The sequence below is a fragment of the Zalophus californianus genome, chromosome 4 (genome assembly GCF_009762305.2).
Source record: "Zalophus californianus isolate mZalCal1 chromosome 4, mZalCal1.pri.v2, whole genome shotgun sequence".
NCBI lineage: Eukaryota > Metazoa > Chordata > Mammalia > Carnivora > Otariidae > Zalophus > Zalophus californianus.
The window spans coordinates 30,821,159-30,962,997 of record NC_045598.1 but is presented as its reverse complement, the minus strand read 5'-3'; the positions used below and the strand labels follow the sequence as shown (position 1 = coordinate 30,962,997).

Genomic DNA, 141,839 nt, shown 5'->3' with positions numbered 1-141,839 from the left:
TTGTCTGCAACACAAACACAGTATACATTGGTGTTATGGGGTTAGGATAATGCAAAAAACATTTAAAGAGGTGGGGAGGAATAGGAAAAAGTGTTTCTTAGCAATCTGAAACCCATGCAATTCTGAAATCCCCAAACCCCATGAATATGTTTCTATTTACTTGATTGTGATGCAGTCCTGCTTCCTGGGAATGATTCTTTGTGGCTCTGAGCTGCTTTGTGGATTCGTGATTCTTCACTTTGAGTCATCCTTCCTTTCTTTTTTTTTTTTTAAAGACTTTATTCATTTGAGAGAGAGAGGGAGAGAGCATAAGCAGGGGGGAGGGGCAGAGGGAGAGGGAGAAAGAGACTCCCTGCTGAGCAGGGAGCCTGATGCAGGCTCATCCCAGGATCCTGGGATCATGACCTGAGCCAAAGGCAGTTGCTTCACCCACTGAGTCATCCAGGCGCCCCTCATTGTTCCTTTCTCATAAGAAGTGACTCATATTACACTGGGTGATGTATGGAATTGTTGAGTCACTATATTGCACACCTGAAATTAATATAACACTGTAGGCTAACTATACTGGAATTAAATTTTTAAAAAGGAAATGGCTCATATTTGCTGCTGGGTAGACTTCACAGACTGCTTATTACCTATAGAAAGTTGGGGGTTTCCAGGGCTCTTTTCATTTTGAACTGTCCTTTTCACTTGAAGCTGGTGGTGTTTCCACAATGTAGTTCTTTTACATTTTATGTTTTTGTGAAACCCCTTCCTGCCTTGGTCTGAGATTCAGTATACTAAAGGAAAAACACCCTTAAGATTCTTTTTGTTAAAGGTTTATTTTATTTATTTTAGAGAGAGAGCTCACATGCACTCTGGGGGAGGGGCAGAGGGAGAGAATCTCAAGCAGACTCCTTGCTGAGCCCAGACCTGTCATGGAGCTCAGTCCCACAGCTTGGAGATCATGACCTGGGCCAAAATCAAGAGTCGGACTCTCACCAACTGAACCACCCAGGTGCCCCAACACCCTTAAGATTCTTTTTATTTATTTATTTATTTATTTGAGAGAGAGAGAATGAGAGATAGAGAGCACGAGAGGGAAGAGGGTCAGAGGGAGAGGCAGACTCCCTGCCTAGCAGGGAGCCCGATGTGGGACTCGATCCTGGGACTCCAGGATCATGACCTGAGCCGAAGGCAGTCGCTTAACCAACTGAGCCACCCAGGCGCCCCACCCTTAAGATTCTTAAAAATTCTCTTGTCTAGTAAGAAAAAGAGTAAGAGGGATTTTATTTATTTTTTAAAAAAATATTTATTTAAGTAATTTCTACACCTAATGGACTCAAACTCACAACTTTAAGACCAAGAATTGTGCACTCCTCCGACTGAGCCAGCCAGGCGCCCTAGTAAGAGGTATTTTAACATTCTTAGAGGCCACTTCATTTACTTGAGAGGATCTATGAAACGTGCACTTAAAACTTCCTAAAATCTTAACAAAAATTCTTAAAACTGCACTCTCGACTCTATCTTTATCTTAAGAGTATTCTTCCTTTGAGAAACTTTTGATGGCTAGAAAGGCTGTCCTGAGCCCCTCGCATACCCTCTAAATTCTTTGAAGCTAAACAGTTCCCTTTTTAGCTTATCTCTCTCTTCCTGTATCTTATCATAGACAGCTAAAAGAAACCAGTTGGCACTTAGAACATTCTGCCTAGAGATCTCCTTAGCCAAATTCACCCATACATTAACTGTACTTTTTATTTTGTGTTTTATAACAGATGACATTCTTATTTATTTATTTATTTATTCTGGGAGCGAGTGAGTGAGCACATGGGGGGTGGGGGGATGGAGGGGAAGAGGGAGAGGGAGAGAGAGATTCTCAGATCCCAGGCAGGCTCCATGCTCAGCAGTGGAACCTGATGCGGGGCTCAATCTCATGACCCTGAGATCATGACCTGAGCTGAAACTGAGTCAGACACTCCACCCAGGAACCCCCAAGTGACATTTTTCTGAATGTTTTACTACTGCATTACAGGAGTTGCCTTTCTCCCGCCTCCAATGACAATTTCCTTTCTTGCCTTCAAATCATCACTAATAGTCTCCTTGAGGCCCTGCCAGCTTCCAACCACTACTGGTCCCTAGCCATTGCCACATGGTTTAGGTTTTTGTCACAGCAGCATAATACTTCTAGTATCAATTTCTGTTCTAGTTATCTATTAGTTCATAAGAAACCACACCAAAACTTATTAATTAAAACAATAACTTATTATCCCTTATGCTTTGGTGGGTTGATTGAGCTCAGTTGGGCAGTCCTCATTTGGGGTGTCTCATATGATTACCCTCAGATGGTAGGTGGGACTGGAGCCATCTGAAGCCTTGACTGGGCTAGATATCCAAGCTGACTCATTCGCATAACTGGAAGCGGATGTTGGCTTTCTGCTGGGAGCTTAGTTGGGTCTGTCAATCAAAGTGCCTACAGGTAGCCCATACACAGGGTTTGGGATTCTCACACTATGATGTCTGGGTTCTGAGAGGGACTATCTTAAGAAAAAACATTCTAAGATTCCAGATGAAAGCTACAGTGTTTCTTATGATCGGAGGAAGTCCCAGAACAGTACTTCCTCTGCATTCTACTGATTAAGCAAGTCAGCATTCTGTTGATTAAGGGAGTCATTAAGTCCATTCCAGGTTCAAGGGGAGGGATAATGCCAGAGAGGCAATGGATCATGTTCATCCCTGGAGACTATCTACAAAATCAACTTTTGTAACCTAAGGGCAGGGAGAAAAATCTTTTAACTCTGAAAAGTGTAACTTGAATGGATTAGATTATATTAAAATAAAAACCTTTGGTTTAGTGAAGGACTGTGTGGGCAAAGTGAAAAGACAGATGACAAAATGAGAAAAGATACTTTCGATGTCTAATGCCAGTAAGAGATTTTTATCCAGAGCAGAGTTCAGCAAACTCTTTCCATAAACAATCAAGCAGTGAATATTTTAGGCTGGTTTTGTGATCCATTTGTTTTCTGACACAACTTTTCAACTCTACTGTTGTAGCTGGAAAGTGGCCACAGGCAGAAAGTGAATGGGTGTGACTCTGTTCTAATAAAATTTTATTTACCAAAACTGGAAGTGGGCCACATTGGGTCTATGAGCCGTAGTTTGCTGATCCCTGATCTAGAAAAGACAACGAACTCCTGTATATCAACAAGAAAAATACAGCAACTCCAATTTTAAAAATAGAAAGGGATATAAGTAGGCAATACACAGCAGAGGAAAATCAGAAGGGTAATAAGCATGTGAAGAGATATTTAAACTAAATTATAATCAGAGAAGTATAAATTAACAATGAGATATTGCTTTACATCTAATCAGACAGCAAAAATTAGGGAGATAATGGTGAGCTTTGTTGAGGAAATAGGGACTCTTCATGATGGGAATAAAGACAGGTGCAGGGGCGCCTGGGTGGCTCAGTCTGTCAAATAAATAAATAAAATCTTAAAAAGAATAAAAGACAGGTGGGGCGCCTGGGTGGCTCAGTCGTTAAGCATCTGCCTTCGGCTCAGGTCATGATCCCAGGGTCCTGGGATCGAGCCCAGCATCGGGCTCCCTGCTCCGCGGGAAGTCTGCTTCTCCCTCTCCCACTCCCCCTGCTGTGTTCCTGCTCTCACTATCTCTCTCTGTCAAATAAATTTAAAAAAAAATCTTAAAAAAAAAAAGACAGGTGCAACTATTCTAGAGTACAATATGGTGGCACATAGTTTAATATAGTGTATACCTAATGACCCAGCAAATCTGCTCCCAAGTCTGTATCTCAAATGAAATTCCCACACAAGTCCTTAAGGGGTCATGAACTAGAATGTTCATTGCAGCATTATTTGTGGTGCAGAGGAGTGGAAACCATCTGAATTTCTGTCATCTGAAGAGTAAATACATAAAATGTAGTGAATGTACACCAAAGAGTACTATATAGCAGTTGGGAGCAATGGATTGGATATACAGTGCTGGTTTTAACAAGTCAGAATAAGTTATAAACACAAACCACTTATGCAAATGTAAAATATATGGGCACAAAACAATATCTGTTTTGCAAGAACACAAACACGAAGCTATATATCAAACACAAACAAAAATTACCGTGGTTGTCTATGGAGTAGGAAAGGAAGTGATTATGGAATGAAAGGGAATATATAGAGAGAGAACACTGCATGCACCAATGATAATAATGTGCCATGAAATGAGGGAAATGATTAACTGCATCTGAGGTTAAAATAAAAATAACAGATAATATAAAATGCCAGAGTGTCAGTTTTTCTTTTGAAGGAGTAAAGAAGGCAACTCCATAGGAAGATGAACCTCAATAAGAACTGTGAACGTCCCCATTCAGTTCTTTTTACTTGGGATTAGCCACACACAGGCTAGCATGTGAAAGAGTATGCTGGGTAGCCAGCATGAAAAACATCTGACCAATAGTGTGCAATGTCTGTTTGAGGTTACCAAGGTTTGAATTTGTGTATTCCAAATTCTGAATGTGTATTGATGATAGTGAAAGAAGTGTAGGTTATATCTGAATCCGCCTACCCACGCATAGTATCCAATATGCATAGTATGATTCCATTTTCATTTAAAAATACCATTATAGGGATGCCTGGTTGGCTCAGTCAGTAGAGCACGCACTCTTGATCTTGGGGTTGTAAGTTGAGCCCCACATTGGATGCAGAGATTATTTTAAAAAATAAAATCATAAAAAAATGTACTATTATATATTAATACATATATACATACAAAAGAAGTTGGAGGACTTTGCTCTAAACTGTTGACAGAGGTACCCATGGGGTGGGTGTGTCAGAGATTGGTCAATAATTCATCAAATCTCTTTCCTCTTCCTTGTAGACACCCATTAGCTTATATCTCTCAGCCACCCTTGCAGATAGGAATGGCCATGTGCCTGAGATCTGGCCAATAGAATTGACAATTCTCCATGCTCTTTCTCCTTCTATGGCTACTTTGGAAGGTCTGTGTTCAATATGAAGACACAAGATGAAAGGAGCCTGGGCCCCTGAATCATTGTTTAGAAGAGAGCAGTTTAATGATCAGAAGGAAAAAATATTTTTTATTTTATGAGGCATCTGAGATCTCAGGGTTTGTTAAACTGCTAGTATACATTAACTCATACAGCAGTATTTAGAAATCTTTAACTCTCTATATTATACATTGAGGTATTGTTTGCATTTTGTAGAACATTCTTTTTTATTTTTTTCTTTTCTTTCTTTTTTTTAACCAGTAAAAATGGATTTATTTGGGAATAGCAGAGAATTAGAATCCAGGACAAGCAAGCTACAGCAAAAATCATAGGCAACTTCTTATATTGCATTCATAATTAGCCTTCTAGCCAATATGTATTTTTTAAATTAATGTTTCATAATTTATAATCAACTCCTTTTCCTTGTTCTCTAATTCCTTCTCTCTCTCTTTTTTAAAAGATTTTATTTATTGGGGGTGCCTGGGTGGCTCAGTCGGTTAAGCGACTGCCTTCGGCTCAGGTCATGATCCTGGAGTCCCGGGATCGAGTCCCACATCGGGCTCCCTGCTCAGCAGGGAGTCTGCCTCTCCCTCTGACCCTCCTCCCTCTCGTGCTCTCTATCTCTCATTCTCTCTCTTTCAAATAAATAAATAAAAGCTTTAAAAAAAAAGTTGAAAAAAAAATAAAAGATTTTATTTATTTATTTGGCAGAGAGAGACACAGTGAGAGAGGGAACACAAGCAGGGGGAGTGGGAGAGGGAGAGGCAGGCTTCCCGCCGAGCGATGCGGGGCTCGATGCGGGGCTCGATGCGGGGCTCGATGCGGGGCTCGATGCGGGGCTCGATCCCAGGACCCTGGGATCACGACCTGAGGCAAAGGCAGACGCCTAACAACTGAGCCACCCAGGCGCGCCTCTGAGTAGTTCCTTCTATAACATTTTTGTAGTAAATGCAAAGTTGAATGGTGTTACCAGATGGCTGATTGTCCAAGGTGTGGAAGTATAGAAGTCAGCTTGCTATCCTTTCTGGTTTTCTTTCTTTTTTTAAAAAAAAGATTTATTTATTTATATGAGAGAGAGCGAGAGAGAGCGCACGTGCATGGGGGGAGGGGCAGAACGAGAAGGTGAGAGAATCCCAAGCCCACTCCTTACTGAGCACAGAGCCTGATGCAGGGCTAGATCCCACGACCCTGAGATCACAACCAGAACCGAAACCAGTAGTCAGATGCCACCCAGGTGCCCCTCTTTTTTGTTTTCTTAACTAAGATATAATTCACACACTATAAAATTCACCCTTCTAAGTATACAAAATTCACTAGTTTTTAATGTATTTATCAGGCCTTGCAACCATCACCACATATCCAGAACATTTCCATCACCTCAAAAAGAAGCCCCATGCCCTTTAGCAGTCATCATTCCCCATGGCCCCCACCCAGCCATCTGACAACCACTGATCTACTTTCTGTCTCTATGGATTTTCCCATTCTGTACGTTTCATATAAATGGAATCTATAATATGTGGCCTTTTGTATCTGGCTTCTTTCACTAAGCACAATATTTTCAAGGTCTATCTATGTTGCATCATATATCACTACTTTACTCATTTTATGTGTGAATACTATTTCATTTATGGATATACCATACTTTGTTTACTTATTCATCAGTTGATGGACATCTGAGTTGTTTCCACTTTCTGACTTTTATGAATAGTGATGCTATGTACAAGTTTTTATATGAACATATGTTTTTTCAATTTCCTGGGGTATATACCTGGGAGTAAAATTTCTGGGTCATATGGCAACTCTATGTGTAACTTTTTGAGCAACTGCTAAACTGCTTTCAGCAGTAGCTGTATCATTTTGTATTCCCACCAACAATGTATCAGGGTTCCAATTTCTCAACATTCTCTCTAACGCTTGTTATTGTCTGTCTTTGGTTATGGCAATCCTAGTGGGTATGAAGTGGTATTTCATTGTGGCTTCAATTTTCATTTCCCTAATGATTAGTTTCTTTCTATTTTAATGTGTGTGTGTGTGTGTGGTGGTGATATGAAATTACTTTGCTATAGTGATAAGGTATTTGTGGATTATATGTTAAAGAAAACATAAAACATAGAGAGTTGGTTCTATTCTCTCCCATGTTTTTCATTCATCTCTTCTCCCCCACAACAAACAAAAAGACAATCAATTCAGTTTAACTTCTTTATGTAGCAAGGTGGCTAGGTGGGATACAATTTGGGAGTCAGTGCTTCTCATGAGTGAAATTCATTAATACCCTTCTCTCCACCTCCACATATCTATTTAAAGCTTAGTCAGCTCAGGCTGCCTTGACAAAATACCATAGACGGGTGGCTTGAAAAACAGAAATTAATTTTCTCACAGTTCTGGAGGCTGAAACGTCTTAAGTTGAAGGTGCCAACTGATTCGGTTTCCGTTGAGACTCTCTTCTTGGCTTGCAGACAGCCACTTTCTTGCTATGTCCTCACATGGCCTTTCCTCAGTGCATGCTCTTCGGGAGGGAGAGGGGGAGAAAGAGAGAGAGAGAGATGATGCGAGTACTCTGGTGTCTCTTCTTATAAGGACCCTAATCCTAACAGGTCAGGAAAGCCATCCCCCTGAACTCATTTAACCTTAATTACTTCCTTAAATGCTCTTTCTCCCAAATACAGCCACACTGGGGGTTTAGGGCTTCAACATATGAATGGGGAGCAGGGAACACAAATATTCAGTATATCCATTGATTTCTTAAAACCTCCTGAGAAACAGTGTTGATTTCTGTCCACTATTTGATTCAGACACATCTGAATGCCATCTGATGGATTGGTATGGCCCTGACTGACTGCAGGGAAGCTCAACTGTGCAGTTGAGGAAAAATTCGAGAAGGGGGCTGCATGAGGCTGGCACAAAAAGCCAAATCCAGCAACAGAGACCACAAGAGGGGAGTACCAGGTCACTGCACTATGCTACACCAAGGGCGCCATTCATTTCATAATCTATGTGAGTGGCACTCCCTGGAGTTTCTTGGTAGTGCAAAACCTATAAGGCCATACCCTAGGTAGTGGTTCTGAATACGATGTATCTGTAACTACTGGTACCCTTCCAGGAACCATTCCCCTCCAGATATTATGGAGGTAGTCTGGGGAGAAAATTGCTTTCTGCATGTGTTGAAAAAGCTAGATCACTAAATATCATCTCAGGTGGGGGTTCTTTTTGCTATCTGTGGTACTCTTTCTGAGTTTAGAGTCCTTTTGCCATGGGTCCCTCCCAATTGAGCTTAATGCTAAGGGATTAACTACTAACTAAAGTCCTTTGTCTATAAGCAATGGAGACTAACTCTGGTTAACTTAAGGGGGAACGTATAGGAACTTATTGAAAGAAAATGTGAAAATTCACAAAATCAAAAGACTGTCTGGGGAACCAGGTATCAAGATATTCAGAAATCAGGGCAGTTCTGGATAGTTAGTTAATAGAAAGCCTATTGAGGATGCCGCCCCAGAATGAATCAGCTCTAAGAGTTTTCTGTTCTTCCTGTCTCCCAGTAAAATATTCTTCCAGAGAAAGCACTTCCCAGTGGCCTAGTTGGGATTTGATGCCATCCTCTGACTAGGGAAGGAAAGAGAACCATGACTGACAGCCCACCAAGCCAGCAAGCAGTGGGGGAGGAGACACTCTCCAAAAGAAGGAGCTAGAATGCTGATAGAGAAAAACAACAGATGTCCTTGCATTCCAACCACGGGTTGCCAAGCAACGTCCTCCCACTTTTTTTCATACCATACACAACTTTTTAAATGCCTCTGCCTGACATAATATAATTATCTCACATGCAAGCAAAAAAACCCCACTCAACTCCTTCCAAAAGGATACAACCCATGTCCAGTTATGGCATCCATTCCTTCCCTGCTTCTATCAAGATCCCCTTCCATGCTTTGAAACTTGTGGACAAAATGACATATTTAAACATTGCCAACGAACACCGTACACAAGTCCAGGGGAAGGGAATAGGGAAGAGAAGGAGAAGAGAAGGAGAAGAGAAGGAGAAGGATAACTACTTTTAAATATATCTGACTTTCTGTATATTATTGGATGTAAATTAAAGAAGGAAAAACCCCATCTTCCTCCTGTGTTTCCCCTTTACTCTCATATGACTACCACACTCATAGCACTTCTGCCACCAGATGGTGTTTTTTCTGCAACACTAGCTGAGCATCCTCCAATTTAACTCCATTCTGATGCTCTCTACCTGAAAACAGTGTCAGATCCCACAGGTTACGGGCTCAGTCCTATAAGACTGCCTCCCACCCTTACTTCAGATGCCAGTTGCAAACCCAGGTTGTCACCTGTGCTTCTGACCAACTGGCTATAAATCCAAAGTTCCCATGATCCCCTCCTCAGGTTCAATTAATTTGCTAGAGAGGCTCATAGGACTCAGGAAAACCATCTACTTGCTGTGTAATAGTTTATTATAAAAGGTGTGGTAAAGGACACAGATGAACATCCAGATGGAAGTGATATGTGGGGTAAGGTATATGGGAAGGAGCACAGAGCTTCCATGCCCCTCTGGGCATGCCTCCACATGTTCACCAACCTGGATGCTCTCTGAACCCTACGCTATTGGGATTTTTAAAAAAGATTTTATTTATTTATTTGACAGAGAGAGACACAGCGAGAGAGGGAACACAAGCAGGGGGAGTGGGAGAGGGAGAAGCAGGCTTCCCACCAAGCAGGGAGCCCGATGCGGGGCTCGATTCCAGGACCCTGGGATCATGACCTGAGCCGAAGGCAGATGCCCAACCGACTGAGCCACCCAGGGCACCCCAAATTCTAAGCTTCTAATTATGACTTGGTTTATCTGATGATCAGCTGCCAACCAGGAGCCCACCAGAGTTACCTCATTAGAACAAAAGATGCTGCTACCACCCAGGAAATTCCAAGGGATTTAGGGACTTTGCATCAGGACTTGAGTTAAAAGACAAAATGCTAGAACAAAAGATGTTCCTAGTGCTCTTATCACTGAGGAAATTAGGAGGGTTTTAGGAGCTCTGTGCCAGGAACCAGGGGCAGAGACAGATATACATATAATATTATCTCACAAAGTTATACCTCAATACAAGAGAAAAAATATACATGACACAGCAAGGAAGGAAATACAAGTACAGGCAACAGTCCTCACTTATGGAGCTGATTATGGTTTTTATGACTTCTCTCCTCCCCTACCCATTCACATTCTCTTTCACTGGCCAGCACGCCATTGGTCTAGTGCTTTGCCAGGTGGGTTGTGGTAGACAGCCTTCAAGGTAGCACCCAGTTGTTCTCAACTCCAGGTGTTCATGCCCTTGTATAGTCCCCTGCCACACTGAATAGATCCTAGAATATTTTTGATTACTGGAATTAAGTCCTCCCCCAGGGTAGCTACATCATCTGCTCTTATGCTTACTACTCTGGTTTTCAGCTCTCTTTCCACTTTGGACCCTGAAGATTTCTCTTTCATCTTACCAATTCAGTTACGAGTTTCCTTAAATTTTAGTCAGGATTTCTAAGTGTTTATTATACGAATGTTTTTAGTTTTTCTTGTGTTTCAGATTGCTGAAGTTGGAAGTCCCTGTGTATTTACTTTTCCGTCTCCTCCACTAGACTGCAAGCTCCATAGGGACAGGGAGGATGTTTGGTTCATAATTATGTTCCCACAATCTAGCACTGTGCCTGGTCTATAATGGACATTTATTACATGTTTGTTAAAGGCATGGATGCAAGCAGGGAAGGAATGAATGCCATTACTGGACATGGGTTTCTCCTTTTGGAAGGCATTGAGTGCATTTTTTGTTTGCATGTGAGATTATTACATTCATTAATTAATCAATTGATTAATGAGAAGGCACATAGAAGACTTTCCTCCTTTAACAGGATTCTCTTCCAGAATTGTTTGTTGCTGATAATTAGACCTTGATATTTGCCTTTTAGATTACCAGTATTTGGCCTGCAAACATGGTTGTCATTTGAGTTTTACTTCTTCTTATATTTATTTTTTTTTAGACCTTGAAAGTCTCTAGAGGAAGTGGAATTTGATTATGCTGACCTAGAATACTGACAGACATAGACTTCTCCATGTCAGGCTAAAAGAAACAACATTTATTTATATAAACAAATTTTGCATTGTTATTTGTAGAATTGTTCTTTAATGGATGGATATTTGAGTGATTGAAAATTTGTATTGTTTAGAATAGTTGTCCCCTAGTCTGTAGAGTTTGACTTGTCAATTACATGATCAAAAGAGAATTCTTGATTCTTTTTTTCCAAACCTGCACTTGCTTCCATCTTTCCCTTTTCTGAAATTTTATCTAGTATTCAGGTCAAACCCTTAAGAAACAACTGTGAATCCTTGTCTTCGTCCCAACCCCCAGCTCTCACACTCCAGTTCATTAGCAGTCTTGTTAACTCTCTTCAAAAGATTTCGAGGGGGCCCTGTGTGGCTCAGTCGGTTAAATCCAACTTTTGATCTCAGCTCAGGTCTTGATCTCGGGGTCATGAGTTCAAGCCCCGCATTGGGCTACGTGCCTGTGGAGCCTACTTAAAAAAAAAATTCAAGAATCCAATCTCTTCTCTGAAGCCCTATCTACCAAGTCTAAAGTCCCATCATCTGTTACCTAGCCTATTGTGATGGAGCCCTAACTCATCTGCCTGTTTTCACTCTTGTCCCCACTATCAGTTCGCCACTCAACAGCCAGATGGAACTTTTCCCAAATATAAATCAGATCCCATTATATGTGTGTGTGTGTGTGTGTGTGTATATATATATATATATATATATATATATATATATATATAATGGACTAATGTAAAAGGTATCTGGAAAACTTAGCCTCTTGTGTCATCCCTGGCCACACTGTAGATAGCTAGGGACCATTTCATAAAAATGATGTGATGTTCCATTCCTAGGAAATTAAAAAAAAAAAAAAGGAGGGAGGTGTTGCTGCTATAGGAAGTTATAAATAGCAAATCTTGACCTAATCATTTTGGCTCTTGTCCACACTTCATTGAACAGCCAGTGCAAACAACCTCTGAGCAATCAGCGTGAGAATGTTGGAAAAATTGTCATAATAACCTGATGTTTTCCAGATAGATTCCTGATGTTCTACTTGCTTCTCTCATTACAAAGTTGACCTTCGATGAGCTAGTGAAAGGCTGGTTCCTATGATGACCCAGGATTGCTGTGCTGATGTTATGCCATCACTCAGCAGGAATGAATATGGTGGATTTTGATCCTTTTCCGTGATACCTTCCAGAAGGACCAATGGCCAGAAATACAGTGGGCAAAAAAAGGTTTTCTAAATCTCGGGTAGAGAGGCATACTTACCATGAGGCTGATAAAGCTTAAGATTTAGGACCCCTTCCTTGCATGAGACTCTTCCAAGGGTCTAATTTTGTATTCATACTTACATATTATTTTTCTTAAAAAGAACCCCACCATTTGCAATCAAGTTTACAAGCCCTCTCCCCAGGTTTTGTGACAGCTACCAGAAAAAGGAGATTCAGGATGTTGATAACGAGGAACTGGGAGAAAAGAGCAGCAAATGCCATGTCCCTGGGACCTTCTATTTTGCTGACCCCCTGAGAAACCTTCTGAAACCTACTCATTCCAAGTCACTCAACATCTACACCCTTAACTCAACTTTAACTGCTTTTTGCCCTTCCGAAGAATCCTGGCAAATTGCCAACTGCATGGACCTCTGTGAGATCTTACTGAAAGAGATAATCCTAAATATCTTAACTATGAAACTGTATGTCAGCTGAATCATCTCTTCTCCACAGACCAGCAAGAGACCAGTTTGTAGTAGGTGGTTCCGCTTGGCCCGCCTCTGTGCCATCCAACGTAAGAGCTGAGCTTCACTGAAGTTCTGGCAGGATGTATGTGAACTTCTTGGAACACAGTAGACTCTCTGACTTATTAAATAAACAGAACTAAGAGTGAGACCCTTTGCTTTGATCTCTGCCCCCAAGTCATGGATCATCAAAACACTCCGGATTTGCAGATTTGCATTAACTTGGGTAGCTACATCTTGAGGCAAAATTGTACAAAGTAACTGAATGAGTGGTAGTTGCACTATCCAGGTGTTGCACCCTTCAGCTTCATCATCTCCAAAGTAGGACATTGAAGTCTTGCTGAGTTACATCTTTAATAATACTTTTTCAGTGTTTAAGAACCACCATTTTGAAAGCACCCCATAAAAACTATATGATCCTCAGACCCCACAGAACCTAACTGTACGTCTTCCATACTTCAGGGAGCGGCAAATCAAAAATTTCATTACTTTCTATTTATTTATTTATTTATTTATTTATTTATTTATTTATTTATTTATAAAGATTTTATTTATTTGAGGGAGTGCGTGAGAGAGAAAGAGAGCATGAGTGGGGAGGGAGGGGCAGACTCCCGCTGAAAAGGGAACCTGACTCAGGGCTTGATCCCAGAGCCCTGGGATCATGACCTGAGCTGAAGGCAAACACTTAACTGACTCAGCCATTCAGGCGCCCCTTATTACTTTCTATTTAAAGATCAAGTTAATTTAAGATCAATATATTCCTGACTATACTAGGTATGAGAATGTTCCACACTTCCCAGCAATGTGGAGGTCAAGGTAACAACTCAAGTTTTCAATCTGGCTAAAAAAATCACTTTGCTTCTAACTTTACTTAATATTCTATGCCTCCTATTTATTAAGTATCACATTGTCCAGGAGGTTCACCAGGAAACTGCATGGTCAGATAAAGCTAACATTTTTCCCCCTTAGGTTCTTATAATTGTATCATGTGAAATGGTATTAAAAGAAAGATGGATTCCCCCCCCAAAAAAGAAAGATGGATTCCAGGGTAGGTGGCTGGCTCAATCAGTGGAGCGTGTGACTCTTGATCTTGGGATCATGAGTTTGAGCCCCATGTCGGGTGGAGAGATTACCTTAAAATAAAATCTTAAAAAAAAAAAAGAAAGATGGATTCCATTAACTATAAGACCCCCACTGGATGGGTTTAGATATCCATGTTGCATATTCAAAATTGAGGAGAACTAAATTGCTCTGTGTAATAGAGGAAGACAAATTTGGAGTACAGAAGGCAATTCTAAAGGAAAGAGGAGATAGGAAAGGGAGAGAGATAGGAGCCAGCAAAATTCTGGAAGATTGGGCATACAGGGGGTTCGGTGTCACTGAGAATGGCAGGATAACTGAAAAGAATTTTCTTAATGAGTTGATTATTTTTTTCATTTTGCAATCTTATTTCTATATTTATCCAGTAGCATAATTAATTGATCAACCAATTAATTTTTTAACTTCTCAATGTAGTTGCAAGCATATAAATTTGGCCAAAGGTTAAAAGCAAGAAAAACCAAACAAACAAAACTCCCTAGTCATGGGGCACCTGGGTGGCTCAGTCACCTCTCCCTTGTCTGGGAACTGTCCCCTTCCCAGGCCCACCTTCTGGTTACAGGGGTGGGTACGGTTGGGACTGCATGGTCTCACTTTTCCGGCTGCAGCCAATGATGGAGATCTGATCTAAGCTGGGACATGGTCCCTTCCCCAAGAATCTGGATTGGGACCTAGAGACTCCAGCCCTGCCTGAGATAATATCCTAAGCAGGAACAATTAAAAACGTGGAAGCTGGGGTGCCTGGGTGGCTCTGTCAGTTGAGCATCAGTCTCTTGGTTTTGGCTCAGCTCATGATCTCAGGGTCCTGAGATCAAGCCTTGCGTCTGTCTCTGCACTCAGGGAGGAGTCTGCTTGCGATTCTCTCTCTCCTTCTTCCTCTGCCCCTCCCCTGGTCTCTTTCTCTCTCTCTCTCAAATAAATAAATAAATCTTGGGGCGCCTGGGTGGCTCAGTTGTTAAGCGTCTGCCTTCAGCTCAGGTCATGATCCCAGGGTCCTGGGATCGAGCCCTGCGTTGGGCTCCCTGCTCTCCGGGAAGCCTGCTTCTCCCTCTCCCACTCCTCCTGCTTGTGTTCCCTCTCTCGCTGTGTCTCTCTCTGTCAAATAAATAAATAAAATCTTTAAAACAAATAGATCTTTAAAATAAATAAATAAATAATAAATAAGTAAATCTCTCTAGTCATTAAATTGACTTAAGCACTATGTAAATAAATAACTGAAAAGAATTTCAACATTGGAATTTTCCCTTATGCAAAGTTTAAGTGTACATCACTTCAATGTAAACACTTCCTTCATCTTCTCCCTGCTCCCCAGCATCCCTAATCTTCTGTAGCACCTACCACTCAAACAAATGCTTGACATGAGTAGTTTTTGTGACGCTTGGAACCCAGAGAGATAACATGAGGACGTAATTCCTGGGAATTCACAGGATTTTTAAGGAGTCGGTGGATTTCCTCCAGAGGGTTTGGGATTGGAGGTTAGAAGCAATTCTAAGTAATTTCAGAAGGCAGGGATCCGGGCTACATATAAAACCTGTGTGCTTGGCCTTTCCTTTTCTCATCCCACCAGGTGTGTCTTAACACAGGGACCGTCCTAGGCAGTCCAAGGGATCACAAGGGTGATCCCTTGTTTGGTCTCCATTTGGGTCCACTCCTCTCAGTAGATGTTCCACTCCTCTCAGTAGATGTTCCTCTCAGCCTGCTAGTCTAAAGGGAGGGCTGGGGGCGCCTGGGTGGCTCAGTTGGTTAAGCGACTGCCTTCGGCTCAGGTCATGATCCTGGAGTCCCAGGATCGAGTCCCGCATCGGGCTTCCTGCTCAGCGGGGAGTCTGCTTCTCCCTCTGACCCTCTTCCCTCTCGTGCTTTCTATCTCTCATTCTCTCTCTCTCTCAAATAAATAAAATCTTTAAAAAAAAAAAATAAAAAATAAAGGGAGGGCTGGCACTTAAGGCCACTGAGTATAGCCTTAGAGATCATTCAGGGCGTAAGGGACCCAGCCCACGCTCCACTCAGCAAACTCTGAACACTGGCACAGAGCTGCATCCATTTGGAGAGGGGGCTCCATTTGCTAACTTCCTCTAAGAGGCCCTGTGGGATCGAGGTCGCCCTGCAGCCGCCACTGGAAGGAGAAACCGACCTCTCCCATAGCTGTCCTGTATAACATTTCCTCACCTACCTCCCCCTGGAGGTTTATACAGTTCTCCACTCGGGTTTCACTAATTGTTCCTGCCTTGGCTACCTCACTCCCTCTACCCCCATAATTTATTTGCAAAGCTGCCTCTCTCACAATGGAGTGAGGACTTCTATTTGCAATGCAGAAGAGTTTTGTTTCTTTCTTTGATCCTTGGCCTTCCAAAGTATGTTCTTTTAGGCCTGCTGGGAATAATGAGCAGGCCCATTGAAGAGTCAGGTACCTCTTCATAGCTTCTCCCTTTTCTACACAAAAACACAAAGGCCCTGCCAAAGCTTTGAAACTAAACCCTTAGACTCCTCCAGTCTGTGCGTGTTACATAAAAAGGAGCCTGGTGAAAGAAAGAAGGGACAAAGAGTGTGGTTTTCTTTTTCTAGTCACAACTGTTTGTATTTTCTGATTTTTCTGCAATGAATACACAGAGGCTCAGGGAGGTTATATAACTTGCCTGAAGTCACGCAGCTAGTAAAGGGGGGCCTGGAAGTCCATCCTGTCTCAGGACCTCAGATTGCACAGAGGGCTCTTTCCACCACAGCCAAGCTGTCCCTGGAAGGTTGAGACTGGCTGCCAAGCCTGGAGAAGGAAGAGGTTTTCTCATAAGGAGAAAGACAAATTACTGTCCCCCTGCCGGTGAAAAATATGATAGAGGATGTAGATATGTCTATGGCCAAGAGAGCTGAAGTACCACCCCCTGAGGGGCTGCCACCTTACCCCTAAGTGGGCAGCCCTATGTACTAAGTTGGTGCTACAATCACGTCCAGATTCTAGCTGGGCTAATGGGTCTCTCTCACTCTTGCTCTCGCTCTCGGAAGTCTGTAATTAGAATTGGGAGGTGTCTTGTTCAGTCTGGGAAGGTCTCTTGAACAGAAAAGTATGCTTGAGTTGTGTGTTGGCCATCTTCTACTGGCTACGTGGAACAAAAAGCTGAACAATGATGTTCAGAGAGAGGAAGAAGGACATACGTGAGGAAGAAATAGAAAGATTCCTAATGTCTTTAGTTCCTGGATCCAGTAAATTCCTACTTTGTTTAAGGAGTCCAAAGAACTTGAGACAGAGGGCACCACAGCCCAAACCAGTCATTTCCAAACTATAAAAACTATAAATCAATTGTCATTTATCACATATTTCCATGTAACAAGAGGCCAATAGTTTAATGGCCAAAACCCCAACAAGGACACAGACTTCCTGTGTGGCTGGGGCAAGTTTCTCAATATCCGTTTTCCCAATTGTAAGATAAAAATAGTACCTTTCTTGGGCACGTGGGTGGCTCAGTTGGTTAGGCGACAGCCTTCGGCTCAGGTCATGATCCTGGAGCCCCGGGATCGAGTCCGGCATCAGGCTCCCTGCTCGGCGGGGAGTCTGCTTCTCCTTCTGACCCTCTTCCCTCTTGTGCTCTCTATCTCTCATTCTCTCTCTCTCAAATAAATAAATAAAATCTTTAAAAAAAAAAGAAATAGTACCTTTCTTGTATGATTTTTGTGATGATTAAATGAGTGGTTATATGGAAAGTCCTCAGAAATAATGACTAGGACATAGAAAACAGTATGTAAATGTTAGCTATTATTCATCTTTGTTTTCTACTTCTCCTTTCTCCTATTTTATACATGGGGAAACTAAGACCTGGGAAGTCAAGGGTATTGCCCAAGGCTATGTTGCAATTAGACAGAAAGCCTGGGCCCAGAACTGAAGTTTTCTGATCCTAACTTCAATGTTTGGTCCATCACCCTAAATGTCCTGCAAGCAACCACCTGTTGCAGAGTTTCCTTGGAGGAAATGTTAGAACCCAAGCCCTGAGGGTATTATGAGATCTGATTAGGAAGCAGCTCCCTGCCTCTGCTCCTGGTTGGAGAGCAAGGCTACTCCAACTTGGCTTGCCCAGATGGGCCTCCATGCCTGTACAATTGAGGAAGAGGAGGAGGGTTTAGTAATGATAATGTAAGACCTTGAGAAGTATTTTGCAAAGAATCCTGCAGCCAAAAATATCTGCTAATATTTAGGAAATGAGGAAGTGTAGAATCACAAGGAACCAACAACAATGATCTCAGCTACCAGAGACACCAAAGTGGGTGATTCACAGGAGGATGCCTAAAGCTGTACCCCAAACCTCTGCTGTCTGCCACAGCACTAGGCCTGTTCACCACTGATAGAATAATAATGACCTTTCCTTTCCTTCTGTCTTCCAAACTCACATGAGCACCTCTTATTTTCAGGATACAACCTAGAACCCTGTTGTCAAGGGTATCTGGGAAATGTAGTTTTGAGGCTTCCAGCCCCCAAAATGTAGGGGAAATCATAGAAGGTAGTGAGAATGGTGCTGAGCTGACAATATGGTAGGATCCACCTTTTTGCAATTCAGATACATTCTTCTACCCACATTTAACTTTCAAACAACATTACTGTTCCCCTTAACATGATGCAACTATCCCTCATATAAATAAAGATATTTTTACGGCCTAAATTGTGTTCCCCCCAAATTCATATGTTGAAGCCCAACTCCCAATACCTCAGAATGTGACTGTATTTGGAGATAAAGCCTTAAGAGAGACAATTAAGTGAAAATGAGGCATAAGTGTGGGCCTTCATCCAATCTGACTGGTGTCTTATAAGAAGAGGAAATTTGGACACACGGAGACATTAGATGTCTCCAATTTCCCTAACAACCTTGCAGGGTTTTGAGTAGAGGCTTGAGACAATCTAACTCACATTTTTAAAATGATCACACCAGCTGCCATGTTGCAGATAGAAAATAGGAAATGGGGTGGAAGCAGGGAGACCATTTTGGAGGCTGTTCTAACAGTTCAGAGAGGTGATGATGGCTTGGACCAAGGTGGTGTTGATGGTGCTGGTAGTGGTAGTTAAAAGTGATCAGACTGGAATATATTTTGAAGGCAGAGCCAACTGAATTGAACATGAAAAAAAACATGAGAATATGAGAAAAACATGGTGTCAGGGACGATTCGAATATTTTGGGCCTGAACAAATAGGAGAATTAAATGGCCACTTACTAAACTAAAATAAATCTGGGAGAGGGAAAGGGTGGGGGTACCTGTGTTGGGGAGTAGATTCAAGGTTTTGGTTTTGACATGTAAATTTTGAGATATCAGTTACTGATGTAAATAGAGACATCAAGTAGAAATTGAATTTACAAGTGTGTATTCAGGAGCGAGGATAAGGCTGAATGAATAGTTTGGAAGGTATCAGTATATTTAAATCCGAGGGACCAGAGGAGAGATCACCTAAGCCAATGATTTTCCACTGGGATGATCCACCCAGTGGAGAAAAATTTGAAAACTTGCCAGATCTTTTTAGGGGGAGGGCGGGTGGCATGATAATTAAGGTGGGGACCACTACTTTTGTGTGTGGGACCAGGGCTCCTAGGCATCCTGCAATGCACAGGACAATCCTGCACAACAGAAATTGTCCCACATTCCACATAATTTTCAAATGTCCTATCAGACATTCATTTGATGGAAATTTTATTTATTATTTATCTCAGCCCAGGGGCTAAATCTATTTTCTACATGTATGGTTTTAATATACACTGAGTTTCCCAGGAACACCACTTCCATTTAATTAATTGATGGAAGAGGGGGCTTTGTCTTGTTCAGAAAATCAACCACAAAGCTGCTCTCTGTATTCGAGATGCCAGTCCAGGTCTCCTGGATCGGCCTGCGTGTGCAGCTTTGGCAGGCACAGTGATTCTAGGAATGGCTGCAAGCATCTGATGATTACATGAGGGCTTCTGGTGAAGTTGTTCATAATTTGCACATGTTCAAATATATAACACTTTTATGCATTAGTTTCCTCATTTCTTCCTATAATACAGGGAGTTAAGTTCATTATTTTGAAACTATGTGTGTAGGGTGCCTGGGGGCTCAGTCGTTAAGCGTCTGCCTTCGGCTCAGGTCAAGATCCCACGGTCCCGGGATCGAGCCCTGCATCGGGCTTCCTGCTCAGCAGGAAGCCTGCTTCTCCCTCTCCCACTCGCCCTGCTTGTGTTCCCTCTCTCGCTGTCTCTCTCTCTGTCAAATAAATAAATAAAATCTTGAAAGAAAGAAAGAAAGAAAGAAACAAACAAACAAACGTGTGTTAGTTTGGTGTGAAGGGTATTCTCCATTTGCCACTCCAGACCTGATCCACTTTCTGCTCTTCTGTTGCTTGCTTCCTGCCCGAGGAGGTAGACTTTAATGAATGGTATCAATCAGCTCCATTGCCCAGTGGCTTCCCGTTGAGTTCAGCCAAAGGGAAATACTACTCCCTCATCTTGGCCCTTCAGACCTAGGGATGGCAGACAAATCCCTCCAGTGCTTCCTCATTCCTTGTTGGTTCCCTTAACTCTGTCCACATCTTTTTCAATAATCCCTTCATTAAGCTGGCTTCAGTTGGACTCAGCTTGAGTGTGCCATCTGTTTCCCACCAGCCCCTAACTAAGACACTAGTTACATTATTTCTGAATTTCATTTTAGGACAGTAAAGGGCAAATTACAAAAGATTTGTTATAAAAGGGAGAAATCCAGAATGTGGAACATTCTTGAGGACAATTGAGCTGGCTTCTGCAATAAGTCAGCAGAATGAAAAATAAAGGGAGGGGGAGGATTGCTAGAGATTAAAAGGATTGAATGGGCACAGCAACAAAATGTAATGTGTAGACCTTGTTTGGATCCAAATTTGGACAAACCGGTATAATAAGGCATATCTGAAACATGAGGGAAAGTGTAATTGTGTGCTGGATTTTAAATGATACCAAAGAATGATTTTAAATTTTTTTAAGTATGGTCATGGCATCATGGTTAAGTGAGAAAATAGCCCATGTCTTTAAGAAATGCACTGAAGTATGTAGGAGTGAAATGGCATGGTGTGTGGGACTCACTTTAAAATACTTCGGCAAGGGCGCCTGAGTGGCTCAGATGGTTAAGCGTCTGCCTTCGGCTCAGGTCATGATCCCAGGGTCCTGGGATCGAGTCCCACATCGGGCTCCCTGCTCCTTGGGAGCCTGCTTCTCCCTCTGCTTCTCTCTCTCTCTCTCTCTCTGTCTCTCATGAATAAATAAATAAAATCTTTAAAAAAAAAAAAATTAAAAAAAATAAAATAAAATACTTCGGCAAGGGGGCACCTGGGTGGCTCAGTGGTTAGGCGTCTGCCTTCGGCTCAGGTCATGATCCCAGGGTCCTGGGATGGAGCCCCGCATGGAGCCCCGCATGGAGCCCTGCATGGAGCCCTTCATCGGGCTCCCTGCTCAGCGGGAAGCCTGCCTCTCTCTCTCCCACTCCCCCTGCTTGTGTTCCCTCTCAGGCTGTGTCTCTCTGTCAAATAAATAAATAAAATCTTTAAATAAATAAATAAATAAATAAATAAATAAATAAATAAATAAAATACTTCTGCAAGCAAAAAGGAAAAAGAGAAAGGGATAGATAAAGCATCTGGGGGAAAGGGGGATAGATAAAGCAGATTTAATATTATTAAATGCTGAATCCAGGTAATAGATATATGGGGATGCCTTGTACTGTCCTCTCTACATTTGTTTGTATGTTTGACATTCTTTATGGTAAACCATTTTGAAACTAAATTGATTAAAATAAAAAGGGACATTTTATCTAATATAGGGCATCAACCAAGGCAGGAAGTGAAGACAAGGGAAGAGATTTGGATTGAAACAGGTGTATATCCAGGCAAGATCTATAAAGGAGGAAGAGGGAAAGAAAGTAACGATAATGATGAGACCATGACCCTAAGGTAAATAGACAAGGTGAAGGGTAACAAAAACGTAGTAAGGTCAATGGGCTGGATGTACTGAAGAAGTTGAAAAGTTACTGGATTCAGGATACCAAAGAGAGTGAGGCACAAAGATAAGTGGTGATGGTCAAAGAATGAAGTGCTTAAAAATAATCAAAGTATTGGGGCTCCTGGGTGGCTCAATCGGTTGTGTCCGACTCTTGATTTTGGCTCGGGTCATGATCTCAGGGTTCTGGGATCGAGCCCCACGTCAGGCTCCCTGCTCAGTGGGGAGCCTGCTTCTCCCTCTCCCTCTGCTTGCTGCTCCCCGCCTGCTTGTGCTCTCTCTCTCAAACAAATAAAATCTTAAAAAAAAAAAAAGAATGCAATTAGGAAAGGTATAGACTGACAAATCATATCCAGAACATACAAAGAACTCCTACAAATCAATACCAAAAAACCCCATTCAATTAAAAAATGAACAAAAGAGGGATGCCTGGGTGGCTCAGTTGGTTGAGCTTCTGCCTTTGGCTCAGGTCATGATCCCGGGGTCCTGGGATTGAGCCCTGCATTGAGCTCCCTGCTTAGCGGGGAGCCTGCTTCTCCCTCTGCTTGCTGCTGCTCATGCTGTCTCTCAAATAAATAAATAAAATCTTTTAAAAAAATAATAAAAAATGAACAAAAGATATAAACAAGCATTTCACAAAAGAACACATTCAAATGGCCAATAAACATATGAAAGAATGCTTAAAATAATATTAAAAAAATAAAATAATAGGGGCGCCTGGGTGGCACAGTCATTAAGTGTCTGCCTTCCACTTGGGTCATGATCCCAGGGTCCTGGGATCGAGCCCCGCATCAGGCTTCCTGCTCTGCGGGAAGCCTGCTTCTCCCTCTCCCACTCCCCCTGCTTGTGTTCCCCCTCTCACTGTCTCTGTCTCTGTCAAATAAACAACTAAAATCTTAAAAAAATAAAATAAAATAATATCCAAAATATGCAAACTAAAACCAGGAGATACTTAATACATTAAGCAGAACGACTTTTAAAAAAACTGTCATTATCAAGGATTGCTGAAGCTGTGGTGTAATTGGAACTCTCACATCTTGCGATTTGGCAATTTCTTATGGGCCAAACATAAACCTATACCATGATCCACTGATTCCACATCTAGACATGTACCCAAGAAAGATTAGTTCAAATGGCTATCCGAAGACTTGTACAAGAATGTTCGTAGCAACTTTATTCATTAACAGCCAAAAATCGGACAAAATCCAAATATACAAAAGGAGAATGCAACAATTTATGATATATTTGTAAAATGGAATTTTACCAGCAAAAATCAAAATGAAAAAAAAATGCTAATCTACAGAACAACCTAGATGAATCTCAAAAACATTGTGCTAAGACAAAGAAGCCAGACACAAAAGAATACATATTATATGATTCCCTTCATAAGATGTTCAAGAATAAGCAAAACTAATCTATGGTAATAGAAATCAGAATGGTGGTTACCTCTGGTAAATTAGGTATCGATTAAATAGGACACAGGAAACCTTCCAAGGAGATAGAAATGTTCTGTATCTTCAGCTGGGTGGAGGTTATATGGGTGTATACATATGGGAAAATTGAGCAATACAATTAGGATTTGTAAATTTTTCTATATGAAATTATACCTTAATACAAAGTTTTAGTATAAGGAGTTTCTTTTTTTAATTATAAAAGAAAATAAATGCCTACTTTTTACAGGAAATTAAAACAAATATAACTGGGCGCCTGGGTGGCTCAGTTGGTTAAGCGATTGCCTTCTGCTCAGGTCATGATCCCGGAGTCCTGGAATCAAGTCCCACATCGGGCTCCCAGCTCAGTGGGGAGCCTGCTTCTCCCTCTGACTCTCTCCCCTCTCATGCTGTTTCTCCCTCGCTCGATCTCTAATAAATAAATAAAATCTTAAAAAAGTAAAAAAATATAACTAAGGGCGCTTGGGTGGCTCAGTCGATTGGGTGTCTGCCTTCAGCTCAGGTCATGATCCCAGGATCCTGGGATTGAGTCCCACGTCGGGCTCCCTGCTTGGCCCGGAGCCTGCTTCTCCCTCTCCCTCTGCCCCTCCCCCTGTTTGTGCGGGCGCTCGTGCTCTCCCTCGCTCAAATAGATAAAATCTTTTTAAAATAAATAAAACAAATATAACTAGAAGAATGAAACCAAGACTTGAATCCATTTCTGGGGAAATGGGTCTATCTTCAACTCCCTGCAGGTCTGAGTTAGAACAGAGGTAGGGCATGTTTTGCGTAGATGACAAAGGGCAGATCCAGGATCTGTGGGGGCAAGCCAAAAGGACATAGTTTCCATTCGAGATGAAGAAAATCTTTTTTGCACCTTACTCCATAAATGAAACAGGTGGACTTGAAATAGTCGGCCAATGGTAGTGTGTGGGAACAGAAGGCTGCCAGCCAGCCATAAGGCAGGGATAATTTAGAGGGCATCCAATACCGGGTGGGGGTTGGATTAGACAACCTAGGTCTCTTTCCTTGTGGCCTCTGTTGCTGGGTCCCTTTAAGAAATAGCAGTGAGTGGAACAGTTCCTCCCACACACGGCATTGCCCTTACTGTTAATAGAGATGACCAAACCCATCTGCTGGCAGTCATAGACTGCTGGGGAACTAGCTTTGGGGTTTGGGCCTTGGGGGAAGTGAAAGGGCAGGCAAGGACGCTGGACAAGAGTGTTGGTCCTTGGGGTGCCTGGGTGGCACAGTCAGTTAAGCGCCGGACTCTTGATTTCAGCTGAGGTCATGGTCTCAGGCTTGTGAGGCCGAACACCACCCCACTACCCCCCAACAGGGCTACTGGCTCAGCGGGGTCTGCTTGAGATCCTTTCCCTTTCCCTCTCCCTTTGCCCCTCGCCCCACTGGTGGTGCACTTTTTCTCTCTCTCAAATAAATAAATCTTAAAAAAAAGAGAGGAGGGGGGAGTGCCTGGGTGGCTCAGTCATTAAGCGTCTGCCTTAGGCTCAGGTCATGATCCCAGGGTCCTGGGATCAAGCCCCACATTGGGCTCCCTGCTCAGCGGGAAGCCTGCTTCTCCCTCTCCCACTCCCACTGCCCCTACTTGTGTTCCTGCTCTCGCTCTCTCTCTCTCTCTGTCAAATAAATAAATAAAATCTTTAAAAAAAAGAGGGTTGGTTCTTAAGAAACTGACAATTTGGTGCAAAAACAAAAAATAACTCTGAGCCGGGAATGAAACCTGGATTCTGATGGAGTCCGGGGCAGGCTGGCCCCAAAATATGCTACTTTGGCATACTGATTATTTTGAATTAAAGTTATTTAAGAAACAGCCAGTGCAAAAAGGACACTCTGACCCTCCTTTGTACCAGTGAAAGCAGGAAATAAATCTCTTCTGTGAAAGATTACCAGGAGGTGAAAAGACATCCTTATCACCAGAGATGGGAATTCAGGGCCAAAGCCTATATAAACATACCTTGTTACTTTTACTAATTTACTACCGAGCCCAAATTCTGTTTAAAATTCCTTACTAACTGAAGCTCCCAAACATAAGTTTTCTTTGAGGACAAAGTTCTTCACAGATTTATGTTTCTTTGTCTAAAAGTTATAAAAGCTGCCTGCTTTGGTCACTTCTCTGAGATTCATATTTCTATGAGCTCCCATAAGTATGAATTAAATTTGTTTTTCTCTTGTTAATCTCGCTCATGTCAATTTAATTATTAGACCAGCCAAAAGAACCTTTAAGGATAGAGTAAAATTCCTGCCCCCTCCAATAATTCCATCTTGCTTCTGCTTCTCGCTGGCTGTGTGACCTTGTGCAACTCCTTTGCCATCTCTGAGCCTGGGGGCCAGGCTAGGTGGTTCCCCTGCCTTCCTCTGTACAGATTTCGTTTGAGGTTGCATGGGAGTCCTAAAGTGGAAGGTACTGGGATGAGTGACTGCTGTGACTGCATTGGGAGTCTGAGAGATTCCAGGCCACATTCCCCATCTCTTAAATACTGTTAAAGCAGACAGTCCTGCCCCCTCCCTGCTTCTCTGGCCCTAGGTCACCTGCAGGACATCCCAGACTCTCCCACAAGCTATCCAGCCTATGTTAGATCACCTAGGGGTGGGGACCCAGTCCACCCACCCTAGGCCAGTTTCAGCAGGATTTCTGCCAGACAGAAGGCAATTTCCTGGATGACGAGCAGTCAGAGCTCACTCTGGGCTTGGTCTCTTTAGGGCTTGGGCCTCACCCCGGAAAGGGCCTTAGGCCACAGCAATCAGGGACTTCCTTGATTGCTCTGGAGATGTGAGGCCCACCCAGCTCTGCCCAGCTACCCTGGAGGAAAAGGGGAAAGTCTGGATCTCATACCCAGGCCTAAACCTTCCCTCACTCTCTATATCCTCTCGCTTTGCTGCTGCTTTCTTCTCCCCTCCCTGTCCTGCCTCCCTCCCTGGGGTTACAAATAAATTTTAACAAGTAGGCAAATTTGCAAATACAGAATCTTTGAATAATAAGGATCAACTATATGTTGTCCTGGGGGAGCCTGGAGGAACCTCTGACTCAGCTCGAAGAGTCAGGGAAGACTTGCAAAGAGATGCTACTTTGGCTATTCCTGTAATACAGAGAGGTCCAGACAGGGGGATTGTGACCACATACTAAGTCATGTGATTTGACAAAGGACTATTTCTTTCCTATTTATTCATAGGTATTTTGTTGCTCTCATAAATGTGGTCTTCTCTTTCACCATATCTTCTAACTCAGCACTGAACAATAGAACTTTCTGTAACGATGGACTTGGTTTATAACTACACTAATACAGTAGCCACTAACCACATGTGGCTATTGAGAACGTGAAGTGTGACTAGGATGATTGAGAAACTGAATTTTAAATTTTACTTAATTTTAGCTATTTTAAATTTAAATTCAAATAGCCACATGGTTATCATGTTGAAAAATGCAGTTTTAACTGATTGCAATTTGTATATATAAAGGATATTATTTTTATATATTAATTTCATACCCGTTTTCTTACTGAATGTTGTTTATGGCAGTTTTTCAGTTAATTCTAGTGGGTTCTCTTGGAATACAAACATGTTATTAACAAGTAAAGATAATTTTATCTACTCTTTTCCAATTTTTATTTCTTTTTCTTATCTAATTGCATCAGCTAGTACCTCTAATTAAAGGTTATATAGTAATATTGATGAAAGTGTGTATTCTTGTTCCTGACCTAATGGGATTTCTAAGTGTGTTTTTTTCCTTTTTATATATATAAAATGATACCAACAGGTGACAAATGACTTGTTCTGTCCCCCTAGCTTTCTCCTCCTCCTGTGCTCCCTGTGCTATTGGGTTGAGGTGCTGCTGTTTTCCAAGTTAGGAATCTAGCTCTCACCTTCATTTTCCTCTCCCTTACCTTTCTCCCCCCTTATCCCTCGTTCCCTCTCTCCGTTATCCAGGCCAACCAGCTGCCAAATCTATCTTCTTTCCATTTCCACTGCCACCACCCATCTGGTACTTTTCATTGCCTAGAAACATTAGAAGAGGGGCGCCTGGGTGGCTCAGCTGGTTGAGCATCCAACTCTTGATTTCAGCTCAGGTCATGATCTCAGGGTCACTGGATCAGGCTCTGTGCTCAGTGGGGAGTCTGCTTCTCTCCTTCTTCCTCTCCCTCTGTCCCTCCCCTGCATGTGCACATGCACACACACTCTCTCTCACTCAAGAGGAAGGAAGGAAGGAAGGAAGGGAGAGACGGAGGGTGGGAGGGAGGGAGGGAAGATAGATTAGAAGAGCATCCACTACGTTAGTCAACTTGTTTCCACTTTCACTTCCTTCAATCCTTTCTCCACAAAGCAGATGATATGATCTTTCTAAACCCTTGACCTATCAGATGGCTTCCCTACTTAAAACTTGTCAATTGGCTTTTTGGCTCTTCTCAAAATAAAATGCAGACTTTTACTGTGGGCTACAAGGCCTGGATGGTTTAGTTCCTATAGACCTCTCCAAATTCACCTCATACCACCTGCCCTCTCATTCGCTACACTTGGGCTGCAGTTTCCTTTCAGTACTTCAAATATACCATGCTCTTTTCTACCTTGGAGTCTTTGCATTAGCTGATTCCTCTATGTACAGTGCTTTCCCCCAAACCCTTTGAATGTCTGCTAATTCTCCTTCTTCGTGATTCAAGTCAAAAGGCATTTTCTCAGAACATTCTTTCCTGAGCACTCAATTTAAAATAGTCTCCACAGGGGCGCCTGGCTGGCTTAGTTAGTAGAGCATGTGACTCTGGACCTTGGGGTTGTGAGTTTGAGCACCATATTGGGTGTAGAGATTATTTAAAAATAAAATCTTTAAAAGAAATAAAGTCTCCTCACCAATTCCCTCTATAACATCACCCTGCTTCTTTCATTGTGCTTATTACAATCCAAAATTACTTATATGCCCATTTATTTGTCATTGGTCCTCATTGAGCATGTAAGCTCTATTTTATTCACCACTCTATCCTCAAGAGGCTAGCCAGTGCATGACACATAGTAGGCCCAGTACAAATATTTGTTCCATAAATGGATAGCCAACCTCATAGGCTCAAGGAAAAATCTGGAATTCCTTCTTTGTAATGTTGAAAGGTATTGCTCCTTTCCTCCAGCAGGTGGAGCCAAAGCCACACCTGTTCCGTAGCAGGAGTTGGGGTGGAGTGTGTGACTGGCGTGGCTGAGGACTGCAGGACAGAGTCAAGAGCGAGGCAGGGTTTTTTGTAGTAATGTTGGATCCAAGCATAGAGGAAGTCAAGATGGCACTTCTCCCAAAGGATGGGTAGGTATGAGCTGTCCAGAAGGCACACGGAGTCACCAGTGACCAAAGGAGTTTCTGGGATCCCAGGTTGTTTTTCTACCCACCCCCACCCCCCACCATATCATCCCCCAAGAAATCAGCAGGGGATCTTCGAGGAGAACAATTTTCTGTGAGCATGAAACCGAAGAGAAGGTTTTCCATTTCAAATCCCCATTGTACAGTTGGGGGAAACTAAGGACAAGAGAGAAGCATCATGTTGGGTCAGTGCCTGTTGGGTGTAGCTCACAAAACTGCCTTGTTATATAGCTCATGTTTAAAAACTCAGCCCCAACCCACCCCACCATGCCTGGCCCTGGGCTCAATATGGGAAGCTACAGTGGAGGGGGCATGGAGTCTCGAGGGCTGCCCCAAAGAACAGGGGGGCAAGAATGGCTTTAGAGAGGCATTCTGGAACGAAGGCACATTGGACCAGTGTCTGCCAGATGGACCAGGGGCCAGAGGTATATTCCAGGGCTGGGCAGGTGGACTGTGGGGCTGGGGAGATCAGCAGGGGTCTCAGACTTCCTCCTGAAGACAATGGGGACTCATAGAAGGGTTTCTAAATACTTTGGTTATCTTGGAGAGTTTGCAGAAGGAATGTGAGGAGATCAAATCAAAGACAGAGACCAGGGCACCTGGGTGGCTCAGTTGGTTAAGTGACTGCCTTTGGCTCAGGTCATGATGCTGGAGTCCCGGGATCAAGTCCTGCATCGGGGCTCCCTCTGACCCTCTTCCTCTCATGCTCTCTCTCTCATTCTCTCTCAAATAAATAAAATCTTTAAAAAAGAGAGAGAGAGAGAGACCAGTGAGGATGCTGGTATAATCATCTAGGTGGGAGACCTGGTAATTGCAGGGATGGGCAAGAAGCAAGCTTGAGTGGTTTAGGAAATTTAAAATAACGTTTATTTTTTAAAGACAGGATTTGGTGTTTATTGGAGTAGAGGGAGGGGGAGGTAGGAGTGGGCCTCTGCAAACATTATCTGAGTTCTTGAGCATTCCAGCTACGAAAGCCAGCCCAGAGCCCAGGGCTCCTGCCTTGCCCAGGCAGCCTGACCCTGAGGTGGCAGCTCTAAAGGGAGCGGGAATTGGCTTGGTGGTGACAAGACTATCGGTTCACATATTAGCCTAAAGTAGTGGGTAAGAGCACTGGTCCTGTAGCCAGACAGCCTGAGTTCAAACATCAGCTCCTCCACTTACTGTCTGATGACCTTGGACAAGTTACTTTTCTGTGCTTCAGTTTCCTTATCTGTAAAATGGGGGTAATGTACTTACCTCATAGGGGAATTATGCATATAAACATGCCGGTTAGTGACACTTGATCAATTTATGAAAGTGGCTTGGCAGAACTTCAGGGCAAAAATGGAGCCTTCTTCCCCAGCCGCCCTGAAAATGGAGCCCTAGACCCAAAGTAACAACCAAGCCTGAAGGGTCTATGCACTTCTCTTCTCTGGGCTTCGTTTATCAATGCATAGAATAGAGAAGTTGGACCCATAGCCCCTGATCCTACCAGCTTTGCTTTCGCAATATTTGGAGCTTGGCCTAAGGGTGTGAGACCCAGTGATGCGCTGGGGCAAGCTCCTACCAGCTTGTGAGAGCCAACTGTTCAATTTTCAGGAATTTGGCCTTAGAACAACCATTGGTAACTTGAAATTGGCTATAGTAGAAGCAATTACGCCATGTAAATGGACAAGTGCTATAAACTAGGGCTTCCCGCAGCAACCTCCTCCCCGTCAACAGTGGTTTTTCACCAGCACATCAGGGCTGAGACCCCTCCTCAACCCACACACAAAGCCACCCAGCCAGGTACCTTCTCACCTTCCAACACCATCATTAACAGCTATGGGGAAAGAATCGCAGGTCTCTAGGACCTCAGACAGCCCCAATCACATAGCGTGTGTGCCAGTGGCACATGCTCAAGTATGCGTGGGGCAGGAAGCACAGCGTGCAGGCCTGGGCAGAGCAGCTGGCTGTCTGACAGGCAGTGGGGTCACTCAGATACAGGGGAGCGAAGGATGGAGGCTCACGGACCTGGGAAGGGATTCCAGTTAGGCAACTCTTGGCCATGTGACCTGAGCCAGGTCCCTCTCTATACTGGAGCTCAGTTTACTCATCTTTAAAGTGGAATAGTCCCGGGGCGCCCGGGTGACTCAGTCGGTTAAGCGCCCAGCTCTTGATCTCAGCTCAGGTCTTGATCTCAGGGTCGTGAGTTCAAGCCCCACGCTGGGCATGGAGCCTACTTTAAAAAAATAATAAAGAAAAAAAAAGAAAGTGGAATAGTCCTGATATAGCAAGACGGGTTCAAGGATTAAATTCGAGAACCAGCAAAGTGAAGGTAAAGCCTCTACACCATGCCTGGTACAGATAGGTGTTTAGTAAATGTTAGCCGATGCTGTTATCACACCTCCAGACACCCCCTTGCTCCCCAGGGCCCCTGCAGCTTCATGTCCCTGTCTTGGCACCGAAGGGCTCAGTGAGTGGCTGAGGGCAAAGACAGAAACAAGCACCTCTGGTTTCCAGCTTTTATGAAAATTAATAACATTAATAGCTCACAGACACATACATACACACACATTGCTATATACATGGTCATTAAGTTATTAATTAGTCTCTGTATAAAACGTTTCTACATTAGTGTTCCAGGCTAGGCCCCATCAGTCCACGGCATATTCACCGGGGCTTGGCCCCATGGGCAGACAGACGTGAGGCAGGCAGCTGCATGACCAGCCCTCCCCACGGTAGGCACAGGAAGTATCCTGGGCCACTTACTCTCAAGTCTTTGGCTCCCTTCAGGACACCTGGAGACCAGCTACTCAGCGAACAGGCAAGCAGGCCCTGATCTCTCCTGTGGTCTGGGACCCAGGCCCTGTGGATGGTGGCTTCGGGCAACATGGAAGGCCCTAGAGGATGCTGGCCAGCTCCGTAGAGTCTGTGTCAGAATAGCCAGAGCTGCTGGCCTCCTCCCTGCAAGAGCCAGAGGAGATGGGCTGGAGGAGGCGTCCTCACCCCTCCCCTTCCCCAGCTGCCTTGGTCCTCAGAGGACCTTGGCCCTACAGTCGTAGCCAGCCAGCTGTCAAGTGAGTCTAAATGACAGGAAGTAGACAGTTTGCTCACTCCTTCTCTCAACCCAGAAACTGCCAGTCAGTCCATTTGCAGTTCTTGCTGCCCACAGGGCACCAGAAGCCCTGGGACTACGCTTTGACCTGGGTTGGCTGATGAACTGGCATGATTCACTTCACCGTGCCCTCTGGTCTCCAGAAAGGCAGCCTCAGGCCACATCTGAGGTCCTGCATGCCAAGAGAGCTGTGAAGAATGCAGGCTCTGGCGTGAAAACGCCAGGGCTCAAACCCCAGTTCTACTCCTTCTCGGAGGGGCCGGTTACTCTTCCTGGTTAAGGCTCAGAGTGGGGATCAGGATCTCCCGACACCTAGGGTTGTTGAAGGACTGCAGGAGATCATGAATGCGCAGTCCCTAAAGTGTATAAACTCCGTGAGGGCAGGGATTCTGTCTGTTTCATTCACTAGAGCAATGCCTGGCACCTAGTGGGTTTCCAATAAGTATCTGCTGAATGAATAAATGCAAAACCACCCAGCACACTGCCTGACGTGCAGCTAAGTATCGGAGAGATGTCAGCTGCCATTAGGGAGGAGGCTTCAAGGGAAGATGTGCAGGAGGTAAGTCAGGTCTTGGCCACAAGAGGCAGGGGCTGAGGGCTTAGATTGGATGATGCCCCCCTCCTCTGCCTCCCCGCTCTCACCTCAGAGCCTGCAGGGCCTTCTTGTTCTGCCGCCGCTTCTCCTCATCGATTGGGTACAGCTTGAAGAGCAGCAGGCCTAGCAGGATGAGGGCTATGGGAGCTATGGTCACCAGCATCTTCAGGGTGAACTTGACACGTGTCGGCTGTGAGCAGCCACGGGTCTCGTACCCGGCAAAGCTGTAGGACCCAGGGGGCAGGAGGGTGGTGAGGGTGGGGCACCTGGGGCTTGGCCCTGCCCAGCGCTGCTCCAGGACCCCACCGCACTCACTCAAGACTGAGGGTGGAGATGCCCAGGGAGACTCCAGAGGCGAACTTGGTGAAGAAGACATAGAAGGAGAAGAAGATGGGCTCAGTTCCATGAGACTGGGGCTGCTTCAGGTGGAAGTCGTCGATGACATCAGGCAGCATGGACCTGCAGCGTGGTGGCGACCATGAGGACTCACCCGCCCAGCACTCCAGGGTCCCCACTAGCCCATATGGCACCTCTGTGGTGTCAGTAAGAAGAGGTGGCCCTCTGGGACTTTTGTAGCCCCAGGGCACACAGCTCTGTGAAGACGCGGCAACTTCATGGTGATAAGAAGGCCGGCCCCCTCCTCTGAGATGGAGCTCCACTCTAGGTATGCAGCTTGGCGAATAGAATGCAGACCAGATTTAAGCGCCCCATCTCGCACCTTGGTTAGGTCTTCTCGCACAGTTCACAACCTGTACAACTGTACAGGAGAGACCTGTCCCACCCCCAACCTGGACCCAGAGAATGGTCTGCAGGAGAAGCCCCTGCAGAGTTCCCCACAAGGAGCTTCAGAGGTAGGGGGTAGGGGGCTGGGGGACATAGCCAGGTGGGCCGGTGCGCCCTTACCAGGGTAGTAAGAAGGCCGCTGCCACACTGATGCCGGCTGCCACAGCTACCACGTAGGTGACAATCAGGTTACTCTCCGTGAAGGCCACCAAGATGAGAAATGGCACTGCTGACTAGTGGAAGGGGTTGGCACAGGAAGATGAGTCAGCCTGGGGACTTTGACCAGCAAACCCCAACTAAGCCCAGGCCCCACCCCTTCAGCCCCACTCACTGAGATCCCAACGTATACCGCCGTCTTCTTGCCAAATCGGGTTAGGAACCACTGCCAGACGGGAATGGTGAACGTGGCCGAGAGCTGGGGATGCACAGTCGGGAGTGAGGGAAGTGGGTTAGTCATGCACCCCTGCTGCCCTTCCCAGGACCTCAAAGATATTCCTAGCCTTGCCTGCGGGCAGCCAGATGATACCCTCTGGGCACTGAGGAAGCTGACAGGCCCCGCTGATGGCTCTCCAGGGGGGCTGAGGGCTACTCCCAGTGTTATCTCCTACCTTCTCTGAGCCACAGTGGAGCACAAAGTCTCCAAGTTCCTGGCCTCCACGTGGGCCTTGGCTTTTGCTATGTTCTTTACTGGAATATCTTGCCCCAAATCTTTCACAGTCTTGCCTAAGCAATTGTACGTCAGATCCAACCAGTGATTCTGAGACTCCTCCCACATCCCTTCTAACCTTAGCCAGTCTGGGAAACATCCTCTGACTATCTAAAGAACCATCTCAAAGCCCGGGCTGCCTACCCACCCTCGGGGCCCCACACATACCATGATGGCCAGGAGCAGATTCTGGAATTCATTTCGGAAGCCCAAGGTGTAGGTGCAAAACAAGGCGAAGTTCCCCTCCACCAGCTGGGGGATGGGCAGGGTAGGGGGAAGGAAATGCAAGGAAAGAAGTGATGTCAGAGCCCAGGCTTCCCCATGCTCCCAGGACCTCTGCTCCCCCTGCCCCCATTCCACCTGTCCCTCAGGCTTCGTTACATCCCCGTCCGTGTTTTACCCCACCCCACTTGCACCCGCCCTACTCTCAAGGCTGAGCAGGTCAGGCTGCCCCACTCACCATGAAAGCCAGGGAGGTGAAGAGGAAGCCAGCAATAAGTTTGACATATGGGCCATGGCTCATGACCAGCCGGAGGCCCCGGAAAAAGGACATCGGCTCAGCCTGCTGAGTCTCATAGGGTTCTGGGGGCCAGAGAAAACAGTGAGGAAGGAGCACAGGCTGCTCCCAAAGCCTGAGTGAGGCCCAGGCAGAGGGACAAAGCCATGCGGTGCTGGGGCCTACACCGCTCCCCGGGGACCCCTCACCTCTCTGCTCCCGCACGCCCAGGGTCAGGATGACAGCACAGACAACATAGATGGAGGCAATGACCCCTGCTGCCAGCAGGTATGCATTTTGCTACAAAGGAGATAAAAGTGACAGTCAGTCTGATCTCATCCCAACCCTCAGCAGCTCCACTCCATGGACCAGTCCCTTCTCTGGAGCCTCACTGTCTCCACCTGTGAAGTGGGAGAATCATCCTGGGCTGGCTGCCACTTCCCACGGCTAGGCAAAGTCCAGAGGAACGGAATGTTAAGAAGTCAGGCTTTGGAGGGTGAAAGCCCATAGTTCAAATCTCCCCAAATCTAGTTAAGTCACTAGTTCTGTGACCCTGGCCAAATTATTTAGCCTCTCTATGAGTCAGTTTCCTTATCTGAAAAGTGGGCATATTAACAGTTTGTAGATCAAATGCCCAACACTTAATAAACATGGACAATGCTGAGGATGACTGCAAACCACCCCATTGTGCCTCATCTCCCTAAATCTCTGCATAGCCAAGGGCCTCACCGTTTCTTTGAGTGACGTGGTGCTCTGTGTCCGATTGGCACCCTCCGTAGCCAGTGCAGAGTCGTTGGGGTCCTGGAGGCAAGGCATATCCACTTGGCCCACGATTTGCCCCTGGATCGCTGTGCCCAGCACTGTGCCAAGTACCTCCACAGTCATCCCTGAACAGTAAAAAGGTCCTTTGGAGGGGCCTCGTGGCTTGTCGGCCTCCAGGGAGGAAGGCCAGGTGGGTAGAGGCCCCAGGTGATGGCAGTTGTTCCAGGAGGGTAGCTACCCAGCGGTGGGGCAGATGCACCTTGGTCTGCACTTATGGCCTTGCTCGGTGTGACCTCTGGCTAGCCCCTGCACCTCTCTGTTCTCACCAGAACAATAAAGGGATCAAGTTATTTTTGAGATGGTTTTACATCCATTCTCCGCAGGGGAAGAAATGTGGCAGGAGGGTCAGGGAACAATCCCCATGGTCCCTGGGGGATGGATCAGTGGGCTGGAGAGAGACTTACGATATGCAGTGGCAGAATCCCGCTCACTCTGCTCTGTGCTGATGAACATCGTGAGAGCTGAGTAGGGAACGTGGAAACACTGGCATGGAAGAGAGGCCCTCGGCCAGTCAGACGATGGACAAGCAGATGTGGCTTCTGGTACCAACCCTACAGGCCCCGGGGACTGCCTTCATTCCTCCCCCCAGACACCAAGGGGAGGCACCCACACTCACCGTGACCAGTGTTTCAAACAGGCAATAGAAAAGCAGGTACCACAGGGCCTGGCCCTGTGGGAAGTCAGGCACGAACCAGATGAGGAAGTAAGCAATGATGGCCAGGGGTGTGGAGAAGATGATCCTGGGGAAGGGGGTAGGGTCTGAGTAGGGGCTGGATGCCAAAACCCCAAGTTCTGGGGTCAGCCTGGACTGCTCTGTAGTCCCACAGGGTGCCTGCCAGGAAGGAAATTCTTCTCCCCGAATCCACCCACCCCAGGGTCTCTGGGAAGAGGCTGATGGCCAAGCCGGAAGCGCAGACTGCAACAGGCCCCCTGCACTGAAATCCTGAGCATGGAGCATGAGGTCAGACAAGGAGGCTTGCCTAGTCTCCCCAGTGGAGAGGGCTCCAGAGGCAGGGGCTTCCTATGGGCTAGGGGAACCGCAAATGGCAGTGAAGCCTCGGGTGGTAGGGCAGGGAGGCGGGAAGAAGGAGCATCCCTAACGTAGGTGTTCTTATAGGCGCACACACATCCCTCGTGAGCACACATATACACATACTATGGGCACACACACACGGGCTGGGAAGGCCAATTCCAGGTGAAGGACCAGGCCTAGTGAAATCACTCTAAGGGAGGGTAAATGTCTGCCTTCCCACTGGTGCATCCCACACCACTGCAAAAGTGGTTAGACCTCAGGATGGACTGACTTCGTGTCATCGGTATAAAAAGGCAGCCGAGAGCACAGGCTAAGAGAAAGGCCTTTGGAACCATTCTTCAGGAATCCAATTCTGGCTCTGCCAATAACTATAAATAACTTGGACTTGAGCAAGTTATTTAACTTCTCGGAGGCTCATTTTCTCATCCATAAAAAGAGAATAGTAATAGCACCTAATTACATTCAACCTTCACTCAAGAAATATTCAAGTGCTGATTATGGGCTAAGCAAAGCACTATGTTTATGACTTAGGATGGATCAGTGAATGAAACAGACAAAAGTATTGCCCGGTGGAACTTCTATTCTAGTTGGCAAATGAAAAATAAACATAATGTAAAAGTTACATATGTGTTATTCAGGCTTAAAAGGGAATGAAAGTCTGACACATGCTACAACACAAATGAACCTTGAAGACATTATGCTAAGTGAAATAAGTCCATCACAAAAGGACAAGTATTGCATGATCCTGCCTACAAGAGACCTACAATAGTCAAATTCAGAGACAGAAAGTAGAATGGTGGTTACCAGGCACCGTGGGGAGGGAAGTACGGGGAGTTATTTTTTCTGGGTACAGAGTTTCAGTTTGGGAAGATGAAAAAGTTCTGGAGATGGATGGTAGTGGTGGTTGTACAACGAAAATATGCTGAATGACACTAAAATGTACAGTTAAAAATGGCTCAAATGGCGGGGTTGCCTGGGTGACTCAAGTCAATTAGCAGCTGACTCTTGATTTCGGCTCAGGTCATGATCTCAGGGTCCTGGGATCGAGCCCCTTGGCAGGCTCCGTGCTCAGCGGGGAGTCTGCTTCAGGATTCTCCCTCTCCTTCTGCCCCTCTCCCTGCTCGCTCTCTCTCGCTCTCTCTCTCAAATAAATAAATACATCTTTCAAAACAAATGGTTAAAATGGCAAAATTTATGTTATGTATATTTTACCACAATTTTAAAAAAATTCTATACTGTTAGAAAGGTGATTAAGTGCTACAGAGAAAAGAAAGCAGGCTAAAGGGGATTAAAGAGTATGGGGCTACAACTGACAACAGAGTAGACAGGGGAGCCCTCGTTGAGAAGCTGACATCTGTGCCAAGACTTGACCGAGAGGAGGCAGTTGGCCTTGCAGTTGTCTGAGGCAAAAGTGTACTGGGCAAGAATAGTCAGCACAGAGGTGCTCAGGCAGGTCTGAGGAGTAGCAAGGAGGCCACTGGGGATGGAGTGGAGTGAGCAGAGGGGATGGGATTAGGAGACAGGGTTGGAGGACACGGAGTACCAGGTCATGTAAGGCCTTGCAGGCCACGGGAAGGACTTTGGTTCCACTTCATAGAGTGGAAGTAGTTTTGAGACTTTAATAAGTTGATATTAAAATGTAGAACAGTGCTTGGGACACAGTAAGTGCTTGCTGTGACTACCACACCAGGAAAGCTCGGCAGGAGAGTACAGGTCCTCAGCCCGGGAATCATACCCTAGGCCCAGCCCTGCTGCATCCCCGCCCACCCACGTGACCCTGTGGATACCCTGCCTCTCACCAGGTGGCCTCGGGAACTCCAGGGAAAAGTGTCTTGTCAAAGTCTTCCTGGTCTGAAGGGTGGATTTAAGCGCTGGCTGAGGGCAAGGGCTGCTTGAGGCCTGGAAGGATAGTGGGCCACGGGGCTGATAAACCTGAAAGGCCCAGCCTCTTCCCACACTAAAAGAAGGTGCCGGGTCCCAGGCCTGAGGGACCTAGGTCTTTACTGTGGTAGGGACAGGAAGGAGGTCCCATACCCTGCACGGCAGCCCCTCAGTCCACTGAGTGATCCAGTGTGCACTCAGACACAGGGGTGGAGGTTACCATTCAAGAGGTATCACCAGGAATTACCACCCAGACAGGTGAGGACATGTACACAGACACCGTGTTAAGTGAAAAAGCAGCCTGAAGGGCCCTCAGCAACTTCACTGAGCTGGCTGCCACACCTGCCCAGCGTGAGGCCCTCAGATCCTACTTCCCACAGGGAGGGCCTCCTCTGCTCTCCCTCTCTGCCCTCCTCCCTCTTGCCCGAATCCACGTGTCTCCTCAGAGAACAAGGGCTCCTTCCGTCAGCCTTCGTCAAACACTCCTCTCCGCTGAGAAACCGAATGTGACTGGAAGTAACCCAGCTGCTGCGCCACCGCAAAGTCCTGTCCAGAGTAGCTGCCTCCCATTGGCTGTGCCTCATGAGGAGATGTGGCAGCAAAGCCCCACCTCCTACCGGCTGCCAGGGACTCAGGTGGGGGTCGGGGGGGGGGGGGCAGCCCGCCTCCTACCTGGGCAGCCTGTCCAGGTAAGGCAGGCTCTTCTGCCTTACTGCCACCGCCCCCCTCTCCTCCTCTGCCCCCCCACCCCCGCCCCCTGCCATGAAGCCTGGATCAAAGGCCCCAATTTGGGCCTTAGCCAGAGGCCGGCGGGATTGTGGTGGGAGGGGGGCCTCGTGGGAAAGGAAGTTGTGGGGGTGGGGTGGGGGCTGTGGGAAGAGCTTTGAAGGCCGGAGACCAGGTATGGGCACCCCTGGGGCAGGAAGGCGCCCACTTGAGCCTGGATGGGCTGGAGATGAAAGGGGTATGTCCACCCCCCTCCCCCCACCAAGCAGGATGTCCTGGAGGGAACCAGAGCTCCAGCCTGTCAGCCTGTCCCGTGTGTCTCCCTTTGCTGTCTGATCTATGGTACTACCTCCCCCAACCTTGCCCTGTAGCCTGAGGCTGAGTAGTGCAGGCTCTGTATCACGGGAAAAAGTAGTTTATATTATCTAAGGGGCCAGAGGTTATGGGTCTGCTATCCCATTCTGGGCATTACCCTCCACCCTTGCCCCACCAGGAGCTACTCTGAAGGGGTGCCAAATTATATATTACTTAATATGTGCCTAGCACTGTTCTAAGTACTTCACATATAAAAAATATGTGATCTTCACAATAAACCAAAGTGATAGGCATAATTATTATCTCCACTTTGCAGATGAAGAAACTTGAGGCTCAGAGATGTTAAGTGACTTGCCCAGGGCTGCACAGCTGGGGGTGGTGAAACTGAGGCAGGCTGGTTTCAGAGTTTAACCTCTCAACCACTATACAGTGCTATCTCTGCCACTATGGGAAATGACTGTGTGGGAAAAGTTAGAATTCCAGCTTCACTGAAGGGAATGGGCCTTGGGGAGGAATGGGGCCCGGCGTAGGGGAAGCTGCTCGGTCTAGCAGTTTGGCCAGCCTGGGAATGAATTGGCAGGGCATCCCAGTGCCCATGCCTGGGGCAGCTGAGGCCTCAGCCAGGGTTTCGACACTTGGGTTTTTTTGTCATTTCTTCTCTTCACCCCACAGTCTGTGACAAGCCAGATGGAAGGATCAAGAGTTAGTAGACATGCCAAATGCCCTGCCTTCTGCCACCTCAAAGGAGTCTCTTCTACTCACCAGGGCATGAGGCGGCCCAGGCGGGTCCAGGAAGATTTGCTAATGCAGAAGCCCACCAGGGGGTCTGTGAAGGCATCCCAAGCTCGGCCCACAAATAGGATGATGGAGGCAGAGAAAGGGTCCACCTGGAATGGGGAACAGGTAGAAGATGACCCCTTTATCCTACTCACCTCAACCCTCAATGGTAGGCAAAAGCAGGGGCCCCCTCCCCATCTCAGCCAGGCCCCTGGGACTGTGCGCTGCTCTCACCCAGGCCTTAAGCATCTTCACTTGCCTGTTAATGGTGATAGTAACAGTTCTCTGATAGCAGTCAGTAGCAGCGTGTGCCTTAGACATTTTCCCAGATCTGTTCCCTTATGTCCTCCTTCCACTGCCCTTGAAAACACTCCCACCCATTAGAATGAATCCAGAATCCTTTCCTTGCTTTGTTCTCATAGCCCTGAGCTCCAACCACCTGCTATCAGAATGAGCATCTGCTGGGTGACCACAGTGGGCTTCAATTTCCCCATCTGTATGATGGGAGTTAGGATCCCCCTCTTATAGAACGGGAGTTAAAATCCCTGTCTTGCAGGTCAAGCTGTATCTTGGATGTGGAAAAAGGAATCTTTAGATGCTTTTAGAAAGTGGCCTGTCACTATCCAGTCAAGCTATTCCCCTCTCCACAAACCTTCTAGGCCCAAAGAGACGGCTTTTCTGGAACAGAAGACTCCATATACCTGTCAAGGCTCTCCTATTGCTTTTGCTCCAGGGAGCAGGGAAACTAGTGGCCTCTCCCACACCGTAGCTTCCCCAATCTGACCTGCCCTACCCTCCCGCTCCCGACAACAGTTCTACACTTGGATTGCAGGTTCCTCATATTTGCATCTCCCTTAGGACCCAGCCCATGGGATTTGTTCCAAAACTAGCAGCTTGAATGAAGTTATTTGTCCTTTCTGGGGCTCAGTGTTCCCCACCTAGAAATGGATACCATTAAGATGGTTTGCTTGCGGAGTCAGATGCTACATAGAAAAGACAGCCAGTGCAGTGTGTGAGCCCCAAAAGCCATGGCTGTTGAGCTTCCCATTCTCCCATCCAGGCAAGGTGAATTCTCAGGATGCCAGGCTCCTGGCCAAAGCTTCTCAAAACAGAGCAGAGCCCTGGTTCACCCTAAGGACCTCTCCTAGTCAAAGACCCCGTACACTGGGCACCTTACCTGAGCCCGGCACTTGGGGGCCCCTCTGCCCACTGACATGCCTCTGCTTCTTAGGTGAAGGTGAGCTATGCCTTCTCTATAAGCCTGGCAATATCTAACCACCCCTGAGCGGGGTCAGCTGACTGTTGCCCAAATGGGGACATGGTGTGCCAGTCTCTTCTTAGAACAAGTGTCACTAGCAGGCTCCATTCTCCCTCATGCCATCACCTACCCCTCCAGGCTCTGTTGCTCTTGCCAGGCAAGGAGAAGTTGCCTGACCTTGCCAGCTGAGACTCCTGGAGCAGATAGATTCCCCTGCTGGATACTTCCCAAAGCCTTCTTATTTCTCCATCCACTGCCAACTCTGAGAGTCAGCAAAGTAAGGATTCCAGTCCCATTTCACAGATGGAACAGTCCCTAGTCCACCCCACCTCAGGATACTGGAGGAGCCCGGCAGGCTCATCCCACTTACCTGAGCCACATCCAACAGGTAGATCTGCAGGAAGAACCCCAGGGCACAGCCTGTCACCTGGTAGGGGGCCCCCCCAACTGCATAGCAAAGCTTGTTGCAAATGGACAACTGTTGTTTCTTCTTGGGTTCCTTCTGAGAAAAAGAGGAAAGGATGAAAAAAGACCCAAGATCCTGGCCTCCATCCTAGAAGGTTCCAGAGGCAGGACCATCCCTCCAGCCAACTTTGCCAGGAGGAACAAGTCTGCCTTGCCCTGTTCCCACCCAGGGAGAGCTCACTTCCCACAAGAAAAGAAAGGTAAAGGTATTCTCTAGCTTAGGATCCTGGAGAGGGGGAATCCATATGGAGGACGTTGCTCCTAAGACACCCCATCTCCAGATTCTGAGTTAATTTGGCAGGCCACCATCCCTAAAAGACTCCCCCAGGGTCTCAGCCATGCTCTTTTCAAGTTGGAGTGGGAGCATGCTCCAGCAGTGGACCTGTCCCCACCCAGCCCCACCCGCCACAACCTGAAAATCCTCTTGCTGCCAAGAGCCGCCTAAGCCCAGCCCCTACCCCCGCCCTAGTTCAGAGGCCAGGACCGACCTGCCTACTGGGTGAGGACTCTAGAGAGCTGTAGGGGCCCAGCCCAGCTGGCTGCGGGCACAGCTGTTCCTTCATCTGTCCCTGAGCCACTCTGGCCCCTGTAGGCAGCCAGAGCTTCAGGCCAGCCCAGGAGCTGTCCTACCCTCCCTCTTGCTATCCCCCATCTCCAGCTCCTAGGGAACCTTGGAGAGGGGAGGAAAGGCCTCTGGGTGCCGGGGCCCTATCTAGGTGGAGCACTAGGAAGATTGAGGTTGCCGGCGGAGGGGGAGGGGAAGTGGAGATTACTCAGATGTAATCCAGAACTGCTCATCCTGGCTCCTTGCAGGGACCGGTTAATAAAACTAAAAGGAAAAGGCAGATATCTGTTGCCTGGGATCCACTCCCCGTGGAGCCTCCCGATTTCATTCGGTTCTTCTTTAGATCCAAGAGAACTGGGGATGGGGTTGAAGGTCAAGACGCGCAAAGCACCGTGGGCGCCAACACCCACACTCACACAAACGCTTCAGAAGTAGCTCTTGTTCTTATGAATGAACCTGAGGGGCGCTCACCGCAGAGCTGAGGCGCAAGCGTGAGCCTGAGGGGTGGGGGGTAGGGGGCTGAGAGATGGGGAACTAACAGAGTTTTCCCAGGTCTCTGGGGTCTGCCTCGCCTCCAGGGCGTCAAAACTAAACCACTCGTCACAGCAGAACAGAAACCAGCTCAGCAGAGCCGGGGCACCACGTGAAGCTTCTGGCCCGGCCGCTCCGTAGAGATGCGGGGTTGGGGTGAGCAAAAGGGAGCGCCGGTGCCTACGAACGTTCTCCATCAGCCCCCGTCCCCAGGGCACCCCCGGGCCTCCCCTGCAGCGGGGCCCCCCTGTCCCGGGCTAGCCCAAGGCGTCCCGGAACCGAGCCTCTCCTCGACGTCCCCATCTCAGCTCGCCCTCACTTCCCCCCACCCCAGCCCTCCGCCCGGGGGTGGGGTGGGGTGGGGTAGGGGGACCGGGCCCTCACCTTCACCTGGGCCGGCCGTTCAGCGACTGGGAGGATGCCGGTGGGCAGCAGCCCCGCCGCGGAGCCGCTCTCCGCGCCCTCTCCTTTGGCCATAACCCGCGAGCCACGCCGCCTGGGACCGAGGCGCCGGGATGCTCCTCTGCTTCGCGGGCCTCCGCTCCGGCCCGGGCTCCCGTCGTGACCTCCGCCGCCACGGCCGCGGCGCTTGCTTCTAAACCCAGCCGGCGGGCGAAGATCACACTCCCCTGCACGCCCCCTCGCGCCTCTTAAAGGCTCGGCCCTGCTCTCTCCGATCCAATCCCGGGGCAGCCTGGCCCGCCGCAGCCAATCTCCGCGGCCGCGCGCCCGCCCTCCCGCCTGGCTAAGCCACCCAGCAGCTCTGCCACAGAGCCACGTTCTCAAAAGCCGGCATCCGGCTGTGCGGGGCTCTTCCCAACCGGGGAGAAGACCGGGACACCCACCTGATACGCACGAGGAAACCGAGGCCTAAGGCTGGAAGGGAGCTGCCCGAGGTCCCCCAGAGTGAGTTCTCCCTGAGTCTTGCCTACAGCCCCCGACTTCTGACCCAGAACGCCTAGGAACAGCTAGGGGCTGGGAAGCCCACCGCCCCCTTTAAAATCAGGAGTCAGGTCGAGTCTCCCACTCCTCCAAACCTGGGTGGAGGATGGAGCGCTGACACTTTCAGTATTGATGTCCCTCTTTCATCCCCCAAGACTGACCATTCCCTCTTTCCAACACTGGCTTCTCTGGGGCTCTGGGCGAAGGGGAGGGGGGAGGGAGATGAGGCCACGCAGCCGCTGCCCCTGCTGGCAGGGGGCTCCCGAGTCAGGGGGAGGAGACAGGACCACGGCGACTAGTACACGATGATAATAACAGTGGCCTTTTACGGAGAGTTTCCTCCATGCTTGACATGCTCTCATTCAGTCCTCTCGGCAACGACGTGAGCGTGGGACTATCCCCATTTTATAGCTGAGGAAATGCACAGAGAAGTGAACCAGCTGTTATGTAGCAGAGTCAGACCTGGCAGGTTATGCCCCTTTCCAGAGCCTTCTCTCTTAACAGCCCTGCTCTGTCCCTCTCAACAAAAATTACCAGAAGGCTAACTGGGGTATATATGTCTCCCCAACAAAAAAGCCCTGGGAGATACAGGGCTGACGTGGCACTCTGGGTTGAAATAATCAAGGAAAGGTTTGAGAAAGAGAGGACTGAGTAATCTGGTCCTTGAAAGAAGATGGACATGAGTCTGGAACAGACGCCAGACACAGATCCAGAAAACATGCTTTTCTACCACCTCGGGGTCCCTTATGCCCACATCACCCCAGGCTTCCCAGACACTCAAGAGGTCAGGTGGGGGCCCATTTGCTCTACTTAGTGAAGGGGCTGCTGGAATTCTCAAAGGCCACTCACCGCTGTTCCTGTGATTCCTCAGCTCCCAGCTCCTTTTTTTCTTTCTTGAGATCTCTGATGGCAGGGAGGAGAGATGAGGTCTGGCTACCCCAGGATGGCCACAGCAAGCTTCCTCATATGCCCTAGCAGCTCCCATCTTGGCACACAGCTCTTGGTCACTGCTGAGCAGAGAGAGCCAAAGCGAAGCAGTGGAATACCATGAAGAGGGCACAGACTGGCCCCCGTGGCTCCACCACAAGCTGTGTAACACTCTTCTGTCTCTTCCCTTCTCTGGGTTTGAGTCAGCTGTGGTGGACTCCGTGATACCACCAGCCCTAAAATCTTCACTCCTGTAGCGTCACGCCGTATCACAAGTGACTTCGATCCCCCCATCCCCGACCGTGAACTCCAGGAAGACAGAAAACACATCTCTTTCACTGCTGTCCCCATGAACTAGCTGGGACCTGACTCAGTAGGAATCTAATAAATATGTGTTCAGTGATGCATGCTCTTTCTTCCTCTGGTACAAGCACAAGAGGACCCCATTTGGAAAAGCCCCAGGCTCCTCCATTTACTAGCTGTGTGGCTGGTCCCGAGCAACTCAGTTACCCTCCCCGTATGTAAAGTGGAGATATTAATGGTGACTACCTGGTAGGGTTGTTTTGGGTATGAAACAAGAAAATGCACAGGAAGTGCTTAGCACAAGTACCTGGAGCTGAAACTGTGCTGGTCCCCCTCCTGGCCCGATTCCAGCCTGTCAGTGTAGCAATGCAAGATTCCAGATATGGCCTGACCACGCCAGCACAATAGGCCTATTATTTCCCCCAGTCTGGACGCAACACACTGTTAATGCAGCCTAAGACTGCTGGGCTCCAGAGCCTTTCTCTCCCATGATTAGTTCCCATCAGGTTGTGATCAACTAAATCATTCAGATCCCTTTCACCAGAGCTGGGGTCAAGTCAGGTCTCTCCCCATCCTCTGCTTTGTGTGAATGTCTTTAAGCTCACAGGACAATGTCATTTTGCTTTATTCCAGCCTGGAGAAATTGTTCTGAATGCTGGTTCTGTTGCTCACTGTTCTCTTTCCCTATCTAAGTTTAGATCCAGGCTGCTCCTTGCAACTTCGACTCTACCATCCATACTGTTCGTGGGAACAGAGCCCCATAATATACCTCCAGAGACACTCATTCACCAGCCATAGAAGCAGAGCACTGCTAATACAAAAGCTCCCAATTATTGAGCACCCACTGTATGCCAGGCAAGCATGATGCTAAGTGCTTTGTATATGCCATCTCATTTACTCCTCACAACACCACCGGGGAGGGTAGTTTTTATCCCCCCCCCCCCTCGTTTTATAAATGATGAAGCTGAGACTTAAGAGAGGGGAAGCAGGGACTAGTTTTATAAACCCAGAGTGAGGCCCCCTTTTCTGATGATGAGTGTGGTTATAAACTCAGCACTGAGAGATGTCCTTGATTCCTGACCACATGTCTCCATTGGCCCTCTTGGCCACTCTCCTTCCTTCCCCTTTACCCCCACACCACCAGGCCTGGAGTCCAAGGGCCTGTGCTGAGGCTCTAGTCCAGGACGGCAGAGGGTTCTATTAGCCTCAGGAGCCTGGAGCAGAGACCTGGGCCCATTCTTCCTAGCAACATTCTTTAGTGAGGACAAGGGCTTCTTCCTGAAGGGCAGAGAGACACCCGCCCCCCGTAGGACTACCCTTCCCAGCCATCCTTGACCCCTTCTGAGTCTAGCCCGACCTCACAGCCTTGGGCAAATGAACTTCAGAGCCACACCCCCACCTCGCCTAGTCGCTCTCTACCTGCCTATGTCCTCAGGACACCATACCCAGCCTGGTAGGCTTCTTTGTATGTCTTTGCATAGTCCCCTGAGGACCTGTGGGGGAGGCAAGCAGGTTCCCAGAGCTTCTTGGGAGGCAGAGCAGCAGAGTTAAGTGCAAAGATCCCAGAGACAGGTTACCTGGCTTTATATCTCTACCATTACAGTTTACTCTTGGGCAAATTACCAAATCTCTGAGCCTCACTTTCCCCAACTGTCAAATGGGGATAATAATTGTACCTATCTAATAGGGTTGGCATGAAGATTAAGTGGGGTGCTTAAAACAGAGCTTGGCATGGAGTAAGCACTTGAAAAGGTTGATGGTGATGATGATGATGATTACCCTTATTAGTACCCTTGGCAAAACCTCACCAAGTAAGGCCACCTAAGTCAGAGGGGAGAAATTTTGATGTTAATAGCTAGGGGCTAGATTTATGTCTGGTTACACAAGGTGGTATGTCTGGCACAGCTGGATGCTGTCAGGACACGATTACCAGGCAGAGCTGTTGAGGTTTGGGTGCTAAGTGAAGGAGTTGTCAAGTGTGATAGCTTGTGGTTTGTTATCCCATGGAAGATCTCTGCCATGCCTAACTGGCAGACTCACCACCCTGACTTCTGGAAAAAAGAAATCAGCCCATACTTTAAAATATACTTAGTTTGAGAGCCACTAGGAAGTTTACATTCTGAGTGGTGGTCCTCTGAGGCCAGGGAATGGTTAGTAGTAAGGACTGGGCAGGCTCTGGAGCAGGCATTTCCTGGAACAGCTGCTGTGATGGGGATGCCCCAGCCTGCTCTCCATGTAACCCCTATTGTTTGTCCTATGGGGAGGAGGCAGGGCAGAAAGTAGGAAGGAGGGACTCTTGATGGTCCCAAGGCAGGCTCTTCGGGGAGGAAGTATCTAAGGGCACTTGAAATCACCAGCGAGGCTGCTAGTTCCTGCCTGGAGGTTGGTTGGGCAATTATAGGACAGGAGAGGCCCCAAGACTGATTCATCTGACCACAAGAGGCTACAGACCACTCCCCAGGGAGGTCCCCTGTCCTGGGCTTCGGGACTAGGTTAGGTGGACTAGGTCTGACTTCTGAGCCTCAGTTATCAGGGGGTGAGGGGCACGGAGAGTGCCCAGAGATTCCCTGGGACACCTGCTGCCTCCCCAAACCAACCAGCCAGTATCCCTATATCTTCTCATCCTAAACTCCCCCGAGTTGTAGATTCTTCCCGGAAGAGAGAGACCTCCCTACTCTCCAGGAAGACTCTGCTGAGGAGAGATAAGAATGATGGAGTGGAAGAAGCTGAGTAGGCCAGAGAGCCTCTCTGAGCTAGGTGTCTCAGAAAGCTACACCATCGGAGGCCATGGTATAGTTCAGAGTCAGCCCCAGTGGTTGGACCAACCTCCCAGGTAGCCTCAGGATCCACAAGGTCAGGCAAAGTGCTCTCTGAGCAGGAGCTTAGGGTGTGGTCACAGAAGAAGGGGTCAGGGCTGAAGCCTGAGCAATACCTCTCCCTTCCCTGCTGGCCAGGACTCTGCCCTGGCTCTCCATGTGCTCACACCATGTTTCTGCATGGAGGCCCTGCCTTGGTTTGCTGGCCTTGACCCTCCCAGAGTAAGATTTTCAGAGTAAGAGACTTGCTGGACTAAGGCCAGCATGGCAGAAGCAGAGCCTGCCTTGGGAAGCTCTAAGTCCCTGCCCTCTAGGCCTTCCTTTACCCATCTGCACAAAAAAGCAGGTTAAGACAACCTAGCACCAAGTAATGGCTGCTTCTGCATCCACTATGGCATTTGGAGAACTGGCTTTTGGTGGCTACCTTCAGCCTCCTGGTAACCCATGATCTCATGCTGATAAGGAGCAAGAGAACAACATAGTTGGGGCCCTTAAAGAGTGTGGCCTGGAGTCAGTCTTGTCAGGGTTTGAATATAGTTCTGTCTCTAGCTAGTTCTGTGACTTTAGGCAGGTCACTTCTCTGAACTTCATGTATTTGATCGGTAATAATAGCTCACAGTGTTATCCTGAGGATCAGGTGAGACAAGAAGTGTTGTATGCAAAACTAACCTTACAGTTGGCTCTTAGCATATGTTAATTTCTTTCCTTGGTCCATTCCCTTTGATTGGCAAGATGTCTTTGCTTAAGAGGCAGTGGGAAAGCATTTCTGTTCTGGGTTTAAAAACTTAAAATATGAGGTTAAAAAAATTTTTAATGTTAATTATACTGGAATTAAAAATATAAATAAATAAAAAATTTTTAAAAACTCCAAGGAACACCTGGTTGGCTCAGTCATGGGTGCGTATAACTCTTGATCTCAGGGTTGTGAGTTCCAGGCCCACGTCGGGTGCAGAGATTGCTTTAAAATAAAAACTTCTAAAAAATAATAAATAGGGGCACCTGGTGGCTCAGTAGGTTAAGCGTCTGACTTGGGTAGTGATCTTGGGGTCCTGGGATTGAGCCCTAGGTCAGATCGGGCTCCCCGCTCAGCAGCAGGGGGGCAGGAGGGTAGTCTGCTTATACCTCTCCCTCTGCTCCTCCTCCCGATCATGCACGCTCTCTCTCTCTAATAAATAAATAAAATCTTCAAAAATAAATAAAATTAAAAATAAATAAAAACGTAAAACATGGGGGCCTTAAAATTTTTTAAAGATTTTATTTATTTATTTGAGAGAGAGTGAGCAGGAGGAGGAGCAGAGGGAGAGGGAGAAAGAGAGAATCTCCAGCAGACTCCTCGTTGAGTGCAGAGCCAGTCTCGGGACTCAATCCCAGGGCCCTGAGATCATGACCTGAGCAGAAACCATGAGTCAGATGCTTAACCAGCTGAGCCACCCAGGTGCCCCCATTTTTTTTTTTAAGATTTTATTTATTTATTTGAGAGAGAGAGAGCATGCGCACACTCTGTCAAGGGGAAGAGCAGAGGGAGAGGGACAAGCAGACTCTGCGCTGAGCATGGAGCCCAACACGGAGATTGATCTCATGATTCTGAGGTCATAACCCAAGCCAAAATCAAGAGTCGGTCGCTCAACAGACTGAGACACCCAGGTGCCCCAGGGCCTTAAATTTTCTTTTAAGTTTAGGGGCACCTGGCTGGGTCAGTTGGTAGAGCAAGCAACTCTTGGTCTTAAGGTCGTGAGTTTGAGCCCCACATGTGGTATAGAATTTACTTAAAATTAAAAAAAACACACACACAATTTTTTAAAAATAAAAGCTACTTGGAGGAGGTATAAAGGTGGCCTTGTCAGTGGTTCGCTTGCCTACTCTGGGCCCACCCAGCAACACAGAGGTGAATAAGGCATGGATGATCTTGTCCTTTGAGGAAGTCACAGCTAATCAGGGAAACAAACATATGTAGACTAAGTTACACAGTGTGGCAAAGGCCTAATAGACATCTGTCAGAGTGCACAGACGTGAGAATACCAGATTCTGTTTGAGGGATGGAAGTCTGGGAAGGCTTCACAGAGGAGGTGATGATGGAGTCAAACCCTGAAGGATGAGTAAGAGTTCCTGAGATAGGAAACGGCATGCCAGGCGAAGGGAACAGCACAGTTGGAAGAGTGATGGAGGATGGTGGGTGTAGTAACAACGAGCCGGGGCTGGGCATTTGCTGGATGGGAAATTGATAAGCCTTCAAGCTGAGAACATGGAAAGAGGCCTTGCGTCCTCATCCTGAAGGCAGTGGGGAGCCATTACGAGGATTCTGAGCAGAGGAATAAAATGACCATATCTGTACTTTATAAAGGTGGCACTACCACTTGCCATCTCCTGGACTGTTGCAACAGTGCCCTAACCGGCCCCCTCTAATCCAATCTTCAATGACAGACAAAAACAAATCCGACCATTTCGTCCCCCTGTTTAAAGTCTGTTTATTATATGTGTACAATAAATATTTGATGAATGAAAAGATTGAATGAATGAAGGGGCTATCTGTAATAGGCCCTTCTTCTATGTTTCTGGGTCTGTGGGTCTAAACAAAGCACTTTCTGATTTCCTTTCTGGGAGACTAAGACCAGAGAAGGGAAGGGACTTGCTCAAAGTCACAGCAAGTCAACAGCAGTGAGACTGCTTCCCATCCCATTGGGATTCCGAGGGGTAGTCCTTGCAAAGAAAGCCCCAGGCTATGTTTTGCCTGGTATCTGAGTCCCCAGGATGGACCTTCTAGACCAGGGCCTCCTAGCCCACTGAACACTCCCCCATCACCACACAAACACCAGCTCCTTGGCCCCTCCTGCCAGGACTAGGGTTGAAATCTGGAATTCCTCCTCCTCACCTTGCAGCCTTGATCTCTCCCTTTAGGGCTGCCGCCAGGAGGAACATCAATGGTCTGCTAGGCTGGGTGTGGGTTTCTAGGCCCCCTGTAAATATTAGGCTGGGCTTTGCCTCCCGGAGCTAAGATGGGTCTGTGTTGGGTTCTAGGCTTTTGGGTAGCTTCTGAGCTGGACTCTGGGCTGCTCTGTGCTCTAGACTTTGGACTTAACTTTAGTCTGAATTCTGAGTTCTGAGCTTCAGGCCCCCTGGCCCTGGGTTCTAGGCTGTGAACTGGGTTAAAGGCTCAGGACTTGGTTCTCAGTTCGGAGATCTGTTCTCTGGCTCTGGCTGGACTTTGGGTCTGAACTGAGGAACTGAATTGTGTTCTAGGCTTGGTGGTCTGAGTTCTGGGTTCTGGGCTTTAGTGCTGCATTCCAAGCTGAACTTCGGACCTGGGCTGGGCTTGTTTGGGCTCTGGGTTCCAAGCTTGGAACCGGACTTTGGGGCTGCGCTGAGCTGTATTCTAAATCCTAGGCAGTAAACTATGATCTCTACTCTCAACTCCAGGCTCTGGGCTTATGTTGGGTGGGAGCAAGAGGCCACCAAAGGGAAAGTAGCAAATTCTTAAGCCTCTTTGCTCACCCCACTCCTTTCTGGGCACTTTCAGCTTTGCTCCCTTCTCCTAACAAACAGGGCCAAAGTGAGGGTGGTAGTAGCCTTCCATGAGCTTTCCAAGGACTTCCCTGGCCATCAGTAAGAAATGAGAGGTGAAGGGTACGGTCAGTGGCAAGTGGAAGTGTCCTCACTTGGCCATGAGCCATCCTGCTTGCTATCAAGGACCTTCCCACAGAGCAGAGAGCGGTGAGGATGCACAGGCACAGCTCACAGCCTGGCTCCCCGTGCGAAAGCAAGCCACCACAGGGGCTGGCACTGACGGAGGGGCTCCCACCCCCCACCTTTCCTACCCCATTCCCGAGATTTCGCCCCACCCTCTGCTCCAGCCAGGAGATGGGCTTGAAGCTCTCAGTCCCCAGAAGAGGTCATTCCCATCCCCTAAACCATTACTCAAAGCCCTGACCCTCACCCTGACTGCCTTGTCCCTCACAGTGGACTGCTCTACATTTTATTCCCCTTCAGGGAAGGTCCTCTTCCTCCCGTGTCTGCTCTGGAGCCTTCCACCCTGCAGGACTCCTCCCTAGCCCCACTGCTGAATATGCTCACTCCACGAGGCTGCCATGAAGGCAAAGCCCACATCCATGTGACAGACTTTACTGAAGGGGCAGGAATTCCTGTGGGTAGAAGAAATCATTTTAAATTATGCATGTTGCATGACTGCCCAAGGGAAAAACAACCAAAACCTGTTAACAGGATGTCCCTTTGTGAGTACACTCAGTTCCTAACTTTATTCTCTTGTCTCAGATCTTCCTTCCCTTACACCCACTGAAAGAGACCACATTTTCAGTTCTCCCCTGGGCAAAATCTCCATCAGTCTCTGTTCAGGAAACCTCACCCCCTAAGCCACATGGAATAGGATCAACAGGATAAGAGACACTTAACAGTACACTTCCCAGAGTCTGAGTTGTTCGGTCTAAAAGAATATTACAGCAGGAACATGCAGGGGCACATGCAAATAGCCTTCACCAAAACAGCCCAGGATGGGCTTGGAAATTTTGACTCTTGGTGTCCTGTCTCTTTAAGATCTTTCCACTTGGTGAGAAGTGATGAGCTATGCCTCCTCCTCATTGTTCAGATTTGGCCTTTTGGGGTGAGTGGTAATGGCAGGAGAGTGGTTAAATGCAGATCAAAGACATACACACGCCTACAAAACACAAGTGTTTATTTTCAACAACGACATAGTCTAAATCAATGTTGAGGAGGAGAAACACTTTCTTAAGGGCCCCATAATCTGGTCCCTGCCCATGGTAGAGTTAACTCAAATTAAGCTTTAGAGCAACGTCACACCCTCTGGGTACCTTATCTTGCTTCAGGCCGTGACCCAGCATAACAAGGGGCCTGGCAAAGAGCATCAACGTATACTAGACCCTTTTGGACGTATAATGCCCTTGTAAGAGCTTTGAAAAGATAACTTTCTTCAGTTTGGGCCGGATAAAAATCACGGGAGGTAGAGGGCTAGAATTCTTCCCACACTGAGAAAAGCAATCCAGAAGTGTGGGGCATTGGGTCTCCCCATATATGCTCATTCTTTTTTTTTTTTTTTTAAGATTTTATTTATTTATTTGACAGAGAGAGACACAGTGAGAACAAGAACACAAGCAGCGGGAGTGGGAGAGGGAGAAGCCGGCTTCCCGCCGAGCAGGGAGCCCGATGCGGGGCTCGATCCCAGGACCCTGGGGTCATGACCTGAGCCGAAGGCAGACGCTTAAGGACTGAGCCACCCAGGGACCCTATACTCATTCTTCACATCAGCCCCTGTCCCCCACTCTGACCACTGCATCCTCCCTTAGAGCTCTGTCCATCCTGGGAAAGCCTCTATCTGAAACGCAGAGGGCATGCTCTGTTCTTGACGTGTTTCGTGCCGTTTCTTTCTGTCTCCCCAGCCAGATTGGGAACCCCAGGACACAGGGATGAGGCCAGGATACCTTTGTGCAGATGACCATTCTCTGCACTCTGACTCGGTGTCAGGCAGAGTCCTTGAGGAGTTTAGAGTCTAGAGAGAGATCAACAGGTAAATACAGAATTACAGTAAAAGTCTGATAAAAAAAAAAATTGTGCTAGAGGTAAGCAGGGAGTGATATGGGTGCGGCTGCCACGTCACGCAACACCGGGGGTCTGTATGACAGGTTCCCCGCTGGAGTTACGCAACGAGACGGCTCTGGTCATATGCAAGCCCCGAGGCGGCATCTAACCCAGCGCTGGAAGTCTCGGCAAGTCCCGTAAGGATATGAGCTACTAGCTGAGGCTCGAAGGGCAAGCTTGCCAGGCAGATGGGGAGTAAAGAGCACTTCAGGCAGAGCAAACAGCATGCGTGAGGCCAAAGAGGGTAAGGGAACATGGTAAGTGTTAGGAAATATCAGGAAATACATTTTGGCTGAAGCCCTGGGCACATGTGGAGGAATGCCTAGAGCTTGCTGGTTAAGTAAGTTAATGAATGCAAGAAAGACTATAATAGCAAAAATCATAATCACCTGCATTTGTTAACCACTCGCTCTATGCCAAGCACTGTGCTAGGTGGTTTACGTGAATTCTCTAATTTTAACTTCACAACAACCCCATGAGGTAAGTTCCTTATTAACCTGCCGTCGGCAGATAAGGAAACCGAGCCCCAGAGAAGTTAGTTAACTTGCTTAAGGTCAGAGAGCTAGTGAATGGCAGAGCCAGGATGGAATCCTGGATGTCCTGGACTCGAAAACCCTGAGCCCTTGACCACTGCTTCCCACAACGCTAGTGCCCTTAACTTTGGGCAGAGCTGGCCTTGGCACAGACCCAGGTGGGCTTTTCTCAGCCTCATTCTAGGGCTTCTCCTCCTCAACGTGACCTTAGATGTTAGAGCTCTTCCTTTAACCCTCTCTTCTCTTTAACTCCTCCTCTCCCACCCCGTCAGTGACCACATTTATACTCATAACTCCCCGATCTACAGCTTCACCCAGTCTGGATGCCTGAATGTGTATTTCACACAGTTGTTAATACAACTGACATTTTTTTGGTTTATTAGGCACCATGCTTGATAGATGACATGGACCCTACCCTCATGAGCTGACAGTCAGGTAAGCAGACCGAACCAGGCAACTGGAATGGAGTGTGTTGGCAGAGAGAGCTGATACCAGGAAAGTGTATCAGCTAGGCCTGGGTTTGGCTATTGGTGATGAAAAGTACAAATCACAGCCACATCACCTGGAAATAACCAGTCCAGAGCTGATATGGTGGCTCCATCATCATTAGAGCCCGGTGCTTTCCGTTTTATTGCTCAGTCATCCTCTGCCATCCTTAACATGATGCTTCTTTCTCATTGGCCAGCATGGCTGCTCAAGCTCTAGTCCTCACGTTTGCATTCCAGTCAGTTGGAAGGAGGAAGGTGTGAAAAACAGCACACTATTTAAAACAGTTCCCGTAAGTTGCACAAAATACTTCTGCCCATAAACAGTTGACCAGCACTTAGTCACAGAGTCACACCTCGCTGTAAGGAATTCAGGGAAATATCGTTTTTATTCCAGGTCAGCTATGTGCCCAGCTGAAAATCAGGGTTTTATGACTAAGGGCAAGCAGAATAATAGATAGTAGTTTCAGCCTCAGAAAGTACCCCAAAGAGCGGACACTTGAATTTTGAGGGATGAATCAGAGTTAGCCCAGTGGAGTAGCACGTTTTAGGCTGTGGGCTACAAAGTGCATTCTTGGAAATGCAAATGGTTCAAGGTGTCTCCAGCATGGCGTGCATCTTGGGGAGTTATGGAAGATACAGACAAGATCACATTATCTAAAGAGTCATTTTGAGGGGGTGCAGAGTCATGGCCCATTCTGAGGAAAGAGACACACCTGGAGGTGGGCCAGGAAGGAGCCAACCTGTGTTAAATTTAGGTTTCTCCAGAGATTCATAGCCTAGGTGTGACTTGGCTTTAGAAGTCCCTTAACTTTCTTTCTCCAGCCCAGAGTTCCAAGAGGTGCCAATTTACAATTGCGACACGACACACCATGCCACAAATTCATCCATACCTACACATTCACTCACCTACACGTCACACCCAGACCTCCCATTGATGTCGGTTACTATGTTTGGGGCGAGGGGGTGGGCAGGGCTCTCTTATCTTTAGGAACCTGTGCCTTGTGAACTCTGAAGGACAGAGATTCGGCAGGAAGGCTCTGGAAGTTCTGGAGTGAGGCTACAGTACCGAGGTAATCATTTAGGAGCAGTCAGTGGCCGCGAGGCCATTGGCCTCACGAGCCTCCACTGCTGGTCAAAGGCAGGACATTGTCCACATGAACTACCAGCTGTAGCATCCTCCCCAGACACATCACCAGGGCTTCCAAAGGTTGTGTTTATTTCCCTGGGTTTTTTTAATTTTTTTTTTCAGACGTCAGGGCAAGATAGTCAGCGGGGTGTGGAGTGTCTGGCTCTCTGGAGAATAGACCCAACCCCCTTTGCCTCTGCCCCTACTGCCCTTCTCTGCTCTTGCAGCAGGTAGACAATGACCTTGGCCGGGCCACCTCAGAGAGTTCAGCAGGGAATCCTAAGGACACCAACATCTCCCCACTGCCTAACCGATCTCTCCAGTTCACACTCTCCCCCTGTTCCCATTCACACAAGACACACACATCAAATACAGACACACCAACACACATTGCTCAGACCATGGACCCAGATCTACATCTACCGCCCCACGTACAGTTATTCACACGCAAAAGTCACATACATACACTAAGTACGTGGTACGTGTAGACACAGCCCTCCAGCTGCCCACATCACTTATAGCCCCGCACCCACTGCATACAGACCTATACTGGTGACACGTGGTATTCTAACATGTCTACACATACCATACATCCATCCCTACACATTCACTTACCTATTTACACATCACACCCAGACCCCCAGTGATGTCGGTTCCTATGTTTGAGGTACAGGGCCCCCCAGGTTCCCTTATCCATAGGAACCCTGGCCTTCTGAGATTTGATGGAAGAGAGAAGGAAGGGAGGGGAAGGGAGAAGGGGAGAAGGAAGCACCCCTACCTCCCCAATCCAAATACATATACTCAGTCCACAGTGAAGAAGGAAGACCAGCCTTTCCCCCAGTACCCTATGGACCCATGTTTGCCCCTGACGTCAGGGACACGGAGTTCTGGGCAGGGTATCCAGTATGGTGCACTCGCTCTGCCCCCACTGCCCAAGATGCCCTGGGGACAACAGTCCCAGCCAGAAGCCTGGAAGCAAGACTGGGCCAGGCCCACCAATGTCACAGTGGCAGGACAGCCCTTGTGCAATGGGCACCGTGGAATGTGCAGGGTGCCTACAGGAGCTGACCCAGTGGACCTGGGAAAACAGCAGAGAGGAAAGGCCCTGGCAGTTACTGACATCCATTCGGTGCCAGGCACCCTGTCCAGCCCTCCACAGCACTGTGTCCTATCATTTGCACATCATCTGTTGTCCCACTTTATAGACAAGAGAATCGGGGCCCAAGTTGGTGCTTGAAGGCTCCCAGCCAGTAAGTGGTAGGGTCTTGCCTGGAACCGGGGACTATATGTCCCTACAGCACCAGGGCCCTGAGGTGGGGCCGGGATGCCACAGCAAGGCAGCTGTAGGGCAGGGGTAATCCCAGAAGCAGATGGGCCACATGGGGCTCTGTTCTGGTCTTTTCCCCGTCGCTCTCCCTCCTTCTCACTGGAGCTACAGATACCCCCTGCTTTTCCAAAGTTTGCATTAAGTAAACACTTTTGTTTTTACAAAAGACCTACATTAGTACCTGTTTTTGCTAACCGAAGAAATCCGAGGAGGATTTTCACTTTTCTAAAAGATGGCATATGGTGAAAAGAGCGCTCAGTGCTTGTTTCGCATCAAGCTGACAGCCAGAGTGGCCCCGCCAAGCTCCTTCCCTGGGAAGGACGCTCAGCAGCTGAGCATCATGCCACCAGAGATTTGAACTGTGGCGGTAAGCATCTGTGCTTTCTCGTGATTTATTTTGCACATACATTAGCAAGATGTGCCCTAAAGTAAGCATATCAGAAAAGCCTAACAGAGGCTTTTTTGGGGGTCTGGGAATGCTGAAGAATTTTTCCATATCAATTAACGGCAATTGCTTCTTTATGGCATCTCAGCTTACGAAAATTTTGTAGGAATGCAAGAGAAACCTGTAACCAAGGTGGGAGACTTCAGCCCAGGAAAGTGGAGCTGGGGATTGGGAAGGTAGGAAACATGGCTGGCTCGGTTGGTAGAGCATGCAACTCTTGATCTCGGGGTCGTGAGTTTGAGCCCCACATTGGGAGCAGAGTTTACTTAAAAAAAAATTTTTTTTTTTTTTTAAAAAGGGCAGGTAGGAAACAGAGGAGGTCAGACTTGTGTTTGAGAAGAGCCCTTTGGCTGCTGGTGTGGGCAAGGGCCTCGAGGTGGGAATGGGAGAACTGGAAGGCAGGGAGACCAAGGAGGAAGCTGATGTCATAGCCAGGGCAGGAGACTGTGAGGTCCAAGCTGGGCAGTCACTTCAGGACTGGAGAGAAGGGGATAGATGCTAGATCCGTGGAGAGAGTATGATTGACAGGATTTGGTGATCACTTTTTTTTTTAAAGATTTTTATTTATTTATTGAGAGAGAGAGAGAGAATGGTAGAGAGAGAGCATGAGAGGGAAGAAGGTCAGAGGGAGAGGCAGACTCCCTGCTGAGCAGGGAGCTGGTGATCACTTTTTGATTGAGTGTGAGAGACAGGGTGAAGCCTAGGAGGACACCCAGGGCAGAGCTCATGTGTCGGGGAGGTTGAGAGACCATTGCAGCAGTGGGGTCCCCCCAGGAGAAACAAAAGGGACAGAGCCTGTGTTCTAGCCTGTCCTCCCGACTTGGCTTCTCACCAACTGCATGTCCCTGGCCTGTTACATATGCCTTCTGAGCCTCAGTTTTTTTCTTCTGTAGAATGAGGAAATTTTTATTTCCTTCATAGAGTTTTTATGAAGATTAGGCAAAACATGTATGATGGTATCTGGCACAATTCATTTTTCAAAGTTCAGCCCTGCCCCAGCTCAGATCTCTGGCTCCCAAGAAAGATCGCTGGCCTCTATCAGTGACAATCACGATACTTTGTGGTCACAAGGGGTGACTTAGCCTGACCTACAAGTATCCCACCATGTGGCAGGCAGCTCCGGGTACCTCCAGTTTCTCAATTGCCGTGCAGCTGAAAAGAATGTCCTGGGTGCCCTGTTTGCTTATTCTTCAGCCAGTGGCACCTAGCTGCGCTCCTCCTCTGAACTCTTCTTCCCAATAGTGTCCCAGAGGCCCACCAAGTGAGCCTGGGGGAAGAAAGGAACTTCTGGAGGACCTTAGATGTCCTGAACCAGACTGGGGTCTTGCCCCACCTCGCCCTCTATTGGGCTAGAGCAGGCTGCGGTCAGACTCCCTCCTCCCAACCTATTCCTCAGTCCACCTGTGCAGGGAGGTCTTGAGGAGGGGTCCGGTCCCTCAGGACAGAGGTGAAGGCCACCCAGGGAGGCACCTGGACCCTGCACAGTCTCCCAGGCTCCTCTTCTTTTCCTTTAACACCCTTCCAGTCAGGATGCCTGGGGGGCTCAGTCGATTAACCATCTGCCTTCCACTCAGGTCATGATCCCAGGGTCCTGCGATCAAGCCCTGGGATCCCTGCTCAGCAGAAAGCCTGCTTCTCTCTCTCTCTCTGCTGCTCCCTGCACCCTCCCCCTTGTGCTCACACACTCTCTCTCTCTCTTTATCTCAATTAAATAAAATCTTAAACAAAATTTAACGTCCTTCTAATCCCTTAAATGTCCTTAATCCCTTAATGTTAACAGGTCCTCAGGGGCCATCCTGGGCCTCCTGCTCTCCCCACATACCCACAGGCCCCCTGTGTCACCCTCTTTCTGCTGAGCACCAGACCCCCTATATCCCACTGATCTGATGACAGACTCAGACTCTCAGACCCCACGTGGCTAAAATGGAGTCCTCTGGACCCTCAAGTCAGTGAATGGGTCTTCCTTGTACCTATTCTCCCAGGCCTTGTCTCCTCTTTGGCCTCTGCATCGCACATCCAGCAGTTCTATTCTCTAAATCCCTTCCACCTATCTGCTCCTCCATCTCTGCCCTACTTCCAGCTAAGGTGTCTACATCTTGCACACCATCACTTCTGGCCTCTAGCCTAGCTGGGAAAACTCAAAGACCCACAGATCTTTTCCTTGGTTCAGGGCACTCGAATGGCATAAACTGCCTCATTCTGACATGTTTGAGAAATCTTTTAGAAGAAGAACATGTTCCAGAAGGCAACATTTTAAAATCAGACAATCAATGATCACAGCTTAAGTACAATAATCTGCCTTTCAAAATAAACTTGTCTTGCAGACCTTTGCCACAGGGGGATTGCCTAAGAGATTTTTTTTTTTTCTGGTACAATAATTAACACCACTTTGCAAAAGGCATACAAAAATACTGTATAAAGAAATGAGACTGCCTCTAGCATAATACAATACCGGCTTATGAAACACAAGCTTCCAAAGGGAAAAAAGAAAAAGAAACACAAGCTTCCCAGACCTTCAGTCTTTTTAAAAGAAGCCAAAATCTGAGTTTTAGATAAAATCTCACAATTTTAAATGTTAGCAATCAGTTTTTAAAAAATTTTAAAACCAGTGTTCAGCCTCCAGTATGCAGCTTCGGGCCCCTCTAAGTGTGTCCTCCACACGGCTCTTGAAATGATCTTTTGCAATAATAAAAACTATAAAAAAAAAACTACACTTGGGCGCCTGGCTAGCTCAGTCGGAAGATTACATGACTCTTGATCCCCGGGTCGTGAGTTCTAGTCCCACGTTGGGTGTGCAGATTACTTAAAAATAAAATCTTAAAAAAAAAAAATCCTACACTTAACGAATGCTTACCAGTCCCAGACTGGTTCCAAATGCTGCACATGCAACTCATTTAATCCAACACTCCACACGCTGAGGCCCAGAGGGGTCAAGTAATTTGCTCAAGTAACACAGCTAGTGAGTGAAGGAGCCAGGATTCCAGTCCAGCCATCTGACCGCAGAGCGGTCTGGGAGGGTCACGAACTGGGAGAGTCCTTGGGATCACGGACTGTTTTTGCATTCCAGCTCCTGCCTCGGCTTAATAATTGATGGATGCATATATAAATGAATGAACGTGCAGCTCTAGTTCCCTCTGCCCAGTTACTACCTGCCTGACAGCCGGCGGGCCTGCCCCAGCAGCCGACGCCCGGAACGCGCGCCGGGGGGTCCCAGGAGGGCCAGCGGGGAGCGGGGCTCGCACAATGCAGGTGCTGGCCGCTCCCTCCCTTCCGCCGCTTTGAGGCTCCAGGACAGCCCCGGCCGCCGCTTCCTGCACACAGCCCCGGACCTTGGACGTCCGGCTGCGGGCCCTCCCACCCCCGACGCCCCAGCCCTGGAGTCGGGGTGGGCGGGGCGGAGCGGGGTACGGAGGAGGGGCCGTTGCCTGGCACCCGGTGTTTGGCGTCCAGGCCCGAGGGCTGGTTTCCAGTCTCTCAGTGCACTTCCCGGCTGTACGCTTGGGGCAAGTCAGTCCGCGGTACCACCACGGATGTGTTGCCTCCTGGCCCTGCCCTGCCCGCAATCCCTCCTTGACACACAGAGCATCAAGGTGGTCAGGCACTGAGAGCCAATTTAAATTCAGCCCCCACCCCAATCCGTCTGCAAGTCTGAAACAGTAGCTAGAAACAATAGCTTCTACATCATGGAACACCTTCGAGGTGACTGAATCACCGGCTGAGAGCTTTGCATGGGTAGTCTCATGTAATCTTAACGGCCAAGCATGATGATTATTCTTAGCCCTATTTCACAAGTTAGGAGACTGAAGACCAGATGGGTTAAGTGCCGTTCTCAGGTCAGGTGGCTGGGGGGTGGCAGACCCCAGATCTGCCTGACTCTAGTATCCCTAGATTTGGTGCTGCACTGTTCTGCCTAGCCGTTGCAACATTTCCGCCCAGGGACTTACACGAGTCCTGGGGATAGGGACCCGGGTGGGTGTTTCCCTGGCCCTCATGCTTTCCAGTGCTGAATGGTCTAGAACCTCACTTCATTTCTATGCAGACAGAAAGACATGCCTGAGCACATAAGCACAAACAGGTTTTCGGTGGCAAAAACCTGGGCTGAGACTGGGTGAGGACCTCTGGGCCAAGCTACCGCAACAACACAACAGTGCTTTCTGCTGGCATACTCCTCAACAACCTCTGCCTGCTGAAATTGGGTGCTTCATCCGTGGGGACATCTCTGAGCGTGTCTGTGTTGGCAAGACCGCGCGAAAAGCTCATCTCCTCCCCCACAAGACCTGATGTGGGAGAGGCTGAGGCAGTGATTTCCTGGTAAATGTTTAGCAACTAGTTGGCATGGGATGGGGGGAAGCCCCGATTTGTAGCATTTGCAGGTTTCCGTGGAGCAAATATCCCACCGTGGCCAATTTCAAGCTACCACAGTTGAAAATGGACAGCAGCACACAATAGCAGATCTAACAGAGGTGATAGTAAAATAAGTAGGGAAAGATGAGTTTGTAGTCTTTACTACCTTTGTTTTTAATGTAATTTAAGTGTCAATTTATAGAGTTTAATTTTTAATGACCTTGTTTCACAACCAGCTCGCCGATTCTTGAAAATGCAACAGTTGGATCTCAGGGAGCTGATACATCAACACTGTGCCAGGGTCACCCAGGTCCCCAGGCTAGCAGCTCCATCTCTAGCCTGGGTTTCCCTCTAGTGGACAGAAGAGTCATTCCAGGTGATTCTCTCGCTCCACCTGTGTGTCCAGAGCTCAGAACCCAGAGGGAGGGGATGAGGCTGGTCATCCCTCATGGGAAAAGTTTCTTAATGAGGGTCCGTATGGTTTCAAAATTGTCCTCAGGCACGAGACACTTGTCATTCCTCCTCTCTGAGGGGCAGTGCCGGGGGTGGGGGTGGGGGTTGGCGGGGTGGGGGGGCGGGCAGCTCTGGGTTTCAGCCATTATCTAATCTCTAAGAGCTTCTCAAAAGTTCCATCTCAACCCCCAGGTGGCAGCTCAGGCTGGCTACACTAGCCATTCAAGTTTGGGGCACACCTTCCATCAGGTCGATATCTAAGGAGACAAACTGCTTTACCTCTTTGCATTAGGGATTAAGTTTTCACACAACTCATAGCCCACTGGGGAAACACTGATGGGGACCTTTCATATGTGTTGGGCACATGAGAAAGTGGAGTCACTTAGATGTAGAGCTGGGGCTCGGGACTCCCTCTCTTGTATTATGCTTGGACTCTCTTCTTCCAGAAATGATCTTTCCAAAGCATAGATATATCTGTCACTCTTGCACTCACAAATCTCCTATCATTCTTCATTGCTCATTATCTTCAGCCCACACTCCTCAGACAGGCACGCAAGGCCTTGGTTGAGACCCCATCCATATTGTTTACCTTAAATTGCCAAAGAAGGAAACAGAAGAAAACTGACATTTTAAAAATTCTCCTCTGGGCCATGCACTTCGCTAAACACTGCAAATACAGGTTTCTCCTGCTATCTGAAAGTAGAGTCCCTGTGAAATCTTTCGTGAGCCCAACCAGCATAAAGTGAAAGTAATCCCCACGTTCTGAAAGTTCACATTATGCTCTTTGCTTTTTTTTTTTTATTTTTTATTTTTTTATTTTTTTAAAGATTTTGTTTATTTATTTAATTGACACAGAGAGAGAGACAGCGAGAGAGGGAACACAAGCAGGGGGAGGGTCAGAGGGAGAAGCAGGCTTCCTGCGGAGCAGGGAGCCCGATGCGGGGCTCGATCCCAGGACCCTGAGATCATGACCTGAGCTGAAGGCAGTCGCTTAACCAACTGAGCCACCCAAGCGCCCCTGCTTTTTTTTTTTTTAAGATTTTATTTATTTATTTGACAGAGAGAGACACAGCGAGAGAGGGAACACAAGCAGGGGGAGTGGGAGAGGGAGAAGCAGGCTCCTAGCCGAGCAGGGAGCCTGATGCGGGGCTCGATCCCAGGACTCTGGGATCATGACCCGAGCTGAAGGCAGACACTTAATGACTGAGCCACCCAGGCACCCCTTATGCTCTTTGCTTTTATGAAAGACTTATATTAGTACAGTAGAGGCTTGTTATTTGAAAACAAAATCCTTGGGGCGCCTGGGTGGCTCAGTGGGTTAAGTGTCTGCCTTCGGCTCAGGTCATGATCTCAGGGTCTTGGGATTGAGGCCCTCATCAGGCTCCCTTCTCAGTGGGGAGCCTGCTTCTCCCTCTCCCTCTGGCCCTCCCTGCTGCTTGCATTCTCTCTCTCTCTCAAATAAATAAATAGAATCTTTAAAAAAACAACAACAATGGGGTGCCTGGGTGGTTCAGTTGGTTAAGCGACTGCCTTCGGCTCAGGTCATGATCCTGGAGTCCCAGGATCGAGCCCTGCGTTGGGCTTCCTGCTCAGTGGGGAGTCTGCTTCTCCCTCTGACCCTACCCCCTCTCATGCTCTCTCTCTCTCTCTCATTCTCTCAAACAAGTAAATAAAATCTTTAAAAACAATAACAATAACAACAACAACAACAACAACAAGAAGGGGCGCCTGGGTGTCTCAGTAGGTTGGGCATCTGTCTGCCTTTGGCTCAGGTCTTGATCCCAGAGTCCTGTGATTGAGCCCCGCATCAGACTCCCTGCTCAAAAGGGAGCCTGTTTCGCCCTCTCCTTCCTGCTCCTGCTCTATTTTACTATCTCTGTCTTTCTCTCTCCAATAAACAAATAAAATCTCGTAACAAAAAAACAACAAAACAGAATCTCCAGAACGTTTTTCTCACCACACTCAAAACAAGGCCACATTCCTTAGGGTTCTAAGAAAAGGACTGCTTTTCGGTGAAACTCAAGCAGAAGTAATAGAGCCACAGACAAGGGATAAGAAACCAGATTTTTATCTGATTAAATTCTTCTGGTGTTGGCGCCAGAGTCCTTCCTCTCCCTTCCTTCCCCCTTCCTTCTCCCCAACTCTCCCTTCTCATCCTCTCTCACCTTTATCTCCTTAACTTCCACTGGAATTCTAGACATCTTTAAGGCTCAGATCAAATTTCCTTTCTCCAGAAAACCCTCTCAGAGCATCGGGCTCAGGAATCTGCCTAATGAAAGTGAGAGTTGTTGCAGTTTGAAAGGAAGAGGAGATTTCTGGCTGAAACTTCACTCAACTCAGTCCCGAAAATCCACAAATGGCAGTGAGTTGGGGAAAAAAACTATAAACTCACAAGGGAAGGGAATTAATGACTGTTTAATGGTCACAGGGTTTCCTTTGGGGGTGATGAAAATGTTCTAGAATTAGTGGTGATGGTTGCACATACAAAAAAAGAAAGAAACAAATGGGAGAACCTGGACCCCTGCCTCACACCATATACAAAAATTAACTCAAATGGATCAAAGACCTAAATGTAAGAGCTAAAACTGTAAAACTCTTGGAAGAAAACAGGAATAAATCCACATGACCTTGGATTTAGCAATGGATTCTTACATATGATGCCAAAAAAGCACAGCAACAAAAGAGAAAATAGATTAATTTCATCAAATTAAAAACTTTTGTGCTTTAGAAGACACTGTGAAGAAAATGAAAAGACAATTGCAGAATGGGAGAAAATATTTGCAAATCATGTATCTGATAAGGGTCTGGAATCCAAGACTATATAAAGACCTCTTACAACTCAATGACAAAAAAGACCAGCAACCTGATTTTAAAATGTGCAAAGCGGGGAGCCTGGGTGGCTCAATCAGTTGTTAAGCATCTGACTCTTGATTTCAGCTCGGGTCATGATCTCAGGGTCATGAGATCAAGCCCCGCATTGGGCTCTGCGCTGGGCATGGAGCCTGCTTGAAATTATCTTTTCTTCTGCCCCTGCATCCCCTGCTTCCTCTCTCTCTTAAAAAAAAGAAATGGGCAAAGGATTTGAATAGACATTTTGGAAAGAAGATATGCTAATGGCCAATAAACACATGCAAAGATGCTCAATATTATTAGTTGTTAGAGGAATGCAAATCAAAACCACAATGAATACCACTTCCCATCCACAAGATGGTTATAATAATAATAACTGAAAATAACAAGTGTTGGCAAGGATGTGGAAAAATTGTCATCCTTATACATTACCAGTGGGAATGTAAAATGTTGCAGCCACTGTGGAAAACAGTTTGGCAGTTCCTCAAAAAGTTAAACATAAAGTTGCTTTATGACCCAGCAGTTCCACTACTGGAATATACCCAAGAGGGACGCCTGGGTGGCTCAGTCAGTTAAGCTTTCAACTCTTGATTTTGGCTCAGGTCATGATCTCAGGGTCATGGGATCAAGCCCCACATTGGGCTCGGTGCTCAGTAGGAAGTCTGCTTGGGGTTCTCTCCCTCTCCCTCTGCCCCTCTCCCCCGCTCACATGCGCACTCTGTCTCTCAAAATAAATAAACAAATACAATCTTTTAAGAAACGGAAATTAAAAATATGTAATAGTCAAAAAAATGTTTAAATCAATAGAAGGATTGGAAGTTGAGGAAACCTCCCAAAAAGTCAAAGGAAACACACAGAGGTAGAAATGAGAGAGAAGATAAGAAAAGGCTAGCAGGAGTTTCAGAAAGAGAGAAGAAAATAGTGGAGGGGGAGATTTTTCAAAAATATAATTACAGAAAAAAATATATGTAAAATTACAGAGTGAATGGGTTTCCAGATTAAAAAGCTTAGGGCATGGGGCGCCTGGGCGGCTCAGTCGTTAAGCGTCTGCCTTCGGCTCAGGTCATGATCCCGGGGTTCTGGGATGGAGCCCGGCATCGGGCTCCCTGCTCCGCGGGAAGCCTGCTTCTCCCTCTCCCACTCCCCCTGTTTGTGTTCCCCCTCTCGCTGTGTCTGTGTCTGTCAAATAAATAAATAAAATCTTTAAAAAAAAAAGCTTAGGGCAAGGAATGCAAAAAGATCCTGCAACGCAATTCTGACACTAACTGTTCAAAGTTAGGCCAAACTTCACAGGTTAAAGGCACAGTCCTCCATAAGACTGACCTCACTTCTGGGGTGCCTGGGTGGCTCAGTCGTTAAGCGTCTGCCTTCAGCTCAGGTCATAGTCCCAGGGTCCTGGGATCAAGCCCCACACTGGGCTCCCTGCTCGGTGGGAAGTCGGCTTCTCTCCTTCTCCCCCATGCTTGTGTTCCCTCTCTTGCTATGTCTCTGTCAAATAAATAAATAAATTAAATAAATAAATAAATAAATAAATAAATAAATAAAGACTGCCCTCACTTCAGACACCAGCGCAAGCTCAGGGTTTCTCAGGCCACCAACACTTATAACCAACTGGCTACAAATTCATGGGTTCCCACTACCCCTTCAGGTTTTTTTTTTTTTTAAAGATTTTATTTATTTATTTGACAGAGAGAGACACAGCGAGAGGGGGAACACAAACAGGGGGAGTGGGAGAGGGAGAAGCAGGCCTCCCACGGAGAAGGGAGCCCGATGCGGGGCTCGATCCCAGGACCCTGAGATCATGACCTGAGCTGAAGGCAGATGCTTAACGACTGAGCCACCCAGGCACCCCTACCCCTTCAGGTTTGATAATTCACTAGAACAACTCACAGATCTCAGGAAAATGCTATACTAATCGTTACAGATTTATGGCAAAAAGGATACAAATGAAGACCAGCAAAAAGAAGAGGCACATAGGGCATGGTCTTGGAGGGTCCCAAACATGAAACTGCCAGTGTCTTCTTCCTGTGGAGTCAGAATGCATCACCCTCCCAACATATCTATGTGTAATAACATATACAGAGCATTGTTAACCAGGAAAGTTCACCTGAACTTCAGTGTCTAGTTTTTATTGGGCTTTCATTAGGTAAACAGGACTGACTGAATCATTGTTCATGTCAATCTCCAGCCCTCTTTCCCCTTCCCAGAGGTCAGACTGATATCACATGACCCAAAGCCCCTACCTTCTAATTACATGGTTGGCATTTCTTGCTTGGTCAATCCCTATCTTGGGTCTCTTAACTATCTGGCTATCCAGCTTATCTAACATATCTTAAATTATCTAGAGGCCCACCATGAGTAAGCCATTAGCATAAACTATCAGGGCCCATTATGAATAATAAACAAAGTCCTATTGCTTGGCAAATTCCAAGGATATAGAGGCTACCTCCCAGGGACTGGAGACAAGGGTCAATCAAATTCTTTATTATACAACAGTCCCACACCAAGGCATATCAATGAATTCAGAATGTCAGAGACAAAGAATGCACCCTAAAAGCTTCCAGAGAGAGAAACAGGTCACCTAAATGATATCAACCTTGGGTGACTGGCTGGCTCAGCCAGAAGAGCATGTGACTCTTGATCTTGGGTTTGTGAGTTCAAGCCCCATACTAGGTGTAGACATTACTTAAAAATAAATAAACTTCAAATGATATCAACCTCAATAGCAACACTGGTTGCCAAGAAACAGGAAAGCAATACCTTCAAATTTTTGAGGGAAAATTATTTCTAATCTGGTATTCTATACCCAACCATACTATCAACCAAAGATGAAGGTATAATAAAGACAATTTCAGAAAGGCAAAGTCTCAAAAATTTTACTTCCCAAGGACCTTTTCTCAGGCAGCTGCAGAAGGGTGTGCTCCAACAGTGTGAGGAAGTAAATCAAGAAAGAAAAAGCAATGAGTTCCAGAAAACAGGGGAGCCGCCATAGGAGAGAAGCAAGAGGAATTTTCAGGATGATGGTGAAGGGAAGTTGCTGAATAACAATTGTGAAGTAGGCCTAGACTCAATCAAGAAATTCAGATTAGAACAGGAAGATAAAGGGTTCCAAAGAGTATGTTTCCAAGAAAAAAATGGAACTGTTAGACTGATTACTTGCTTGATGGGTTTGACCACATGAAGTGATCTTTGTAGCTCAGGTGGGAACGTGTAGGGTTAAATTCATCATATATAAATAGAAATCTACACAAAAGAAAAAAATGAAACTCTAACTCTGAAAAAAATTGTGCAAGAAGGGAAATGTAGTCAGAGTGCTCCATAGTCATATAGTCAAAATACTGTAAATATTTAATATTTAAAAATCTAACTGGGAGAATAAGGGAAGGCCAAGTATGTGGGGGTGAGAAGGGAAATATAAGAGCTACATCTCCTATTGTAGAATGTCAATAGGAATTTATAAATCAGGAGAAATAGATTATATTGGTCAAAATATGGAAGTAAATATTAGGGACAAAAAACAGCTAAAAGAGTAGTTGCCTTTGGGGACTGAGAATCAGGGGTGGTGAGGGCAGGGCAGAAGACAACCTTTTTTTTTTTTTGTAACCTTGTCATACACTTAGTTGATTTTTTAAAACCATGTACATGTATTATTTTGATTTAAAATGTTTTAAGAAAAATAAAGAAAGTGAAAAAATTGAATGTTCCTAAGGTAGCATTTGTTATCTTGGGGAATTCATATCACCATCCTGGGTCCAGCTATCACCTCAGAGAACAAAGCTGTTAGCCCTAAAATCAGCAGCATCTCTATGGAACAGACACACATTAACCAGGCTCATGAGACTGATATTTCAAATCAGATGCCAATTCATTAATTTATAAGGGGAAACAAGGCTTTGAAGCAGACTAGATCTTCTCGTTCACTGATGAGTGCATTCTCTCCCAATGGGTGGATCTGCCTAGGGAACAGAGTGATTTTCAGCAGGTTGCTTGGTGATCCAAAGCACAAGTGAAGTGGGGGGGTGAGTTGAGTGGTTTCAAAGAATGAGGCCTCCATCTCCCTTGTTCCTGGACAAGTATCTTTGTCCCACTAGGATAGACACTCTAGTAATTGCCTTGAAAACTCTTACTGCTCTCTGCTTCATTGGCTATCTAGATTTCTCCGAACTGGCACCTAGTTTAAGCTGCTTTAATGCCTTTATTCAGGAGGCACCTGGGTGGCTCAGTCGGTTAAGCACCTGCAGCTAGGTCACGATCTTGGGGTCCTGGGATCAAGCCCCTATCAGCCCCTTATCAGGCTCCCTGCTCAGCAGGGAGTCGGCTTCTCCCTCTCCCTCTGCCCCTCCCCCATCCCTGCTTGCTCTCTCTCTCTCGCCAATAAATAAATAAAATCTTAAAAAAAAATACCTTTATTATCAGGTTACAGTCTAGACTGGGCCTGACAGATACTCTGTCTCCATCAGGTAGGTTGGCACATCTCTGCTTTACAACAGTAGAAGCTTATGTCCAGTCAAACAGGCAACACATTTACAAAGCACCCATGATGTGCTAGGCTCTCTGCTCTAAGTTCTGGAGTTACGAGTGGCCAACAAGACTGACATTTGTCTCTGCCCTCATTAAGCTTACAGTCTGGTAAGGAAGACAGACATTAAACAAAACATATAGCTTTCGGCCACTGTGAAGCTGGAAAGGCAAGATTCTAGCCCGGCCAGGGATGGCGGATCTCATTGTCCTACCCCTCTTCGACTTTTCCCCGAAGACTCTCAATAAAATGGTTTGATTCCTGCCCCCTAAAAAAGTGTGCAAAGTGAAGGAGCAGCCCTTGTCTCAGAGACAACTTCCTTTATCCTAGTTTTTGAGGTGGGGTCACCTCGTGGGTGCTCCCAGATACCACCTGTTACAATGAATCATAGGGAAGGGCTGTTGAGTAAGGACTTGCATCTAGATAGAGAAAGAACACCCATTTTCCAAGCATAGAATCCCAACCTCCTGTGGACTCTATATCCCAAATCCTTCCAATAAAGTTATTTTATTCTTAAATTTATCTAGGGGTGGTTTCTGTCATGTAGAACCAAGAATCCTGACTGGTACAGCAACCATCTCAGACATCTGTGGACCAGAGAGCAAGTTGACAAAAGGCAGTTCCAAACCCTCTGCCTTAGGACTGCAACCAAACCTGGAACCTTTCTTATCTGCACCTTCATTCAGAACAAAGCAGGGAACACAGGCTGTCTCAATAAAATCTGGTTGGCTAAGTCACTAAGTCCACAAATATCTGCCAGAAGCTCTTCTAGGTACTGAGGCTACAAAGTTAGTAAGAACTAGTTGCTGCCTTCAGAGGTGTCCCACGTGCATTTTAGACCCAATATATTCAAAACTGAGGGTGTCATCTTCCCTGCCTTTTCTCCCAACCCATACATCAACTCACACTTTGTGTATGCTCCAACCACAGTGAATTGCTTGCACTTCTCACTTCCCTCTGCTGGGATGTCAACAGTGAGTACTTTGGTGTTCTTAGACCACAGGGGTGGGAGGAAAAGAGACAGCAGGCAATCTGGCTGCTGATTGTAGACAGCGACCAGACCTTAAATGCCACATAGAACATTCTAGATGTATGTATGTATGTATGTGTTCTAGATGTATGTATTGGTTGCTAACCCAAATTACTTGGCCTAAATAGAATGACCATATAGTTTAGCTTTTCTTTTCCCACGAAAGGCATAGAAGATGGATGACACTTCAGAGGGCTTATATGTCCATCATTTTGGCCATAGATGCAACTGCAAGCAATGGTCCCATTTTACAGATGAGCAAACAGAGGCTTCAAGTGACTTGGCCCCACAGCTAGCAAATAGCAAAGCAAAGGCTTTAATGAAGCTTCTTGACTCCAAATCCCCATTTTCTTTCCTCTAGTACTATAGCTCCTACAGAGCTGTTTTGTGTGTGGTGCGAGGGAAGGGAGATTCAGCCCAGACCCAGACCCTGGGAAAAAGTTCTCCTTACCACCAGTGCACCAGGGGCTGAGTCTGTTTTACTTGCCTCTCTTGGCCTAGTACCTTCCCTACTCTATCGTCTTAAAGAAAGCCTCACAATACCCCTGTAAGGTAAGTATTACCATCCCTTTATTTTATAGGTGAAACTGAAGCTCAGAAAGGTTAAGTTTCACGCTCCAAAGTCCGGAATCTTCCTACCTCGCCCCTCTGAGGTCCAGATTTGGACCACCGCGGTAAAGAAACTGGCCAACAGGTGATAAAGAGGATACCCGGGACCAGCCCCACTTCCGGGCTGAGGGCCGCCAGGTGGCGCGGTGGAGGTGCGCCAGTCCCCCCATCTACACCCGGGCCGCGGGGCAGAAGCACCTGAAATAAGCCCGCCAAGCGGGCTCGAGGGGCGGGGCAGGGAGTAGCCCTATTCCCTAGTCCGGAGTGCGCAAGGAGTGCGGCCTTAGTTTGCGTGCTGGGGACGGCCCAAGCCTAGCTGAAGAGTCACGCCTCCACTAGACGACCCTCAAACTGTGTCAGCTCGCTGCCTGCCCTGCACGACCCAGCGTGCAATTCATTTTGGGGGGGGTCCAGGGAATAGAGTAGAGCCGCAGAGAGCAGCCAGGAGGGGTGGGGCGGAGACTCCACCGCCCCCACCTGTCGGCGGAGGGGCGGGGGCGGGGCGGGGGGGCGGGGTCTGTCCCGTAGGGTCCGCCCCCGGCCCCAGAGCCCCGGGCGCGCGACGAGATATAAGGCAGCCGGAAACAATGCGCCTGCATCTCGCGCTCCCGCGCCGATCCCGGGAGCGTCCGGGCTGTCGTGCGCGAGCGAGGGCGGGGACGCGCGCGAGGGGGGGCGTGCTCTTGATGCGGGACGCGCGCTCGGTGGCGCGCATATGCCTGTGTGCGGGCTGCCGGGCTGCCCCGAGCCGGCGGGGAGCCGGTCCGCTCCAGGTGGTGGGCTGCCTGAGCGAGGTGAGGCCACGGGCAGCCGGGGGGCGGGCTGCAGGCTGCCTCTTGGGCACCAACGCGCCCCCGCCCGGCCCGGCCGGGCCCTGGGAGCTGCGCTCCGGGCGGCGCTGGCAAAGTTTGCTTTGAACTCGCTCCCCGCAGCGGAGTCCGCGCGCTGTGAGCCGCTTCCCTGGGCGCGCAGACCCAGGGCTGGGCTTCCCGGGACGCGAGGGAAGGGCGCGGGCTGCCAGCCGGGAGGTTGGGGAGGGACGAGAGCTTGGCAGCTGTGCTGTGCTGGGGGACCTGGGGACGCCTCCTTCCCCGGCCCGCACCCCATCAGCCAGTCCCCTTCCCTCCCGCAGGGAGCGGACATGGACTTCGACTCGTACCAGCACTATTTCTACGACTATGACTGCGGGGAAGATTTCTACCGCTCCACGGCGCCCAGTGAGGACATCTGGAAGAAATTCGAGCTGGTGCCGTCGCCCCCCACGTCGCCGCCCTGGGGCTCGGGTCCAGGCGCCGGGGACTCAGTCCCCGGAATTGGTCCCCCGGAGCCTTGGCCCGGAGGGGGCGCCGGGGAAGAGGCGGAATCCCGGGGCCATTCGAAAGCCTGGGGCAGGAACTACGCCTCCATCATCCGCCGTGACTGCATGTGGAGCGGCTTCTCCGCCCGGGAACGACTAGAGAGAGCGGTGAGCGACCGGCTCGCCGCCGGCGCACCCCGGGGGAACCCGCCCAAGGCGCCCGCGGCCCCAGACTGCGCTCCCAGCCTCGAAGCCGGCAACCCGGCTCCCGCTGTCCCCGGTCCGCTGGGCGAGCCCAAGACCCAGGCCTGCTCGGGGTCCGAGAGCCCAAGCGACTCGGGTAAGGACCGCCCCGGGCCATCCAAGAGGGGGGCACCCAAAGGGTGGCCAAAACTCTGCCGCTGTCTGAGGTCTGGCATTGGGTCTTCGCAAGCCCTTCGGCCACCTCCCCCTTTCTCTGGCTGAAGCTGCCGGTGTAGCCCCCGGCGGTGTCTGTCTGGCACGTGGGTGTGTTAGTAAACAGTTTGAAGAAGTGGCGTGGGAGCCAGCGTCCTTTTGATGATGATTGAAGCCCCAGGGGACAAGGGAGACAGGGTGAGGCTTAGCGCTTAGAGAGGACAATACTAGGATTGGACTGTAGGGGATTTCTGTCCTCCGGAGGCTGGAAGGGGTCCCTTAAAGGTCACTCCAGGCTTGAAGTTTTTTGTTGCTGCCACTTTCCCTGGGGAAACTCACACTCCCCTAGGGAGAGAGGAAGCTGAGGAGCCTTTTGTGCAAAGCCAAAGCCTTCACCCTTTAAAAAATCTAGTTTCCTGTCTGCTTTACTTTAAAATGCCAATAATGCCCTCCCACCCTTTACCATTTGTGCCCCACACGATCACCCACCAGACAGGCAGCAGAGCAATGAACGCTCCCCATTAACAGATGGAAAAACTGAGGCTTAGAAATAGGAAATCACTAGAACTGAGCCCCATCTTCTTTTGCCCAACCCTCCATTGCAACCAGGCACTTCCTTGATGTTTCCAGGGTCTTCATGGTAGCTTATCCCGGAAGGGCTACACCTTGGTTTGTTGCTTTGGTCTGAGTTGGGAAGATGTTCCTTTAGCTCCCTCCTAATTTCACCTGTAGGCTCTGTGTAGCTGCTTCCTTGCATTCAACAAATGTTCTTTGGCCCCTGCTCTGAGCTAGGTGCTGGGGTCACAGATATGGAACCAGCCTCCTCCTCCACCCTTGGATGCAAATTTAAACCTCACTAAGGGCAGACTTTGAGCATCCTGTGCCACCAAACTACGATATTCTTAGCCTAGCCTCTTAGACCTCTAACCAGGAGAGAGACTGGAGAGGGTGCTTCTATAGCATGTCAACTGACTAGCATCAGGTAAATCCGGACCTAGAAAACTCGCAGTAGCTTTTAAAGAATAACTTTTACATGACCTATTGAGAGGGAACTGGGGAGTGGGTATGGAAGTTGTCATACACTTGAGGGGAAAAATAAGGATAACAAGAAATTAAAAGTCAATTTTTTTTGGTCCACTGTGTTAAGGTCATTTTTAACCTGCTTGCTTTCAACACCAAGAGCTCATGTTTGTTTAATGGCTGGAATGGGAGTTTTGAGATCAAGAAACCAATAAAGATGTATCTCTACAAAAGCTGATGGAGTGGTAGAGTGGAAAGCGCATTGTCTGGGGAGTTTGGAGATCTTAGTTTGAGATCCAGAACATTACAAAGGTGATATGCGGACATGGCTGATCTGGATCTCAGTTTCTCCTGCACACGAGAGGGTTGGACTTGATTGTCCAGCTGAGGCCATTTCCTTGTCTGGGTAGAGTTAGACCATCCCTGAAAAGAACGGTGTCTTACATTATTTCTTCCTTAGGCAGAAGCTTACCAGCTATGAGGTTTAACACTGAAATATTAAAGGTTTGGGATATGGGGAAGCCTCCTGAATCATTTTCTGGCTTGCCCTTTAACCTGAACCTGTTTGCAAGCTCCTGGTTCACTCACAGGCCACATGGCCCAGAACAAAATGCAACAGATTGCAAACAATAAGGGGGGGGGGGTGAGGAGAGTGACTGACGGCAAGGCTCAGCCAATAGAGGCTAGGCGCTGGGTAAAACAGCAGCCCAAACACAGCTTAGCCAGCCAATCACAGGCTTTGTGGCCAGGAGGGCTGAATGGTCAGGTTTTATTAATGGAGAAATAATGCGATTGTCCACACAATGGAAGCCTTCCTGACAAAGGGGCTCAAGCATCCTGATATTCAAAAGAGGCCGAGAACTGAGCTCTTCTGTTGTCAGGCTGAAATGCATTAAGGTGGCCTTCTATGTGGGGGCTGCAAAATGCGTGAAGCAGGAAGGCTGTCCCCTATTTGCACCTCTCCGTGGTTGAGTAGCCTAAGAGACCTTTGAGCCAGGGAATGACAGGGGCATTTCCAGGCGCCTCCAGGTCCCTGGTGTTTTGGCCCTTGTATTGGGACAGTCTGTTGCTGCTCAGTTCCCTGTCCCCCGCACAGGTCGCTTGGAAATGTTTGCTTGTACCTTTGTGAAGTTCCAGCAGCTCTTGCCGACAGGCGAATACAAATCCAACCCTCTTCTGGTCCAGGGAAGGGGGTGGGGCAGGCGACCTATAAATGATGGATGACTAGAAACCCATTGAAACCAGGAGCAAAATGCTCCTGAGGGAAACCCGTTCCCTCCCGCTGTGGGTGAGGAGGGATGGGTTGTAGTCCTCCCTTCTCAGAATCTTTAGCTGAAAAGGATGGCAGAATTGAGAGGTGGAGGAATAATAGGATTTATAACTTGTGAAAAGTAACAATTCCCCAAGTGCAGACTGTGCTGGGCAGGAACAAAGGGCAGCTCTGCCCACAGACCCCTCATTTACAATTCTGATGGGGCATGAAAGAGCCCGACCGGGGAAGATCTTTATAGCTAAACTTTGTCCCAGGGCCGATAGCTCTTTCTCTCCATCCCCTCGGTGGGGGAGGGGAGCGCCTGGGCAGACTGGGGGCTGTTGGCTTGGGTCTGCCTTTTGTTCTTATCTAAGCCTTGCTGTGCAAAAGGAAATTGGAGAATATTTTCCTTCTTGCTTATTTCCCCTTCTTTCCTTCACGCTGCCCTTACCCCCTTACAAATGAACCAGTTGTCTTTCTCCTCACTTCAATCTGTTTATATCCAAATGGAGAAAATGTCAGCTCCTTTCCCAAGCCCCAGGGTAGGGGTGTGTGTGTGTGTGTGTGTGTGTGTGTGTGTGTGCGCGCGTGTGTGTGTGTGTGTGTGCGCGCGCGCGCGTTTCTCATGGGGTATGTTTCTTCTCTGGATCTCTCTTCTTGGACAGAGAGTGAAGAAATTGACGTCGTGACAGTGGAGAAGAGACAGTCCCTGGGTGTACGGAAGCCGGTCACCATCACAGTGCGGGCAGACCCTTTGGACCCCTGCATGAAACACTTCCACATCTCCATCCATCAGCAACAACACAACTACGCTGCCCGTTTTCCTCCAGAAAGCTGTTCCCAAGGAGGGGCTCCAGAGAGAGGTCCCCAAGAAGAGGCTCTGGAGAGAGATGCCCCAGAGGAAAAGGAAGAAGAGGCAGATGAAGAGATTGTGAGTCCCCCACCTGTAGAAAGCGATGCTCCCCAGTCCTGCCACCCCAAAGCTGCCAGTTCCGACACTGAGGACGTGACCAAGAGGAAGAACCACAACTTCCTGGAGCGCAAGCGGCGGAATGACCTCCGTTCTAGGTTCTTGGCCCTGAGGGACCAGGTACCCACCCTGGCCAGCTGCTCCAAGGCCCCCAAAGTGGTGATCCTGAGCAAGGCCTTGGAGTACTTGCAAGCCCTCGTGGGGGCTGAGAAGAGGATGGCCACGGAGAAAAGGCAGCTCCGATGCCGGCAGCAGCAACTGCAGAAGAGAATTGCGTACCTCAGCGGCTACTAAGTGACCAAAAAGCCTGACTGCTCCGTCTTACAGAGACCCGAGTTTATTTTTTCACCTTCCTTCTCCCCCTTAGTAATTTGCACATTTTGGTGACGGTGGGACAGTCCGAACAGTACATTCCAGAATGCAGCGCAGCCGGTGCACACACTCTAAGGGCTTGCATTCCTGGAAACCTTGAAACCCAGCTCTCCTTCTTCCCTGACTCACAGGAGCACTGGGTCTTCTCTGGCACCTTTGGCTTCTCAGGCAGGCAGCTGACTGAGGAGACTTGGGGTCTGCCTAGCTCACTAGCTCGGAAGAAAAGACTGACAGATGCTATGCAACAGGTGGTGGACGTTGTCGGGGGGCTCCAGCCGGCATGAAATGTCACACTCCGGATGAGCTTCGGGCTGGGAAAGGATGCTCCCACCGGTGTCTCTGGGGTGATGCTGGGACAGCTGGGCCCGGACACTCTCCCTGAGGCTCTTCTTTCCAGGAGACACACGAGCTGTCTTGGGTGAAGACAGGCTCACAGACTTGATCAACATGGACCGTTACCTCACTGTCAGACACTTTACAGTAGCTGAGGAGTTGGAAACCTTAAATATATATATATAAATATATATATATATAAAATTATGTTAGCCAGCACCCCTCCTCCCACTCTAAATGCTACGACCTTGAGAACATTTAAAGAGCTTGGCCTCTAGATTCTTTGTCTCAAAGCCATCTGGGCCCTATCCTCTGAGGGAGAAACCATTCTGTCCCCACAAGGGATTTTTTTGTTTCCTTCTGCCTTTGTTCTGCAATGGGCTCTTCAGCACCCCTTTCCCACCGGTCAGAAATATTTCCCCAAGACCCTGGGAAATGGGTCCTAGCCTGCAGCCTGGGAAAGGCTTGGAGTCCTGGCTGTGAACGTGTTATCTGCCCAGGTGTTTTCCATCTTGGAATCTTTACTCAAGGCAGATGTCAGGCACCTCCGGAGGGAGAACTCTACCACTTCCTCTTTCCCACTTCCCTCTCACCTCAATCCCTGACTGGTAAGTTTGAAGTTCTACTAGAACCATGCAAACTGTCCTAGTGCAACTCCAAGGAGCTAGCTTGCTGGCTCTGCAGCCACCCTTGGGCCCCTTGCCAGCCTGACATGAGTCAGATCTCTTTCCCAGCGTCTGGGCCTTACTGAAGTTCTTGCTAGGAGAGCTGCTGGGACTCATCCAGTGCTCCAGAAGGTGGACTAGTTTCCTGGTGGGTTTTAAAGGAGCTTCCAGGAACTCTGCTTAGCCGACCATGGATTTTGCCCCAGGTGAACTTCGTACCTCCAAGTGGATTCTAGGTGCAGCCTCCAGTCTGGAAAGGCATCCAACCCAACAGGTGTCCTGTGGGCAAACTCAGGAGCCCCTAAGCCTGGCCCAGAAGAAAGATCAGCCCCTCCAGAACCCTGCCCAGGGCAGCAGGTGCCTACTGGCTGTGGTTTGGAAAGTGGGGGAGGGGAGGATGGTAGAACATTCTCTGTGGTTCTGCAAAGCCAGCTGCTGCTTCCAAACTTATTATGCACAATGGTCTGTTTCTGAGGTTGCTTCATGGCCTCAGAGAACCCCAGTGGAAGTTTGGGAAAAAACCTCTCTACCTTCTGGAGTATGGTTTTCAGGAGCCAACTGACTTCTGGAACTGTCTTTGGAGAACAGGTGGGATGTAGGTTACTGATGTATCACCTGAATAGCTTGTGTTTTATAAGCTGCTGTTGGGTATTAAGCTGGGAGCAGTGGTTTGTTTTATTTGTTTTTTTTTTTTAATACTGTATTTTTGTATGCCTTTTGCAAAGTGGTGTTAATTGTTTTTGTACAAGGAAAAAAAAACAACTCTTGGGCAATTCTCCTGTTGCAAGAGTCTGATTTATTTTGAAAGGCAAGTTTACCTGAAATTTTGTATTTAATTGTGATTATCGATTGCCTGATTTTAAAATGTTGCCTTCTGGGACTTCTGCTAATAAAAGATTTCTCAAACATGTCAGAGTGGGGGGCACCTTATGCCAACCAAGTCCCCCTGAGCCAAGGAAAACGATTTCAGGGTAACCACCAGTGATCTAGAGGGTTGTATTTCTCCAACCATGTTGCTAACCAGGTCATTCCACTTTGGGTTCCTGAAATGCCATTTCAGACATGTCTAAACAATGTCAGTGCAGTGCTTGGTGTACTTAGTGAACGTGAAATTCTCTTGTGAATTGCAAGGAGTGCTGAATTTGTACTTTAGAAGGTTTGAAATCCCAGTTCCATTACCTAGCTTGTTCTGTGCCTTTTAGCTTTACCTCTGTGACCCTTAGTCTCCTAATCTGTAAAATGGGGATAAATACTACTGCACAGGGGGTTGGCAGGTATTAATGAAGTAGTAGACTTTAGGCCCCTTTCTTTTTTTCTTTTTAAGATTTATTTATTTATGGGGGGGCTGGGGCAGAGGGAGAGGGAGAGAGAAACCCAAGTAGACTCTGCACTGAGCGCCGAGCCCGATAAGGGGCTCGATCTCACGACCCTGAGAGCAGGGCTCTGAGATCATGCATGACCTGAGCCGAAACCAAGATTTGGATGTTTAATCCACCGCACCACTCAGGCGCCCCTAAGCCCCTTCCTAGAGTATAAAGCCTTTTATTCTTTAAGGTGGTACCGTTCTTACCTTAGTGATCCGATGACTTTGCAGGATGTCTTAAAAATTCTCTATGGTTTTGTGACGTAATGTGATTTTTTTTTCCTTCTCCCTCAATTAATGAAAGAAAATGAAGGCTCCCCTTCCCTCTCCCATCATTCTCATAAACTTGCCATAAATGCAAAAAGGGAAAATTGAATAATCGCCATTCCTTAACTGACTGAGCTACCCAGGCGCCCTGTAATAATCGCCATTCCTGATAGAACACTGCCTATGCCAAAGCACTCTGCTCCCTCTTACATAGGGCACCACAACCAACTGCTTGCCGGGGCCAGGGAGGAGGGAGACTGAGGTTCTCAGGGAGAAAACAAAACTGCCCAAAGTGACTGGGCTAGTAAGTAAATGAATTGGGATGGAAACCTGCTCTGCCTATCTCCACAGCCTGAGGTCTTAATCACTGCATAATAACGACAGCGTGTTTTGTTAGCACGGGGTGTGTGGGGGAGGTAAATACGGAATTCCATCACTTAACTGCTTGTTGGAATTGTCTCTCCTTGGGGCCATTGTGCCTGCCACTTATTGGGATGAACTAGAGCAGATGTTCCATGACCAGTACTGTGCCGCATTTGTGGGCTGGGTGGCTTAGTCTTGCCCCAGAGAGCCCCCCACCCCCACCCCAGGTCTGGGAAAGGCCAACAGTTGCTGTTTGGAAAGGCCATGAGCATCATGGTGGAGGGAGGCCAATTTGCCTCAGTTAAATCCTTCCTTACAACTCTCTCCTGGCTGGTATTGCCTGCCTGCTCTCCCTCTCTTCTTATATAGCCTGAGTAGAGTCAAAAAGCTCCTATAAATTCCTCACGTTTGCAAAGTGCCTCTCATCACAATGTGTAAGTACGCAACCTCTGCCACAGAGTACCGGAGCCCAGAGCAGATTCTGGCTCAAGGTCACATAACAAAATCAGAATCCCAAACCCAGTCTCCTGTCAGGTAAACTTTCCACCCCGTCCCCACTGCCTCCAAGTCACCAAACCTAGTTTGTAAGTAGTTGTTTGATAAAAATAAGCTTGCATTGTTGGGACTCTCTTTTTAGAACTGCAGTTCCCTCTTTCAGTTCTAGTCACTCTGCTCCCAGTATACTCATCCAACTTCTTTGATGCCATTTATCAAGAGACTAATTTGTAGGACTTCTCTCCCTTTCCTGGCCTTGAAAGAATTCATGGGCCCTTGGTAAAATAGCAGGGACTCCTAGGTACGGGGACTGGTGTTAGTTGTTTTACATATCTTAATTCTTACAATAACCTAGAGAACAGGGTGGCATCAGCCCCATTGCACAGATGAGCAAACTGAAGCTCAGGCACATTGAAATCATTTGTCCAAGCCCACACAGCTAGGACCAGCCGTCTGTCTCCAAGCTTCAGCTCCTCTGAGTCCAACTCTGCTGAGAAAGGAGTGGGAATAAAGCCATCTCCTGGGGGGAAGGGAGGGTGTTTCTGGAATGTGAAGTATTTTAAGCTCCTTCCTAGCTCATTTCTACAGACTCCTACCTTTATCTTTGTCTGAAAATAGTCGGGAGTTTATTCCTGGATTTCAGAGAACAATTTCTACAAATTAGGTTTGACTGAATAGTACACCTAAGGGACTGTGCACCCAACTCGAGGACATGCATGTGGACAATAAGGGGCAGCTGAGAAGCCACACTTACTGTAGAAAAGAAAGGTCACCCTCCCTGTTAGACAATAAAAGGCTAACACGTGTGCTAATTCCCACCCCTGTGGGAAGCTATTTTTGTGGGGACTGAGACAGGTTGAACTATCTTAGATATGCTGAATTCGTCTAAAGTGCTCCCGAGGTTAGGATATTCCAGAATATTCACTTTAGAAGGACGAGGGGAGGACGGGGATGGCTTTGTTGCTTTGGAAGGTGATAGGAGGGAGTGGGAAAGAGTTTTCCTTCCTGCGGGTAAGGATAGCCAGTTGGAAGATGATTGATGAGTGGGTGACTGGGGAGGGGTGGAGGGGAGGTGTCTAAATGTGTCAGCGGAAGCTCCGCTGGGGTGTGAGCATTTCTACTTTAAGCCCGGTGGGCAGCTCTTGTTAATGTCTTTATTTGGAACTGCTGCCAAAGGGATCAACCGTATTAACGTTACCATTCTCTGGGCCAGGAAATGTAAATATGTTCTTAAAGTCTCTAATCAGGTGACTTATTAAATAATTAGACTCCGCGCCAGGGGCCCAGTAGGTGCCCAGGAAGTGTTGGATTGCCTTTAAACTTGTAGGAAGCAGTACGGCTAAGTGGTCTCCCACACCCAACAGATCTTAGTTCCAAATCTGGCTCTGCATTTTCCAGCTGTATCTTTGCCACGACCTTGGGCAAATTATTACCTTCTCTGTGAAACAGGTCGAAATAATAGCACCCACTTCATGGGGTTGTTGTGAGCAATAGTAAGTGCTCAGTAAATGATTAGTGTTTTTCAAGCCATTTAGCAAGCCACACCTAGAATACAGATTAGTCATATCTGAAAAGCGATGGAAGAGATTGGTAAAATAAGGAATCTTCCCAGAAGGAGTACTTAAAGTAATCTGGAGTGCACAGACTGATGCCTCAAGAGGAAATAGGTCATTAGGGAAAGAGTAGCCAGGGTTTGGGGAGGTTGAGCAAGGCACAGGGGTAAAAGGAGGCATAAGACCTGAGCTTCCGGCTGGTCCACAGCATCCCACGACCCACGGCAGGCAAGAGCTGTGAGTCTGGGATGCTGTGGCACCTATGGGCCCTCCCTGTGTCCTTACTGGGCACTGCGGTATCTTCGAACTGAGCTGGAGTCAACTGACCCCATTTCGCCAGTTAAACCCTTGAATGTCTGTTTGTTCAGGCAGTGACTCTCAAACTTGAACGTGTGTTAAGAACCTACTCCCCGCCCCCACCTGATGCACTAGGTCAGAGCCAGGAATCTACGCTGCTGACAAGCAAGCAGGAAGGTGGAATCCTGAGGTCACACTTAGAAGAACATTGGAATGAGGAATTGGAGCCAGGTCCTGTGGAGATTTAACAACAACAAAAAAAAAAGTAGCCACAGAAGGTGGTGTAGATGGCATAGTATGATGGTTAAGAACAGGGATTTGGAGTTACTACCTGTGTGATGTTGGGCAAATCCCTTAACCTCCCTGAGTCCTAGAAGTTTCCTTCTTCTCTGAAATGGATATAATATTAACACCTACCTCACAGAGCTGTTGTAAAGATTCAACAGGTAGTTATATGTAAAACACTTCGAACAGTGCCCGCCACAGAGTGAGAGCAGTGATCTATAAAGCTAGGCTCCTTGTGGAAGTTCATGAGCATGTGAACACGACCACAAGATAAGGCAGGATACATCTCAGACGAGGGCTACAAGCCTCAGAAGGGGAAGAGAGCACTCTGTTTGGAGTCATCAAGAAAGTTCTTGGTGGAGACACTGACTATAACTGGAACTGGAAGTCCCTGCGGCCTGTAGCCAAGTGAAGAGGAGGAAGATGTTCTAGGCGGAGGGAATAGTTTGGGGGGAAGAGGGGATTGGGAAGGTTGTATGGAGTCTGGGGAATGGGGAAGAATCTGGTTTGATGTGCTGGCTGGGTGGTCACATTTTTACAAAACAAGAGTTGCGCTGGATTTCTAAAAGGACCCCTTTTTTTTTTTTTAAAGATTTTATTTATTTATTTGAGAAAGAGAATGAGAGGGAGAGAGAGCATGAGAGGGGGGAGGGTCAGAGGGAGAAGCAGGCTCCCTGCTGAGCAGGGAGCCCGATGTGGGACTCGATCCCAGGACTCCAGGATCATGACCTGAGCCGAAGGCAGTCGCTTAACCAACTGAGCCACCCAGGCGCCCCTAAAAGGACCCTTTTGATAGCCAACATCCTCAGTGATTCTTTGAAATAGGGAAGTCAGGGAAAGAAACTGATTGTGGTTTGGGACACCATGAGGTTTGAGGTGATGGTGTCATACGAAATAGGGCACCCAACAGGAAGTTGAGGATGTGATACTAAAGCTTTAGGAAGGGGTTTGCAAGGAAGGTACAGATTTGAGACTCATCAGGATATAAAGATGATGAAGGCCCAACCTGCCAAGCCATGAGAAAGAGAAGGGGCCAGAGACACAGAGGAGAGGGCTTGAAAGAGCCATGAGCTCAGGACTGGAAAGGAGCATCTTTTTCCCTTTTGCACTTACCCCACTCTGATCTTCCAGGCCCTCGGGGCTTCACTGTGGGTGTGCAGGCCCTCTTAGACAGCCACAGAATACTGGAAGTGAGCTCCCTCTGAGAACATTCTGGTGAGCTCCGGAGAAAACCCCATAACTTAACTTTAGGTATAACATAAACCCTATAACATGGTGAGCTCCACTCTCTTGTGAGGGGAACCTCACTTGTTTTGAGCAATTCCGAGCTCCCAAATTTGAATCGACAATTCGCCAATGGAAACAGCAACAGATGAAAATTACTGTGATTACTCACAGGCCCTCTACTGGGTTGTATTTTTGTCCCCCACCAATCTCATGTCTATCCAGAACCCACGAATGTGACCTTGTTTGGAAATAGGGTGTCTGCAGATGTAATCAAGTTAAGATGATGTCATAGTGGATTAAGATGGTCTCTGATTCAAGGACTGGTGTCCTAGGGAGGGAGAAATGTGGACAGAGACACACACAGAAAAGATGGCCATATGAAGACAGACACAGGATTGGAGTCATGCTGCCACAAACCAAAGAATGCTAGAAGCTAGAAGTTAGAAGAGGCAAAGAAGGATTCTTCCTTAGAGGGAGGCTTCGGACCATGGCCCTGCCACCCCTTGATTTTGGGCTTCTGGGGTCCAGAACTGTGAAAGAATACATTTCTGTTGTTTTGAGCCACACAGTTTGTGGTAATGTGTTATGGCAGCCCTAGGAGACCAATACAGGCACCGAGTGTGTCATGAAATAATCCCACAAGATATATTTTTTATTTGGGATACCTAATTAGTATGGGGGTCAGGCTGAAAAGGCACCTAGGGTTATAGAAAAAGCTAGTGTTCTCTGGCCTTGGAAACAGAGGCTTCAGACCTCCCATGGCATGTTCCTCCTTCTGTCCTCTCACAGCATCCTCTAGATTTCCATGTTGAACATTTGAGCTTTCTGGATGCTTCCCTTTGAATGGCCTTTCCACTCTAATGGCTTCACCTTTAGCCTCGTCCCTATGCTTCTTCTTATTTCTAAAAAAAATGTTTAAATACATCATTTAAAATATAGAGGACAGGAAATAATATAATGAACACTAATGGGTCATCACCCAGATATCCCCTCTACCTCTCCACACTTCCTCCTTTCTCCTTTTTTGCCATGTTCCCATGCCCATCCCACCCTGTACACAGCACTCAGTTTTCTAGAGAAAGTGAGGCAGGTGCAGAGGTTGCCCAGCCTGACTATACATCTGTCCTACAGACAGACACTCTACAACACACGCACACACTGGGGATGATGATTAGGTGGCTGGCTGTGGACTTTCAGAAGGGGAGGCAAAGAATTATTACCCTCCAAGTAATCTGAGTGTCCTTAGTTCCTTATTCTTATAGTTTAGATATGTTCTGGACTGAAGCCATCCCAGCATTTTTGCCTTTTCAACTAGAATTTCTTTACCCCCAAATAATCTGTAAGCATTGGAGTATGGGAAGTAGTCTTCTGCAACCTCCACCTCTAGGTATACAATATACTTTAAGTGAAAGACTCCCTTTCCTCTTGAATTATCTTTCAGAATAGATTGAGCTACTTCCCATCCGGCCTCAGAGAAGGGGGAGAGGGGTCAGGGCATGACTACAAATAGCTTTCTTTTCTTTTTTCTTTTTTCTTAATTAATTTATTTTAGAGAGAGAGAGAGGGAGGGAGGGGGGAGGGAGGAGCAGAGGGAGACGGAGAAAGAGAGAGAGAGAATCTCTAGCAGACTCCCTGCTGAGCAAGGAGCCCAACACAGGACTCAATCCCACAACCCTGAGATCATGATCTGAGCAGAAATCAAAAACTGGTCACTCAACCGACTGAGCCACCCAGGAGCCCCCAAATAGCTTTCTCGGCAACATTTTGTCACCTTTTGTCTCCTTATTACTGTGTAAAGCTTCCCATTAGAGGATTTTATATTGTCTTTAAAATAAATTCTTATTAATTCTTGGACATAGACTTCAATTTCTCAATTTTCCCTTGAACTTAAACACTCCAATGAGGATTTCAAGTTACAGATTATCTTGAAGGAATTATTCTTAGTATAATTTGGAGTTCAGAAGATCACTGGGGAGACAAACAGTTACAAATGAAATAGCCTAAAGGTATTTTAAAAATATGTTCCTATTCTCTTTTGGTAGGACTGGTAGAATTAAAACAAATGGAAATGGTATGATGTTTTTCCCACTTCTCCTGATTTGTTTTGGACCATGGGCTCCATTCTGATTTAGGAGTCTTTCCTGCTCAGCATTTCAGTGATAATTCTCCCCATGGTCTATAGGATCCCTGTTCTCTTTGTTTCTATAGCAACAGTCCCGTGTTGCTTGGCTAGAAGCAATTTTCTGCTGTGGTGAAGCCCCATTTTTTTCATTCCTTTCTCCCCAGTTGCCTTGGTAACCAGCTTCTCCCTCTTTGGGTCTCTCAGTGGTAAATTCCACTCCCCTTTTTTTTTCTCTCTCTAGTAACAGTCACCTGCTCATGACTTGGACAGTGCTTTCCCATCTGTGAGTGGGCATACTCTGTCATGGTCAGATTGTCATCATGAAATTAGCCTCCCTTTTGCTTTATTTGCATCATTTCTCCTGCCTGCCATCTTTCTAGTGGTTGTCATAGCAACCATACCCTCTGAAAGTCTCCAGGCAAAGGCTCTACAGTTAACAACCATCATGTGAGAGTGTCTGCCAATATACGGCCACACATCTCGATTTTAAAACCAGCCCCAGGCGGGTACCACAAATTGGAGAGAACAGGCTTTTGATCAAAGCAGACTGGGTTGAGAAAAGGAGGTACAGAGTACCCTGGGTTCTGATGTTCTCCAAACAATACATGTAGCCACAAGGTTTAGGCTGGGTCTGCAAAAGAGTGACCATTATGCCACCAGTGATCCAAGCGATTGAGAAATGTATTGGCAGTTATTCCAGGCAGGCCTATCGTATGCTCTAAACTTCCAGGGGTAATTTCTTGGGCCCAAGGGATCGGGTGATATGACCTGAGAGCTAGGCAGAGCCAAGTAATCTCAGGGAGAAAGAAATTAACCCTTAAATTGTCTAACAAGGGGTTAGTAGAATATATATTTAGGTACTTTTACATAGTACCGAAAATTTCTCTGCTCTTAGGCTGCTGCTCTTATCTCTTTTTTTTTTATGATTTTATTTATTTATTTGACAATGAGAGAGGGAACACAAGCAGGGGGAGTGGGAGAAGCAGGTTTCCCGGAGAGCAGGGAGCCCGATGCGGGGCTCGATGGGGGGCTCGATGGGGGGCTCGATGCGGGGCTCGATGGGGGGCTCGATGGGGGGCTCGATCCCAGGACCCTGGGATCATGACCTGAGCCGAAGGCAGACGCTTAACCACTGAGCCACCCAGGCGCCCCTGCTCTTACCGCTTTAGTGAGGCAGATGGGGTGTTACCATTACAAATGGTGGTCGTTCTGTGCTAGGATATTGTAGCAGGTACTTTTTGGATATAACTTAAATTTATCCTTATGACAACCCTGAGAGGTATTTCATGATAAAACTGAGGCTAAGAGGTAAAGTTAATTGTGTGAGGTCAGGCAACAGCTAATAAGTAGCAGAGCTGGGATTTGAACCCAGGTCTCTCTGATTTCAAAGCCCTTTTTTCTTTCTTTCTTTCTTTTCTTTCTTTTCTTTTCTTTCTTTCTTTCTTTCTTTCTTTCTTTCTTTCTTTCTTTCTTTCTTTCTTTCTTTCTTTCTTTCTTTCTTTCTTTCTTTCTTTCTTTCTTTTTTAGATTTTATTTTATTTATTTGAGAGAGAGAGAGAGAGAACCTGAGGGGGGGAGAGGGGTGGAGGGAGAGGAAGAGCAAGAAGCAGACTCCCCACTGAGCAGGGAACCTGTTTGTGGGGTTCAATCCCAGGACCCCAGGATCATGACCTGAGTTGAAGGCAGACGCTTGCCGACTGAGCCACCAAGGCACCCCAAAGCCCTTTCTTAAAGGTTGTGGGGTTTCCTGAATTTCAGTCCTCTGGTCTGCACTTTAATCTGAGGGTTACTACTCCTTTATCCTTTCTGCCTTCCTTATTTTTCCTCTTCATATTTTGTGGATTGTTTACTTGCTTTTCTCTGCTCTCAACCTATTTCTTGCATCCTTTCACCAAAGAGATGGAAAATTTTGTCCTGCCTTCTGATTGTGTCTGGGTTTGTGTTTTGGGATAAAAATGTTAGAGCAGTCACACTTGCCTGAGCACTGGGCAGATCAGATCATGGAGAACCCCACACATTTAGTTTACTGGCTCCAGCACTAGATAGGCAAACCATTCTCCTCTCCATTTAACAATTATTGGATGTCTGTTCTGTATCAGGCACTGTGCTAGGCACTGGGATACAGCAATGACCTAGGCAGAATCTGTTCCTTGCTTTTATGGAACTAACAGCCTGGATTGGAAGTCAGGCAATACACAAGAAATCAGTATATATTTTTATATTGTAGTTAGTGGTATGAAGAAAAGAACTAGGTGCCATGAAAGAAAGAATAACGGGGATAGACTTGAGATAGGACTGCCATCCCTCATTTAAGGGAGGAGATAGTTTTTAAAAATCGATCTCTTTAATAAATTGATTATCAGTTGTTAAAAAAACAAAAAGGAGAGAGGAGATCGTCGAGGCTCTGACACCAGCTAGTTGATGACAGTCACGTCGGGAGTTTCTCAAGCTTGGAAACCGTGGTCTCGCCCCTCCCACCCCTCCTCTCATCCTCCTCACGGAGCCTAGGTATGCGCAGGCGCACTGACGGTTGCCATGGGGACAGCTGCTCCCGCGCAAGCGCAGATATCTTCAAGATGGCGGCGGCGGCAGCGGCTGCACGAGCAGTTTCTGTAGGGTCCGGGCTCCGGGCCCTGCCACGAACACTGCCTCTTGTAGTGATTCTCGGGGCCACGGGCACCGGCAAATCCACCCTGGCGTTGCAGCTAGGCCAACGGCTCGGTGGCGAAATCGTCAGCGCTGACTCCATGCAGGTATGACAGTGCGGCTGGCCCTGGGCCTGCGAAACCCAGAGGCCGCCTGCGGGCCTCTGGCCGAGTGGATGCCCTGTCGCATGGTGGTAGTGGGTGAACGCCGAGGCCTGTGGGGCGGAGTGGATCGGTGAAGGGAACCCATAATTACTAGATGCCAGACATAATGTCAGGCGATTGATTTAGTTTTCTCATCTCATTTACTTCTCACGACGTTGCTGTTGGTAGATACCATCTCCCTTGACACTTGAGGGAATTCACCTAGGGAGACGAAACGGCTTTCTCCGTGTCACATAGCGAATAAGTGAAGGAGATGGCATTTGAACCTATAGGGTTGACAGGCGTCCAATAAATACCTGTTGAATGAAAATTATTGCAGAGCTTTTGCTATTTAGAGGACTCAGCGACACCGGTATAAATCGGTTACCGTCTATGAGTAGTAGCTCCTGAGGGAATGGAACAGGGTGGATATTCAGGAGACCTGCATTCTAGTTCCGAATCTGCCGTCGGCCACGGGAGCTTAATGTATCTGTAAAGTGGAAAAAATGCCACCTACCTCACAGGGCTGTAGTGCTTAGTAAGTGAGAGCATGAGTTTTAGAATGAAGAGCAGGGTCCTGAAGAAGGCCAGGGCCAGGCACCTGGTAAACGTTATGTTTAAGCTGAGATTTTTAACTCCCTACTGGCTGATGGGAGTCAGGAGGCTTTGTCCTCTTCCTTGAGTTAGAGGGAAGCCGAGGAGTGTAATACATCTGGCACCTGGGTGCATTTGGGCTCGGGTTGAGAGTGGGTGACATTTTGGGTAAATCTGTGATGGAGGAATTATAAACACTATTTATTGAAGATAATTTTCAGTTAATGAGTTTTTACAGAGTAAATGAGGCACTGAGTCTGGCATCTACCTGATGGGTACTCAGCAAGGAAGAGCATTCCTTCTCACTGTTGCACCCCATAAACCTCTGGGCATGGTTTCTACCTTTAGTAGTTCGTTTGGAGTGACATGACCATCAACACACATGAAATGATTAGTATAATCAACAAGTGTTGGTTTGCAACCTCTATTTTGTGTCAGCTTCGAGAGAAGACTTTACCTCAAATCCCAGCCCTGTCTTCTAAGATGTGTGACTTCAGCCTGACCTCTTTGTGCCTTTGTTTCTTCTGTAAAATAGGAAGAAGAATATCAATAACACAACATAATTGTGATGATTGACGTGATAAAGTATGTAAAGCACTTAATACAATGTATGGCACATAGTGCTAAAAATATGATAGGTGCTATTTTCTCCAAGGCCCTTTTGGAGAGAGAAAGTCATAATCCCTGCCCTCAGGGAGTTTTAGTCCAGCTAAACATGAAATAAAGCAGTTGGTGTTTGAACTGTAATATTAATGATGCTCTTTGCAAGGTGGATGGGGTAGGAAGGAGAGAAACTACAAGTGTTAGATTTTATACTAAACCGTACAATTCCTGAGAAGGGAGAAATCAATGAAGACTGGTATAGTCATGGAAAGCTCTCTGAAAAGGGACTTGAAAGGTGAAGTTTGGATAGATAAGAAAGAAGAAAAGGTATGTCAAAGAAGGAACGTGAATGAAGATTTAGAAGGTGAACTGGGCATAGTGTGTATGTAGGACAATGAAAGGAGGATGTTCATTAGGTATTGCAGATACTGTGGATGGAATGGGGAATGAGTAGCATGACGAAGGCAATGTGTAAGAAGCGTTCGTTTGTGAACAGTATGCATGATGAATTGGATTTGGGGGTGGGTGTTAGGAATGCAGGGGAAAGGAAAGATGTAACTTTTTTTTTTAAAGATATATTTATTTGAGAGAGAGAGTGTGCTTGAGCGAGCCAGGGGAGGGTAGAGGGAGAGGGAGAGCATCTCAAGCAGATTCCTTTCTGAGTGCAGAGCCCACCATGGGGCTTGATCCCGGGACCCTGAGATAATGATCTGAGATGAAATCAAGAGTCGGAGGCTTAACTGACTGAACCACTCAGGCGCCCCAAGGTGTAACATTTTTGAAGGTATTATCATGTTAAAGTGAGTTGGTCACTGATTGCTGAAAGAAGAAGAATGCACATAATATGACTCAGGATTCAGGTTTGTATGCCTGGGAGAGTATGGTGAGCCTGAAGTCAGGAAGATTTGGCAGGGCACAGGGGGAGTAGCAACAGGACATCCAAGGGGAAAGTCTATGGGTGGGTGGAGAGTGCGGCAGGTATGACCCCACTTCAGGACTCTTGTACTTATTAGCCTCTGCCTGGTGGCACTTCTTCCTCTATTTAACCGTGTGGCTTGCTTTCTCTCTTCATTCACGTCTTTACTAAGATGTCACCTTACTGAGGCCTTCTCTGATCATCCCATTAAAAATAACACACCACTGTTCCTTGTTCCCCATCTTTCTCATATAGTAAACATAGTCTTTGTCAGGGGAATGTTCCCAGTAAATCATCTTAATTTTACATCTTTTTTTTTTTTTTTAGGTTTTATTTATTTATTTGAGAGAGAGCGCACCAGCATGAGCAGGGGGAGGGGCAAAGGGAGAGGGCAAAGCAGACTCCCACTGAGCAGAAGGCCTGACATGGGGCCCCATCCCAGGACCCTGGGATCATGACCTGAGCTGAAGGGAGATGCTTAACTGACTGAGACACCCAGGCGCCCCAATTTTACATCTATTTTTAAGTAAGTTAGTGGGTTCTGGCCATGAGTGTTGTATATAGCTCTGTAATAGCTATTATCCATTTCTCAGAAGTGTTTCTTTACTCATGGCTGTGTACCATAAGGTTGAGGTTGCCAGAGGTCTTTTTGGGTGTAAAATAGGTCATGTCAGTGTGCCTCGTATCGTGCTGATGATATGGTAGACCCTTAATATTTGATGAAATATTTGTTGACTTGCCTTATTAAAATGGCGCATCTTTTTTTAAAATTTTATTTTATTATGTTAGTCACAATACATTCATCATTAGTTTTTGATGTAGTGTTCCATGATTCATTGTTTGCGTATAACACCCAGTGCTCCATGCAATATGTGCCCTCCTTAATACCCATCACCAGCCGCCACCCCCCCCCCCCCACCAAAACCCTCAGTTTGTTTCTCAGAGTCCATAATCTCTCATGGTTTGTCTTCCCCTCCGATTTCCCGCCCTTCATTTTTCCCTTCCTACTATCTTTTTTTTTTAACATAAAATATATTTGTTTCAGAGGTACAGGTCTGTGATTCATCAGTCTTAGACAATTCACAGCGCTCACCATAGCACATACCCTCACCAATGTCCATCACCCAGCCACCCCATCCCTCCCACCCCCCACCACTCCAGCAACCCTCAGTTTGTTTCCTGAGATTAAGAGTCTCTTATGGTTTGTCTTCCTCTCTGGTTTCATCTTGTTTCATTTTTTCCTCCCTTCCCACATGCTCCTCTGTCTTGTTTCTTAAATTCCTCATATCAGTGAGATCATATGATACTTGTCTTTCTCTGATTGACTTATTTCACTTAGCATAATACCCTGTAGTTCCATCCACGTCGTTGCAAATGGCAAGATTTTGTGGTTGTTTTTTTTTGTTTGTTTGTTTTTTGATGGCTGCATAATATTCCATTGTATATATATATACACCACATCTTCTTTATCCATTCATCTGTTGTTGGACATCTTGGCTCTTTCCATAGTTTGGCTATTGTGGACATTGCTGCTATAAATATTGGGGTGCACGTACCCCTTCGGATCACTACATTTGTATCTTTGGGGTAAATACCCAGTAATGCAATTGCTGGGTCATAGGGTAGCTCTATTTTCAACTTTTTGAGGAACCTCCATACTATTTTCCAGAGTGGAGGCACCAGCTTGCATTCCCACCAATAGTGTAGGAGGGTTCCCCTTTCTCCGCATCCTCGCCAACATCTGTTGTTTCCTGATTTGCTAATTTTAGCCATTCTCACTGGTGTGAGGTGGTATCTCATTGAGATTTTGATTTGTATTTCCCTGATGCCAAGTGATGTTGAACACTTTCATGTGTCTTAAAACGGCACATCTTGATCCATTCAGATTTTTCCTGTGGTTATATAAGTAGGATATGAGACTTAAATTTCTTTCATCCTAGAGATGCCATGAGGGTTAATTAATGTATGAAAACACTTGAAGATTATTGAGCTTTCTGAACTGGCTATAGGTTGTATTTAGTTTTGATTATATCATGGATATTTGTAACATTTCCTCTTGGTCCCCATTGGAAGACTTTGACCTTTGATTTTACTTTTCAGTCCAAATAATGATATAAAGTATCTCTGCCCCATTTACGTGGCTATACACAGTTCTTCATTTCTTCTTTTGCTTACATGCCCCTGTTACCTGTTCCCCTTGTTTTTTACCCAGAGGAGGGGGATGGTACTTTTCAGTGACTTGATGTTGACTCAAAATTTTTGGTAAGCATGTGAACAAAATGACATTTAAAAAAAGAATTGAAGTATAGTTGATACACATGTTACATTAGTTTCAGGTGTACAAAATGACATTCTTAAAAAAAAATGACATTCTTAATGTTGAATTACCAGTTCCTTGAAAGAACATTTTCAATTTCAAATAAGTACACAGGCAGAATGATAATAAATTTGTATAGCAAATTTGTTTATAAAATACTTAGAGTTCCTTTTTATTCTCACTATAACCTTGTAAGGTAGATATTGTCATTTCACAGGTCAAGGAAACAGGCTTTGCAGTAAGGTCTTAGAGTAAGTAGCAAACCTGGACTTGAACATAGGTGTTTACTTTCCATGCCCGCTGCCTTGTCCACACAAAGCCATACCCTTTAGATGAGGCAGGAGCAGTAGTGCTCAGTCATTAGAGAATATTTCTTAACTTGTGTGCCACTTTTCTTTCCCAGGAGTGTGCTACATTTTGATCAGGATTTAAAATGTATTTTAGAATTCATATTGTGATAGTGTGAATTTGTAGTGATGTCTGTCCAGTGGAGTGTTGAGCTTAGTGGTGGCCACATGATGTGTTGCTTAAGGGGATAAAACTTGCTGCAACTAAGAGATATAATTTAATGTCAGTAATTTAATGATACCTGGAGAGAATGTTTGCTGAAACCAAGGGGAAACTTGCCCTTGTGGAGAGCCTAGATGGAGCAGTAAACTTTGTTGTACAGCCACACAGACCAAAGGGTGACCAAATGGAAAGTGTGATAATTAGAAAATTCTTTTAAGGTTCCAAGTTGATCTTTTAAAAAACAAATATTTGCATTTTAATAATCCCTTTTGGAATGATGTCCAGAATTTTGCATTTCATAAGTGTACTAGTAATTCAAAAAGGATTGCAAAATATTGTCTTAGAACTTAAATTGTCTTGCACCTCATACTTATCTTGTCATCCCTTTGTCCTACCTTAACTGTAGGGCCATCCCTTTGTCCTACCTTAACTGTTAGGGTGATCCCTGTTGGGGCAGTTCCCATCCAGGGAAAGTAATTATTTTTGTAAACATTGAATAAGTAAGTGCTTTAAGTATTGAGGTATTTAAGTCTTTGAGGGAAAAGCACAATGGAATGTTAAGGATGGTATATCTAGCGTGATAATATTGTCATGGAGCCTGATAATGACTTACCTCTTTAGCCATGTAGCATCTGAAGGTCCTGCCTGGATTCTTGCTTCCCATTCTCACGTACTTAATTTGTTGAGTGGGACATCAGAAACACTCTCTGAGGAACTACTTGCTTAGGGACTCCTGCTGGCCTCTACTTTGGATTTCTGCGTGGCAGGTGTGACAAAAATGAGAAACAATATTTGTGCTTAATTTCCTGAGTTTTCCAAACCCCAATTTCACAAATTATAGAAACTAAATATTGTTAGTCAGCAGTAAGAGTCTACATTTAAGGAGGGACAGGTAATGCAATCCCTGTTTTCCAGGATGGAAAAACTGAGGCCCAGAATATTAAAGAGCACACTAGAGATCGCAGTGCAAGACACTGGTACACCTGGGAATTGGATCTGGGTCTTCTGACTCCTGTGTAGTGTCTGATATATTGCAGGAAGATGATACTGAAGGTCTTCCTTTCAGTCTGAGTCTTTTTCTTGGCATGTAAATTCAAGGTACAATGCATTGCCTTCAGTCACTGGATGAAACATTGTACTGAGAAACATGAAGGCACTTGCCAAAAGATGTACAGTGACTGCCTGGAAATACAGACTGCCAACTATATGCCAAGAGAAAAATAAACAAAGTGTTCTATTTGGGTTTATAGAGAGGAAGTATCTCTAATGCCTTAGTTCTTCAAGTCCTGTGGAGAAGCAGTAGTCATACATAGGAGCACAGTTCCCTTTGTGTTTGTCTAAACCTACAAGAGGAGAAGCAAATGATTTTTGGCAGTCTGACTAGTGAGCAGGCTATGTGTCATCTAATAGATGCGGAGTTCTGTGTTCTTTTTGTTTGCTTTGGGACATAATTTAGGGGCAGTATTTTTTTTTTTTTTTTTTTTAACCAAAGGACTGTTTGTCTGATAGTGCTCAAGGAAGATCTGGGATACATGGGGGAGGGCTATGAAAGAGAGATGGGAGAGTGGACCACAGTGGCTTAGTAGGACATGAAATAAAAGTCACAAAAACCTGTTAACCAGGAGAGATGGGAGCTATCTTGGAGGCTGTTTGCCACGACTGACAGAGGCGGTCTTTAAAAAAAAAAAAAAAACGAGCCTGACAAGAGGCTAAGAAGGAAATCTCAAAATTTTTGACTCATCTAAAAAATCTGAATGAGTTTCTAGATCCCTTAGATCACCTCCATTGTGACTGAGTTTAGTTTTCCTTTGCGTACAGTATTAAACCTGGGTGGGTTGTTCATATACTGTATATTCACTTTTTTGCAGCTATGGGAAGCACTCTGGAATCGAACCTCCTATGTTACGTAAGGAAAGAGAAGTTACCACTGGCCAAATGAGAAACCATAGGAGAGCACAGATGGGACCTGCAGGTTCCGATCTGTGAGGATGAAGTGCTGCCCTGATGCCTCAGTGCCTGGGGCAGGGCGTTGAAACAGCTCTTCAAAAGGAATATATATTCAAGGGGTAAAAGTTATTTGGGGTAAATAGGAATTCACCTATGTGATTTTTATGTTCTTGTGTGTGGCTTAACCAAGTTGGTTTTGATTTCTTGTAGTTTGAATTCTTCAGATAAATTTGAGTAAGACTAGGGTCCTGTTTGCTTCCTTGCTTACCTTTGGGACCCTGGTTCTGAGCTAGAGCTTCACTGCTCCTTCCTCATTGTGTCATTCACAGTTCAAGGTCTTACCACAATACCATGAATCATCATCATCATCATCATCATCATCATCACAATGTAGAAAACAATAATAATATATATGCCAGGTAATGTTCTAAAAATTTGACATATATTATCTCATTTAATCTCCTCACCACAGCCTTGTGAGGTAGGCACCATTATTATCTCAGCCCTACAGAAAATTACTTTCTTGAACCCTCATCTCTGTGCTTTTCTATGTTTTTTCCTCCACCTCTTCTTATTTATCCATCCTCTATCCCATTCTTTTTTTTTTTTTTTTAAGATTTTATCCATTTATTTGAGAGAGAGCATACAAGCAAGAGCGCACAAGCAGGAGGAGCAGCAGAGGCAGAGGGAGAAGCAGACTCCCTGCTGAGCAGGGAGCCCGACGTGGGGCTCAGTCTCAGGACCCCGAGATCATGACCTGAGCCTAAGGCAGCCGCCTAACCGACTGAGCCACCAAGGCGCCCCCTACAACCCATTCTTTTCCTCTGTACCACAGTATACATTTTATCGGGCAGAGGAGGAAGACTGTTCCTGACAAAAGAACAGCATGAGCAAAATAAAGGAAGAATAAAAGTGTATGGTCTGTTTTCAAGGAGTGACCAACAATTATCTGGCATAGAGGATACTTGAAGGACACTAGTAGGAGGTGAAACTAAAAATATAGGACCCCATGAACAAATTGTAGAGGCCCTTGAAAGGCAAATGCCAGGAGGTGTGGGGTTTTAAACATGGAAGTGATAGTAAATCTGTTTCATTGGGTAACTCTGATGGCTAAGTGGAGAGTGGGTTAGAGAGGGATAAACAGCTTAGGATTCGGTTACATTAGCCTGGATGAGAGGGGCTGGCATTGGACTGTGGCTGGGGAGAAGAGGTAACCATTTTGACATTTTGGAGACAGAATCAGTAGGATTTTGGTTATTGAACTGGAAGTATTATGAGAAAAAATGATGGAGAACAAAGCCTTTTTGTATTTAGAAAAAAGAGACATGCTTCCTGAAAAAAATCCAAATTAACACAGAAAAGTACAAAGGAAATATCACCATATTACCTCTTAGCATCCAGAGGTAACCATTTTAATACGTTGGTGCACATCATTTCAGTTATTTGTCTGTGTATTTATGCACATGTGTTTATGTGTTTTTTTCCTCCGATTTATTTATTGTGGTAAAATACACATAAAATTTACCACCTTAACCTTTTTTTTTTTTTTAAGTAAATTCTATGCCCAATGATAGGCTCAAATTCTGACCCTGAGATCAGGAGTCACATGCTGTACCAACTAAGTCGGCCAGGCACCTCCATCTTAACCATTTTTAAGTGTACAGCTCAGTGGTATTAAATACATTCATAATGCTGTGTAACCATCATCATCATCTATCTCCGTAACTCTTTTCATCTTGTAAAACTGAAACTCTACTCATTAAACAATACCTCCCCATTCCTCCTTTCTCCTAGCCCTTGGTAACCACCATTCTACTTTCTATGTCTATGATTTTGACTGTTTTTAAGTACATAAAAACACATAATTCACATAAGTGGAATCAAAAATATCTGTCTCTTTTGTGACTGGCTTATTTCACTTAGCATAATGTCCTCAAGGTTCATCCATGTGTATATGTTTTTACATAAATTGACTCGTACATTCCATATTCTTCTGTATCCTGCTTGCCCCTCCCCCCCAATATGTTGTGGATATCTTTATGTGTTAATGTATGTTACTGTACATCAGTGTTCTCAATCTGGGGTCATTTTGTCCCCCCCCCCGGGACATTTGCAATTTTTGGAGACATTTTTGGTTGTAACAACTGGGGAGGTGGGTTCCTGACATCTAGTGGGTAGAGACCAGGAGTGCTGCTAAAGATCCTACTATGCATAAAACAGCTCCTCATGACAAAGAATTATCTGGCCCAAAATATCAGTATATTGTACCAAGGTTAAGAAACTCTGTTCTACATTATTCTTGTTTGTTAAATTTTGAAGTAATTGTAGATTTACACAAGAGTTTCAAAGATAGTGCACAGGGTTCTTGTATACCCTTTACCCAACTTCTCCTACAATTAGCATCTTATATCATCTTGGTACATTTCCAAAATTAAGAAATTGACATAGTTGTAGTACTTTTTTTTTTTGCCACGAGGTGTGTTTTATTTTCATTAAACATACAAATAATTTGCTATAATATCCCAGGGCAAACCGGAGAATTTGGCAGTCCGATTGGGGGGGGTCCCCTCAGAGACCTGCAGGCCGGTGGCGTCGGCACAGAGTGCCCGGGTTCCCAGTGCGGCTTGTTGCTCGTGTCCATCTTACAGGTGGCTCTTCTTCCTCCACATCACGACTGGGGTGTCTTGAAGATGATGGGGGTGGGGAATCCTCTAGGTTCTTAGGAAATTTCACTCTGCTTCTCCTGCTCAATGGTCTCTTTGGTTGGCAGGGTGTTCTCCTGCGTCTCCGTTTCCTTCAGCTTGGCCTTATCGAAGCTGGCGATTTCCCCCATGTCTGGCTTGTCTGCCATTTTCTTAAAGTGATCCGTGGAGTTCTGCTCCGAGCCCAGTGCCTGGTGCTCCCACTCGCATTGCTGCAGCAAGAGACCAGTTGTAGTACTGTTAACTGTAGACTTTATTTGGATTTCACCAGTTTTTCTACTAATACCTTCTTTAAAAAAATTTTTCTATTGTTATGTTAATTACCACACATTACATCATTAGTTCTTGATGTAGTGTTCCATGATTCGTTGTTTGTGCATAACACCCAGTGCTCCACGCAGACTGTGCCCTCTTTAATACCCATCACCAGGCTAACCCATCCCCCCACCCTCTGCTAATATCTTCTGTTTTTGGGATCCCATCTAGGGTCCCACATTGCCTTTAGTCGTCATGTCTCCTTCGGCTCCTCCAATCTGTAATAGTTACTCAGGTTCTTCCAGTCTGTGACTTTGATACTTTTGAAGGGTACTACTGGTCAGCTCTTCTGTAGAATGCTTCTCAATTTGGGTTTGTCTGATGGTTTCTCATGATGACACTAGCATTACAGATTTTGGGAAAGCATACCGCAGAGGTGAAGTACCCTTCTCATTACATTATATCAGGGTATGATGGCAATATGACTTATTTCTGGTGATGTTAACCTTGATCATTTAGTTTGGGATGTATCTGCCAAATTTTGCCACTGTGCAGTCCCTTATTGTACTCTGTTTGTTAGAAATGAGTTGCTAAGTTCAGCCCACATTGAAGGGGAGGAGATTTAAGCTAGGAAACATATACATGTACACTATTCCATGTATACACAAATATCTATGTCTTTGTATCTGCATATATATGAAAATAAACATGGGTTTATACGGATATCTCTGACTCTACTCTGGCACCACAAGGTTCATTGTAGTAGTGTTCCTCTCCTTGCCTATTTGTGACTTCTTTCTCAGAGCGTAAGAAATTCGGTTCTCATTGTCTATAACATATTTACCGATTTGTACAACCTGTGTAATAGTTTCAGTAGTTACTTATGTGAGAAACAAATTTACCAATTAGGTATGATGTTTGTGTGCAGTTCTTTTTGTTCATTTTAGCCTTATAGTATCCAGTCATAACGATGTTTTACACAGTTACATAAGTAAGCTCCTTTTTTTCCCTTCCACTGTCCTTCAGTGAGGTTATGCTATACATTTGTAATACAGGTAGATTCATTTGTTGCAATCGGCATTCTATCCTGGGTTCCCCAGACATTCTGGTTGTTTTTTTAAGAATTGCCTACAGTAAAGTGCATTCTTTGTTGAGTACAGTTTTATTGGTTTTGACCAATACAGTCAGGTATCCACCTTTACAGTACCATCCTGAATAGTTCCATCACTCTAAAAATTGCCTTGCATGGCCTCTGTAGTCAGCTCTTCCACCTACCTCAACTTTCAGCAACCACTGATTTGTTTTCTATCCCCATGGTTTTGCCTTTTCCAGAGTGTAATGTACTTGGAGTCATACAATATGCAGCCTAAGTGACTTTTTCCCTTAGCAGAGTACATTTTATTATTATTTATTTTTATTATTATTTTTAAAGATTTTATTTATTTATTTGACACAGAGAGAGAGCACAAGCCGGGGAGCCGCAGGCAGAGGGAGAGGGAGAAGCAGGCTCCCTGCTGAGGAAGGAGCCTGTTGCAGGACTTGATCCCAGGACCCTGGGATCATGACCTGAGTCAAAGGCAGATGCCCAACCGACTGAGCCACCCAGACGCCCCGCAAAGTACATTTTAAATTTTCTCCCATGTTGTTGCATGAGTCCATTACTCTTTATTGCTGAGTGCAATTCCATTGTATGTATGTACCCTAGTATGTCCATTCACCTTTGAGAGGACATCTGGGTTTCCAGTTTTTAGCACTTACTTTGTGCTATTACAGACATTCGTGTGCCAGTGGTTTAACTTTAAAAATTATAAAGTTTTTTCCAAAATGGCTATGCCATTTTGCATTCCACCCAGCAGTGAATAAGAATTTCTCTTCTTCTGTATTCTCTCCAGGATTTGTTTTTGTTTTTGTTTTTTAATTTTAGCAATTCTAATAGTCGTGTACTGGTATCTCATGGTGGTCAATTTACATTTCCCTAAAGGCTAATGATGTTGAGCATCTTTTCATATGCTTATTTGCCATCTGTGTATCTAAAGTGTGTCAGATCTTTTGGGGGTCTGTTTGTCTTACTGACTTTTAAGAGTTCTTTATATATCCTGGGTACAAATCCTTTATCAGATATGTTATTTGCACATATTTTCTCCTACTTTGTGGCTTATTTTTTCATTTTCTTCACAGTGTCTTTCACAGAAGTTTTAAATTTTTCATAAAGTCCAATTTATCTTTTTTTTAAATGGATTGTATCTTTGATTTCCTATCCTAAAATTGCCAAACCCAAAGTGATGCAGATTTTCTCACCATTTTTTTAAAGAAGTTTTATTTAAAAAAGAAAAGTTTTATAGTTTTGCATTTTACATTTAGGTCTGTGAGCTATTTTGAAAAAATTTTTGTATAAAGTGTGGGATATTATGGATGTCCAGTTGTGCCAGCACTTTTTGAAAGGCTATCCTTTCTCCATTAAATTGCCTTTGTACTTTTGTCAAAAGCTGGTTTATATTTGTGCAGGTCTGTTTCTGGGCTGCATTCTGTTCCATTGATCTATGTGTCTATTCTTTTGCCAATATTGCATTATCTTGATTACTGTGGCTTTATAATAAGTCTTGAAATTGGATAGTGTAAGCTCTCCAACTTTCTACTTGTTGTTTTTAATCTCTGTGTAGTCTATTTTATAGGTGTATTGCAATTAGCTAGGTTTCTACTAAAGGACATTTAGAGGGTTGTTTTTTGCTATAATAAATGATGCTGAGATGAACATCTTCACACATCTTTTTGGACTGTGTGATTCTCTCTTTAGGATAAATTCCTAGAATGGGAATACTGGATGAGAAGATGCACACATTATCTTTCTCTCCCCGGCCTTCTTCCAATTTTCTAAGATTATTAGAGGTTATACTTACATTATTTTTCTTATTGAGGTGAAATCCACATAACATCAGCCATTTTATTTTATTTTTTATTTTTTTATTTTTCTAAAGATTTTATTTATTGATTTGATAGAGAGTGAGCACAAGTAGGCAGAGCGGCAGACAGAGGGAGAGGAGAAGCAGGCTCCCTGTTGAGCAGAGACCCCCATGCAGGGCTGATCCCAGGACCCTGGGATCATGACCTGAGCTGAAGGCAGATGCTTAACTGACTGAGCCACCTAGGTGCCCCAGCATCAGCCATTTTATTTTTATTTTTTTTAAAGATTTTATTTATTTATTAGAGAGCACAAGCAGGGGGGGTGGCAGGCAGAGGCAGAGGGAGAAGCAGGCTCCCTGCAGAGCAGGGGGAGCCTGATGTGGGACTCCATCCCAGGACCCTGGGATCATGACCTGAGCCGAAGGCAGTCGCTTAACCAACTGAGCCACCCAGGCGCCCAACATCAGCCATTTTAAAGTGAATGATTCAGGGGCATCTGGCTGGTTTAATCAGAACATGTGACTCTTGATCTCAGGGTTATAAGTTTGAGCCCCATGTTGGGTGTAGAGATTACTTAAAAATAAAACGATTCAGTGGCATTTAGTATATTCATGGTGGTGTACAGCCACCACCTCTATCTAGTTCCAAAATATTTCCACCATCCCAAAAGAAAACCCCATACCCATTAAGCATCTATTCTGCATTTCCCTAAGCAGTTACTCCCCCCACCCCCAAGCCCCTGGCAGTCACCAGTCTGCTTTCTGTCTCTAGAGATTTTACCTGTTCTGAATATTTCATATAAATGGGATCATAGAATCTGTGACCTTTGTGTCTGGCTTCTCTCACTTACACTTGTAGCATGTGTTGTTGGTACTTTTTTCCTTTTTATGGTTGAATAATTTTCCATTGTATGAATAGATCACAATTTGTCCCATCTGTTGATGGGCATTAGTACTTTAGGCTGTTATGAATAGTGCTGCTGTGAACATGTACACACTTGTTTTCACTTATTTTGGGTATATATATAGGAGTAGAATTTCTGGGCCATATGGTAATTGTGTCTAACTTTTTGAGGAGTGCCAAACTGTTTTACTTAATGGCTCTACTATTTTAGATTCCCACCAGCAATGTATAAGGGTACCAGTTTCTCTACCTCTTCTCCAATATGTTATCCTCCCCGTTTTTTTAATAGAGCTATCCCACTGGGTGTAAAAGTGGTATCACTTTGTAGTTTTGATTTACATTTTCCTAGTGGTCATTTGTATATCTTCTTTGGAGAAATACCTATTTAGGTCCTGTGCTCATTTTTATTTTTTTAAAGATTTTAAAGATTTTATTTATTTGAGAGAGAGCGCAAGCACGGGTGCACACACATGCACAAGCAGGGAAGGGGGGCAGAGACAAGCAGACTCCCCGCTGAGCGGGGATCCCAGGACCCCAAGATTAATCAATTGAGCCACCCAGACGCCCGGTCCTGTGCTCATTTTTAAATTAGGTTGGTTGTCTTTTTGTTGTTGGGTAGGTACACATTGCATTTTGATGCATATTGTCAGACTGTTTTCAAGAAATGTGTACCTGTGGTATGTCTGTTTTCCTTCACCCTTGCAATTCTGTGTATTACCTATCTTTTCATTGTTGTTAGTTTGGTAAATGAGAAATGGATTTCATTTTAATTTCATTTCTTAGGTTAATTTTCTTGTCAGGGGTGCATTGGCCATTTGTCGTTTTTCTTTTTTGAATGTCTTGATCATACCTGTGTTGTGTCCACTTCTATATAATGGTTTTCATTTTTGTGTTTATTGATTTGTAAGAGTTTTGTGTATTGGAGGTTTTAATCCTTTGTGCAGTCTCGTGTTGGAAGTATTTTTTCAGTTGGTCATTTGTCTTTTGTATGTTTTTTTTGTCATAAATGTTTTATTTTTTAATCTTTTTTTTTTAAGGTTTTATTTATTTATTTATCAGAGAGAGGTGGGGAGAGCACAAGCAGGGAGAGAGGCAGGCAGAGGGAGAAGCAGGCTCCCAGCTGGGCAAGGACCCCCACGCAGGACTCGGCCCCAGGACCCTGGAATCACGACCTGAGCTGAAGGCAGATGCTTAACTGACTGAGCCACCCAAGCGTCCTGTCATAAATGTTTTAAATTTGTATATTCTTGTACACTTTTTAGAAGTACAAGTTGGTTTTAACATTTTTTTGGAAAGATAATGTTATAGGGATGCCTGGCTGGCTCAGTTGGTAGAGAGTACGACTTTTGATCTCAGAGTTGTGGGTTCGCGCCCCAGGTTGGGCACAGAGCTTGTTTTTATTTATTTATTTATCCCCCCCTGCCCCGCCCCTTAGAGCTTGTTTTTAAAAAGTGAGAATGTTATAATAGATTTATAATTTATTGAACTCTGGGAACTTACAGATGGGAATAAAAAATATTGTTGATGCTCTAGTGTGAATGAAGGTATATCCAAGACGCCTTTGCCCTCACTGTGCCTGTTGTTCTTCCCTTGCAGTCCCCTACACATAGGTAATTGCCTAGGAAACAGGGGATTCTACATTGTTCAGGCTGGTACTGGTGGTGAGCTACCCAGCTGTCCCATCAGTTTCCTTACTCTCCTTTTTGGGTTTACATCTGGCTAGTGCCTTGCATGGTACTTATAGCAGTGGCTCTCACTCTCAGGTGCACACTGCAATTGCCTGGAGAGCACTAAAAAAACCACTGATGCCCAGGCTTACAGTATTCAGTTAAGTGTCTGTTGATTAGAATTAGATGATTTGCCTAACTCTTCAAGTGCCGTTATTCTTTCCTGATTTACAGCTTTATTCTGAGGTCTTCACTGAGCCTCGTTAGCCTGGTGGGCAGTTTTATTTACTGGGAAAACAGTTTTAGTCCCAGCTTTGCCACTAACTCACTGTATCTATAACCTGGGACAAGATACTGCCCTCTCTGGGCTTTAGTGTCCTCTCTGGCTATATTAGAGAGGAGAGCTGATTAGATCAGGAATGGGCAGCCTTTTTCTGTTAAGGTCCAGATAGTAAATATTTTAGGCTTTGTGGGTCATACAGTGTCTGTCTGTCACAGTGTCTAAAGCTCCTTTTAGCTCCGGCATTTTGTGGTTTTCTTTCAAACCCTAGCCAGAGGTCTCCCCCAGAACCAAGGAAAATCTTGTTTAACCACCACCAGTTAAATATAGATAGTATCAAGCACTTATATAGTGCTTACCATTTGCCACCACTATTCTAAATATTTTACCTATATTAACTCTGATCTTCAGAATAACCCAGTGAGGAGTGTAGGTGCTATTATTATCCCCATTTTATAGATTGGGAAACCTGAGGCAAAGAAAAATAGATACTTAAATAATCTGCAACATGAAGTTGGGTAGTAGGGCCAGAATTTGAACCTAGGCATTCTGGCTCCATTTTACTCTACTCCTCTCCCTAACTTAGACATAGACCTCCAAATAATACATACTCTATCATAGGGATCTTAAAATAAAATATCACTGAAACCCTAAAAAGTGGGCCAATCTTGAGGCTGTAAAAGTGACCACAGAGAGGAACTTTATTATTATTGTTATTTTAAAAGATTTTATTTATTTGACAGAGAGAGACACAGCGAGAGAGGGAACACAAGCAGGGGGAGGGTCAGAGGGAGAAGCAGGCTTCCCACGGAGCAGGGATCCCGATGAGGGACTCGATCCCAGGACCCTGGGATCATGACCTGAGCTGAAGGCGGACGCTTAATGACTGAGCCACCCAGGCACCCCCCCAGAGAGGAACTTTATTATTAATTTTATTTTCTCAAAAGTCCCCTTTTGTTTCTGTCCCAGCATTATAGTCACATGACATTGTCTTTGTGTATATTTTTAGCTTTCTATCATATTTACTCTTCAGAACCGTGAAGGGGTTCAGTGTATGGAAGCAGTCTTCTCAGTTTCTGAAATTTAATTTCACCTTAGTAAGAATTCATTACTTCAAACAAACAGACCAGAGTCAAATGGGAATAAAAATTCTGCTGGTAAGAGGCAGCAGAAACAGCTTGTTATGGGCAGAGCATCCAGGCTTTAGTTGTGTCTCTGCTGCCAGTTAATTATATGTTCAGGGAAGCTCTCTGAGCCTCCATATTCTCAAGTATAAAATTTCAGGTGATCGGACTGGGTGCATGATCTCTGAATTTCCTTATGTCCATGCTTCTCCAGGGCTTGCAGGTGGACCTCGAAACAGCCATGGCAGAGGCTCTCCATTGCAGTTTCTTATGCTTTAACTTAAAAGTATGTGCCAGTTTTGTATTCTCTGCCCTGATCTGTCTATATTTATTTGGATGTAAAAATGTTTCAAATTCTTTTTACCATTTAGTAAGATTGATGCCTTTGAAGAATGCATAGTATACTTATTATATATGCACCTCTCAGTTTGAGAAGCATGGCCTTCTGTTAAGATTCTAGTCCTCTTTCCTTCTTTTCTTTTTTTTTAAGATTTTGTTTTTAAGTAATCTCCACACCGTACGTGGGGCTTGAACTTACAACCCCGAGATCAGGAGTCGCATGCTCCACCAACTGAGCCAGCGAGGCACACCCCCCTTTTCTCTCAAATAGGGATAGCCATTGGAAGAATAAAAGTCATGATCTGCACTACAGTCTCCAAGCCACTCCTCTCACCAGGCTGACTGAACGGGTCAGGTACAGGTTCTTTTGCTTTCTGAGCACCTTAATCTGTCTGATTTAGTCAGCATGTCTGCAGTTGAACTTCTGCCAAACAAAGCTAAAAGGAGTAGTTGCCTGCCATGATGCTCCTGCAACTAACTCATTCTTTCTTAAGTATAAAATTTTTAAAAAGTCATCCTTTTATTAAGAAAGAAAAGTTAGGCAAGAGATTGACCTTTTCCCTACTTTTCCACATCTCTTCAGTTGAATAATCAAATTCAAATTGAAATTCCCTTAATCAAAAAGGAAAATCAGCTTTCTGGTAAGTGCCAACATCCTTTAAAAAAAATAATTTTTCCTTTTACCCTTCTATGCCAAGATTCTTTTTTTTCTGAAGTTTGGACTATTAGAATTAAAGGGGGTGTTAGAAATGAGGAACTTGAGGTTCCAGGAAAGAAATCTGACTTCCCAAAGTCACAGAGCTGATTTGTATAGAACGGAGATTTTAGGAACATGGTGGGAAAGAACAATATGAAGTCAGAAGACATGGATTCAAAGTTTGCCTCTGCCACTAACTTGCTGTGTGACTTTGGGCAGGTTACTTAACATATCTAAGTCTTCATTTCCTCATTGGTAAAATGGAGGCCAACATAACTTCATAGGGTATGAAATTTTTAACATAGGATTTAGCACTTTACCTCAGGCACAGAGTATTTATTGAGTAAACTCCATGTATCATTAGGTACTGTGTTAGGTGTTGGGGCTAGGGATAAAATACCCAGTTTCTTCCCTTGGAACTTATAGACTAATGGAGATAGAACTTACTGTATGTGACTTTAAAATATTTCTGTGATAAAGGTAAATGCAGGGTACTGTGGGGGCACAGAGGAGAAGCACACATGGGGTAGGAATGAGGAGTGATCTCAAGGCAGACTTTCATCAGGAGGTGAAGAGTTGGGACTGGATGAGATCAGATTTTCATTTTAGAAAGCTCCCTGGCTACAGTGTGGACATAAATTGGAGGAGTTATACTGTAAAGGTAGGAAGACCAGTGAGGAAGCTGATGGAATGAACAGTCTCATTGGGAAATCATGAAGCCTTTAGTTGGTGTAATGACAGTGAAATGATGATGGTGAGCTTTGAGATCATTTTAGGAACTAGTATGGATAAAAGTTGAGAGATTGGAAATGTGGGGAGAGAGAGGGATACAGAGATACTAGGACCACTTCAAGGTTTTTGGTGTGATTATCTCATGGTTCACTCAAGTATGGCTGGAAAGATAAGGAGTTCAGTTTTGGACATCGCAGGTTACAGGTATCTGGAGTGATGATGCTGCTGATAAGAATGATAGCTAACATTTATTGACTGCTTCCTATAGGGCAGGCCCTATTCCATATGCTTTGCATATATCATTTAATTCTCACCATAACCCTTTGAGGTTGGGTTTAAGATGGTCCTCACTTTATAAATAAATCTGAGGCACAGAGAGGTTAAATAACTTGCCCAAGGTTACATAGCTAATAAGTAGTGGAGCTAGGACTTAAATCCAGGCAACCTGGCTCCAGAGTCTTTACTGTTCACAACTTCACTATATTAAATGCCTCTCATTGATGATGAAAATGTCCAGTAGGCAGTTAAATATACAGGTCTGGCATCAATATAGAACTAGATTGTAGATATGGATTTTGGGAGTTAGCACAAAAATGGTTATAGAAGCCATGAGTGTCAGACAGTTCATAGTATAGAAATGGCAGGTAGATACCATAGAGATGGACATTTCTCAATATTGTTACCATGAGAGATATTGCTAATACATCAGTGGTTGGCTTTAGTAGGGAAACTGAGGAAGGGCCAGTGAGATAGGAAGAAAAACTAGAGAGATTGCTGCCATTGAAACTCCAAAGGAGAATGAATTATGGAGAGACACGAGTAGTATCAGATTGTTGGTTTTTCCATTAAACGTGTTTTGAAAGCTTAGTAGAAAAGTGTTAATATTTGGCAGTCAGGGTTCATTAGTGATCTCAGAGAGTGAGATGTCCATAGAGCAGTGGGTAGCAGCCAGCAGAGAAGGTAGGTGATTGTATTGATTCATAATCCGTAATTGTGGTTTTCAAAGCAGATGTAATCCATAGAGGCAAGGAAGTGATTGAAGGACTTCAGTATCTAATTTGGATTGGGAAGGAAATTAAGTCAAAAGGGGGAAGGAAAGAAAACAAACAAGTTGGGGGGCAGCTTTTCCTCATGCTTGTAGACAGCAGTGTTGGGCAATCATAGCCAACCTGCACTCAGAGCTCCATGATCTGCCCAGTGCCCAGGATCTTGCTGATTAACACACTCAGTAGGACCACCCTACAGTGTGACAGCCATAAAGTCATGGAGCCTTACATGAGTGGATCCTTAGCTGTACACTTAAAGATTTGGGGGAGTTTCTCCAAGGTAGAATTTCTTTGGATTAGGGTTTCTCAACCTCAGGACTGTTGACATTTTTGGGCCGGATAATTTTGTGTGTGTGTGGTGGTGGTGGTGGTGGTGGTGGTGAGTTGTCCTTGCATTGTAGGATGTTTAGCAGCATCCCTGACCTCCACCCACTAAATACCAGCAGCACCTCCACCCTTGCAATTGTGACAGCCAAAAATGTTTCTAGACATTGCCAAATGTCCCCTGGTGGACAGTTCACTTCTGGTTGATAGCACAGCTCTAGATTCTGCTGGTTTTCCTCCAGGTCTCTGTTGTAAGTTTCACTCACTTTGATTAGCACCTCTGGGCACTTTAGCTCTGTTGGTTTGGAGAGTTCGGGATATTTCAGTTTTATGGCCTTTTCCCAAAACCTTTTCAGTCTGGAAATAAACTCTCAGTAGAGGTGAGACAGAAGCATATTTCCTTCTAGTACCCACTTAAATACCTAGAACATTAAATGTTTAGTGGTTATGAGATTTAAAGAAGATGGTTACAGTCAAACTTTATTGTCTCTCAGAAACTTTTATGTCATTTATCTCTTTATAGTACAGGTATTTGTATCTGTGTCTCTTGCTGGCCTGGACTCCTAGAGGACAGGGACCCTTTATTAATCTTTGAATGCCTAACATCTTGCAGAGTACCTGGCACGTAGTAGACTCTCAGTAAATGTTTGCTGAGATAAGTCAGTTATGTTGGTAATTGGCTAAGTAGGTTAAACCTGTAATTTTTCAGAGTATTTCAGTTGTCAGACCTCACAAAGAGGTCAGAGTTCCCTTACTATTGACAAAATCTGATTTGTGCAGAGAGAAGCATTATTTATCCAGTCATTTCTGTGTACACAGATCACAGGTGTCCTCTGGGAGAATAGGAAATGGAACAGAGTGACATGCTGCCTTTAGAAGATAAAACAGATCCTTTAAGCTCTTCCTACCACCCAGGGCTGACCGTTTTATAAGTGGAATCACGCTGAAACTATAATCGAAGCTGGAAAATATAAGGCAATCAGCTACAAACCTAACTTACTCTGGTAGGATGATGTTTTCTGGGCAGGTAAAATAAGCCCAGTTGTGGGATTTACAATATAAATACCTGTATGGACCAAATGTGACATTTACAAAATTGATTGGTTTCTAAATTTGTTTAGATATTTATCCTTTGTGCAAATGTGTAAAATGTGTTGTATTTTTGCTTTTTGGCTGGGTGGTATGATTTTAATTGATAAATAATGTATATCATAAAATGCGTAATTCATGGGTCTCCTTGCTGACTTATTTGGTGGAGTGTGCGACTCTTGTTCTTGGGGATATAGGTTCAAGCCCCATGTTGGGTGTAGAGATTACTTAAAAATAAAATCTAAAAAAATGCATAATTCATAACTGTACAGTTCAGTAAGTTATCAAAAAAGTGAAAATACCTGTGTAATCAAAACTCAGTTCAAGAAATAGAACATTACCAGTCCTCTCAATAATTTTGAAAGTTATGATATGATCCAGCAATTCCATTTCTGGGTACATATTGAAAAAAATTGAAAAATTCAAGGGATACCTGGGTGGCTCAGTCCATTGAATGTCTGCCTTCTGCTCAGGTCATGATCCCAGCAACTTGGAATCAAATCCCGTATCGGGCTCCCTGCTCAGGTGGGTAGTCTGCTTCTCCCTCTCCCTCTCCTGCTCCCCCTGCTTGTGTGTTCTTTTTCCCTCTCAAAGAAATAAATAAAACCTCTTAAAAAAATTAAAAAGAAAAAGAATTGAAAAATTCAACAAATTTTTGAAAATTTCATTTCATTGCTAATATTCACGGGTTTCTCATTGTACCAAAAGTCTGTTATCCAACTCTTTTGTTATGGTAAACCATACATGGTAAAATATACATGACATAAAATTTACTATTTTACCATACATTAAGCACATTCACATTGTTCTGCAGCTGTCATCACCCTCCATCTCCAGAACTTTTTTCATCTTCCCAAACTGGAATTCTGTACCTGTTTTATACTAATTCCCCATTCTTCTCTGTCCCAGCCCCTGGCAACCACCATTCTCCTTTCTGTCTTTGAATTTGACTACTTTAGTTATGTTAGTAGAATCATACAATATTTGTCTTTTTGTTAGTGGGTTATTTCACTTAGCATGATATCTTCAAGGTTCTTCTATAGTATGTGTCAGAATTTCCTTCCTTTTTAAGGCTGAATAATATTCCATTATATGTATACAGCACATTTTGTTTATCCATTTGTTCATGATGGATATGGATGGCTTCCACCTTTTGGCTTCTGTGAATAATGCTGCTATAAACATGGGTGTATAAGTATCTGTTCAACTCCCTGCTTTCAGTTCTTTTGGGTATGTACCCAGAAGTGGAGTTGCTGGATCATATGGTAATTCTATTATATATATATATATATATATGTATATATATATATATATATATATCAGTTTCTATATAAAGTTCTATTTTTTATACACACACACACACACACACACATATAAATTATTTATTCGTGAGAGACAGAGAGGCAGAGGCAGAAGGAGAAGCAGGCTCCCCGCAGAGCAGGGAGCCTGATGCGGGACTCCATCCCAGGAACCCGGGACCATGACCCAAGCCAAAGGCAGATGCTCAACTGACTGGGCCACCCAGGTGCCCCTATTTTTTATATTTTTATGGGGCTTGAACTCACAATCTTGAGATCAAGAGTCACATGCTCTACAGACTGAGCCCACCAGGCACCCCACTATTTTTTGTGTTTTGATGAATCATCATACTGTTTTCAGTCCATAGCTGTGTCATTTTATATTCCCACCAGCAATGCACAGGGGTTCTAATGTCTCTACATCTGTACCAACATTTATTATTTTCTGCTTTTTGACAATAGGCATCTTAGTGGGTGCGAAGTGCATCTAAATTTTCTAAGAGAAACTTTTTGTTAGGGAAATTTCCCAAATATAAAAAAAATAAGAGTGAATGCCAGTTGAACTGCTGTGTGTCTCTCCTCACTTCAGTAGTTAGGAACACTGGGCCGATCTTAGTTCAGTTAGTCTGACCTTCCTACCCCATTATTGGAATATGAATCCCAGTCTTCATATGCTTTTCCCCCCTATTGTTAAAAGCAGAAAATAAACATAAAATTTTTCTAAAAAGATTTATTTATTTCTTAGAATGTGAGAGCAGGGGGAGGGGCAGAGGGAGAGGGAGAGAGAATCCTCAAGCAGACTCCCCGCTGAGCACAGAGCCCAAGACAGGGCTTGATCCCGGGATCTTGAGATCATGACCTGAGCCAAAATGAAGAGTCGATCACTCAACCAACTGGTTCACCCAGGTGCCCCTATAAACATAAAATTTTAATGTTATGAATATTATTGTAAATTTTACTTGCATCATTGTTCTGCCTTTCATTCAGTGATCATAATTCTTTTTTTTTTTTCCCTGAAGTAATCTCTGCACCCAACATGGGGCTCACATTCACCATCCCAAGATCAAGAGTCAGATGCTCGTCAATCAGAGAGAGACAATCATCATGTGGTTTCACTCATATACGGAATATAAGAAGTAGCACAGGGGACCACAAGGGAGGGGAGGGAAAACTGGGAAGAAATTAGAGAGGGAGACAGGCCATGAGAGACTCTTGACTCTGGGAAACAGAGGGTTGTAGAAGGTGATGTGGGTGGGGGAATGGGGTAACTGGGTGATGGGCATTAAGGAGGGCATGTGATGTGATGAGCACTGAGCGTTATATGCACCTAATAATCAATGAACACTACATCAAAAACTAATGATGTACTGTGTGTTGGCTAATTGAATTAAAAAAAAATAAAGAGTTGGATGCCCTACTGACTGAGCCAGCCAGGTGCCCCAGTGATTATAATTCTTTTGTCATTATTAACAGATATCTTTTCAGCATCCTTGCTCTCATATAATGCAGATATAGATGTACTTTACGTATACCCTTCATCTGCCCTTGCCTTCTTGCTTGTTTAAAAATTTATTCATGGGGGACCCCTGGGTGGCTTAGTCGGTTAAGCGTCTGCCTTCAGCTCAGGTCATGATCCCAGGGTCTTGAGATCAAGTACCGCATCGGGCTCCTTGATTAGCTGGGAGCCTGCTTCTCCTTCTGCCTGCTCTGCCTCACTCCCCCTGCTTGTGCTCTCTCTCTGTCAAATAAATAAATAAAATCTTTATTTTATATTTATAATTATTTATAAATATTTATAAATTAAAAAAATAAATATTTATAAATAAATATTTATTTATTTGACAGAGAGAGACACAGCAAGAGAGGGGACACAAGCAGGGAGAGTGGGAGAGGGAGAAGCAGGGAGCCTGACATGGGGCTTGATCCCAGGATCCTGGGATCATGACCTGAGCCGAAGGCAGACGCTTAACGACTGAGCCACCCAGGTGCCTCAATAAATAAAATCTTTTAAAAAAATGTATTCATGGGTAAAATGAAAAAATACACAGTAGCCGTGATCACAAGTTGCTGTCATTTGTACACTCAACTGTGACAGCACATCAGTAACTGTTGAAAGAAGTCATATTAGAATGGAAGACTGAAACAATATTATTATAGACATAACCTTGGATCAGCTCTAATCTCTTTAAAAAAAGATATACTTTCATTCAAGTGTACCTCAATATATTGTATACCTCAAAGTTAAGGATTCCTTTTTTAAAAAAAGCATAACCATAAAACCATATGATACCTAAAAATAAACAACCCTTTTATCATCAGATATCCAGTTAGTATCACCCATATCTCTATGCCCAGTTTCTTTTATTTTTTATTTTTTAAAGATTATTTGAGGGAGAGAGAGAGACACAGAGAGAGCACAAGCAGGGGGAGAGGCAGAGGAAGAGGGAGAAGCAGACCCCCTGCCGAGCCGGGACCCCCCCCCCCCCCAATGGGGCTCGATCCCAGAACCTGGAGATCATGACCTGAGCCGAAGGCAGACGCCCAACCATCTGAGCCACCCAGGCGCCCCCCGCCCCAGTTTCTTTTAATTCAGTGGTACAGGAAATGAAAAGTTGACAAATCACTCAAAGATGACAATTTACACTGGTAACCAGGATATAGTACTTTTGGATGTATTACAGTTTTTAGTTTGTTAACTCTGTAAGCAAGATGTCTACTTTCCTTAAACCATTAATACTCTTTTCTTCTTTCTGATATTTGTTGGCATTTGTATATACCATAAACAGTACAGTAGGCCACTTCCTTTAATAAATAAGGTGAGCCTTGTTCTGGGGTTACCTTCTGTTTGATTTATGTTGATGTGTTTATTTAAACTTACCAGTTTTAAGAGTTCTAGAAGATACACATAAAGGCAGGACACAAGATGAAATTTTATCTACAAATTTATATATCTGATAGAATTTACTGGTAGAGATGTTTACATTTTGGCTTTTTTGGAGGTGGGGGATGGTAATTGTGCATTTGCAACTATGCCTTTCCTTTTTTTTATTTTAAGATTTTATTTATTTATTTATTTGAGAGAGAGAGATTGAAAGAACAAGTGTGAGGAGGGGCAGAGGGAGAACCAGACTCCCTGTGGAGCAGGGAGCCCGACATGGGACTCAATCCCAGGACCCTGGGATCATGACCTGAGCTGAAGGCAGACACTTAACCAACTGAGCCACCCAGGCACTCAGAACACACAATTACTAACTCCTTTCCCTCCTTTAGTTTTCTTAATTTGTGCAGAAGACTGCAGTGTGCAGTATATGCTACGGCACTTTATAATGTCAGAAAGACATCTTGTTCAAGATACACACACACACACACAAAACACCCTATGATTTAAGATTCCATCAGTATTCAGGTGTAAGAATGCAAGTCAGTTGTCAGGCACAGATTAAATGAGTTAAGAGCAGAGCTGGTTCTTTCCCTGTGGCTCTTTATATTTCTTTGTACTATTTTACTAATTAACAGTTTTCTTTTACTTGAAGATAGCTTATATGCTTTTGGGTAAATAACCTCAGTAGTTAAGAGCACAGAAGCTTCAGAGTGATAATGACACTAAACTTATTTCCCATTCTCCTTGCCTTTGTGATAGTAGTAGTGGTCGTAATATAGGTAGTTATATAATGACCCTGTATAGCATATGCAATGTGTTAGGCAAAAACTAAGTGCTTTACATGTACTAACTCACTTAATCCACAGAACAACCCCATGAAATAGATACTATTATCCTCATTTTACTGATGAGGGATTGAGGCAGAGAGAGGTTAGTAACTGACTACTCCATAAGTACAAACAACTGGTAAGCAGCAGAGCTAGGAATTGATCTGAGCAGCCTGGCGCCAGTGTCCTTCCTCCCAACTATTATACTGTACTGTACTTAATCGACACTCATGTAAGTAAAGGGAAATGTGAGATAAAAAATGCTTTTAACATCTTTGTGGGCTCTATGGAACTTATTATTTGTTCATTCAGTGCTCCCTGTAGAATCAGTGATTACAGAGAGAACATTTAATCTCAAAGCATTCATCCCTATTTTCAAACTAGTATTTTCAGATCTGTTCTCCATCTGAGACCTTGCATTTAGAAAAAGTACATTTGAACTTTTTAGTTGAATTGGCAGATCAAGAGCTTACAGACAGGATATTGCCTTTGAGTATTTAGACTGTATGTGCTGACCCCCTGAAGCAGTAATTTGGTTAGATCACAATGTTTCCATTAGAGTACAGCAGTATTAGGGGTTCTAACTTCAAAGTGTGTATGTGTGTGTTTTATATGTATCTTTGTAAATAGGCCACTTCTTTACAAATGGAACCAAGATTCTAAATATCTTTCAGAGCCATTTAAATCCAAGAAATACCTAAGCATTTGACGTAGAACTATGAGCAATGCAAAATGTTACCTTTCTGGAGACTTGTGATAAGTAAAATAAATAAAACAACCTGCCCATTTTTAAATGCTTAAAGAACCTAAAGAACCTCCAGTTAATTTTGCAGAATTAGTTCTCACTTGAGCATTGATTTACATACACTTTTTATCTTTTTTTTTTTAAAGATTTTATTTATTTGAGAGAGAGAGAATGAGAGATAGAGAGCATGAGAGGGAAGAGGGTCAGAGGGAGAAGCAGAATCCCCGCTGAGCAGGGAGCCCGATGCGGGACTCGATCCCAGGACTCCAGGATCATGACCTGAGCCGAAGGCAGTCGCTTAACCAACTGAGCCACCCAGGCGCCCAACATACACTTTTTATCTTGAAGTCTAAGCTAATAGCCATGATTTGATAAGAAAACCAGTGCTCTCTTTTCTTCTACTTCCTTTGTCTTAGGTTTTTGTGGGTCTGCTGTGCTCTGAACACATATGCTTAGAACACATCTACTCTAAAAAAAGAGAAGAACACATCTAGTCTGGTGCTTTCGGTCAATCACATGTTTGGCTGGAGGGCAAGTGTGCCTTTTATGGAGGCAGGTGATTTTCTCATGCTAATTTTCTTTCCCCTAGGTTTATGAAGGCCTGGACATCATCACCAACAAAGTTTCTGCCCAAGAGCAGAGAATATGCCAGCATCACATGATCAGCTTTGTGGATCCTCTCGTGACAAATTACACAGTTGTGGACTTCAGGAACAAGGCAACTGCTCTGATATCCTTAGGAAAGACAGCGACTAGGCTTGGTGGGTATAAGGCAGTCCAAGACAAGAAAGAAGTTTTTGTTTCAGTGACAATTTCTTCTAAGCAGGGGCACCCAAGACTTAGCAACCAATAGGCAGCACCCCCATCAGAACTATATGGATCAAAAGATACAGTGCCCTTGCTTCTCAGAGTCTTGTCAGACTAGCATCAGCCATCCCTTGGGCGCTTATAAGAAATGCTGAATTTGGGCCTCACTCCAGAACTACTGAATCAGAATCTACATTTCACAAGAGTCCCAGGTGATTCATATGCATATTAAAATTTGAGAAACTGTTTTAGTGGAGAGAACACTGATTTAGGAACTAGAAAATCTGTGTTCTAGTCCCAGAACTGCCTCTTTGGACCAAGTGAATTTTTATTGGGTAGAGCATTTACCCAACTCAGCTTCAGTTTCCCACCCTTTAAATGGGGATACAAAATCAATTTATAAATATGGAGTTAGAGTTTAATAGGGATTGTTGGGTGAGGGAGGACTGCAAAAACAGTAAATTTTTTTTCTGTGATCAGCGATCTTTGATTGATTAAGTAAGCTCTACGCCCAGCATGGAGTCCAACATGGGGCTTAAACTCAAAATCCTGAAATCAAGACCTGAGCTGAGATCAAGTCATACGCTTAACTGACTGAGCCACCCAGGTGCCCCTTGTTTATTTTTTAAAATTTTAATTCTAGTATAGTTAACATATAGTGTTATATTAGTTTCAACACCAGTACATTTTGAAAAAAGAATAATATAAGGGGGACTGTCCTTATATTTTAATTGTCCAGACTTCCAGATGGGGTGCCTGGCTGGCTCAGTGGAATGAGCATGCAACTCTTGATCTCCGGGTTGTGAGTTCGAGCCTCATGTTGGGTATAGAGATTGCTTTAAAAAATTTTTGGACTGCCAGATAATAAAATGTAAGGAAAATTCATAATAATTATCATAGTATAGAACTTATACCAGACAAATTTATGACACAGAATAGAAAATTCAGATACAAATTAAAATGGATGTATATATTTACCTTATGATCAAGGTGGCATTTAAAACAATAGAGAAATAATGCCGTAGTTAATATTCTTGGGACAGCTAATTTTTTTGGAAAAAAATAAAATCACGATCTCATTATGTATGACATAAATTACAGATGGATTTCAGAGTTAAATACATGTATTTTGAAAACTAAGACAAATGGGATAATATATGATTGAGTAGTTATGTGATTTTAGAGTAGGGAAGGACTTTATAGATACATAGTTTCTAAAAAAGTTATCTTAATGGATTTTTTTAAACTCAAATTTTTCCTTTATTTTACTGTGTTAAATACACACAAAATTTACCACTTAACCATTTTTTAAGTGTACAGTTCAGTTGTATCAAATACATTCATATAGTGGCGCAACCATCACCACCATCCATCCCCATAACCTTCAGATTTGTATTTGTTTTTAAAGATTTATTTATTTGAGAGAGAGTGAGAGCACGAGTGGGAGGGGCAGAGGGAGAGGGAGAGAGAATCCCAAACAGACTCCATGTACTCTATGGGGCTTCATCCCAGGACCCTGAGATCATGACCTAAGCTGAAAACCAAGAGTCAGATGCTCAACTGACTGTACACCTAGGCACCCCCCCTTTTTTTTAAGGAAAGTAGCTAGCTTTGAGTATGTATGAATTAAGAATTTGTGTCAGCAAGAATGTATATCAACCAGAACTAGGTATCCACCCTAGAGTAAGCTTGCCACACGTATGAGATAGGTGGTAGATCTCATTCATAGCGGCATTGCTCTTAATGGCAAAAACATAAATACCTGAATTCTTACTTACAGGAGAATGTATAAAATTTGCTTTGTTCATATAAGTACTTTTTCCGCAGTGAAAATGAATAAATTGTAGCTACATGCAGCAATGTAGAAGAATCTCAGAAACAATGTAAAATGTGAGAAATTATAGACATTCATACCATACACATTCATACCATTTATTATAAAAGTTAAAAAGCAAACAAAACTAATCAATATATTTTTTAGGGGGTTACATATACCTAAGGAATAAGGTAAAGGAAAGCAAGGGAATGATAACAAGAAAAACCAAACAATTCAGGATAGCAAATCTCAGGTTTCCCCACAGAGAGGGGAAGTAGGGGGTTGGGATGGGAATGAATACACAGGAAGCTTCAAAAGAATTGATAACACTCCTTTTCTTACATTGGCTTCATGAGTATATGTTTATTATAAGGCTTCATAATTTACGTATGTTCTTTTGTATATATTGAATATTTTATAATTTTAAAAATTAGCCCACTATAAACAAAATTAAAAAACGTACTGCAAGCCAGAGGGAAAAAAATATTTGTAACATAGGAAAGGCAGATGGTTAATATCCTTAGTATATAAAGAACTCATATGAATCAATATGAAAAATACTTAAAGGGCCTGAGTAGTAATTCACAAAGGAAGAAATCTAAATGATGGTAAACATGAAGAAGGGTTTACCCTTGCTGTTAAGGCCATGCAAATCAAAATAATGAAATCATATTTTTTTGCCTGTCAAATAGGCAGAGATTAAAATGCAGATAATTCTTACCCTACCTGCTTTATGGGACAGTTGTATCAGATGAGATAATGTATATGAAAGCCCTTGGCAAATTAGAACATATCACCAAATGTATGTTGTTGTTTTAAGACACTTTGGTTGTTCAGAAAAAGCTGATAGAAAATAGAGTTTTCAGAGGGCAGTAGGGATGACTTAATCATGTGATTAAGTCTAATTTCTCTAAGAAATTAGAGATTTCTGAGTTTAGGTATGAACCCAAAATCAGAATGTCAGAACTGAAAGTACCTTAAGAAGTATCCAGTTAACCTTCTTGATTTGACAGGCTAAGTAAGGTATTAGATAACAGAGGCCCAGAGAGAAGGGTTTTGCCCAGGATCACAGTTGTTTCATGGCTTGGGCAAACAAGTTAAACCTTTTCCCACCAAGTATCTCCTATCCCATCTCCTTCCTTCTTTTCCACTCTCTCTCTCTTTGGCATCTCACCATTTTCCCCTTCCCTTTTTACTTTGCTTGCTTCCTTTCTCTTTGTCAATCATAGTATATATTTGAATTTTCATTACATTTGCTGTAATTGTATGCTCCCTATACTTAATAGGGGGAATATAGTATTTCTCTTTTTTAAGAAACCAGTAGAGAGGGGTTGCCTGGGTGGCTCAGTTGATTAAAAGTGTCTGCCTTTGGCTTAGGTCATGGTCCCAGAATCCTGGGATGGAGCCCTGCATCGGGCTTTCTGCTCAGCTAGGAGTTGGCTTCTCCCTCTGCCCCTCATCCTGCTCTCCCTTGCTCTCGCTCTCTCAATCTCGCTCTCAAATAAATAAATAAAATCTTAAAAAAAAAAACAAATGGAGAAACAATGTTTCTTCTTTAAGATCCTTGATTGGTAACAGCTTTCTTTCCACCCCACCCCAACTTCTTGGGTTCGTGTGCTTCTGGTAGAAAAGAGGTCATCTATCTCTGTGCCCACAGACAGGCTAGAAAGGGGAAGAAGTATGTAAATTAGTCTTTGTCTAGGTTGAAAGTCTCTTTTTATCAATTATCCTCAGAAGCAAAGCCCTTCATAAAGCAGATAATTATCTGTTCAACAGGGATTCTAAAGAGAAGAATTCAAAGTAGCAGGGATATAAAAACAATAGTGGCTCAAGTAAATTCAGTACTTACTCAATTGAAAGCAAATATTTCAGGCATCATGGTAGGGGATTTATATGCTTTGTCACATTTAATGCTCCTTAGAATTCAGGAGAATTTTACAGGTGAGAAAACTGAAGCTCAGGCTGAATAACTTATCAGAGAGTTGGAGTGGTAATTGAGATCTGTTTGTCTTTGGAACCTGTGCTTCTCAGTTTATCTGGCGAAGTCTCATATGGGGCTGAAATGTGCAGTACTACCACATAATGGTAAGGACTGACTGAGTCTAAGAACCATGGCATAGAGAAACCAGTTTGTATTTTATTTATTTATTTATTTATTTATTTATTTATTTTTAAAGATTTTATTTATTTATTTGAGAGAGAGAATGAGATAGAGAGAGAGAGACCATGAGAGGGGGGAGGGTCCGAGGGAGAAGCAGACTCACTGCTGAGCAGGGAGCCTGATGCGGGACTCGATCCCGGGACTCCAGGATCATGACCTGAGCCGAAGGCAGTCGCTCAACCAACTGAGCCACCCAGGCGCCCGAAACCAGTTTGTATTTTGTCTTAGAAGGCAGTCACACAATGGACATCACCTTGGTGGCTTCCTGAGCAGCTGACACTTGGTTCTCTGAGAGCCCTTAGGCTTGTGCTGGTTAAACTGATTTGGAATACCAAGCAATCTTTGAATTTTAGCAGCAAGGCCTAGAAATTTCTAGAACTGGAAGGAATTACCATCATGCATCTGTATCTGGTTTATGCAGGTCCTTCCAGAACTAATAGGAAATGCTTCTGAGAACTCATGGGAAACGGTGAAGACTGATTATCAGTTCATCTTGGTTTCCACCCTTTCTCCTCTGTTCTCCAGACGAGTAAATGAGTGTGGTTTCTTGCTAATACCTCCTTCCCAAGTGAGTCAGGATGCTCTTCTTGATACTAAATATTGTGATGTCTTTCTTAACATTCACATTGAAGATATATTTGCCCGAGACAAAATTCCTATTGTCGTGGGAGGAACCAATTATTACATTGAGTCTCTGCTCTGGAAAGTTCTTGTCAATACTAAGGTATGTTTAGTTCACTTACAAGTCACTGAGGAAATGGGTTCCTCTTTCTTGCCAGCTAATTTTAGTGGGAGGAAGGTTGACTCTTGTCTGTTTCTTAAACTCAGCAACTGTAATTTTCTTACTTAATATTCTGAAGCAAATGCCACCTCCATATGTGAAGTGTGCTCCTCCAGGGTGGCCTGAGGGCAGGGGCCGTGTGTGGGAAAAATGCTCCCTGTGAATTAATTAGCAACTCCATGTAGGTTAACAGTTCATCAGTCTGACTCAGCATTTCTTGGCTATTACAATCTGTACATCAGTGAGATGTCCAACACTAACCTTTCTTACGGAGATGCTATTGCGTAGGGTGAGAGTTTGCAAACTGTAATGTGTGGGCAATCCTGGTCCACACTGGTCACTTGCTGAGAAGACTGGACTTCTGGATATGTTAATACAGATGTGTTAGCCCTGGTTCCTGTTTATACTTCTGACAAGGAAGCAGGTACCTGAGTACTTCCCTGAGCAGTAAGTCCTCCTTTGTGTGCTGTGGCCTCACAACACTACCACAGTGTATTGGAATTTTCTGTGGTCTCTCTCTCACTATATGGCAAGACCTTCTGATTTCTCTCTGTTCTGTATTTCTAACTCCTAGCAAAGTGCCTGGCATATACACTGTTGCAATGCCTGTTGAACTGTTGAATTAAATTTACTTCTAAACCTTCTTTTAATAGCCCCAGGAGGTGGGCACTGAGAAGGTGATTGACCGGAAAGTAGAGCTTGAAAAGGAAGATGGCCATGTACTCCACAAACGCCTCAGCCAAGTGGACCCAGAAATGGCTGCCAAATTGCACCCACATGACAAGCGCAAAGTGGCCAGGTAAGAAAGCCTGGGCCCACTGAGCCTGAGTCCCTCTGGAGTTGGGCCGTCAGTTCTTCAGTGTGCCTAGGTAATGAGAGGGGTTTGGTAATAACAGTTGGTGCAGATTGGTATATTCCCAGCACACAGGTTGCAAGGCCCTGAGGTACTGCCTCAGTCCACCTCCCTCAATAAATAATTGCACCCAACTTTGTTATTTCAAAATGTATAATACAATAGAGTTTTCCCTAGGGCCTAGGTAATTGCGCTTCATTTCCTATTTGATCTTTGCTTGTATAACAGTTTTCATATAAATTTTTTCTGGCATGCAATTGGTTTACATTGTGATTTGAGTTTTATAATTGATGGCGCAATGCTGAGTTCTGCCCCAGCAGCTTTCCCAGTGGGAGGTAGATTTTATAAACTGTCTCATAGACCAACTCACCTTCACATATGGAGGCTTTCTTGAAGGGAAGACAGAGGTGGTGAATGAACTCATAAGGTCATGTTTTCTTAGGGTGTTTTGAAATTGCAGCCTCGTGTGTTAAGTTTATTCTTCTGCAGTGTTGGGAGTGATACCATATCTAGCAGAGTAGAGGATCTAATAAAGGACGGTTGATTACACAGATTAAATATTATAGCACCATCTGGTATTGATAGGGATTATAAAGTATTCCACTCAAATGAATGTTCTAGATCAGTGTTTCTTAATCCTTTTTCATTATCTCCCACCACCCCACACACACCCAGAGACTTTTTAGAAATTTTTTTCCTAATTGTGCCTCCCTCCCTCCCTGTCCTTCATGCAATTTAGTACTAAAGAATAATATTTCTTTGGGTATGGTTGGCCCTTGGAGTGTCATACACCATTGTAATGTCTAAGTTTTTTTGCCTCCTTGAGAGCAGTATCATCTCAGGTGATAATGCACATTCTAGATAAATGAAATTTATACTTTCAGTATCCAGACATTTTATTTTAAAACATTTTAATAGAGATCTTTCAAAAATTTTTGAAAAACAGGGACATTAATGATGAACATTCATTTTTATGTTGTTTTATGATGTAATTCTAGAGCTTGGTCTTTATTATCCTCTCTTTTTATTGATGAGTTTTTTCTTATCACCTCTCTTCATTTTGCTACTTCTAAACTAGTAATGAGTCAAGAATTGTGTCTTAGTAAGAGTCAGTGGCTTCTAAGCAAGTTCCAGAGTCTCTTCTTTAGAGAGGACTGGAGGACTTTGTTCATGTTTCTTTTCTTTTCTTTTTAAAGGTTTTTATTTATTTTCATTTGAGAGAGAAAGAGAGAGCACAAGCAGGGAACGGGGGTGGAGGGGCTGAGGGAGAAGCAGACTCCCCACAGAACAGGGAGCCCGATGCAGGGCTTGATCCCAGGATCCCGGGATCATGACCTGAGCTGAAGGCAGACGCTTAACTGACTGAGCCACCCAGGCGTCCCTCATCTTTCTTTTAGTTTAAGACTGTATCCCAATCTCCAGATAATTAAGATTGTCTATTACTATGATTTTTCCTCACAGGTCCTCTTTGAGTGATCAGCAGTACAGAAAGACAAGGGGTCTCTACTCTTGTGTTAGGGTTTCAGGAAGTAGAATTGGGTCAGGGAGGGAAAGATCACTTTCAGTCTGATGAGCTGCAGTCACCCAGAGTGGTGGAGTGTAGATTTGAGAGTTACATTACCTAGGGCTGCATAACTGATAGAGGCAGACAGAGCCGAGGGTGGCTGAAGAATAAGTATGTGAATTCTTTCTGCAGTGGTTTTTGTGCTGGTAGAGTACCAGATCAGTCAGAAGTGTTCTTCCTTAATTCTAGACCTATGTAAAAAAAAAAAAAGTTGATGAGCTGGATATACAGCATACTTTTGTACTGTGGGAAAGGCGTTCCAGCGAGACTGGACTTGCTGGCTTGTAACAGTCTCCCAAATAAGCTCTTTTACTGCTTACCTGAAGGTGAGTGAGTCCCATTCTATTTGTGTGGAAGAAGCCTGCTGTTTCTGAACCTGAGTTTAGAAAAATTAATATATGTTTAGAAGAATAGTGTTATTCTTACTTTACCTAAAATTTTCTTTGGGACTGTTTTCTGAGTAGCTATAGGATTGGAGTAACCCCAGACCTTCATGTCTTTAGGAGCTTATACAGTGAAGATGAGAAAGAGGTGTTCTATAATAAATAGGCTCTCTCCTTGTTTCATTGGAGAGTCAAATTTTCTAATGTTTTTTTTGGGTGTCCCCCCCCACCCCTTTAAATGACTTAGGAGCTTGCAAGTGTTTGAAGAAACGGGAATCTCTCATAGTGAATTTCTTCATCGTCAACATGCAGAGGAAGGTGGTGGTCCCCTTGGAGGCCCTCTGAAGTTCCCTAACCTATGCATCCTCTGGCTTCATGCTGACCAGACAGGTAAAAGCCCTTTGATGCCTTAGAATACATCTGAGATAGAGCCTGCCCAGAACCATGAGTAGCTCATAATAAGCACTAAATAAGTGTTAGCTTTTAATTTTATAATTACTGTTACTCATTAACTTAGTAAGGCACAGTGCCTTTCCCCTAGGTATCTGTCTGGAAGGGGAAGAAGGGTGGCCCTGGCACTAGGGTAAGATACCAAGGATGGGATAAGAGGGAGATGGGTGGCATGAGTAAGAGACTGCCGGCCGGGGAAGGTCTCAAGAGAAGGAGAAGGAAGGCTCTGTGGAAGGAGGTCTGATTCCCTGGATTGGCTGGGTGGAGGCTGCATCATTGATTATTCCAGAAGCAGCAGGCCTCAGAAATGGGTATGATGGTTAGTTAGCTAGCCTGATTGTGGTTTTTTTTTTTGTAAAGTCTGATAATGCCCTGTGATAGTGCTAACAACTTCTTCATCCAGCTAACATTCAGTAAGCATTCAATGAAGTGCCAAGTATGCTGCGTAATTTCCTGGATTTCAGAGATGAATGTGAGACTGTGCCTGGTTTTTAGGAGCTCCCAGTCTAGGGCAGCAAACAAATACAGATACTACATTGTGATAAATGCTGGGCTAGAAAGTAGTACTGTGAGGCCACAGAGAAGGGATACCCATTTTTTTTTTTAAAGATTTTATTTATTTGACAGAGAGATACAGCAAGAGAGGGAACACAAGCAGGGGGAGTGGGAGAGGGAGAAGCAGGCTTCCTGCGGAGCAGGGAGCCCGATGCGGGGCTCAATCCCAGGACCCTGGGATCATGACCTGAGCTGAAGGCAGACACTTAACCATCTGAGCCACCCAGGCGCCCCTGGGATACCCATTTTTAAGGGTAACCTATGAGCTAGGTCTGTATGTGAATGATTAAGAACACGGTCTCTGAGCCAAACCGTCTGGATTCATACTCCTGCTCCACCATCTTCTAGCTATGTGAGTTTCAAGGCAAGTTAGTTAACCTCCCAGTGCCCCAATTTTCTCTTCTGTAAATTGGAATTGATGATAATAATAATATGTATATGTACTGAGGATTAGATGAGTTACAACATACAAAGTGCTCAGAATGTGCATAACATGTGGTGAGTCTTTAATAAATACAAACTTTTTAGGAAGATAGGATAAAAGGTTACTGTTACTGCAGGCTGAGAAGTAGCAATGGCAGATAATGTAGAGCATGGTTGAAATGGTGAAAATTTGTTAAAATAAATCTCAGGTGCAAGTTTATAGAAAAAGGGAATTTTTTAAATGAAATTTTTGTGACTGAAAACATATTGCAATTCATCATAAAATAATGGAATCTGATTCATAATAAAGCTGACCACCACCTTTGGTCATAATCAAGTTTGGCCATCACATCTGAATGATTATGACCCCTGACTCTTTGCTCCTTTGTCTGGCTGTTCTTGTGGCAGCTGTTCTTCTACAGCTGTTCTTCTTGTGGCAGCCTGTCCATTCATCATGTAAGTGTCTAGTGGGCACCTATGACAGGCTTGCTGGTTGATGGGCTAATGTGATTGAAGTTCTAGATGAGCGCTTGGATAAGAGGGTGGATGACATGCTTGCTGCTGGGCTCTTGGATGAACTAAGAGATTTTCACAGACGCTATAATCAGAAGAAAGTTGCAGAAAATAGGTGAGGATTTGGCCATTTCTTTGACCTACTCTCCCTCCCTTGCTTATGATCAAAAGATCATAAATGTAATACTGGCTTTGGATCTACTTGTTTATTAGCCATTGTCCTTGGCATTGGCAAGGCTTGTTGGAAGGAGGTCTGGTGTACTCGTTACAGTTGCACTTTTCTAATCTCAGACATTCCCAGGAGTTAATTTTCAAGGGAACTAACCAGGGAGCTGGTGGGGGCTGGTGGAGGAAGTTTAGAGAGGCAGTAACTGCTCCGGATCTCAATTTCTCATCTGTGAGATGAAATGGCCCAGCTAGATCTTCTCTAAGGCCCCTTCTAGCTCTCTGATGCAATGGCTCATCTGCTGATGCTCTCCTTTTCCCAGCCAGGACTATCAACATGGTATCTTCCAATCCATTGGCTTCAAGGAATTTCACGAGTACCTGGTCACGGAGGGAAAATGCACACCAGAGACTAGTAACCAGCTCCTAAAGAAAGGTGTGAATTCCTCCATCTAACCTAGCCTTGGACATTCTTGGGTGGCAGAGTACCCCGCTGGTATGGTCTGAGAACGAGTTGAGGCCAGAAGAGTCCCAAATGGCCTTCAACTCAGAATTAAGATTTTTGTCTACCAAGTGTACTCTAGTGTGCTGCTATTGTTGATTTTCTCCTCTGCTGGGCTGGGGGGACTTGCCTTTCGGCTTGGTCAGAATTTAGAGGTTCTTAGATATACCTTGTCTTTCAGGTATTGAGTCTCTGAAACAAGTGACTAAGAGATATGCCCGGAAGCAAAACCGATGGGTTAAAAACCGTTTTTTGAGCAGTAAGTCTTATGTTTTTCCTTAATCCCTGGGTCTGTTTCCAGTAGAATATAGATGTCCTTAGCTCACCCAGAAAAGGAACTTTAGTTTCTGGACCTGTCCTAAGCTTTGGGGACCTGATCTGGGAGAGGGTCTACTGCATAAATGACTATGCAGGGATGCTTCTTTGTAATGTCTTAGAAAACAAATGAAATCTTTCCAATCAGGAGTTGAACACATGGGTGCTGGCTGCAAACAGGTAAGAGCATACTAGCAATATCTTTGCAGCGTCAGTGTTCAAGGTTGACTTTAGCTTCAGATTTTGTACCTGAAGTGCAGCCCGATTTCTGTAGGGAGGCTTTCCTAATTAAAATGGTTCTCGGGTGTCTGGCTGGCTCAGTTGGAAGAGTATGTGACTCTTGATCTCGGGGGTTGTGAGTTTGGGCCCCATGTTGGATGTGGAGATTAATAAAAAAAAAAAGAAAGAGAAAAGGAAAGAAAATGGTTCTTAGGCCAGATGAACAGTATAAAAAGTCAAACCTACACCAGTTCTCCCAGCATTGCCTTCACATTCAGGTACGTGGTGCTTTCGAGCGCTGCAGCTTTGCCTTCAATTGAACAGGACTTTTAAGGAAACGGAAGGAAATTCTCCTTCATTTGACCTTGTTCTATGTCTTTGACACTAGATTTGGTGCTATATATATATTACTGAGCCTGCAAGGTAGGTGTTATTTATTTTTGCAGATAAGGCAATGGAGATTTCAAGAAGTTAAATATCTTGCCAAAAATCTGCCAGCTGAATAAGCAGTATTGAATGCAGGCCTGATCCCCCACCCCCACCCCCCACACTGTACTTTATAGCACTCTTCTTGTTTCCTGGAGCTATCACCTTAGCTAGACAGCGTTGATATTGGGCCTCGGGTGAGAAATTGTGTGGTTATGAGCTAAAAGGAGATCAATTTCAAGGAGATTAAGTGAAACACCAACTTTATCTTATAGGCACTTTTTAAATAGTCCTGTTTGCCTTTTGCTGTTAGACTTCTGCTTTCAGTTATAGATAAGGACAGCTGAGGCCTCCACTCTGCTCTTCACGGTCTCTGAACAGGAACACCTCGATCCATGTTGTTGACCACTGATTGCTGAAGTTCTCTCTCCCGTGCTCGCTCTCTGCCAGACCTCTTTGGGGTAGTTCTGGCACCAAGGGGCTCTTTATACTTCCTTCTGCTTACCCTGCTTTCTTGGCATGTCCTGTCAAGAGTTTGTGGCTTCAGCTAAAATCGAAATTGAATTGCATTGACTGAAATTCACTACTACAGATTTCTAATGCAGCTTCTCTTCTCCCCAGGGCTAACAATTAGTCTGTAACAAAAGATGTTTTTTGTAATGATTTGAAACTTCCTCCTGTTGTAAAGCCACAATAACTCCCCCATCTCTGAGTCAGGAGGGATTGATGGCACACAGTGCATCATCTGCCCATTCCTCATTCATGTGTATGCTGCCGGCTCAGTTCTGGTGCTAGAGTGAAAGGCACAGCTGCCTTGTAAACCAGGAGCCGTGTGTGATTGGCCAGGGCTAGTCTGCTGGGACATGGCTCTGGCAAGAAGCCAGAGGGACTTCCCCGCCCCAACTTGGCCTTGGACCCATGCCAGAAATAGCAGCTGGGAGCCGAGAACTTGTTGAAAGGTGCTTAGACAGGGCACAGAAGCCCAACAAAGGACTCAGAGGGGAAAGGAAAATATAGGGTGGCCTGGAAACAGGTGCAGAGCTTAGCCAAGGCCAGGTGTGCTGTGGATGCTGCCTACACCCTCCCAGTCTCACCTTTCCGCGTGGTGGCAGGTGCAGCCCAGTCCATTTTATGAAGAATCTTACTTGTGGTTGGCACAATCAAAAGGCCAGCACCTGCCAGCCGTTGGCATCCTAAGGACTTTGATGTTTTTGTCCATGGGGAGATGCTCTTTGCCTTTAGGCAGCTGACTTGACCTAGCTGTGGGAGGCAATTTAGTGTGTCCGTAGATGGGAAGCTACCAGGAGAGACTAAACAGGGCTGGCTCCAATGGACAGAACGTCTGTGGCTGTACCCTGGGCTATCCCCAGTCACCTCTCCACTCAGAAATATCTACCAAAGGGTGTTTCTTGAACACTCCTCTAGATCTGTTTCCTAAAAGAAGGGGCTCAACTAGTTCAATTTCAAGGCTTCTTTCTAGTTCTCAGATTTAGTGGCTCATTGATTGATATTCTTCTGTTCCCAGTCCCTGAATATCCGTATGGTATCAACAAGTTTCATGAATGCCATACTGCGGAAGGGATATATACAAACCTGAGACTAGTGTCTGCTCCTAAAGAAAGCCCTGAACTCTTTTGCCACAAGCGCAACATCACTGTAAGATGATAGGCAACTTAGAATAGGCATTTACTTCAAGCTGTTAATTTATTTACTCCTATGATATGCTATCTTCATATTGTAGCCCATGTGGTAGTCACTAGAGCCGTTACTCCGTTCTGTTTTTCTGACTGATCTGGAGGATCCTGTCTCTAGAAGTCTCTGGATTATACAGCTAGACTTGTTGGCTACAGATCAGTGAACCTTCTAGGTCATTCTTGGATTGTATGTAGTTGTTTGGTTCATATTTCTAGTTAGAATGAATGGCATGATCAGAATGTTTATTCCTTTGGCCCCCATATATTTCCTTTGAGGATTTTGGAGTCCTGGGAGCAGAATTGATTGGAGTCTTGGAGGCTGACTTCTCACAACTTCTCTTTGTCATCATTAGGACCTGGTCCCAGTGTCCCCCCAGTGTATGGCTTAGAAGTGTCTGATGTCTCGAAGTGGGAAGAGTCTGTTCTTGAACCTGCTCTTGAAATCGTGCAAAGTTTCATCCAGGTGATTATTAATCATAGCACTGCGTATTGTCTGGCTTTCAGAGAGCTTTCTTTAGCCGGCACCGTTGTTAGTAGGGAACCAAGCTTTCTTTTCTATGGAATAGAGCAGAAGAGCTGGCTGCTTTTAGATCCCTGGAGGCTGTGTTTCTACTTTCACATTTAGAAAGGTTGTTGCTAAAATCTGTTGGTAGTCCACCTGTTTCTCTGGGATGAGAAAAAGGAATCTTGGGAAAATCCCAGTCTCCTTATTAATATCAGAGAATGAGATCCAAATCTCTTTGAGTTGATTGCTTCTCTCCCACCGCCCCCCCCCCCCCGCCCCATTCTTTCAGGGCCACAAGCCTGCAGCTGCTCCAGTAAAGATGCCATACAATGAAACGGAGAACAAGAGAAGTTATCACATATGTGACCTCTGTGATCGAATCATCATTGGGGACCGTGAATGGGCAGGTAGAATCTGGGGAAGGGCATGGAGAAATCTGTAAGGGTGGCTCACAGTGACTTTGTGAACTTTAAGGTCTTCAGTAGGTTGAATGCTGGAGTCTGCTTTTTTTTTTTTTTTAAAGATTTCATTTATTTTTTGACAGAGAGGAGAGAGAGCACAAGCACAAGCAGGGGAGCAGCAGAGGGAGAGGGAGAAGCAGGCTCCCCACTGAGCAAGGATCCCAATGCAGGGCTCCATCCCAGGACCCAGGGATCATGACCTGAGCTGAGGGCTGACGCTTAACCAACTGAGCCACCCAGGCACCCCTAAAGTAGATATTTTGTACTGAGAGGTCTGCAGTTAAATTTCCAGAGCTCCTTTGATTTTCCTGATCCTACCTTCTAGGAGTTTCTTGGCCTTTCATGTTTAGAATGCAGTGTAGGTGAGGTGGGATTGTAAGGGATACCAGCCAGCTCACCCAAGACACCAAAGAAGCAGAAACAGCTGGGAGAGTGGGAGGAAGTGCAGTTACTCCTCCCAAGTACATTCTTTGAAAGTGGGGTCTCTTTGGTAATTTTTAAGGTAATATATTGAAATGGTGGTGATTGCTAAAGCTATGATGAAAAGTGTTAAGAGAAGTTGTGAAAACAGGGGCGCTGGGTGTCTCAGTAGGTTAAGCGTCCGACTCTTGGTTTCAGCTCAGGTCATGATCTCAATGTTGTGGGAAGGAGCCCCCCATTGAACCCTGCTCTAAGCACCCCCCTCCCCCACGCATGCACTCTTTCTTTCAAGTAAATAAATCTTAAAAAAAAAAAAAAGAAGCTGTGAAAGCAAAGCTGCCAGACTTGTATAAAGAAGGTGGCCAAAGGGTGATGTCTTCTTTAAAGGTACTCCTGAGCAACCAGCATGGGTCCTGACCTAATTCTCTCTTTCGCTCTTTTAGAGCCTGGATCTGCCTCTACCACAGTCATACTGAACTCCCCTGTCAGATTCTTGTAGTCCTCTAGTCAAAGCCCAAAAAGGGCCAGGGCCTCCCAAGTCTTGAATTTACATTGTATTTGGAAACTTGTTTAAGTCTCACTCCTTTTGAGCAGAGTAAGGCTTGTAGGGACCCAGTGGCTGGAATCCTGTTCAGAGTACTGCCTTGCATGGGATTTTCCTAGAAATAGAGTTTTCTTCCCATACAAACCAATAGAATGATTAGTTCTGTTAACTGGTAACGCTGGCAAAATGAACTCCATTGTCAGAGACTGGGGATGGCTGTGATTTGCCCAAGCAGCAGAAGAAGCCTCGATTGTCATTGGTTTATAATGATGAAAGGGGAAGAGAAAGAGAGTGTCTGATTGTTTTTTCTAAAGGAAACTTAGTGGTTCAATTTGTCGAATGTCCTTCAGGGATAGCCTTAAAGAAACAACATTTGTGAGCCTTTGTGAGCTTAGCTTGTGTGAACCCTTCTATAGTGCCATCTGTCAAGTCCTTGCTCCCATCTCCTGCTGCCATGGAGAGCCAGGCCAGAAGCCCTTTTTTGCCTTAGGCTCTAGCTGGAGAATAAAGCTGACTTTTTTCCCCCAAGTAAACTTTTCTTTGACTTCTAACCTCTTCCTTACTTGTTTTTTGCTTTGAAACCCTTAAAATGATGTTTTTAATAGATATCAAAGATCATTTAATCTAGTCATCTATCTCATTAGAGGCTTCCAAAGAGAATTTCCTTGAAAAAGAATAAGTAAAAAGAAGCTAGTATGAGTTAGAGGGTGGGAACAGTCTTTGGGGTGAGAGTTCAGAAATTGGTATAAGGCAGGGGTGCCTAGGTGGCTCAGTCATTAAGTGTCTGCCTTCGGCTCATGTCATGATCCCAGGGTCCTGGGATCGAGCCCTGGATCGGGCTCCCTGCTCAGCGGGAAGCCTGCTTCTCCCTCTCCCACGCCCCCTACTTGTGCTCCCTCTCTCGCTGTGTCTCCCTCTGTCAAATAAATAAATAAAATCTTAGAAAAAAAAAAAAAAGAAATTAGTATCAGGCAACAGTGACCCTTCAGCTTTATGGCTTCTGTGGACCCTCAAAAAGGATCGACAAAGAAGAATGCTTCCTGTTATCTCCCTGGAGCATTGTGTGCTTGGAGAATGTGAACCTTGTGGGTTAGTCATTCAGATGGCTTGTCTAACCCAGGCAGAGGGATGTCAGATCAGCAGGGGCAACCTGTGTGAGCAGGAAGAAGTGCCAGGACAGCTCTAGGTCTCATGTGGGACAGAGCATCTGTCCTGCAAAACAGACAAGGATTTGGATTTGTAACTTTTTAGCTGAGTGAGTTGAAAGGTAATCTATCTGTAACAAGAAGCCCCGTACTGGAAAATTGAGTCTAGAGCCTTGATTCTGGAAAATTTGGTCTCTTTTTGAACTATAGGTGAGCTAAAGAACTTAACCTGCTGTGTGTCCTTGGACAAAATCGAAGTCCTTAGTGAACTTCGGTTTCCTTCTGTATAAAATGAGCTGAATAATACTGTCCTGCAAGTTGGCTGTGAGGATTAGTGATATAAAGCACCCAGCAGGGTACACTTAATGCATGGTAGCTTGCTGGCCATATAACTTTGCCTTCCCTTAAAAATGCTAAGCAGCTATACCAGTACATGTTGATCCCGTTATTGTTAAAGAAAAGGATTGTATAGTTAATTTTGTATGCTTCTAGGATTGATTCTAGAAAGTTCTAATGAGTTGTTTTTGTTTTGTTTTGTCTTAGCACATATAAAATCCAAATCCCACTTGCACCAACTGAAGAAGAGAAGAAGATTGGACTTGGATGCTGTAGCTACCGTAGAAAATCAGAGTATTTCTCCAGACCGTGACAAAGAGCTTAAAGAGAAAGGATCCCCAGGGCAGAATGAAAAAGAGCTGAAATCTGGTGTTTAAAGAGACAAGTCCAGTAGCCTTTGCACAGGTAGGGACCCAGTTCAGGAGGGAGGGTTATGTCTGTTTCCCCGTCTGGACTGAGGAGTGCTATGCAGAAAGCCCCCACCATTTTCTTTCTTTGGTGGTATAGTTTTAAAGTCTCGTGCTCTCTGTCACGGGAACAGCAGGTCTTGTTAGCTTCTTGTTTGGCTCATGTGCCTGGTAATGATGATTTGGGGAAGGAATTTTTTTTCTTTCAACCTTAAAGGTTCTATTTTTGAAAGAGGCACAGATTGCACTTTTTAATACTTGAGGATCTTTTTGGTAATGAATACCTGAAATTCCTATATCCCTTAAAAAAGTTTTATGTCCCTGACTCTGGCTAAAAATATCTCATTTTCAGATACTTTTATAAAAGATGACTGAAGTATTGTGAGCCACAAATCAGGAGTTCTGGATTTGGGTGAATGACAGGAAAGCCCCAGCCCCAGTGAGATGAGTAAGTGACCTCAACCAGTTCTTGGAATTCCACTGAGAAGGAGAGAAGGAGGTGGTCATGACGTGGCACTTGAAAACAAGACTTTAACATTTGTTGAGGTCCTCCTGTGTGATAATTACTATCACTGCTGTCTTTCTATTGAGTTAGGAGTCTATATTTTTATTAAAAGTTAAATAAAGAAAAAGTTTCCAAGAGTCTCTTTAGTCCTTAAAAAAATGTATATTCCGTGTCTAGTTTATACACAGTAGGCTCTGTTATCAACATACATAATAGCTTTGGGGCATCTGGGTGGCTCAGTCGGTTAAGTATCCTACTCTTGATCTCAGCTCGGGTCTTGATCTCAGGGTCCTGAGTTCAGGTCCTGTGTTGGGCTCCACACTGGGCTTGGAGCCTACTTAAAAAAAAACAAAACAACAACCACGAAACAAAAACATGTTAGCCTTTTCTCAAACTTGACATTCTTCATATGATCATACTGTTTGGTCATTATTTAGCAAATGTTTATTGAGCACTTGTTATATTCCTGGAAGACATAGAGGGTGTTTGGAGATGTGTGATTTCCAGCAATGTTGAGTATATGTATGTATTTAGCATAAAATTAAGCATTTTTGTGTTTACAGTTCGGCATTAATTACATTCATAGTGCTATGCAACTATCACCTCTATTTCCAAAACTTTTTCATCACCCCAAACGGGGTGTATCCATTAAGCCATAACCTCACTCAAGTAATACTTTATTTGTTCAGAATCTACTAGATGACAGGCTAGAGGGAAAAACAGAGATAAAATGAGATGTCGTTCTTGTTTTCAGGGAGCTTTGTTCATACTGTACAAACAGCCAGTCTAGGGAAGAGAATATCTAAAGGCCATAAGAGGTGTGTAGAATTGTACTTTGGAGGGGAGGGAAGTGGGGGGAGAGGATCTTGGAAGAAGGAGCATTTCTGCTGGACTTTAAAAAGCAGTTCTTGGGGTGCCTCGGTGGCTCAGTCGTTAAGCGTCTGCCTTCGGCTCAGGTCGTGAGCTGGGATTGAGCCCCGCATCGGGCTCCCTGCTCGGCGGGAAGCCTGCTTCTCCCTCTCCCACTCCCCCTGCTTGTGTTCCTTCTCTCTCTCTGTCTCTCTCTATCAAATAAATAAATAAAATCTTTAAAAATAAATAAATAAAAAGCAGTTCTTGGTTAGCTGTGTGTAGGAGGAGAGGGTAAAGAACTATCAATCTTGGTTGACCTTTTTTAAACAGTGCTGAATTCCATAGCTTTACCTTTTTTTTCTTTTTCCTTCTAGCATTTTTTAAAAGTTTTATTTTTTTGTTTACATAGTTCAGAATTTGTTTACGTAGTTCAAAAATCAAAATGATATCAAAGATATTCATTAAGGGGTGCCTGGGTGGCTCTCTCGCTCTCTCTCTGAAATAAATAAAATCTTTATTTTTTAAAAAATGTGTTATGTATTTGAGGGGCGCCTGGGTGGCTCAGTCGTTAAGCATCTGCCTTCGGCTCAGGTCATGATCCCAGGGTCCTGGGATCGAGCCCTGCATCAGACTCTCTGCTCTGCGGGAAGCCTACTTCTCCCTCCTCCACTCCCCTGGCTTGTGTTCCCTCTCCCTGTCTCTCTCTCTCTCTCTGTCAAATAAATAAATAAAATCTTAAAAAAAAATGTTATGTATTTGAGAGAGAAAGCACAGCAGGGGGCGGCAGGGGTGGAGGCAGAGGGAGAAGCAGACTCCCCACCCAGCAGAGAGCCTGACGTGGGGCTCCATCCCAGGACCTGAGGGATCATGACCTGAGCGGAAGGCAGACACCCAACCAACTGAGCCACCCGGGTGCCCCTAAATAAAATCTTAAAAAAAAAAAAAAGACATTCTTTGAGAAATCTCGCTCCCGTCTCTATCCCCTTCTCCCCAAATAGATACTTACTAGTTTTTTATATCTCTCTCAAGAGTGTTTTAATGCAAAAATGAACAAATAGAAATATATATTCTTTCCCCCTCCCCCCCCTTACCCAAAAGAGCATTTAGCACATACTATCTTCATCTGTCACCTCTCCTGTTAGCAGCATCTGGGTGTGCGTGGATTTCTCCTGCCACCTCTGTCAGGTCTCTTGTTTTGGGCCTTAACCATTTACCCCAGCAGGGTTCACTTACCTCATATACTGAACTTCATTCAGATGCTAGGGTTTAGGCCAAAAACCAGTCTCTGACGAATTCTTAAGCTATGGCCAGCCCATTCATTCAGCCAGCAGATACCTCAGAACTTACCATGTGCTTGGTGCTTTGCTAGACTCAGAGGATACAGGGGTGATCCAGAAGGTCCACACTGATTGAATAATTACAGAATTATAGCTGTAATAAGGCTGCAAAGAAATCACACTTGCTATAAGAGCAAGTAATCCGAGGACCTGCCGCCACCCCACCCCACCCACCCGAGTGTGTGAGAGTGTGCATGTGTTGGGGGAAGGCACGTAACATGGCACAGCATGATGCTAGGGCAGGACTTTGGAGCCAGGTCTGTAGATATTGTACCACGTGACCTGAAGGCTGAGGTTCTCAGTATGACTTCAGTGGCTTCTCCTCCCTCCTTCCCCACTCTGTGGGATATCCTGGACCTCTTGAGTTTTATTGAGCTTTACCCAATTTTAATGACTTTGAATTTCAAGAATAAAGATTTTCTAAGTCAAAGAAGAAATTATCTTTGTATCCACCCCACGTTGTTCTTTACATGAAACATAATAGAGTTTTCCCAATCAGTTTTACATTAACTACTTCAGGAGCTAACAGAGCAGAAAGTCACACCTTCCCACTGGAAGTGGGGATAAATATTTAACTGTGAGTCAAACAGGACGGAGCGCTTTATATACTTTCTCTTCTCACGTAGTCCTGGGAGGGAGATGCTGTTTCTCTTCCCATTAACCAGTGGGCAGAGGGACTCCGCACGGGAGAACAGCTGGTGAGCAGCAGTGCAGGCACTGAGGCACTATTAAGCTGGCTGTAATTTTAGGAGGAGCCTTAGTCTCTCAAATGCTCTTCACTCAAGACACTGAATATATTTTAAAGCTTTAAAAAAAGTTTCAGCGGAGAAGCAGGAAAAACTAGTTTTAATAATCCTACCTCAAAAAACCTTTAATCCTTTCATCTGAACTCCCTGGAGCAGCAACTTCTCAATGAACTCACTGCTATCTCAATGGCAATTGGAAATCAGGAGTTTCCTGAAAGAAAGAAATCCAAGTGCCTAATATTTATGAAGTACCTACGAAATTTAAGGCACTGTGGTTGTGCCCACTGCCCCATTCTTAGAAAATTTAAAGTCAACAAGATGAACTTCCTTCACCATGAGCAGGGAGCCTAGAGAAGAGGAACACTCGAAATCAGCTTGGTGCCCCAGTCTGAGGCCCTGCACTGAGGTAGATCTCCCCTTCTCCGCCTGCTGCCTTCTGAATGACCTTGCTGTTGAGTGTAGGGAAGGGAAGTAGTTCTTCCTAGTGACTGTTGGAAATGTGGAGATGAAAGGATCCTTAGCACCTTCTTGTGCAGATGGGGAGACTGAGGCCCAAAACATGGATATTCCATAGCCATAGAGCAGGTTGTGGCAAAGCCAGGACAAACCTCTGCTTCCCTCTGTTACTACTACTAAATATCTCATTCCAGATCTCATTTGAGAGCTGGAAAGGACCATGGAGATCAACTCTGGGCTATTTGTTCAGCCTGGAGGGAGGATGAAGAGTGCCATTTTGTACCATCTGGCCTCAGCTAATCCCTAGACAAGCCGAGCCCTTTGGTCCAGGTGCTCAAGAGTCTCCAGTCCACAGCAGTGCTTTCTGAATGGCTTTGGTAATTAATTCCAGCACCCAGCAAGCTATTTGGTCCATCTACCTCTGTCAGTAAAAATTTTTTTGCTCCAGTTTTATTGAGATAAAGTCGACATAGAAAGTAAAAATCTTAACTAGCTTTACAATTCTTGTAGTTCAGGCAATGCTATTTTTAAGTGGGTAGGAAATACTTTGACTCTGAAAATCAGAGAGCTGGATTCTTAGTCTTTAAAATATTTTGCTTGATTTTTGGGGCTAAGCAGGAAAACTTCATCTATAGTCTAGGTACATGGTTTGATCCTTTGTAACCCTCAGTAACTGTATTCTTAGCCTCAGTTCCTACAAAGAGATTTTTCTGCTTAAAACACATTAAAAACACCATCAACAAAAAAACGCCAGAAGGCAAGCTTTTATCTTTGAAGGCAGTAACCTGTCTATATATCCCCAACATCTAGAAAATCAAGTATTTGTTGAAATAATTACATGAAAGCATAAAAGCTAAGTGGGTCTCCACATAAATGATCTGTTTTAATTATTAAATAACTTTAACCAGGATGAAGAAATCTTGAGATAGTAACCACAGGAAGGAATTTCAGTATTTATCACCTGCTTGGGCGGTTAGGGCTATTTTCTAAAAAGATGGCTCACTGGTCACTTGTGAAGCTGTTCTGAATACGTACAAAGGAAGCTGCATGGTTGTATTAGTTAGGATAAAAGGCTAAGCTGCTATAACAAAGAGGCTCAACAATACAGTGGCTTAAGGAACAAAGAAGTTTGTTTCTTTCTCACATAACAACTCTGAGGGGGAGTTAACATTTCTGAAGTGAGTGGTCCAGCTCAGTGGGGCAGCTGTGCTCCAAGCAGTTATTCAGGGACACAGACGGGTTCCTCATATCATGTTGCTTTTCCATCCTCTGGGGGGGGGAGGGCATTGTCATTTTATCATCTGCATGAGTGAAGCTGGGTCATCACTGCTTCCAGCCAGTGGGAAGGGGGAAACAAATCCAGAGGAGACACCCAGAGCTTTAAGACCTGGACCCTGCAGTGGCACACATACCTTGCACTTTCCATTGGCAAGAACTTAGTCATATGGCCATCCACACCTACCTGCAAAGGAGGCTGAGAAATGTAGTCCAGCCATGTGCCAAGAAAAAATGGGAGAGCAGATTTTGGTGGGCAACTTGCAGTCTCCACTAAATACTTGTATCATGGAAAGAGCACCGGACTCCAGGCTGGTGTAACTAATTAGCTCTGATATCTTGCTAGGGGCAAATCTATTTCCCCATCTGTGAAATCAATGAGCTGTATGAGCTGACTGCTGAAATACTTCAAAAAGTAAAGCTGGACAAAATCTTGACTGGTGAGATTTTTAAAGATGGGTTTAAAAAAGTATCATAAGGAACATGAGACTGTGGGAGCCATAGGGCCAAAATGGTGGGGAGGAACCCTAGGTATTTTGGTGGCATTGTGGAATCACTGAACTAAGGGCTGTAACTACCTACCGGCGGACTTATGTTTATGTGAAAAACAACCAACCAAAACCGCTATTTATACTTGCAGCTGAACACTTTCCTATCTAGTATACTGTCTCTGTGACCTTGGGAAAATTGCTCAGGCAGCCCGAGTTTCCTTATATATAAAATGGAGTTATTGTCTCCATTCCAGGGGACATCGTAAGGATTAAATGAGGTCCTTTTGAAAACAGCATAGTTGTTGCCATTTACTGGCAATGAAGTGCCTAGTAAATGGTAGGTATAAATTGGATTTATTTGCTTCATGTGGAAAAATTGTTAATGCCATTGAAGTGTTAGTTTATGGTGTAGTGTCAGTTCCCAAAAATATCAGGTCAAGCTCTGACTTAAAACTGATTAGTTTGGTGGTCCACAATGCTAATGGCCAAAAACAGTGCCTCATGCATTATCTACCACCTATTCGATGTTATTTTTTTTTTTTAATTTTTTTTTAAGTAAACTCTATACCCAACGTGGAGCTTGAACTCACGACCCTGAGATCAAGAGTCGAATGCTCCACTGAATGAACCAGCCAGGGCCCCTATTGTTTTTAATGCATATGATTTCTTCATGGCTTAGCTCATTTGCTTAAACTGTTTTCTTCATCTGAAATGCTCTCTGCTACTTTTTACCTAGTGAATTCCTATATATCCTTGAAGGCCCAGATCTGATGTCCTCTCCTTAGAGCTTCATTGGCACTCTAAGGAGGCTTAGTATCCCCTCTCTGTGTGTTCCCATGGCAGTTTTTTGTTTTTGTTTTTAAGTAATCTTTGGCCAATGTGGGGCTTGAACTCAACGATCCCAAGATCAAGTCCAGCCAGGTGCCCCTCCACAGCAGTTTATAAGTAACATTAGGATGTACTTACATAGCAGTCTGTACCAGACAGGTTTTCAGTACTTTACATATAATAACTCATTTGGTCCTCACAACAGCTCTGTGAAGTAATATCATCATCGTTGTTGTTAGTCCTATTTTTCAGTTGAGGAAACTGAGTGGAAGAGTTAAGTGATTTTCCTGAGCGCGAGCTGGGGTTTGAAACCAGGCGAGTGACTCTAAAGTCTGTGTTCTTACTCACCATCTTCTTTTGCCTCATTATTCTGCTACAGCGCATATCACCTATAACTATCTCTGGCTCCAGTTGGAGTGGAAATTCTGTCAAGATGTCAGTCCTGTTTTGAGACAAATGTAGGACATACATTGGGCATCCAACAGATACTGAGGCTAGTTCCTGCAAGGCATGACTCTGTGTCTAAACATAAACATGGCTGCTTTTCATTGAGTGCTTGCCATGTGTCAGGCAGGCCTTGTGTGTTAAACACATGCATACCTTATAATGATTCCTTTGAACAAACGGACAAGGTAACTTATGACCCCCCCTTTATAAACAGGCATATATATTCAGAGTGCTTACTGGTGACGGGCACATAGTTGACACACAAATATTTGCTGAGTACTAGAAAGAAAGTTCTGTGAGGGCAGGGGTTTTTGTCCATTGTTAACTGCTTTATCCCTGGCACCTGCTGGGGGCCTGCAGCTTGCAAGGCACTCACTAGATATTTGTTGAGCTAGGATTTGAAGCCGGTTTGGGCTGACTCCAAACCCATGCTCTAACCGTTGCGCTACTTCATTAAGGGCATTCCTTTAGGGCTTTTTAAATATACAATTTACTTATATCCCAACTACTTGTAAGAAGGAATCAAGAAATAGCAAAAAGGTTTCCCGAAGAACTAACCCTTTTACCAAGATGTTTATTTTAGTTAAGATTCATGGTTACCAATGAAATAAGCCAAACCCTGGGATGCCTGGGTGGCTCAGTTGGTTAAGCGTTCAACTCTTGATCTCACCTCAGATCTTGATCTCAGGGTCGTGAGATCAAGCCCCACATTGGGGCACCCAGCTTGGAGCCTACTTAAAAAAAAAAAAATGAAATAAGCCAAACTCTGAAGCAAAAAGGTGAATTTATGATAGGGTTACTTAGGTGTCTCATCAGATTCAAGCACGGAAAAGCCCCAGGCACAACCAGTACTATCTAATATGATGCTGTGGAGACGCCTGTCTCTTCTCTCATTGCAAACAGGCTTTTTCTATATGGTGGGAGACAAGGCTGCCATGTAGCACCTAAGCTCTACCTCTTAGAGCTTTTACATCAGAGAGATTGTGCTGATTCTTTCTCTAAAGTTCAAAAGTGCCGGGATATCTTATACCCATTAGGATGGCTCCTATCAAAAACCAGGAAATAACAGATGTGGATGAAGATGTGGAGAAATTGAAACCCTTGTGCAATGTTGGTGGGAATGCAAAATGGTACAGCTGCTATGGAAAACAGTATGGTGGTTCCTCAAGAAATCAAAAATAGAATTGCCAAATGATCCAGCAGTTAACCACTTCTGGGTGTGTACCCAAAAGAACTGAAAAGCAGGGTCCTTTTTTCTTTTTTTTTTTTTAAGATTTATTTATTTGACAGAGAGAGAGAGCGAGAGAGGGAACACAAGCAGGGGGAGTAGGAGAGGGAGAAGCAGGCTTTCCACTGAGCAGGGAGCCCGATGTGGGGCTCGATCTCAGGACCCTGGGATCATGACCTGAGCCGAAGGCAGATGCTTAACGACTGAACCACCCAGGCACCCCCAAAAGCAGGGTCTTGAAGAGATTTTTGTACACCCATGTTCATAGCAGCATTATTCACAGCAGCCAAAAAAATGGAAATAACCCTCAAGTGTCCATGAACAGATAAATGGATAAACAAAATATGTTATATACATACAATGGAATGTTATTCAGCCTTAAGAAGGAAGGAAATTCTGACACATGGTCCAACATGGATGAACCTTGAGGATATTATGCTAAATAAAATAAGCCAGTCACAAAAAGGACAAATAGTGTATGATTCCACATATATGAGAGATCTAAAGTAGTCAAATTCATAGAGATAGAGAGTAGAATGGTGGCTGCCAAGGCCTGGAGAGTGGAGGAAATGGGGAATTGTTTAATGGGTATAGAGTTTGAAGTTTGCAAGACAAAAAAGTTCTGGAGATTAGTTGTGCAATAGTATGAAATGCTCAACACTACTGAACTATACACTTGAAAATGGTTTAAGATCATAGATTTTAGAGGCGCCTTGGTGGCTCAGTCGGTTAAGTGTCCGACTCTTGGTTTCAGCTCAGGTCATGATCTCTGGGTCCCGGGGTCAAGCCCTGCATGGGACTCCATGTGAAGCGGGGAGTCTGCTTGAGATTCTCTCTCTCACTCTCCCTCTGCCCCTTCCCCTACTCTAATAAAGTCTTTTTAAAAATCATAAATTTTATGTTATGTATATTTTACCACAATTTGAAAAAAAGAGTCCCAGGAAAGGGATTCATTATCCTCGATTGGGTCTGGTGCTTATCCTGAGGCCCATCAATCAACCAGGCTAGGGATGGAGTTTTGAAAGAATAGGGCAGCTCCCATGGAAACCAAATGGATGGAGTGGAGGTAGAGTGATTCCCAGAAGTAGGGTGTGTGAGTTGGGAGGGGAGGGCAACTGGACAGACAGGCAGTGGGTATCCACCACCGAGTTCCTGCCTTCTAGTCAACAAGACACTTGTCTTTCTAGCAGCAGGTGATTTGTGCTAACTCCACCTGGGTAGCACTTGCCATCATATTCATCATCAGACATGTCATGGTTAATCCTTACATATTTATAGCTTAGGACAGTTTTAACAAAGTTACATATCTCCTTCGTCCTTGCCAAAAATCTTTCAAGTAGGTTCTGCAAGTGAAACAGACTCCCACTATTTAAGTGACTTAATGTAGAGTTGGGGTCAGTTCAGTTGTAGGGGACTAAAAGCCAATGTGAATTAATTTAGGTAGAAAGAAAGATCTGCTGGCT

General features: G+C 45.1%; 4 protein-coding genes and 1 long non-coding RNA gene across 11 annotated transcripts; 3 read left to right on the top strand and 2 right to left on the bottom strand.

Moving 5' to 3' along the window:
* Positions 1-31,127: 31,127 nt before the first annotated feature.
* MFSD2A (major facilitator superfamily domain containing 2A) lies at positions 31,128-43,304 on the bottom strand. Of its 4 annotated transcripts, none has more exons than XM_027572443.2 (14): positions 43,072-43,304; positions 41,497-41,628; positions 39,854-39,978; positions 35,753-35,876; positions 35,541-35,619; positions 35,044-35,201; positions 34,524-34,614; positions 34,279-34,400; positions 33,987-34,070; positions 33,444-33,527; positions 33,233-33,345; positions 32,645-32,788; positions 32,377-32,553; positions 31,128-31,583 (listed from the first exon to the last, which is right to left on the bottom strand). In XM_027572443.2, exons 1-14 carry the CDS (start codon positions 43,162-43,164, stop codon positions 31,520-31,522), a joined length of 1,590 nt encoding a protein of 529 aa, XP_027428244.1. In that variant the 5' UTR covers positions 43,165-43,304; the 3' UTR covers positions 31,128-31,519. The 4 variants fall into 4 exon arrangements, with proteins under 4 accessions (XP_027428244.1, XP_027428251.1, XP_027428262.1 ...); XM_027572450.2 differs by having other exon boundaries at positions 41,497-41,625; XM_027572461.2 differs by having other exon boundaries at positions 43,078-43,304.
* Positions 43,305-43,468: 164 nt separating this feature from the next.
* LOC113937461 lies at positions 43,469-64,823 on the top strand. Its single transcript, XR_003524621.1, has 3 exons — positions 43,469-43,593; positions 54,196-54,247; positions 64,230-64,823. It is a non-coding gene; the product is annotated as an uncharacterized LOC113937461 (long non-coding RNA).
* A 6,795-nt stretch (positions 64,824-71,618) lies between these two features.
* On the top strand, positions 71,619-78,084 carry MYCL (MYCL proto-oncogene, bHLH transcription factor). The gene is made up of 3 exons (XM_027581897.2): positions 71,619-71,797; positions 72,136-72,640; positions 75,634-78,084. Exons 1-3 carry the CDS (start codon positions 71,690-71,692, stop codon positions 76,230-76,232), a joined length of 1,212 nt encoding a protein of 403 aa, XP_027437698.1. The 5' UTR covers positions 71,619-71,689; the 3' UTR covers positions 76,233-78,084.
* Positions 78,085-87,820: 9,736 nt separating this feature from the next.
* On the top strand, positions 87,821-132,879 carry TRIT1 (tRNA isopentenyltransferase 1). 4 transcript variants are annotated; one of them, XM_027625899.2, is made up of 12 exons: positions 87,821-88,033; positions 115,356-115,496; positions 120,176-120,274; positions 120,985-121,130; positions 123,379-123,521; positions 125,076-125,187; positions 125,561-125,673; positions 125,921-125,998; positions 128,747-128,856; positions 129,188-129,305; positions 132,012-132,209; positions 132,564-132,878. In XM_027625899.2, the coding sequence occupies exons 1-11, from the start codon at positions 87,857-87,859 to the stop codon at positions 132,179-132,181; spliced, it is 1,407 nt and encodes a 468-aa protein (XP_027481700.1). In that variant the 5' UTR covers positions 87,821-87,856; the 3' UTR covers positions 132,182-132,209; positions 132,564-132,878. The 4 variants fall into 4 exon arrangements, with proteins under 4 accessions (XP_027481700.1, XP_027481691.1, XP_027481709.1 ...); XM_027625890.2 differs by having other exon boundaries at positions 115,356-115,527; positions 120,183-120,274; XM_027625908.2 differs by lacking the exons at positions 123,379-123,521; positions 125,076-125,187 and having other exon boundaries at positions 115,356-115,527; positions 120,183-120,274; positions 132,564-132,879.
* On the bottom strand, positions 97,676-97,807 carry LOC118356921 (thymosin beta-10-like). The gene has a single exon (XM_035727300.1). It carries the CDS (start codon positions 97,805-97,807, stop codon positions 97,676-97,678), a length of 132 nt encoding a protein of 43 aa, XP_035583193.1.
* Positions 132,880-141,839: the final 8,960 nt, after the last annotated feature.

Excerpts from the sequence above, each read along its gene's own strand:
- MFSD2A (XM_027572443.2), bottom strand. The coding sequence starts at position 43,164 with ATGGCCAAAGGAGAGGGCGCGGAGAGCGGCTCCGCGGCGGGGCTGCTG. Across the intron at positions 35,620-35,752 it reads TGTTTGAAACACTGGTCACG|TGTTTCCACGTTCCCTACTC; the intron begins GTGAGTGTGGGT and ends CTTCCATGCCAG. Across the intron at positions 32,789-33,232 it reads GCGGCCTTCTTACTACCCTG|GTCCATGCTGCCTGATGTCA; the intron begins GTAAGGGCGCAC and ends ACCACGCTGCAG.
- TRIT1 (XM_027625890.2), top strand. The coding sequence starts at position 87,857 with ATGGCGGCGGCGGCAGCGGCTGCACGAGCAGTTTCTGTAGGGTCCGGG. Across the intron at positions 123,522-125,075 it reads GCTTCATGCTGACCAGACAG|TTCTAGATGAGCGCTTGGAT; the intron begins GTAAAAGCCCTT and ends ATGTGATTGAAG. Across the intron at positions 129,306-132,011 it reads TGGGGACCGTGAATGGGCAG|CACATATAAAATCCAAATCC; the intron begins GTAGAATCTGGG and ends GTTTTGTCTTAG.
- LOC118356921 (XM_035727300.1), bottom strand. The coding sequence starts at position 97,807 with ATGGCAGACAAGCCAGACATGGGGGAAATCGCCAGCTTCGATAAGGCC.
- MYCL (XM_027581897.2), top strand. The coding sequence starts at position 71,690 with ATGCGGGACGCGCGCTCGGTGGCGCGCATATGCCTGTGTGCGGGCTGC. Across the intron at positions 71,798-72,135 it reads TGGTGGGCTGCCTGAGCGAG|GGAGCGGACATGGACTTCGA; the intron begins GTGAGGCCACGG and ends TCCCTCCCGCAG. Across the intron at positions 72,641-75,633 it reads CGAGAGCCCAAGCGACTCGG|AGAGTGAAGAAATTGACGTC; the intron begins GTAAGGACCGCC and ends CTTCTTGGACAG.